The sequence below is a fragment of the Falco rusticolus genome, chromosome 5, assembly GCF_015220075.1.
Source record: "Falco rusticolus isolate bFalRus1 chromosome 5, bFalRus1.pri, whole genome shotgun sequence".
NCBI lineage: Eukaryota > Metazoa > Chordata > Aves > Falconiformes > Falconidae > Falco > Falco rusticolus.
This window is the reverse complement of record NC_051191.1, coordinates 49,253,357-49,379,527: the sequence shown is the minus strand read 5'-3', so window position 1 is coordinate 49,379,527 and position 126,171 is coordinate 49,253,357. Positions and strand designations below refer to the sequence as shown.

The following is a 126,171-nucleotide window of genomic DNA, read 5'->3' as shown; positions in this document are numbered from 1 at the left end:
ACATAGCTAAAGTTGGTGCCATTTTAAGACAATGATTTTTTACTTTCCCAGTCACTCATCATTCAGAAAGGTTCACTACAGCAGAAGTGATCCAAGCTCTGCTACCACAGTAAGCGTTACAGAAGGCAAATATCAGCAAGCCCATTGGTCAGGTCAGTTTAAGATAGACGAGTGCAAGTTCCTTTCTCACTTTGGCTCAGGTTTGATCACTCCAGTGATTGATTTCTTTGTTGAGTACCGTCTATGTGTACGAATAATATCCATGAGGCTAATGGGGAAACACTATAGAGTTACACCTCCTCCTCAAGAATTTCAAGATCACAGAATAGCTGAGGTTGGCAGGGACCTCTGCAGATCATCTAGTCCAACACCCTGCTCAAAGCAGGGTCAGTTACAGCAGGCTTCTCAGGGGTGTCTAGTTGGGGTTTGAGTGTCTCCAAGAATGGAGACTCCGTAACCTCTCTGGGCAACCTGGTCCAGCATTTGACCACCAACACACACACACAAAAGTTTTCTTATGTTCTAGTAAAATTTCACATTTAACTTATTGCCTCTTGCCTGTCAGTGGGCACCACTGAAAAGACTCCTTTGATTCCACCCACCACACCTGCATAATTGTGGCAAATTAGACCCCTATACAGCTGAAGAACTTAACACTTGTTTTGGGGGTTGGGTGGTAGGAAGAAGAGGGGCTGTTAAGCAGGTCTTTGCTACCTGCAGCCAAGGGATCCGTACAGCACAGCACAGCCTGTGCCCGCTCACATCAATTGTGTCACGGATCAATCGCTCCTCCATCTACAAGGGTCTGCAAGTCAGGATCACTACACTTTATCTTTTACCTACAGGTAAGTAGGTAGTTTATTTTATAGCTACCTTACAGTAGCTTTGCATGTATTTTCCCTGTTAAAGTCCTCATAGGTCTTTTATGCATGTCTTCAAAGCCCTGCCCTTCAGACTCACTACTAGAAGTGGATCTTCAAGATATACCTGACGGAAGTCTACTGTGAGGCATAATGCTTTTGAAGTTTCCTGCCCACGGCTTAAATTTAAAAGTGTTACCCTAATTCTCAACACCTGTGTATCTGCAAGCATAACCAAAGTCCTGCTGTGCACAGAGCTAGAACCTTGTCTATATACCAAGCTGCTTTCACAAGGCACAAATGAACATCAAGGGATCAGCTAGGTGAGGAGATTTTATGAACAACCTGGGAGAAACGTTTTGTCTTAAATATTCATTTCTCCACTGCTCGTTCTTATATCCATTCACTGTTCATTCTTAGTCTAAAACTCAATTTGTCAAGCCTTCACACTGATTAAAAGTGGAAGGAGCACATTAAGGACTATTCCCTGGCAACACCAACAGCCACACTGCACAGCAGTTTTCCAGTATGTTTACTGACACTGGGTGAGATCTTGCAGATGAAGGCAGAAGAAAAGATCACAAGGCAGGGTAGAAGGATGATGAAGGAGACAAATCCACAATTGCGCCTCTCACTCCATCTGTCCTTCGCTGATTCCCTACAGTGGTCCTTGACAGACTGGAAGGGAGAAGAGGAGAAAGGGAGAAGATACCAAGTTTTAGATCACATCCATACTACTGCTAGATTTATTAGAACAAATCCTAGTTGATTTGGTAAAATGAAAAAAGCAAGGAATGACTCATATTTTTGGCAATTAAAATACAACAGAAAGTACCTTTTCCAGAGCATTTTTTTATTTAAAAACACTAGTTTAAGAGTGCTTTTTGGAATATGGTCCTTAATTAATTTGACTGTTACACTGATCAGAATATTAATGACTAATACATGGCAAACGACTAAAGATACACCTATCCATCTTTAAAAGCAGTGTTGTCAGAAAGCAAATCCTAGCACTTCCTACAAAAATATTAATTCCAAGAGCTCCCTATTACATGTAATTGGTGCCTGACCCATGTATCCTTTGACAGGTGCTATGACAAGGATTTGAATATTCTGAATTGATAGTTTTGCAGATTCTCTCCTAAAACACATAGCAGTAGCTGCCAGCCCAGTACTCAAAATAACCTATGTATTTCCCCACAAACATCAGCCTAACAGAGGCTTACCTTCAGGAGTTCTGGAGACTAGCTTAGGTCATAACTGAGTATGTTTTGTACCTGCAGCTATCAGAGCAACCAATTTGTGGAAGAGGGAAAACGCCAACTTAAATCCTGTATTTGTAAAACTGAAATTGTCAAAGGTAACAGGTGCATCTTCTAGGCTTTATTTGCAGTATGGGTTTGTTTTCTGTCTATTGTAGTATCTTAAATCAGAATTTTTGGGAAGTTATTCACACAAAGTTTAGAAGCATTTGAACTATACGCTCTGATTCTCTACAAGAGACTGAAAGCTTTTAAACAGGAAAATACAGTATTCACTTTGTGCCTTAGTAGTTATCATACAGCAATGCTAAGATTGTGCCTTTGCTAAGGAGGAAACCATAGAATGTTTTCTGTACGATTGTACTTACAGTCTTCCAGCACACTTCAGCTTCATGCCCTGTAAAGATAAGCAGCCTAGGAAAGCAGATGAAGACGTTCAGAATACTGTTAGATACTGCTAGCTTTGCAACGAATCAAAGGGATACAGAATGCATATCTGCATTTCAGTGAGCAACCACTGCTTCTTTGCTTCATTGACACTTCACCAGTATTTAAGATGCCATGTGATGTTCCAGTATTTCATAGCGTATATTTCATCAACCGAAAAACTGTTAATTCCCAGAAATTCCCTTGCTAGTCATTTTTTCCAAACTTGATTTCCCACTGCCTTCCAGCAGGGGCAAGCCAAGGAACCTTTTCAGCCTAGCAATTTCATAGATTTTTTTTTTTAGAAAACTAGGTGGTGTCAGGTGCATGTAACAGTAGTAAAGAGTGACAGAGAAATTCACTAGATCTTGAAGATCACATATAGCTAAAGCAAGCTACTGCCCATCTTCTGCAAAGCTAGGCACCCTTATCTATCTTTTAATGGAATACATGCAGAACACTAATGAGATCTAAAGCGGTCATAAAGTTGTATGTGAACACAGAACTAAGTCCTCTCCTGCTCCATATAGGGCAGGGGAAACCCACCTGCTTCCTTGCAGCTGTTCACATTTTGGACATCTCTTCTCCTTTTACGTATAATCTCCCATTAATGCTGCGTAGTTACTATGACAGCATAAGAGCCACGTCCAACGTGTTTCCCCTGCTGAGGGCTACTCCTTGCTTTGTCAGATTGGCAGTGTAAGCACCAACTCTAGCCTCATGCTTTGCAACTAGAATGGTGCTGCCATTGTTTAGCGGGCTCCCTTTTTCACAGTCTTCTTTCAGGTGTTTAAGCCCATCCCATGGGTTTCTAAGCAAATCCTTGTCCTAGACCTTACTTTGAGCAAAACAGGACAAGTAGTACCTGCAGGAGGCGCTTTTGGTTTAGACACCATCTAAGCCATATCTCCTTGCTGGATGCTGCAGTTTCTTGAAGAAGGTGGTATACAGTCCAGGGAAGAAGATAAGCAGAAACAGCTTAAGATTCTTGATTCTGGCCCAGAATTTCTCATGACATGGCCCTGAACAAGCAAGCCAGTTCAGTCTGGAGATATGTTGGAGCTGTACCTCCATGCTGGCCAGGCTCATCCAACAAAGTTAAGGTATTTCAGTGAGGACTTGAAACCTGTAAGATCAGAAGATATGCACTACCTGGGGAGAGGGTGGAGGTGGAAAGAAGCAGGAGCTCTTTAGAACCAAGTATTTGCACCAGAAAAGCAGTATGGACATTAAGACATTCTACTTTGATTTATGCAATGTTTAATATAATCTAGATTCTTCTAGGGCTCTGCTGAGGCTGGCACTACTACAAGTAAAAACCGAACTTATCAGGCCTTTGGAGTAACTTCCCAATACAGTCAGCCATATAGGAGTTTATCATTCCATGAATATTACATTTGCTTACTACTTTGAAACATGTTGGAAAACTTCCTGTTATTCTAAGGAAGTCCCTGAGAATGTTAGTTCACATTTTTTGACTGCTTACACTTTCTACAGACCCCTGCTGCATTTACCCATTGATTTGGCATTAAGGTATTTGTTTCCATTATTCTCTCCAGACTACTCCGTGATGCACCATTTTCCTCTTCCTGTTAAGACCAATACAGAAAAAAAAAAAAAAATTATGAGTCCTTTTATATAACAAGTTTCAACCCTCCCTCTCAAAGCCAAGATTAGATGTCCCAGCATTTCTTTTATATACAAGTATAGTAGACATCCTAGCCACAATACTGAATTTGAAGCAACTTCAAACAGTAATCAGTCTAGAACTGCATTTGTGTTAGAAGTTACTATTGCTTGATCACAATACCATGTACACTATGACCTCTGAAAGGGAATAAGCTTAAAGTCATAGCAAAAGCTATTTTATAGAATTGGCATGCATTTCAAGTTTAAATCAGTACTGTACTGACATTCAAGAATTTCAGTCCCCATACAGACTGAGATGAACAGCACTTTTATTTATTTCAGTTACAAGGAGAAAGACAAGTAAACCTTACAACCAGAAAGGCAATGAAGGCCTCATGAGCTTAGTGATAACCATTTCATAATCTAGGCAACATGTTATGACGTCTTGAGATCACAAAGAAAGCATGCCCCCCTCTTGAACAACTTTTCCTTTTTTCTGTAAGGAAATTTCCTGTCAGAACAGCACACTGATGTTAACAGAACTGAGAGGGACCACCAATGTACAAAGCCTACATTCACCCTCCCACCCCGCCTCAAAAGGCTTAAATGTAGACTTTATTTCAAAAAAGACAACACACAGTCATGATCACAACTAGCAAAGAGGGAAAAATTAGTGTTTTCAAATGAAGTCAAATTATGATGCATTAATGAAGTTAAATGAAGATACTTTCTCACATGGCAGCGTACTTAATGAGTAAAGAAACTCTCATTTTAAATCAATGCTTATCTGACTATCGTAGTAGGGAGAAAGCAGCTTACATAAAAACTGATCCCCCTACCAAGCGATCTAGGCAAGAACTATGACGTAAGGGAAGTGCTAGAAACATGTGGGAGAAATTACTATACAAAGTGTCAAGTGCAAACCCCCCTTGCCTAGAATTCAGTGCATTTACTTAAGTACAATAGAAAAGACTGAATTCAGGAGTGGTTGACAGTGGGATACAGTGCTACTGGTTGAACAATAACCATTAAAGGACAAACCCAAGCATGTGTGTATCCCACCACAAGGGAAAGATACGCTTGAGGTTCCTATCCTACTAATTTCTGCAGTTTGCTCTAGTATTACCTCCTTCCTCATTACCAACTTAATTCTGCACTCCTTTGAAGGGACCCCTTTAAACCACTCCAAAATACGGGATTATTTGGCAAAAAAACATTCACTTGCTGTTTTAAAGAACACAAGAGCTAGAAAAAGAAAGGAAAAAAATAAGTTTACAACTCATCTCTTCGGTTGCTCTTCTAAGCAGTATTGGACCTAGAAAACATGAAGTACCAGATCAAGTACTGTTCCATCATCCTTCACTGTTTAAACACTACAGCTGAGGCAGACCATAACTTCTTCAGTCAATTGCTGGTAGGTCAGTTTTGGTGCATAACATATTAATCAACTGAAAAATTTATTTTCACCCATGCTATATATATCAGTTCTCAGTTTTTCCTCACTTAAATGGACAGGGATACATCTATTACGCAGTACTCACAGTAAGTCTTGGAATTTCAGGCAGACCTATTCATTCCCAAGGAGTATCCTTTTTGGCTCACTGAAGACTTTTGAGTACCTTAGCTTACATTCATTATGGATGCAGCCACCATGATTCCATTTACCCAAAGCACTATTTTTAGTGGGGCTGTTACCATCTTGAAATTGCAGTTTAAAGTTAACCAGTAATACAAAAGAGTACTTTTAAGTGTTTCCAGTGAAGGAGCTGAGAAAAAAAATCTGTAAGAAACCATCGCTGCAATTTTATTTTAACAAAAGGGCAGATTTATTCATGTTTACAAACAAGTTCCAAAAACAAAAAGGAGAACATGTATGCTACCCACTAACAACCTTTCAAAATGCCAACAGCCCTCATGCTGCATGAAGGATTCTATAGATTAGAAAAAAAAAAATCACAGTTCCACTCACAGTTCACCAAGACAGCACTAAACTAACATGTTTAGACAAAAACAAAGGACTAAGATTCTGATGTATTTTGATTTAATCCATTTTGCCCGGATAACAGAAATATTTCAAGCAAGTTCCATCACATATTGATGTCCTGCATTAAACAATCCTACTAAGTTCTGAACAAAAGTTATTCAGTAAGTTTCTCAAAATTTTTAAAAATTAAACAGTTGTTTCAAAACCATTAAGTAGTAAATGTATTTAAGAAACTAATTAGGACAGAGGCCATAACTTCATTAGAACACCACTGCTCATGTTTTTACAAAGCATTAGTGTTATCTATTTGGCTATTAGTATTAGCAATTTATCTACAATATTTAACAAGGTAAATTGCAGGCAAAATTTAGTACAGTTTCAATAGAAACACCCTTTTCCTGAAAATACAGCAGTATTTGAAGGACTAGTTTTTTTGTTGTTGGTTTTTTTTTTTTTTTCTCTGCATCATTTATAAGGAAGCTTCCCATCTATGAACAGGAACAAAAAAAGTATCTACAAACCTTGTAAACAGATCGGTATCATTTATAAACATAAATAATCCAAATTATTAACAGCCAACAGCAGAAATTAAAGTATCAATTCAACGATCCAGGGCTTCCTTGCCCTTCCCAGCCTTCCCCTCAGAAAAGGATCATGATAATCTAAAGCTCTGCTAACACACTGTTCAGGACCATTCTTAAGTACAATAGATGATCCACAGGTCACTTATGCTGAGTTACTGTTTTTCTGTCAGAGTCCATTATTACTCCCACCCCCAGAAAAGCACCCTCCAGTCTGGCAGAAAGCTTTTTTTTTTAAAAAAATAAATCTACATTCGTACAAGTGTGTCTTCTGTTGAAGTCCAAGACAAGAGTATCATCTTGTCCATCATAATGTGTGAGGAGACCCAGTTTCAATTTCTTTACAATGCAGCTAGTGTGTTAACATTCAGCTTACAATCAGAGTGATGTTTCCAAACTATGTAGCGGGCTCCCTGGGGATGAAGAGGTAGCAGACTTATTCATGTCTGTTGTAAGGTGAATTCCACTGTCAACCGCATTGTTATTTTTATTGGGAGAGGGTGGGGGAGTAGAGTTGCGTTTTGTTGGAGCATCATCTTCAGCATCAGTATCATCAATAAGGGGAATATGAGGCTCAGAGTCTTCTATTCTAAACTCAGGATGCGTCATAAAATTGTGAATCGAACTTCGTGTCTCAGGTTTCTCTAGCCCCTCATACAAGGAGCTACGAAATGCATTCACCACTCGGATCTGTAAACAAAGAAAAAAGGTTGTTAAAATACTGCAGATTTGCTGGTAATGGCATGGTTCTTATGAGTTTGAATCCACAAACAGCTAGACATGAGTGAATCGAATTTGTATATGATGCAGTGGAACTTGCAATAAACTGTAAAAAAAAATGAAAAGCATTTCAGTAGAGCACTGCCAGTCTACACAGTAGGAATAAAAAAAAAAATTGTAAAAGTACTGCAAAAAGCTGAAGGGCCTAAAAATTCAGACATGGCACTAGAATTGTTCCGTTATTTAACACGGGCTAAGCATTTTTTCAGAAGTGAGGCCAACAATTACTTATTTATTCACAACTAAATAAACCTCATTGAGTATTTTATTGAATACTTGGGGCAGGGGGTGGGGTGGAAGGAGGGGAGAGGCTGAAAATAAGTTAGAGGATAAAACGGTTACTAATTCTCATGCTAGGAATTAGGATGTCAACTGACTATGAAAAAGCCAAGCAAGTGTAAGCCAATGTCACAATGACCGGACACTTACAAAGAATCATGCAGAAAAGGATACCACAGTAACAGCTGTAAATATTCGAGTATATACCCATTTACCACACTAGAGAAACTTCCTTACCGAATAGCGCTTTGGAACCTTAAGATCAGAACTAGGAAATTGAATACTGTATTGTACAATTAAGTACTCACGACAGGTGGTAAATTTGAAGAGACTATTCAAGTAGCACAAAGTATCAGAGAAGCCTTTCCTCGAGTCTTCACTTTACACTGAATTCATGGACAACATTCCAAGGCTGACTATTATTTCAAGTCTTTTCATTGTTCAACATTTTTCAAATCAGAAAGCTAGGTTTACAGAATTCATAAATATTTCAGAGGGAAGTTAGATAAAATACAGCTCAATTTTGCAAATTTTGCATGTTCTAGTTGACTTGAATTTAAGCTTTCCTAATTATAATTTGAATGATGAAACCACCTGCCCGCACACACCCCACCCGCCACATTTTCCCACCAGCTGCAGGAATTCAGGATAGATTTTTGAACTGATAAAACAAAGTTAGGCAGAAGTCTGTGACCTCTTTTTCCAACATTTCAACAAGTTAGTTTCCCCCTACTTTTAGCTCCCTATTCAATTCTCAGCAACTCTACTCTGAGCTTCAATCCTAAAGCTCCTCTGTTGCATAGCAAGCAGCAGAGCAACTCTGTAGTAAGAAGAACTTACTGTTACAAACAGTAAGTCCAATTTAAAGACTTTTTTTTTTAGCACATCCAAGATGACTTGTTTCAAGCTGAGAAACACGTCATGACTAGTGCTTCCAGAGTTCCTTAACACTAAACAAAGTGACTTCCAGGTGATGAAATGAAGCTAGACGGTCAAGCAGATCAAAAGCAGACTTCAAACCAGCTAAGATATACCAAACAACCTCACTGTAAACACAGAGAAGGCCTCCCCAAAATCAATGCATTATCATATTTGTTACCACAGAAAAACTGCAGATGATACAGTCTTTGGTTCTGACTGTGTTCTTTGACCTCTAGACACAGCATTGTTCCCCCACCCCTACCCCCTTCAGAGCACTTGCACAAAGACTTTTACTCAAAAGCTATTATGTCCCCATTTTTGTACTACAGGTACATGGCTGAGCCCCATTAAGCATGAAAACCAGGTCGGAGGTGGGGAGCCACGCACAGGAGAGGACATAACTACCTATAAAAGGAGGACAGGGAACAGCATGAGTGTGTTTGAAAGGTAAAATATTACAACAGCTAGCACTTTACTGTTCATTACATGAAAAAACTGAGCAGACTGTTAAGGGGTTGGAATGCTACATAAGCTTTAAACAAGTCCAGCAAGCTGCATAAACTGTCTTGGCACTTACCAAGAAAACCAGCGGTGACAGTGCCAGACTAAAAGTTTGCATTGCCTTCATTTGGCATGTTGCATCCCACTGTGCCACTGATTTATGTGGCAAAATGAAATATGACTGCCTCATGGGGCTGGTTTTTTATTGCTTACAGATGGTAACTTAGAACATAAGCAGTAATGGAAAACAAATTTTGGCTTAACAGGAAAGCTGTAATTATCATCGGAATATAAGCATACCCACAATAAAGGCTCGATTCCCATGCAGAACGGGTACTAAAACAAGTGGTCTAGACAGTCCTGTGAACCCAGGACCCTCAAAGAGCCCAGGCATGAAGGCAGAAACCAGACTGTCAGCATCTTAAATTTTATTTAAGTATAAATTTAGTGTTTTGAACACTTCATTTTCAACTACTCAAGACAGACGAGAGGTGTGACTATAAATAAAGTGAGGAGCAAACAAGACAATTTGTTATGTGTAATTTATACTGTCATCAGGCCTTCCTCATATTAGTACCAGAATAGCAAGGAATGCAGTAAGCACTCCACATCCTCCCAGCCAGATGGCTGCTGAAGACTTGTTCATAGAAACAGCTGAACTATTTTTCCAAAGAGCTCCAAAAGAGAAACACAATGAAATAACACATCTGCTTCCCATTAACAGGTATTAGTTATCAGAAGTTGTTCTCCTGGAGGGCATAGCAGAAGGCCGTACTAAGGGAGGATCAAAAACTAGTTCTCTGCTATTCTAGCTCCATATCTGCACTGGCCATTTGATGCAACGAGGTGCTGCAGTGCCCATTAGATTCTGCTCAAATGGCAGCATGGCATGAAGTTGCTTCTCTAGAGAATTCTGAATGTCTAATTAATGTTCTTGACTGTAGTTAGGGATACAGGTTACTAATTAGCATTTTAACTAGGAGATGCCATCCTGTGCACCCTGAATTGTTAAATCTACTTTTCATTTCATGTTCTTGAGGCACACAAATTTGTAAGCTGAGCTGCTCAATACTACTGCAAGGCAGGGAAGTACCTGTCTCACCAATAGAGAACAAGTACAGAGGCAAATACTTGCACAAGCTCACACAGGAATTCTGGCCAAGCCAAGAGAAAAAACAAAACCAGAAGAGAACATTTCATTTAAGACAGCTCCCGAAATTAAGGGTCTTCATCCATCTGGCAATCTGAAAGTTTAAAAAAGCCGGGGGTGGGGGGGGAACAGGAACAACAAGCCCTCTTGGAGTTATTTTAAAAAACAATTATTTAACCAGTCTTTAGGAAGTTAGAGATGGAAGTTAAACATGTAATATATAATTAAGATTAAAAACTCTTTTAACAATAGATATTACTGTAAGTATTCAACTGCAACTGTTACGGATCTTCAGACTCCAGAATTTAAGCCTACATACGCAATAATTAAATCTCTAGCCTCTACAAAGAGGAAGGCTGAAACTGAAATGCCACTTAGAGCACAATATAAAGAGGGCAGAATTAAGGTGAGACAAACTTTTTACTTTCACTGATGGCTTATGCACTGCTGCCAGAAGAACCTAGAGGAGAAAAAAAGCCTTCAGATTTAAATGTAAGTTTCACCATTCAGTGCTTAACACCTTTTTCCTTTTTATATTAGCTAATTAAGTGTTTCTTCTGACACATTTTAGAAGCCTTGTCTCGCCACCTGATTCCTGATGTTGAGAAAGTTGTGTTATTCAGTTAAAAAGGTCCAACAACAGCAGAGCAGAGATTCAGAAGTTCCTTACAGGCTACAAAGAAAATGCATTTAGTGTTCCATGTTCTAACTACATTCATATTTTTTAACATACCATCTGTTTTCCCCATCAGCTTGTTTACCTTAAATATGATTTGTGCTGCAGCGCAAGACATCTATTTTTGACCTGGGTCCATGATTATGCAGTTAATTCACTTATTCAATGCAAGTCACCCTAAGAGGCATATACTCGAAAATTTACAACAGTTTTCCCATTTATCTTAAACATCCCTCTGTACATGAATGGATGAAGGCACGGATGTGCAGGCTCACAGCTTTCACATTAAAGTCTTTTGTTGAAACTGTTCCACCTGTTCTCAGCCCTCTAAGAAAAAAAAGTCTTGAGGACTCCACTTTGTGGAAGAGCTCTATAAAAGCCTGAACGATTATTTTAAGTACTAAGGAGAAAATGAGAAACGTTAGGTACGTGAATTAGGAAATGTTAATTTCATGCACTTTAGGAACACACACTCACACCCCACAGTAGTAGAAGCAGTAGTAGAGGAAAACACTACATGTGTAGGGGTAGAAATATTTGTTACATCATGATGCTGGCTGGCGATGGAGGGTTGCCGCCTTAGAGCCCCCTGAATGGTACTTCCACTCTGGAAAGCATTCACTACATCCATCTGCAAGGAATCAAGAGATTGTGACAGCTTGCTCAGCAAGAGAGAGAGAGAGAAAGAACAAGAGAAAGGACCATCCCATCTATAACATACAAAAAGTAAAGAAAAAAGGCACTTTTTTTTTTTTTTTCCATAGAGCAGATACACAGGCCAAGAGTTAACACTTAGAGCTGAAGAAAACAGAGGACCCTGAGGGATTACACATCCATCCATACCCACTTTTGACAGTCTGTCACACCAGTTAGAACTGCCGCCTTAGTCAAAGGACTGCAGATGGAGAGGTGATATTTCCCTCAACACTCACTGCATCCTACCTTTTTCAAGACCATACCTGAGTTTGTATCCTGTTTAGGCCCCTAAACCACAAGATCTGACCACGACGTAGTTCTCTCTCAGCATGATCAATCTCCTCTACATCTTCTGCTAGTTCTTCTTCAGGAATCTCTTCCTTTTGTGTTCCATGACCAGCTTCCTTAAGGAATTTCAGACGGCTGGTTGGAATTGTTGAAATCAACTAACGGTGAATGAAAAATATGAATCAGGATTATCCTTTTTTTTAAAAAAAAACAAAAAACAAACAACCATATATAAGTAATACCAGACCTTAAGGCTTAACACAATATCCTACATACAATTAGCAAAGTTGAAAAACAAATTATGTAAATGGGATGAGTGGATCAGTGTAGGGCGATCACTCCAGCTGAATAGCTGCAAAGCTGTGAATAACCTTACCACCTCAACTGAGGTGTGAAATTAAACTTGGACTACAAACCTAGAAAACAAAAAGTCCTTGCCAGGGACAAAGAATTCCACTTTAACATTAATTGACTATGCCAGGAAGGAGCAGTACTGAAGCTACAAGAGCAATTAATTCTGTAGATTAGATGTGTGCTGGCATCTAGAGTTTTCAGAGCTCCAGGAGTTTGACAAGCATGATGAACACGTTACCTCATGTGAGAACTACATCATTTAATTAAAGCAGCCACAGTTAATTCAGAAATACAAAACAGACATGCATTCTCTTGTGACCTGGAAGGTATCAATCCATTTGCAAGGTGAGTGATGTTTCCAAAACCCTTATCCCAAATCGTTACTTTGCTACTTGGTGTACACTCATTTATCTATCTTAAACTAAACAAAAGCTATATACGGCTGTTCCAGCTCTCCTTTTCATCCCCACCTTCAGGGCTATTCTGATGAACTATGTAGTTAAGGGGAGTCATCTTTTGATATGTCCCATCTAGCAGATCCAGATCAGTTCCAAAACTGCTTTCCTTGATCATCACAAACCTAGAAGACCACTTCAGCAGCTGCAGAGGAAAAAGACTGCTCCAAAAGCAAGATAAACAGCCCTTCATGCTGAAATTGCTACTGTGAATGCTCCCATATCACACTTCAGTTTCTACTATTCTCAGAAAGTCAAAAGCTCTTTGACTTTAATGAGATGCTAGAGCAGCATGAACCGCAGCAGGGAAGCTTTGCCCTTCAAGACACTTTGGGTCAAAGGTATTTGAAGCCATCTTGATTCTCTTCTAGGCTACTTTTAAACCTTAGAGTGACACTATTTGATTTTTTTTTTTTTTAAATAATTAATTTTCCAGAGAACCTTATAAACAAGGCTTATACTCGCTTTTAGAATATGCATCTATGTATTTACAACTAAAATTCACCCTACCAATTTTATACTGAAACCTGAAGTGCCCTTTACAAAATGGAAGGAAAGAAACCGTAATGGAAAACTCTTCATGTGGTATGAAAAGTTTAGACAACTATGTTATTTAATAATGGAAAACTCTGTAGCTCTAAAGTTTCATGTAAATAAGCTTGCTGCTTACAAGCACTGCTGTGCATGCAATACCAATGAAACTTTAAGGGGAAGTGGAGGAGGGGAAGAATAAAAATGCAAATGCAATAGTTTAATAGGTGAAAGAACTTTCCAATTATTTCATAATTATGCAAATGAAGAGAAAGCTGTTATGAGGTTTGCTGCATTTCTTGCTACTCCAGAAAGTTTTTAAATCAAGAAAATACTAGCAAGTTTAACAATTCTGATTTTAAGAAAACCATTCAACATTGTTAAATCTATTTCAAGATTAATACGTTCATTGCATCTGTATTCTTACAGGACTTGCAGTACTTATCTGGCAAAAGATGTAATTTCATTTAAGAGGTAACTACAGCTATTTCTAGTTAAAAGTTACTAAACACAAACCAACCATAGCATCTAGTGATGAAATGTAACTAATTGACAAAGTCAGAGTAAGGAATATCCAACTAAGGACTTCCTAGCTATTGAACTAGTCAACTTTAATCAGTATTTACTGTTAATCTCCAGATATTCATATAGTCCACTTGAAAGATCTAAATGCTAAAGACAGTGTATTTGTATTTTCCGTGTATTCTAATGCAGGTAAATATTTGGCATTTTGAAAAAGCTATTTTACCTGGCCCCACAGTAGTGTTCCCATGCCCAGGAAAATGGACCACAGCCACTGTTCAATCGAGAGTTCTGAGCAACTGAAAGGCTTCCCACCAAACTGCACAATGATTATCTGTGAAGAGCAACATCATTAAACAACATGTATGAGTGACCAGTTACTAGAAAATTCCGTAATGCTTTAAGATCACTACAGACAACTCTGCAGTAGAAAATAGGACAGCCCATCTTTTTAAACATATACTTTCACCATCTCAGCAGTTTCAGCAAGTTTCCAAACTAAGGCATCATCTACTGATTTTAAGTATTTCAAGAACTACCCATTTATTCTTCAAATACCACTCACAAAAACCTGTTAACTACTTAGTTTTGCTTGCAGTTCTTTCCCTTCATCTCACAATTACAGCATGTATTTGATGCTACAATTTTATGGTGATTATTTATCATATGAACACCCATCTCAGCACTGAGTTGATTGATAAACTTGCATTAATAGAATTTGTAGATCCACAATACACAAAACATTTCAGAAATAATTCAACAGAATATTACTATATATCCCATCAGTGTTAAGTGTCAAAGTAAGTCATCGCAGTGTGACATCTGTGTATTAAGTCCTGGGGGCAAGGGGTAGAGATCTCAAAAGCCAAATTAAATGAGCTCCTGCTGACTTACCTATTGCAACAAGCTGTACGGGCCCTAACAAGCAAGGCATCCCTCTGCACAGGAATTACATGCATTAAAGTCTGCCCTGAGGAATCAACAATTCAAGTAGCAGGGTAGGTGTGAAAAGGAGACAGTATTGACCCTTAAGTAGGACACCTGACAGCTGAAAAGCCCAAGAGTATAGTCTTTTACTAACAGAGTAAAACACTGAGATGACAACTCAGGCATTACTTATTTGGGAAGGCATTCAGTTTGCCAAGTTTATAAAGGGAACACAGTTGCAATCAGAATGAATTTCTACGTATTTGGCTTTGTTGCACAACAACAGTCTACTGCATATGCAACCCTAAAAACGGAAACGCTTCTGAAGAACTGTCATCTAAAAAATCCTAAACTTGGGTGAATAAGTGAACTAACTTATGTGAAGCAGAGGTGCATACATTTGCACTGCTTGAACCACTATGAATCTGGTCAGCTTCATGGAATCCCTAGTCTAAGGAAAAGCTCAAGACGTAGGTTATATCTTAAGTCCAAAATTACTCAAATTAAAATGAAAGATGGTTCTGAAAAAAAGTAGTATACTGATTTGCTGATTATTTCTTCTGATAAATCAAAAATTAAGGCCATTTAGAAGGTGAAACTATTTCTTGTAAACTATTTTCTTTAGATTCAATTTTGACTTGGTGTTTCTCAATGCCGGTGTGTCAACTCAATTTCAGATTCATTTGTTAGCATATAAAGAGTTAAATAACTAGCTTTTACAAATCTACCTAGATGCACCAGCAGAAGGTCCCTAGACCTTCAGTGTTTTCCACCTAAACCAGCAGCATCTACGCAGATAACTAAAATATATACCAATAAAGATAACAATTTTTATCTTCCTGATGCAGAAATTCAACACTTAAGTTTCTAAAGCTTATTCCTGTCCTAATCTCGTTAAGATGATATGAGAAGTTGTAACTTTTCTATAATTGTTTAAATGGGCTCCCATTCAGACACTGTGGAGAAAATTTATTAAATTGATTACTGCTTATGGAGAAGCCTTTGTCTTTAATTAGGGATCGCTTAACTTGTGGACAGGGAGCTCAGGGAGCTCAAGGACAACTTTAATAAGCAGGTGGTGTTTGTCTTGAGCTCCCGAACAAGCCAGATGTGGGCAGGACCATCCAGACAATAAATACCGTGTGCAGCTCTGTCATGACAGTAACTCCACCATGCTCAGGCATCTGGCCAACGTCCCTGATGTGTGTGAACCTTACGAACCATGAGATAGCGCACGACTGCAACTTAGCATAAACTTAAAAGTTTGTATACACTAGGTGTGTAAACTATTTTTGTTTTTCATCGAGTATAAAGGTGGGCAAGCTCTGGGACTGGGTCAGAAGCCTCACCTACAGGTTGATGCACCATATAGAAATTTTCCCAGTTACCAAGAGACTCCTGGTGCCAGCTGCAATGGGGTTTCCCAGCCAAAGTACGGGCCTGGATGATGTTAAGGTGATAATTGGTGATGTATCTTTTTCTTAGTCTCTGTAATGCTTTGCAGGAATGATTTGATGCTTTGCTGCTATTGCTCTTTTATCATAACTAGTACTGTTTCCTTTTATCATACTGCATGCCATTTTCCCCCTTATAGTGTAATATAATAATCTGCATTTACTCTTATATTTGATTTGGAATTAATTTTTTCTTGGTATCCAGTCAATCAGCAAAATAGATACACAGGCAGATAGTATGAGGAAGAGTTCTGATGGGGGTGGCAGCATGGGACATACAGCTTCATATTTTGTCAAGAGACTAGAACATGAAGATCAATCTAAAGGACTTGAAAATTCAAAAGGTAAATACAAATACTTCTACATTCCAATTTTACCAATTTCAAAGAGGTTGTACCTGAAAGTCCTATCAAGCAGCATTTTCAAGTGATTTATAGTGTGTTTGACACTGAAGGTTTTCATGTTGCAGAAATGAAATGCCTGGCACTACTTGATTAGCATTTCCAAGGTAAGCAACTCCAAGGTAATCAGTGTACTAAATGCATTCCCCCCCTCTCCAAGAATTTACTTACCTGCACAACAAACGTCCCCAGAACAATGGAACAGAAGATAGCATTGTTAAAGATTCCTTCAAAAACGTTTCTTTCACCATGAATTTTTCGGGCATTGATTTCATTAAAAAGCTGCATCATCACAAATGTATTAAATACAATCGTATAATGCTCTGAAGGAGGAGCGTGCAGAGGTGCATTTCTTCCACTATCGATATCAAAAATTCTCTCACCTGTGTATGAAAGGCATTTATCAGCAGCTTAACTGGTGTCTTTACATGCACAGTACAACAAAACCCCCTCATTTTAATCATGTCTGTACAATTTTTAGAATAACTTTGTAAAGCCTCAGTATTCTTACCAGCAAACAGGAGTGTGAAGACCACTACAAGTTGGTAGAATGCATGACCCAAAATGTTCTTCATCATTGTACGAGAAATCAAAGGTTTGTTTCTACCATAAGGCTTTCGTAACAGAAGAGCTTCAGTGGGTGGTTCTGTTGCCAGGGCAAGAGAAGCTAACGTGTCCATTATGAGATTTACCCACAGCATCTGCACAGCTTTAAGTGGAGAATCCTATGAAGACAGATACATAAACCCTCCAATATAAGTAAACAACTTGCAGCTATTAGAAGTATTCATTATACAACATGGGCATGCTCTGAAAAGCATTATGTTCTTTGGACTAGTATTTAACTGAAAGTTTGATTTCAAGAGTTAATCAATCAGTCATGACCTTTTCAACCTTTATTAGCTGAAACAATCCACCACCAGTACGTACTTGTGTTATGCATGCTCCTGTAAAAGCTACAATAACTGCTACTACATTGACAGTAAGCTGGAACTGAAGAAATTTGGAGATGCTGTCGTATACGTTTCGTCCCCACATAACTGCTTTAACAATACTTGTGAAGTTGTCGTCTGTAAGGATAATATCAGAAGCTTCTTTAGCTACATCTGTTCCAGCAATACCCTGGTAGAAAAAGAAAAACACTATGAAATATAATAGCATGCACTGACTTATGTAATAGGAACTACTACTGTGATATCCTTGGTCAGCATTCACTTTGATGCACTGGGTCTGAAGGACTATTTTAATGTTAGCATATAAAGTTCTATTGAATCAAGTTCTACTTGCAAGTTCTACTCAAGCATAGAAGAATGTAAACAAAAAAGGTACTGTTGTCTTTAAAATAAAAACCTTAATAAAAATCCTCAAGTCAATAATAAAGACACCAAGTAAGTTCTGAAGAAATGTTACTGAACCCTGTTCAAGTCAAAGGCCACCAGATGGTGCAGTACTACAGTTTGGTCCATCTCCTAATGAGTTTGCTATATGGATTCTAGCAGCAGAGCAATGCATATATTCCCAACACAATAGAAAGACACACATTACCGAAAGCCTTTTGCAGGAGAGCACTGGCATTAAACAGTAGAACATGCAATGTCACTGCATATGATGTTGCAATGCAATACGACATTAAGTTTTAAGCACCTGTAGTCTCCTACAGTATCCAAACAGTTGAGTAATAGGATATTTATTTTGCTGTTGGCATTTCAAAAACACTAACTCAATAGCAAATTTAATGATCGTTATTTGTGATACATTATTTTCCCAAGGAAATGAGTCACCTGCACAGCTATCTGTACATCTTACAAAGGTACCGTTAAATACCACATACTAGATGGTGTATTTTAAATGCTATTTAGATAAGCAGTTAGAGAAATTAGTTTCTTACACAGATGAACACAGACAGCAACTGCAGAAAACATTTAAATTCTGGAAGATGAAAATAAATCTGCCCCTGACAGTGCCAACTACAGTAACTATACAATAGTAGAAAAAAGATACTCGTTAAAACAAGACCATTAGTCTAGAGAACATTTCATATGTAGCTGTCAAATTTGTGAGGTACACTTTGAAAAATCTCCTTGAAAATGACAGAAAACTCTTCCTGTTTTTCCCTTAGCATCTTAGTGCATCTGCATGTGGTGTAGGAGGAGTATGGTGGGGTTTTTTCCCCTTTCGACTGCTTATTAAAAGTTTTTAAAGACTTAAAGGACCTACTAGCACCAAACTGTACCTTTCCAGCTTAAGACTATGGAAGAATCTTGAGGCAAGAGGAAGCTTGAGGAATCTGTCTTGCAGCATTTTGAAAGAGACAGAAGAAAGCTGAAGTCTACATACTTAAGGCATGATTATCTAGTACTAGCACTTAAAAGCCAAGACTTGGTTTGGCTACCATTTGAAAGGGTAGTTGAGAACTTAAACTGAGAAAACCAAGTAATTTAACAAACCATTTTAGACACATGAAGATCCTAGATTGTTACTAAATGATGTTACTTCAGTTGTACTAAGAGATGTACCTTAGTATAGCCTCCAAAGCCATTGGTAAACATCAGCTGGCACTCTCTCATTATAGTCTCTCTGTTCCTATGCATAATTTCATGGAAAACAGATTAATGAGCTCATTCCATATTGCATATAAGCTTTATTCAAAGTCACCACAGTATGCTATCTGCCACCTAAAGTAATTTTCCCTTGTGTTGAACAGATCTCATTTCAGAAATCTTCAGTATCAGCAATTCTGTTCCTACATTTTTCAACAAACCTTTGTGTAAAAAATTTTTTATTCTCAAGTGACTGGGGATCTGTGTTTTTTAAGGACATTTTCCATAAAATAAAAACATGGTTAAGTTGGAAAACTGAGGAAGGAGGAAAAAGTATTAAGTGTGAGAGATGTTGACTCCATTAACTTAGTTGTATATTAGGCTCATGAAACAAGCAAGGTTGTATAATCTTAAGTGATTTGGTAAGTTATTTTATCAAAACAGGTTCTCCAAAATACTGAAGATTTTAATAAAATAAAATCATACCATAGCAAAACCAACATCTGCCTTCTTCAGAGCTGGACCATCATTGGTACCATCACCAGTTACTGCTACAACTTGCCTCTGCTCAAAGACAGTGCTGTCAATTATACCTAAAATAAAATGACATCTCGGTGTTACAGTTCAAAATTGATAACACAGCAGATCAAATCTGAAAAGAGAAACCCAGGTTTTGTCTCTCAGAGTCATCATTAAAAAAAAATCATAACAGATAGTTCTAGCTGGTGGCTCCATTTCTCAAGCGATACAAAAAAAAAAAATCAGCTGGCAAATGAAGACACGCTTACAGACATTTCACACTGCTAGGTCCTAGATATTTTTCTAGAAGCAGAAAATAAAATCTAGCTTTACTTAAAAGCACAGATAGTTTTTATTTACCTTTTACTAGAGTGTGTTTGTCAGTGGGAGAAGACCTTGCAAGAACACGAAGCTTTGGCCAAATTTTATCTATTCGCTCTTGCTCTATCTGCAAAAACAGCATTGGTTACGTTTTACAGTTAGGCGACGGAGAATATCTGTTTATGTACTGTACTTAGTCAGCATGCTTACCTCTCCTTTTTCATTGCGTATTCTCCTGTTAAAGTCTTTGCCCTCTAAACACAGGAAGTCTTCACCAGGATTCAGAATACCACATTTTAAAGCAATAGCACGAGCTGTGTTAATGTTATCACCAGTGACCATACGTACAGTTATGCCTGCACGTTGACACTTCTTTATTGCATCAGGTACCTGTAAGCAAAAAAAACCCAAACACAAGAAACCCACAGACTCAGAGACTGTATGTTATTTGAATAAATCCAGAAATGTGAATGAAAAGATTGGTTTTGGCTCAATCCAGCGTAACTGCTACTTTAAAATCAAGACTGTTGTAATGGCACATTGTAAAAATTTATGTAGTTTACCACAATTCTTTTCCTGAAACACACACACACACACACACCAGTTCTGGCAAAGAGGCTTTGTTGTTATGTCATGCCATGTATCATTCCCCCCTCCATTTTTCACATACTGCAGTATTTAAAAATACTGTAAAAATCCTCATGACATATTAGGCTGTAATAATCAAAGGTACTGAGTACTGGCTTTGCATAGAATCACTTAGGTTGGAAAAGACCTTTGAGATCTTGAAGTCCAACCATTAACCCAGGACTGGCAAGTCCACCACTAAACTAAGTCCCTAAGCACCGCATCCACACATTTTTCAAATACCTCCAGGGATGGAGATTCCATCACCACCCTGGGTAACCTGTTCAATGCTTCACCACTCTTTCCGTGAAATTTTGTTTCCCAATAACCTAATCATCCCCTGGTGTAACTTGAGGCAACTTCCTCTTGTTACCTGGGACAGAAAACCTACCTCTGCCTGCCTACAATCTCCTTTCAGGCAACTGTAGAGAGCAGTAAGGTCCCCTCGAGCCTCCTCCTCTCAAGACTGAACAACCCCAGTTCCCAAAGCCACTCCTCATGAGACTTGCACTCTAGACCCCCCACCAGCTTCGCTGCCCTTCTCTGAACACGCTCCAGCACCTCTACATCCCTCTTGAACAGAGGGGCCCAAAACTGAACACAGTATTTGAGGTGCCACCTCACCAGTGCCCTGTACAGGGGGGACAATCACTTCCCTGGTCCTGCTGGCCACACTGTGTCTGATACAAGCCAGGATGCTGTTGGCCTTCTCGGCCACCTGGGCACACTGCTGGCTCACGTTCACCCAGCTGTCAGCCAGCACCCCCAGGTCCTTTCCCCCAGGCAGCTTTCCAGCTAGTCTGCCCCAAGCCTGTAGCATTGCGTGGGGTTGTCGTGGCCCAAGCACAGGACATAGCACTTCTTGTTGAACCTCATACAACTGGCCTTGGCCCATGAGCCCAGCCTGTGCAGAGCCTTCTTGCCCTCAAGCAGTTCCACACTCTTGCCCAATTTGGTGTCGTCCACAAACGTACTGAGGTTGGACCCAAGCCCCTCATCCAGATCACTGATAAAGATATTAAATAGAACTGGCCCCAATACTAAGCCCTGGGGAACACCACTCGTGAGAGGTCGCCAGCCAGATATAACTATTTAGTGCGACTCTTTGGGCTCAGCCATCCAGCCAGCTTTTAACCCAGCGTAGAGTACACCCCTCCAAGCCATGAGCAGCCAGTTTCTCCAGGGGAATTCTGTGGGAGATTGTGTCAAAGGCTTTACTAAGGTCCAGGTAGACAACATGCACAGCCTTTCCCTCATCTACTAGGTGGGTCATCTTGCTGCAGAAAAGAGATCAGTTTCATAAGTAGGACCTGCTTTTCACAAACCTATGCTGGCTGGGCATGATCCCCCAGTTGTCCTGCACGTGCCGTGTGATGGCACTCAGGATGATCTGCTCCATAACCTTCCCTGGCACTGAGGTCAGGCTGACAGGTCTGTAGTTTCCTGGATCTTCCTTCCTGCCCTTCTTGTAGACAGGTGTCACACTGGCTAACCTCCAGTCTTCTGCGACCTCCCCAATACTGTTGATAAATGATGGAGAGTGGCTTGGCAAGATCCTCTGCCAGGCTCCCTCAGTACCCTTGGGTAGATCCCATCCAGCCCCATAGACTTGCACACATCTAAGTGGAGCGGCAGGTCACTATTTCCTTCTGGACTGCAAGGGTTTAATTCAGCTCCTCCTCATCCCTGTCTTCCTGCTCAGGGAGCGGAGTACCCCGAGGGTAACTGGTCTTGCTAATTAAAGAGTGAGGCAAAGAAAGTATTAAGGACCTCAGCCTTTTCCTCATTCTTTGTAGCAATCCCATGCCACAGCCAATAAAGGATGAAGATTATCCTTGACCCTCCTTTTGTTTCCAAAGTATTTGTAAAAACATTTTTTTTATCTTTTATGGCAGTGGCCAGTCTAAGTTCTATTGCACTTTTGCCTCTCTAATCTTTGCCCTTCATAACCTCACAACATCTTTATAATCCTCCAGAGTTGCCTGGCCCTTCTTCCAAAGGTGGTACACTCTCCTTTTTTACCTGCTGAGTTCCAGCCAAAGCTCTCTGTTCAGCCAGGCCGGTCTTACCCAGCAGCTTGTCTTTTGGCACATGGGGATGGCCTGCTCCTGTGCCTTTAAGACTGCCTTCTTAAAGAATATCCAGCCTTGTTGGACCCCTTAGCCCTTCAGAACTATCTCCCAAGGGACTCTGTCAACCAGGCTCTGACCCAGGCTAAAGTTGGTCCTCCAGAAGCCCAAGGTAGCAGTTCAACTGACCCCTGCTTCTTACTTCTCCAAGAATTGAAAACTTTATCATCTCATGATCGCTATGTCTAAGATGTCCTCCAACCACCACGTTTTTGTTTATATTATAGTTTCATTTATGTTTACGTGAAAGAAACTACAGCTCATACTCCCCTGCTTCACCCATGACACAGTGTGAAGTTACAATAGCGCCGATTAGACTGGAGTTCCACTTACGTGTAGCATAAAAGCTTTCACTATTGAAAAATACTGCCCTCCATAGACCTCAACCACAAGCTGGACCCCTTACCTCAGTTCTCAGGTGACAAACCCTTCTGTACATCATTCCCCATGAGAAGCTGGCAACAAGCACAACGGCTAATATTATTCTAAACAATATTCCTAATATCCTAAGTTGTAAAAATCATGACAAGTTGCTCCATCTACTGAGACCCTGTACAGTAAGTGCCTTAAGTCAATAGTTTGTACATACCTCCCCTAACAGCAAAAGTGACATTAAGGAGTTTTAATCTGCATTTTTAACTCCATTAAATATTCCCTCCCTAGAAAACAGGGTTTCATTTATCAACTATGCTTAAGGCCTAAAATAGAAATTCAGTTTCTTCTTGTTCATCATGCAGAGAGTATAACAAGAATCAAGATCTGTTGTAACAGAATCACCACAGTTTATCAGTGACCCTACCTCAGGTCTCACAGGATCTTCAATCCCAACAACAGCAATGCACGTCAGACCAGTAACAATATCATTTTCATTGTCCCATTCTGGCTCAGGTTCCCCTGCTGGGAAGTCTCTGAATGCCAGGCAGATTGTTCTGAGCCCTTCAGAAGCCATCGGCTCAATTACAGTTTTCACAATATCATCACGGTCCCTAGGTCTAAATACTTTGGGTTCTCCATTAGCACTCAGTATTTTGAAGCACCTGAAAAGGAAGGTTTAAAGAGTTAACTAGAACAGAAGTTAAACTCATTCAACAGCTTATTAGTCAACTCCAGTAAGTTTCCACAAACTTTGTTTTTACTAGACTCACATATACACACAAAAGCCAGTAGCAGCACCTCTAAGGTAATCCTCTCCATATGCACTTAATCTCTTCCCAATTGCAAAACATACTAGCTGTAGAAAGTTAACCAAGTCAGTCATCCTAGGCTGAAAATAATGCCCAATGAATTTAGGATACAAACATTAGTTACCTCCCAGAAGTATCAATTTCCTCCAGCGTTTGTAAACATACTGGTGTCTGCACTGGTTGAGTCAGGCAAACCCATTTCAAGTTCAACAAAATAATCCCACCTTGTTAACAGTTATACAAGTCTCAGAAGTACAGTGTGCTTCCAGAACATGCATCTGGTGCTTAAACAGCTGTAAGCACTAAAATTACAGCACTGAAGGCAAACTCTGGCACTGCTATCCTTAAAAGTAGTAAGGTTTGCACCCTTCAATCTAGAGTGCAAAGAATTCAAAGAGCATCTGTCAAAATTCTTGTAGATGTGAAGAATTAAATTAAAAATGAATACTTAAATCTGATTTAAATGTTTGTATAGAGACTGGATTCAACACTAAGTACTCTAGCATTACAACACAAGCTCTTTTAGTTGCCAAAGATGCCACTGCTTTCATAGGCAGCATACATACTTTACCAGTATTGATGCCATAACACTAGCAAATACTTTGAACACTAAGTTTAGTCTTGTTCACCTGCATCCTTAGCAAAGTTTTGTCATAAAGCAATGCCACAAGCATTTGTTTTACAAATTAGTACTGATGTGACACTGAAAAACACACAAGAGCTTATGACTTTAAAAAAAATGTTAAATTCAGACCTGGCAGATCTGCTAAAGTGACTACTGTTAGATTTAAGTATTTAGTCCAAGGGTTTAGGGAATTCCGGGGTGCAATACACAGATAAAAATTTCTACCTCAGCCAGGAAATGAAAACAAAGCAGTCCCTTAAAGCTTCATAGTATTCATAACTGAAATGTGAAGTCTATCTGAATTTTCTGATTTTGGTTATCTGTTCAAGTGTCAGCTGTGGCTAAGGATATCTCGTGTTACTTGCAATCAAAGGGCTTTTAAAAAATTCAAAGCATTCCAAGATGACTAAATGGAAGCCAATAAGCTTTGTATAAAGATTTAATTGAAACTCACTTCAAATATTCAGCTTGACCATAAAGGAAAGATGAATACAACTGCTCTGCTTGAAAAAAAAGTTTACTAGATTTCTTCTACACTTATTAGTGACTAATTTGTGTCTTATAAATATTCACGTATGACTGTTTTTAGGCACTGAAAGCTTAAACATGTTATAATAAAGAATGAGCCGCACAATAGACAAACCAGGTTACAAGCTCCGAGATTAATTTCTGGCACTGCATAGGTAGTGGATAAAGTCATGATGATAAGACTTTTTCCCTAGTTGGTGCATATTCTGAAATAGTTCTGGAGTTGCAATTGTTCCAATAGTATCCAAATCAGTCTAGGTTTTCTTGTTGTTTGCCAAATTATTTATTTTCTTATCTCAGTTATGAAGCCAAGTGGACTGACTGCATGAGTCTGGGCTGCATGAGTTCTAGCAACTTCTACAGTTCAATTGCTCAATAAGATAATAAGGTACAAAATATTTCTAAAGGTAGAAGTCATGCAAGTATAGGCATACTTATTCACTGATGAGACTTGGCTTTAAAATCTAGTGATGAAAAAATTCACATCTAAATCTAAGATCCATATCAAAAGGAACAAGAGCCCTTTAAAGACTGACCTTTTGTTGTCAGCATTAAGTAGAGAAGATGTGCATTTAGTACATTAGTACTTTTCTAGCTCATGATCTGGGGGGCTAGTAGCAAGCAAATGGGTAAATTTAACTGATTAACAGAATTTATACGCTACTCAGACTAGAAATAGTCTGACATTAGAACCAAAACCAGACTGGCTACAAGTGCTGTTCCTAGAAAACATAATGCTTGACTTCTTTCCTCACCTAGTCAGGAGCTACCGCAGCCTTCCTCATACCTAAAGGTTTGTCCCAGTGGTGACTTATTCTCTCACTAATAGTCTAATCCTATTCTAATAAATCCTCTATAGATGGGCAGATGGTTAAGGAAGCAATTTGCTTTGTTCATATTAAAACCCCTTAAGTTTCTCCATTGGCCAAGTTCAACCTCCTGTTAAAATGATCAACTTGCACACCAACTTATAGAGTCTTTTGAAGTTAAAAGTAATCACTTTTCAAAGGTACAAATCTTTGCTGGAATTTTAGACATTTTTTGGGGGGGTGGGGAGTAGGGGGAAGGAGGGCATGGCTGGGGTGTGAGAATCAGTGACCGAAATGCGAAGTTTTACCCATGTTAGTGTAGAAAGTCAAACAATGGAAGGAGACAAGCTAGGAAGCTGGCTGCAATCACATGGGACTGCTGCACTTGTTTGTGAACAACAGAAATATTTAACTGGCTATGCCACAGTGCTGTTTAGCACTTTAGTCTCCTCATCTATCACAACATTTAGCCAAATTTAAGTGCTGAATTACAATAGTAGTTTTTCTTACTTTTTAAGAACTATCTCAGAGGCACCTTTACTGAATATCCGGAAACTGCCATCGGAATTTTTTAACACAGTACTCATAGACTTTCTAACAGAGTTGAAGGTGTACACTTTGTATAAATCCTCTTCTGGTATCTCATTTCTTACGTCCTGATAATCACGTTTTAAATCCAAGAGTAATCCCAGCAAGGCACATTCAGTTTTATTTCCAACATGACGTGGTAGGCCACCTTCTTTTTCAGGAGGCTGCAAGAAGAACAAGAACCTTCACTGATCAGGTTAAATTATGAACTACTGAAACAGCATTTAGAAAACAAGGAAGTGAAGACCAAGCTTAGCTCTGGGATGGGGGAAGTTTCACTTTTGCGATGATTACTCTATATCCTGAGTCGTGAGCCAAAGTCATAGTGCTGGCTTTTGTGAGTAACTTCTTCTGTACCTGTTTCAGGATCTTTCCATCCCTTTGTCAGACCCCAAAATCACCTGTTAAGTTTGTATCCAACCCCAACATGACCTTTCTAAAAGGCATTTTCCATTACTTGAAATATCTATCTGATCAATTGAGCACAGTCCCTGAAGAATTATTTCACATTAAAAAATACAGACAGGTTTACTTAAAACTGATTTAAGCAAGCTAAATAACATTATTTCTCCTAAATTATCTGCTCCTGTAATAACTCTTCCTCAATGACTTACACTGTGATCACATCACCTGTTAGCCTTCTACTAACAAACTAAGTCTTTAAGCTTCTTAAGCCTCACCACAAGTTCTGTTTTCCAGGCCACGGCCTATTTATCTGGAAGGAGTTCAGAAACAAGTTTCCAACCCTTTAATACCAGAACAAATTCTTATCTCAGCGATGTGGAATATGCATGTACTAGTGCTTTAAGTCAAGGAGTATTTCTCTCAAGGTATTTCTCATCTTATATAGCTATAACATTGCAGCGTGGTTTGTAGTAAAAAGGCAGAAGCTGCACTTACTCAGCCTGACATGCCTCAAGCAGCTAGAGCTGAACTGTATTAATCACAAGTCAGTAATCCATTTTCATCATTCAGAGCTGCAAGATCTTGGGTTTAGCTGTACTGAATGCTCACACTTTCAAAATGTCCACTTTAATCTGCAGTTTAACATGTCCAGTTCTGGACTCCGCAGTACAGGAAACATGGATATCCACGAGCAAGTCCAGCCATGGGCCACACAGATGATATAGGGACTGGAGCAGCACCTAACATATGCGGAGAGGCTGAGAGCTGGGACTGTCCAGCCTGGAGAAGAGAAGCCTCTGGGGGAGAAACTTATCCATATATATTAAATACCTGAATGGGGCAGGTAGGTGGGGCAACAGTAAAGACTGCTAAGCCAGACTTCTTAGTGGTGCCCGGTGAGAGGACAACAGTCAATGGGTACAAACTGAAACCCTTGAAATTCTACTTCAACACAAGGAAACATCTTTTAATCTAAGGGTGGTCAAATAATTGACCAGGTTGCCCAGAGGTTGCAGAGTCTCCATCCTTTGACATTCTTAAAATCTGACTGGACATAGCCCTGAGCAATGTCCTCTTGCTGACCCTGCTTTGAGCAGGGGGGAATAGACCAGAGGATCTCAAGAGGTCCCTTTCAGCCCTCTGATTCTGTAGAACAGACTCACTCTGACTGCAATGGATGTGATTTGACTAAAATTGTAGGAGTGAGGGACCTGGTCAGTTTGCATGCAGCTACTTTTAAAAGAAGCATCTTTAGAAAACAGACTGTGAAACTCCTCACATGCTGTACCTCATTAGGAGCATTTCAGTCTTGTTTCAGAGAAATCGGTGTTGGTGATCTCCATGCGCTACCTCAAGTACTGCTATTGAGGAACTTCTTGCAGAGATACCATCTTTATTGGCTGAAAAGTAGCTTTTGGACTGAGGTTTTACTGCTATTCCTGTACAAAGCATTCATAATGGAGGTTTCTACTGAATCTGGAAGTGGTAGTTTATTTTCTAAAGCTAAATCCTAATGATTATTTTAACTGCTTTAAAGAATATAAGTTATGCAACACATCGGAATAACTGCAGCAAGGAAACTATGTTTGGAGTTGCAGCAAACAGCATACAAGTGCTAAATAGTTCACTATTTAAAATATCTTAAGTCCATTACTCTTTTTATTTCAAATTATTTTGGAAGTCTCAAACAAGTTATCATCAAAGGTGTCACAATTCTAAATCCTACAAACTCATAAACAGTATCTGGAATAAAAATCCATGAAAATCCTCATCTGTACTTGCATTTTCTCATTACATGCTAATGTTATGCTACTCTTACATGTTTACTTTGTAGTAGCACTCAAATCAAGCCAAGATGCTCTTCAAGGAAGGTAAACCGCTCAACTTATAAAAACAAATCTAGACAAAACTGAACTTAAAGGAAGTTATCTTCCTGAGAGTGCATCTTTGATTTATCAGTTCAAAACCTAAGTTAAGTTGTAACTGAAATAAACTATTTTTGAAGTTTAGTCTCAAATGAATGGTTGAGCAATTTACAGCAGGTACAAAATACCTTACACTACATTTTGCCATGTGTTAACACTTAACTGCCTACCATGTGGCCACCAGATGATTTGCATCTTTTGAGGAAGTTTTTTAGTTATCTTGATTTGAAAGAAGAAGTCCACTTACCAGTATTTTGGAAGTATAAGCACAATTAACAGAAATTCCTGTCACAAGGTAAGCCATAGTTTTCTCTGGAATAGCTTCTGGTTCTGGAATTTTCTTATAATGTTTTTCATTGATGTAGGCTTGGACCACTGTCATTCTGTTCATGGTCAATGTTCCCGTTTTATCTGAGCAAATAGCTGTCGCATTGCCCATCGTTTCACACGCATCCAGGTGTCTCACCAAGTTATTATCTTTCATCATTTTCTAGGAAACAAAAGCAGTCAACAGCTATCCATAACCATTACTTTACATTTCAGAAATTCTCATTTAGGGTGTCCAGTCTTACTTACACAGCAGTTTCAGAAGTTACTCAGCCTTTAAGTTATCTAACATCTTAGAGCAGGGGTCCTCAAACTATGGCCCGCAGGCCGGATACGGCCCCCCAGGGTCCTCAATCTGGCCCCCGGTATTTACAGAACCCCCCTGCACCCCCCACCCCCCCCACCCCCCCCCGGGGGTTGGGGGGGGGAAACCAAGCAGCCGCAGGTGACTGCCTGCCACTGCATCCGCGTGCCGGCCCCCTGGTTAAAAAGTTTGAGGACCCCTGTCTTAGAGGAAGAATTTATAGATGTCACATACTGTAAGGATTCCTTTAAGTCTATTATGTCACAGTAAACTTCATTTTGAACAATGTTCATAAATACAGCCTTAAGTCTCCTGTATCTGCATGTCACACTGACTACTGATAATATTCAGGCCATTAGGAGCAAATAATTTATGATATTTAGAAATAGAGGACAGGTACAGACCGAGCTTTACCAGATACAAAATTTAAACAGTCTTCCTGCTTACAAGCTCAAATAAGCTGTGTTACAGACTTACTCTTGCATCTCATATGATGTTTGGGTAAGACTTCAAGTCAAACACAAACTAGGAGCAGACTGATGTTTCAGCTAAGACAGCAAGGACTACACAAGTCTCATAGGTTAAGTATCACTTTAAATTCTTTACTTCACAAGTTTGTGCATTTCAACTTTAGAGAGCTAGAGTAACTTCAAATGATACAATACCAAGGCCACTACTGGTTAGTGCTTTAAATTAATAAGTTTTAGAACACAGCCTAAACAGCCATTGTCTTTACAATTAGATTTTCAGATCAATAACTAGTCCCAGCATGCTGAAGTAGTAAAAAAATAAAGAGAACAAATACAGCATGTTTTTTAACTCATGCTCCAATAAATAGAAAGCTGTATCTTTACAATATTCAACACTCAAGGAAAACCAGTCTGGGAACTTTTGTAGTAGTTGCTTAACACATCTGTTAGGGTAGAAGTTCAGGTTTACAGAAGAGAGTGTTATCTACGAACTCAGCCATTTATTATAAGCAAATGCTACAATGTTATGAGCTAAATCCATTCATCCTTAGTTGGTGGTAACAGGCTGTCACTGCTCACTGTTCACGTTAGTGTGTATTCAGAGATTAAGAAAAATACTGCTGTGGATTTCTTATGCAGTTCAGGACAAGAAGAAAAGGTTCCTCCCCAGTCTGCTGCACATATGTGATGCAGTGTATCTCAACTGAGATTTTACAGCTGATGAATACACCCACCTTAAAATCTGTTCCCCATCCCTTCACTTACCTTAACAGAGTAAGCAAGAGATATAGTAACTGCAAGTGGAAGACCTTCTGGTACTGCCACCACCAAGACTGTAACTCCAATAATGAAGAACTTCACAAAATACTGAATATAAATTGGTGTACATTCAGCAAGCCACGGTCTCTTCTGAACCCAGAAGGTATCAATTACAAAATATAATACAAGGATAATGACTGTGATTGCAGACATCAACAAACCTTGTTAAAAAGAGAATAAACAGGTTTCAGAAATTATCTCAAATGTTTGGCAGTACAGATTCTGGATAAGTAGTGCAAATACTTCTGCCTTTATAGAAGTTAGTTTATAACTAAGATTTTAAGCAGGCAAGTCAGGATACATTGAGGTAGTTCTCAAAGGTGTTCCAGCTTCCAATGCAAGTCTTTCCTCATGCATTTCACATAGAAACTTCTAAAAATCTTTTTCTTTCTTTCTCTTTCACTGAAAAGTGTAGATCTACTTATGAACGGGAGAGACCAATATGTAAAGTGGATTGACTAAGCAGCATAAGAACTGAAATAATTCAGCAGGTCCTTCAGCAATTGTACTGCTGACTTAGTAGAGAAAGCTGCTGACAGCCTGTAACCTGCTTCCTGCTGCAGGTGGGATTAAATATGGCAGCTCAGCATATATGATCAATGAACTGGGATTAACTGGGAAGACAAACTAGAACTGCTGTTAGCAAGCTGAACAGCACACTTCAGACACTGCATGGAAACAATGAAGGAAAATGAACCTGGCTGAAATAAAAAAATAAAGCCACTGAAGTGCCAGCTTGTTATAGAAAGATGCTTCAATGTGAGCACCATCGCAAAGCAGCAGGCCAGAAAAATGCATGTGTGAAGTACATGAGCATTAATTAAGGGTGCATGGAGAATTACAATAGATCAAAATATGCATAAAGGAGAACAAAAACTTTAAATTTTTTTCACATCTTTCACAAGCGTTTTCTCATAACACTATTTTACACTAAACATACTATGGAAGCTTTATTCAACATTTGTTAGTACAGGTTTCTCTGAAAAATTAACATTGCTATACATAACTATGGAGTGCTAAAGCTAAAAGTTTAATTGGTTGTCCTCACAGCATAACTGTCTTATGACACAGATGCTGAAGTCAGCCCTTTTTGAGCTGTGGGCTGGTCTAGAAGACTGCTAGAAGCTCCTTCTAGCCTAAATCTTTCAGCAATTCTAAAATGGATCAAAATAAAACCTGAAATAATTGAAATAAATCTCTCTCTACATACTACATAATACAGCCCAAAATTTACACTGCACTTCATTGTTGTTTTAGTCTAAAGAAGCAAGAGTTTATGAAAGATTTTAACATGACAGCTGAATATTAGCTCACAGAAGAGTGACAGAAGCTAAAGAATAGCAGAAAGTCAATAAAAATGTTACATAGCAGCAAGGCAAGTGGAAATTCCTACTCCTCTGGAAGTAGCAGAGATAACCTGGTCAACCCTACCACATTTTCCAAGCTTCGCTCAATTTATAGTTCTCTACATACATCACTAAATGCCATATCTTATATAAGAACATCTTTCATATTGTTCAGTGTTATGAAGTTAGAATTTGCTCACCCAGAAGCTGACACACTAAAGCCTGAATCTATTTCAATCAAGGAAAAATAAAAGCCATCCACATGATACAGTGTGAGAAGCTATCAGCACACTCAGGCACGATGGCATACATTGAAATTTTGCACTTAAAGAATCAAACTACTCGAGGCTAGCTACTTGAGTTATCTACTCACAAACCATGCATGTTCTAACTTTATACAACCATGTCACATCAACATAACAAAGTTGTTGATATACCATACCTGCTTTGCCAATCTGAACTGCAAGCTTTGTAAGTTTGCCTTGAAGAACTGACTTTTCTTTCTTTGGCAAATTTGCTCTCTTCTTGTCTTTCTCGTCTCCATCGCCACCATCCTCACTCTTCAGTGGTTGCATTTCCATGGCTGCACCATCCTGAGCTTTAGCTAGAAGTTCAAATCAAATAAAGTTTAAATATTGGGGAGTCCCCAGAATCAACGATACTTAAAAAGCCTAATAACACTGGGCTCCAGTAAACAGCAGGACTGCATTAGTACCTTGTATCCAGAGATGCCATACTACATGAGAATGTTGAAACAGGTGTATTGGGATGCAGGTGCCCAGGTGCTGGCAGCAGGGGAGCTGCAGCCCATGGATAGATAAGGCAGGCTGTCCCCTTGCAGCCCAGAGGACCCCAGTGGAGTAGATATCCACCTGCAGCCTGTGGAGGACCCCATTGTCACAGCAGGCAGCTGTGCTCTGAAAGAAGCTGCAGCATGTGAAGGGCCCATGCCAGAGCATGATCCTGGCAGAAGCTGTGGCCCGGGGAGACCCATGCTTCTGCAGTCTGTTCCTGAAGGACCGTACCCTGTGGGAAGAGCCCACATTGGAGAAGTTCATGAAGGACTGTATACTGTGGGAGGGACACTGTGGTGGAGCAAGGGAAGAGTATGAGGACAAAGGAGCAGAGACAAACATTATGAACTGACCAAAGAGCCCTATTCTCTATCTTCCTGAGCTCCTCAGAGGGAGGAAGCAGAGGAGTCAGGAGTGAAGCTGAGCCTGGAAGGAAGGGGGACTGGGAGGAAGGTGGTTTTAGTTGTTTTTGTTTCACCTTCCTACTCTAATTGGCAATAAATTAATTTTCCCCAAATTGAGTCTGGTTTGCCCATGGGGATAATTAGCAATACCTCCCCATCCTTTTCTCAAATCACAAGCTTTTAATTCTATTTTCAGCCCCACACCCCTGAGGAAGGGGAGTGAGAGAGCAGCTAGCTGGGCATCTGGAAGCCAGCCAGCCAAGGTTAACTCACCTCTACAGGATAGCTGAAAAAAATCATTGGTGAAGTTTAATTTTGTAGTATCTAGCTATGCTGAGACTACAGAGTTCATTTAAGCATTTGTTTTGGGCAGAGTCACTTATGCCATCTTTAGCATAAGCACTTTGGATCCAAGTATTCAATATGTACTTTCAAAGGAAAGTACGTACCCATTACATACACTCTCAGAAAATAGGTACTTGTGTGAGAAAGGATCAGAGAACATGCGTTTACCTTTGTTACGGTTTTCAACAGCTCCATCTTGCTTTTTACCTGGAGAGAGGAACAAGTTGTGTTTTAAACTGGCTGTGCAGAGTTAATTTCAGTGCAGTGCTTACGTTCATATAAAAAATGCACACATTACCATATGCTTAAGCGAGTAACTGAATTTTTAGAAAGTATAGAACAAACTGGAGACAAGGGTTCATGTAACTGAGGCTTCAAAAGTATAGGTCAACTCACAGAAGCAGCTCGTATTAGGGTTTTTGTACTTTATTTTTCCCATACAAAACTGCTACAGTGTTATCCTGCCATAGTTAAGTTTGCACAAATTACTGATACAGATATTTAATACTTGTGAGGAAAGCCTTTAAAAGGCTTGCCTAAACATTTTTCTAGGAAAGAAATTTGTGACGTGAAGTGATTCTGGTGGCCTCAGTCTTGCTCTCTGTTCTTCCAACACTTTGCAGCTATTATCTGACTACTACTGTAAATGAACTGTAGGATCTCACTTCCAGAATGCATGCTTTCATACAACACTGCAGAAACTATTGTAGTATAAAATATTTATAAATCCGCACCAAAGCTTAATGGAGGTACAGTGCTGGATTACTGGATCTATGCTAACCCTATTTATGCAAGCATGAACATAATCTGTTGGCAACATACCAATATTACATCACTAGGAGGATAGTTCAAGTTCATAATAAAATATCACTCCTATCTCTGTTCAGAAATGGAGTTTAACAAGAGATCATAAAAAACAGTGAAATAACAAAATAAATTAATGAGTGAAACATTAAAGGTAACTAGAAGGCCAAACACATCATGTGTACCTTTTGGGGGCAGGGGGGGGCATGCCACACTATCTTTTTTTGTTTGTATTTTCAGGTAGAAAGGTTTAGATACTACTTTGCCAAGTGAAAAACTTTTCTCCTAAGTAATGAAAGCAAGGGTTATAGTTACTATTTGCAATAACCTGAAATAAAAGCAAAATTGAGGAACTTAAGAACGAAATGCAAAGTCTCTCAGTATCACTATTTATTTATTCAGTACCAGTATTAAGTTTTTGGACTTAGGTTACGTAGACTGAAATGTATAAGAGTACTCAGGCAGAAGAAAAATCAAATTATCGGGCAGCCTCTCTGACATTTATACTTCCACTACATTATTACTGTAGACATAGTCTATATGTATCTTCTGTACATAGGATTTTCCTCCAAGCATCCTCAGAACAGCTGGGGTGGGGGAGGAAGAGGGAAGAAAGCATGTTCACCTTCTCCAGAAGATGTCACTTCAGACCTCTTCAGAACTCATAATTGTCTCCTAATTCAGTATTTTTTCTTTCCTAGTTCTTCTCTCATTACAAGAGGAAAGTTCTACACTTGAGTTACTTCTAACTCCTTGTATATACATTTGCTTTCACTCTGAACCAAGCCATATACAGCTGACTAAAAATAGCCACTTTAATCTCCTTAACATCCACAGAGAAGCTAAATTAGTTTAACCTGAGTTTTACCAAGGAGAATCTTATCAGGCACCTAACTTAAGAGAAAGAGGAAGTCGCCTATCTTGGGAGACAAAAGACCCCACAAGTGCTCAGGCCCTAGGACATAAACAAAACACTACTTGTCAAAACAACTTCTGCTTATAGAATAATAAACACTGGCTCAGTATTAATAAAAGCTATAGTCTTCTCCACATCTCCTGCAGCAGCTGGTACTGTTACTTCTCTCCTTCTCTTTCCTCTGCAAGGGAAAGAGCAAAGGATGGAAACTGTTCCACACCAATCCCTGGAAGTGCTGTAGGTCAACTTTTACTCTTCAGTACCACACTTGAGCTTGAAACTGATTTTGAACTTTAAAGTCGTTTTGTAACAATTCTTGTAACTTACTTCTAAAGAAATTTACTACTCTAAGTATCAAGAACAGTGAGAATTGCAAAGTATTTGTGGATCAGGACAAGACAAAAAGCACAGTTTGATCCTAATTCCTGCAAAGAGCACACATTCCAACAATCATCTCTTTAGTTTGAAGGCCACTGAAATTCCCAAGCACATTTCTGTATGAACTTTCCATTACTGTTTCATATTCCTCTGATGAAAAAGTATAGTCTTCTGCCAAGAATCTTCAGGCTTAGTCCCATCCAGTGGGCCTCACAACCATTTCTAGAAAAATTACTGCTGTGGTGAATGAAGCTCAGTCCTGAACATGCCTTGTGAAGAGCTAGGATCAAAACATTACTGGTTAACATTTCCAAGCCCTGATTCTCAGGATAAAGGCTGTGGCTTAGATAAGTGACCTTATAGTTCCAGCTGCTGAGCAAGTCTTTCAGAATAAGGAAGACCGCCCATTTCACACATCACAGAAGAGCTCCAAAATGCTCTAGGTTACAAGCCCCTCATCCCTCCACAAACAGTTTACAGGAAAGTGCTAGAAGGGATTTGCCTTATGTCTGTCTCTGAACACTCAAAGGTTCAGCTCTGCAAGAAAAGGAATAGCAGGAGCAGCTGTCTGCTCACCTTTATAAAAATCAGTCTTACATATGCTTAAGATACCCACAAACTCAGCAATATCAATGACGCAAGCTTTTTCCCTCCAAGTGTCACAGAACTCCTTGCCACAGGACATTTTCTACCTGTCAAAAGCAGAACTAGATACTTACTAAGTTGAGTTATTGGTAATAACCTGTTTGCCATAAAAGAAATATTTGCTGTTAGACATGAACATACTTTGTAATTACACAAGGGGACAGTTCAAAAATTTATACATAGTATGGCTGGTTAGAAGTTGTAAACTTCCAAACCTCTAATTGATCAATGAGATCTGAAGTTTAATTAAAAATCTATGCAAGGAGAATTAGTTGTGGTGTAGTCTTGCATGATTGGACCTGTCCCAGTTTCAGCTGGGACGGAGTTAATTCTCTTCCTGGGAGGTAGTATGGTGCTGTGTTTTGGCTTTGACGCGAGACTTCTTAGTTTCTCAAGCCTTGTTAGTGCAAAGGCTTACGGGGCACAAGGAATGGGAAGGGGACACAGCCAGGTCAGCTGACCCAAACTAGCCTGAGATATTCCACACCATGGGACACCATGGTTGGTATATACACCTGGGGGTTGGCCAGGGCAGGCAGACTGTTGCCTGGGGACTGGCTGGGCATCGGTCAGCGGGTGACGAGCAGCTGCATTGTGCACCACACGTTTCTTCCTCTACCTCTGGATTTTATTCTTTCCCTCCCCATTTTCATTATAATTGTTATTGTCATCATTATTACTATTTTCTTTCATTATTATTCTGCTTCAATTATTACATTGTTCTCATCTCAACCCTTGAGTTTTACATTCCTTTCCAACCCTCCTCCCCATTCCTCTGAGTGAGGGGGGAGTGAGCAAGTGGCTGCGTGGTACTTAATTACCAGCCAGGGTTAAACCACGACAGGACCTGATTTCGGTTTTGCCCTTGTGATACTTACTGAAAGCATGAGTTGGGTTTTCAAAAAAATAATAGAAAAAAAGATTTCTGGCTCCAGACAAGAACATGGTTTTATTAGTAACATTCAGGAGTCCACACCTCCCTCCCCAGGGACTTAAGACTATTATGCCTACTTTTTTTGTCCTTCTTCTCTTTTTCCTTCTCCTTCTCTTCTTCATCTCCTCCAGCCCCAAGTAAGGTAAAGATGATTCCAGTCTGAGAGTTCACACCTACAGCAGTAACAACCATTCTTCCAGAGCCTTCCATCACATGTGTACCTGAAAGATTGAATCAGGTTTTCCACTGAGACTTGACCAGTTATATGGCAGAGCACAAAGGAAATGAATTTTCAAACTTCACACTGATGAAACCTTAGGATATGTGTATATACCACCGTGTTCCCCTAGAGTTTTAATTGCCAAAACTATCTGGAAGATAAGACCATAAGCAGCTACACAAAATGTTTATCAGTTTTAAGAGTCTACCTGCTTTGACAAAGTTTTGTACTAGCTGCACTGGTTTTGGTTACTTTAAGAAGCTGCCCTAGGTAAAGGTCCAGTTTGCCAGATTTTAACCTCAAAATTTTAAAAAACCAGTTTACCCCCAGAAACAAACCACTTTCTTCAAGAATTGTCCGATGTTACACACCTGACAGCAGCATAGGATCTCTGTCCAGAGATTTCTTAACATGATCAGATTCTCCAGTCAGTGAACTTTCATCAATTTTGAGGTCGTTTCCTTGAATGAGTACACCATCAGCTGGTAAAAGATCACCTACAAGAGATCACTGGGTATGTGGACTGTAGTTCCTTTTTTAAAATAAAAGAAATTTCAACTTTAAAAATGTTTACCATATTTCACTTGTGCAATATCTCCAACAATTATGTCAGCTACCGGTATTTGGATGACTTGGCCACCTCTGATGACTGTGAATTTCTGTTCTTGTTCAATACGGCTCTGCAAGCCCCGAAACTGTTTCTCTTTACTCCAGTCATTGAAAGCTGTTACTAATACCACACAAACTACAGATAGGAGGATTGCTGCTCCTTCAATCCAACCTGCTTCAGATTCGTCCTCTTCTTCACCAACATTTACTGATCCACATACTGTAAAAACAGGTTTTAGATTTAAGAAAGATCAGGCAAATAGTTATTTCAACAAAAAAGTTTTGCCAAACAGAAGAAACTAATAGTTGCTACATTTTCTGTGCTAGCCTTCTTTACAATTTTATCTTTTTTTTTCAGTAAGGATAGCACACAAAGCAGCTAAAGAACCTGGAAGCTAGAACAGCTCAATGAAGTTAAACCACCTAGAATTTACATCCCTGCTTATCAGAACGTAAGAAAAGGTGATATAAGAAGTTACCTGTCCTAATTATCTTGTTAAATGAATAATAATAAGAATGCCAAACTAGACAAATTAGTTCACCACCTTCTACTTTCTCAATGTTTCCCACTTTACTTTTATCTTAACAAGCCAGATATCCTTGCAAAATTCAGTTCAATGAAGACCAGATCCCTTCATTTTCTGTTTAGAAGTATAAACATAGCTTCATTTCTTAAATTAGAAAGTTACCAGTGTCATATTGCAAATCAAGAGAAATTTAAGACTTGCTGACTCCCCAAAGAAAGCACATGACTGCAAATTATAAATTGCTTAAATATTTGAGGCAAAGCTAAAAAAACCACTTGCGCAGAAACATGACTGGATCTAAGACAAGTCCTTGCTCCTGCTGCTTGCACTTTACATTTGGCATTATTTTGGTCAGAATGATACCGGATCGTGACCAGGGAAATCTCATGTTGCCCTTTTAAGGCAAACTAGAGTTTTGGGAATTTTCTGTCAATTAGCTGCTTTTCCACCGACTTACTGTTTCCCATCAGATTCACAGTAAAGGCATGTCGGACCAGGAAAGTCAGTAGGATAATATAGGTAGATACCTACTTTTTAAAAAAACTTTACTTACGTGATTCATTTCCTCCTGGAGGCTGGTAAAAAGAAAGGCCCAAGGATACTACGGCTGCAATTTCTAATATGATTAGTGTAACATCCTGTAGTGCTTCCCATACTAACTGAAGAAATGTTTTTGGCTTTTTAGGAGGTATAAAGTTCTTCCCAAAAACTGCTTCTCTCCTTTCTATATCTGCTGGATTTCCACTTAAACCTATTTAATAATAAGACAAAGTTAGTGACACTTATATGCATTTCACCCTCACATTATAAGCGATTGAGGTTTCCCATTCACAGAGTCAAGCCTCACTCCGTATTTCAGTAACAATACTGAAAAGCTGTATCTCAGATATAACTACTTAAGTATTATCCTTTAAAATTAAGAGTTGCAACAGAAAACCAGCTATATTTTATAATTCACACTTTGCCAATATAAAGTAAGCTGATAGTCTGCCTGCTCGCACGTATATGACACAGCAGCAGAGGAACAGTAACAGACATAACTTCATACAAAGTCAACAAGTTTGCAAGACAAGACCATTAGTAGAGTTACTACTATTGGAACTGAGTAGCACCATGCAGCTTCAGCAAGATCACAGCCTGTGAAGCCAGCTCTGGTTTCCCCTGTAGGGATTCTGTATTCAGTGATAATGCCCTAGGATCCTACAATTAATGTAACACCTATATAATATTTATTATGATTACTGTATTAAATATTATATTTGTATATTATTGAATTATTATATAAAATACTACAAAAGGCTAGTGAAGCTCTCCAGGCATCATGTGGAAAGAAGCAGCCACTTAATAATGTTGCTTCTGCCTGGACAGCCACTGTTTGCTTTTCTAAAGCTTCACTTTCCATCTCATCTCACAGGGAGTCCATATTTAGCACTGTGCAGGGTCTGTCACCCTCAGTTTTGTACCTATCTTCTTTTTTATAGGTCGTATTTCTTTTGAGTCCTCTTCTGTGTCTCAGCTGTGGTACTATCCTTAAGGGACACTAGAGCAGGCCAGAGCTAAAAGGCACTTCATGCTTCAAGAGCTAGCCAAGCCTTTAAAAATAAAGGAATACCAAGTATATTCAGTGCAAGGTCATGCACTCAAGGTCTTCCATAACTACACCTCCTGTTAACTCCTTCAATAGTTTCCAGCTACCTAACCCACCATTCAGAATTTAAGCCACAAGCTCATTTTTCAAAGCAAAATGGCAAAGATCCAGTGATGTTCAGACCAAAGGTCTGGACATGTCAACTATGTTGCCCCCAAGGTTATGATTAGCACCTGCTTAAAGACAACAATTTGTTTCATAGCATTTTTTTTAGTAGTTCACCCAACTGTTTAGTGATAAAGGTACTGCAAACATGCTAGGTAATCAATAAGAACAGGCAACTACCGCAACTGGATTTCGTAACTGGGGTATTTAACATACTTAATAGACATTTCCTAGCACCATCATGCTATTGCAAGACACTTTGCAAAGACTAATGAACTGCAGACCTCAGTTTTAACACTTCTATGTAATCACTTAACTGAAAAGCAAAATGCATGTGCAGATCTTTACAAAAGTGAAATGAATTAAATGTACTCTTAGTGTACATGATTTATTCCAGCACTTTTAGATTCACCTTCAATGCATGGCTTTAGAGGTTTAACACAAAGGAGCAATTTTACGGGTTAGCCCTAACACTACGCTTCTCAAAGTTCAAGCTTTCAGGTGCTTAATTTAACTCTCAACTCAGAGCACTGCAAGGCCGTTTTCATAATCAAGCTATATGCGAGAAATTAGAGAAACTCAGGACAGCTTGGCCATTCTAAAAGGCTCAGCCATACTGCTGTTTTGCAACAGATACCATTTCTGTCTTCCTTTTAGCATAGCAGAGTTTGGAAGATTATTTACATAGTGGCAGCAGCACCACTCTCCTCCTCCCTTCACAGAGCACCAGGATGCAGAGTATCAGAAGTATACAGCAATGGTCTTTGAAGAATGAAAAGCATTTTCCGAAAAGGCTACATAAAGTTAAGCTACTATCAGAACCACTTAGTGAAGATTAGTAAATACACCTAGCAAAGACACAAAGCTTTATATTTTTAGTATTTGCCATAATACACCAAGCACCATTACCAAACTTGCTACACTTACCACATGGCTGGCAATGTCATAGTTCACTATCTACCATCCTGAGGTTGAAACTACTGCCATTATATTTTTTGTTGTATTTCTTAACTAGGGTAAATTATGTTATCTGGGGTTAAGCTTGAAAAGTATTATGCAAGGGGCTAGTTAAAACTTCATATACTGATTGTATTAGAATCTAGAAGTTACTAGACAATCAAAATTATGTAGACCCGTGGAAATATTGATAGTGGTCCGTCTCTCCAGAATATAAGAAGAACTTTTGCTACTATGGATATGTCAAACATTCATTTATTCACATTTATATACATTGGTACACATGTAAAGGACATAATAAACATTAAATACTAAGCCGTAAAGTCTGCTCACTGTCTTTTTTTTGCAATACTGGTAAAGGACAGCTCCCATTTCTCATTTCAAATCAGGTAGGTCTGGCCCACATTTCACCTGAAAACAGACATTGCCTTACACTGTCAACAACTGCAAAGCAAGAAACTGTACAAATTGAACTCATCCACTGTATAGCATTTTGGAACTACCTGTGCTTTTGCTGTGAAGCCACTAGAAATTACGCAAGTCAGCATTTCACATTATAAAGAAAACTTCTGAATAGGAAGAAGTGTCACAGAGCCTTGCAGGTATACACATGATATCTTAGAGAGCTAGAACTAGTGTAACACATAGCAGTTTTCTTCTTAGATCTTGCCTAGGTTTTCTCCATTAGAAATGTCTGCATTTCTATACTTACAACTTTAATTTGACAAAAGAAAAGAGACCTAGTTCTACTTTTGTAAGAGCTCCCCAGTACTACCTCCAAGAAATTTATAGCATCTTACCTGACAGACAGGATGGTTCTCTAAAGCTTCATGCAGTGATTCAGAGCCAAAATGACACCTTTGTAGAGGACACTGCTCTAACTCATCTTACTTAACCTTTTCTGAGCTAATTATCATGATTGACTGTTGAGGCCTTGCCATGTTGATGAGCTGCTCTCACACTTAGGAAAAAAAAGAGATGGTGCCCTTTTATCAAGTTAGTGATTGTATTTAACTGATTGCAGTACACCTAAATGTCAAATGCTTTTGAATGGGGAAAGGCCTTGATCACAAGTACAGCAGGATCAATCTGCAGGAAAGGGCATCTAACCCTTTCTCATTTAAGTATGCTGACACTCACCATTGCCATGTGTTAACCTGCTTGTTACATTAAGGGGCATGAAGAAAACTCTGCAGTATCCCAGGTATTTGGTGCTTAGTGCATCATGTCCATCTACAATTGTATGCCTACCTAGCTTGCAGTAATAATGGGCCTTAAACCTTGCAGACTACTGTAAAACAGTATTCAACTCTCAGTTCAGTTCCTGATTGTAGAAAACTGCAGCCCTTTTCACTGAGAAAGGAAACTGCCTTTCAGTACTGTGCAACAGGTCAACAGGGTAACGAGGCTGCTGTTCCTAAGAGCTGCGTACAAGCAATATAACACCAGTGCTTCACACACATGCACTAAACTTTACAACTCCGTTGATGCCAAGGAACAGAAGTTTGCACTCCTCGTGTTTTACAGATTCCTTCTTCAGCCTGAAACTGGTCTACTCCCTTTCACTGGCAGGTCAGGCACAAGAGCTGGCTACTTTCAGTTTGGTAAGAACAACCCAGTTCATGTACTGAAATAATTTCAGGAGTCTGGCTTCAAAAGCAGATCAAGCCAAAACATGCTAAATGCAGATGTACCCAAAGATACCTTATAGCATTAGTAGGCTGTTCTTGATCCAAGGAGACAAAACCTTCCATAGCATTTCTGAAGAACAGAAAGCAACAGCTCTCCAGGATTAAGACAGCAGGTACTTCACTGACACCAACATACCACATTGGTTAAAAGCCACGTAATTGTTTAAATGCCGAGACACCACCATTTGCCAAAGTCTTGATTTTGGTCCTTCTCAAGCACCACCAACAGCAGGACTTCACATAAGTTTGAGTTAATATTAGATAAAAATACATAAAAACATTTGTACAGGACACTACAGTTTAGACATCTTAAGCGATATGACTTCCATCTTTCTTGTAGAAATTGAAGTGTATAGCTTTCATTTCCATTGGAAGAGTAGTAAAAAAGGGTGAGATCTTAAGAAAAACTTCTGGAAAGCTCTCAGGAAGGAGACTTGATACATTTACTTTCTTCACATCTGTACAGTCTATCTTGGGAGCTCTAGTGAGCAAAAACATCAGGTACCACATTTCACAGAACGTCATCAAGTCCAACATGGCAAAATGTCCTTTAAAGATGCTTATTTCTAGAGAATAATATTGTATGATCACTTTGCAAACTTTCTACTAATAGTGACAGTACCTCTTAGGACCTAAAGCTGTATTAATAGTTACTTTGTTTAGATCAAATGAAATCTAAAGTAATATTACAGATTTAGAAACTAGATCCTGCCACTAAGAATTCAATGTAGTACAAATAGAAAACAGATTTTACCAGTTTTAAAAATAGTTGTATAGGGGAATACAAGAACTAAGTAGCAACACAGAAGCATTAATAAGCCCTGCATTAGACTATTAAAACCTTGTGTTCTACAACAGCATGATTTGAATTGTGAACTATAGGTCATATGAGCTATTCACTAAACTTAACGCTTTCAAAGTTAAACATCAGCTAAGTTGCATTGCTATTTCATATGTGGATGCCTACATCAATGAAATTCATTCCAAAGTGCAACTTCACCACCAGTCCAACATCTCACATGCAGTTAGACCAACTGAAAAAACCCCACTTGCTTATTTATAGCCATTGAGTACCTCTGCCTTATAAGAGTAAGAAGCAATACTAAGGTAACCGAAATACTTTTATACACTTTGTTACATTAAGAAAAAATGTTGTTGGCTTGACCAAGGTTTTTCCTAAATGATGTTTCCTCAATAACAGTGTTAAAATTCACTTACCTTCATTTGGTGAAGTTTTCAATTTTGCACAGATGCCATGTACATCTCCATAGCATTCCTGTATTTTATGCAGTGCATCTGTAGCTCGAAGTTCCATAAGAGAACGGAGCTCTGCAAGAGTAACTCCAAAATCTCCATGATTAGCTTCTTTTACAGCATTTTTTACGCCACTATATGCAACCGAGTTGTTTGCCATATCACCCATGATGCGTGCAGTCTTTCGTGTAGACAGTTTCCAGTAAGGAAAAAGATTTCAACTTAAAATATTTCCAAAACGAAAATAAATCCTTTGGGTATGGAGACAGTCAGGAGAGCAGACACATCACCCAAGTAAAAGACCCCGTCTGAAGAGATATCTTTGAGCTTGTCCCATGGCGTGTTCTGTTCCCCAAGCCAAATGGCATGTACAGTCTAGGGAAAGAATAAATACACATTCAGTTACATAACAGCTATATCGCAGTACATTGTAAGACAACCCTACCCTTTGTATTGAGGTTATAGAACCAATTTCTGCTTAAGGACAATTTCTTCACATTTCCTAAAATATTTCAGCTGGAAAGAATGACGAGGCACAAAATGGATGTTTTGCATACCAAAATAACCAGGCATTATTATACTTTCTTAAATCATTAACTACTTAGAACAGTTATTGCCTTTAAGTCTTGCGTTTTGCTTGGTATATCCATACGGTTCATCATCAAGAGGAAACCTTTTAAAATACCAGGAAATAAATCTATTTCCAGGGAACTGGAGTTTGGATCATCCACCACTGACGTCACATGGGGTAAGAACGTGCTCAAGCTAAAAATCCCAACTTTTCACCTCAAAGTTTGGGATCAGCAAGCTTTTGTGTGTTCCCATGAACTCATTTGTGGAAATCTCAAGAAAAACAGGTTCAACACAAAGTTAACCCATGCATGAAGCACTTCTGTAGTGTAAGTAGGTGTGTATCTTCAGGCAGACCTTAATGCAGTTTCATGTGCAAACAGTTTTAGCCCCCTTCCAGCCCATGTCATCACAAATCAAGCCTCCCACAGTACCTGCATTTAATTTTGAACAGAGGGGAAAACTGCACAATACCACCTTCCTACAGAACGGATAGGCAGACTAAGAGTAGCTCTTCCATCTGACTATCAGAGCACTGTAGCTTAATAACATTTACTAACCAGATTCTTAACCTGCACAGGTGTTCTATATTTAATTCCCACACAGCTGACATTTTGCATGCACACATGTATCCCCACAACAGTATAGTGAACACACACAGACACTTCATGCCTACATAAAGACCTGATGTCTGATCATGTAAGTCAGCTTTATTGACATAAAGGAGGCACAGCAAGCACAACTAACAATATACTCCTCATGAAACATAATGTCTGCCAGGCTCAGACAAACGGTAACTTGGACAATTCCAGGTCAAGACGACCCTCAGGTGTCATATGCCTAGCAGAAGCAAAAAGTTACCACTGACTGCATTGCTTTACAAAGGCAAAGAGTCAAATAGCAAAGAAAAGATTTCTGTCTATTGCCCTCCAGGTTAGAGGACTGTTCAGCTGAACCACCCCATCTATGTTAAGATCCAGGTATAAGCACCTAATTGCCAGACATTTAAGGTAAGGAGAGGAAAGTCTCAGTTCTCTGCTCTGGAAACAATCAGCTTCAGCTCTAGTCAATCAAACATTTCAAGTGCTGTGCCACAGTACTGCATTTACACTGAAGGCAACCACTGATGCTGAAAAACTCTAAAGTGCTGTCACCCAGCCACAAGCGACAGTCCCATTTCCAGCAGAACTACAACCGCTCTTCTCTTCCTATCACTAGGAGATTCTGAGAAAAGCACTGTCTGTGGCTGTTTCCTGGAGAGCAGCAAAAAGCACAAAGCAAACAATATTCATATGCATAAAACTTCAACATCCTATAACTAACATCAACAAGGTACCTAATTTAAAAATTCATTTTTATATCTCAATTGTCTTCTGTTACTTGCAAAAAAAAAATTACAACAGTTGAAAAGTCCACGATGATGGTGTTAACCTGCATACTATGATGCAGTTTTGATTAACGCACATTCTTCAGCTGACTGTAACATGTTCTGCTAGAGTATCCTGTAAGTGAAGAAATTCATGCAAATCATATATGAAAGAGTGCTCTTTAAAGCCACACCACACCACTTCTTTATCTCATCTATGCCCAAAAGCTGGAGGCTGTTGGCCAACTACTAGTCTAGGAAGATTTATCAATTGGCATCCGATCATAAGCTATGACAGTATAACAAGAAACAGATCAGGCAAATGAGTTTGTATAGCTATGCAGAAGGTTCTGCAGCTGCTAATTAGGCAAAAATAGACCAAGCAGAATACCCCACAATTAATGATGTCAAACTTGATTCAACTTTAATTAAGAAAAGCTCTGTTCAATCTAGCAGGAGCCCTGCACTTGAGGCCCAAATACACCCAAATCCAAGTGCAGACATGAAGTTAGGAAATGCTGCAGCTCTAGTCACTGCTCACTTAGCATCGAAAAGCTTTAGGAGCGAATTCTGGGCCAGGGCAAGACCTTAAGAGCAGTAACAGTGCTTAATCATAGCTCACACTGTGCTTTGCACTCTGGTTCTATCACCTCTGTGCACCTAGATGCATTTTTGTTAAGCCATAATAGTCCATTGATTAGCTACTACTAACAGTTTATACTGAAAGAAAGGGGTTATCTGATGTTCTGAAGTACCTCAGTGGTGTCCTAACTTACCAAAAGACACTTAGCATTCACAGACAAGTTCAGTAAGCTTACATTAACACTACAAAAGCCGTGTGGTTCTGCTGATCAGCTCTAGTAGAGTTACAGACTATATGGCACATCCATGTTAGGAAATAGCTGTGGCAAATAGAGAGAAACAATATGAATACTCCTCCAATTTTAAATACCAAGCAAGAGCAGTTTCCCTCAAAATCATAAAAACTTTGTTAAACATTTGCAATCTTACACCAAATCAGACCAGAAAATCTGCTCTGGTAACCCATTTTTACCAGGCATTTCAATGGACAGTACAAAAGCCTCTTTACACACCGGTACAGAACCAACTTACCTTAACATAGTTTCTCTGTTGATTCCTACAGAAAAATCTCGCTAGAAATGCCTTTAAGAAACATCCTAATGCAGTTTTTATGTCAAAACTTGCAACATTCAATTGCTTCCTGTTACAGCATGTTCCAACAGTCCACTTTTGTAACAAAGTGGTAATGCATAATGCAACTATAAACAGTGAAATCCAAATATCAAAAGAAAGCATATCTTTAAGCTACATAGATCCTCTAATAATATTTATCTCCCACTAGTGGAATATTTTGATTTGACCAGCGTTCCACTTCTTAATTCTTGCAGCAGCCATTTCAGATGTTGTTGGAGTAGCAGAAGCTCTGAAGCACTATAGTTCAAAGCAACTCCAATATGCTAACCTCAAATTTTAAATTCAAGAAACAGTTAGACTGTCTATTATTCACTTATGCACCACTGCTGAAGTTCCATCTTATTTAAAGTTTAATTCCGTTGAAGTTATGTTGGTATCCACCTTAAAGATGCTGCACAGAACATGATGAAGAGAAGTCTGTCTTTCATTAGGCACATCAACTTTTGGATAATCCTTTGTTTACACATACCACTGAGACTATGAGCAACTTTGAAGCTACTGTCTGTCACACTCAAGTGACTAGAAATGCTGTACTGTAGAAGTACCTTACAGTAGTAGCACATACTATCACAGGCAGGATTCAGATACCTGTGCAAATCTCTCTGAAAAGACCTTGCTGCTCTATGACTAACAGCTTCACTGACATGTCACATCATTGCAGCTGCCTATGAGGAGTACTGCACCCCAAATTTCTTACCTAAATCAAATTAGTATTTTTTATCACTGAGTGTGTTTTGTTACCCAAGACAATAATTCAAAACCATAACCCAAGAAACAAAGGTTAGATAATTTTACCAGTGTTAGAAGTTCAACAATCTCATAATCCTCTCTAGCTGGACTGCAAAAAAGACAAGCTCTAAACTGAAGTCCATGTTTACCAAAGAGATGTTTACCAAAGCATGATGAGACTACAGATTACAACTCTATTTAGCACCACCAGAACACACTATGTTGACTAAACTAGAAACAGCTGTAACATATTTCTTGAAGTGTTCTTGTAACAACACTTTAAATATAAACCCATGTTAATGCCCCATACCACCCCAAAAATGCTACTATTGAGGCATCCCTGAACATTAAATACGCCTCAGAAAGGACTCCAGGAAGTCCTTCACAGGTGGAGTCACTTAGTAACTAATAATTCCCTCTATTTGGACAAAAGCTAATCTGTGCTCCACATTCATCAAAATTTAAGGCTACCTTGAAGTGATAGTTCACAGTGGCCACACACTGACAACCAAATATGAACAGCTGGATTTAAGAGTAGCATAATTACTATTACCCAGATGCACAGGACCTAGCATACCTTAGACCCCTATCCAAACCTTTCCTGCTATTGAATCTGCATTTAATACTTGCTTCACCAACCTACAAGAAATACATTTTAATATTAAGGAAATTAAATCTTAAAACATTTAAGCAAACTCAAATCTCAAGAGTCAAAGGTCCAGCAATTATATATCCTGTAGCACTCAATTTAATTTATACATCTGCTTGAACACTGTGCATTCAGATATTAAACATGAGCTGGTACTAGCATTTGACTTTCAAAAACACACTAAAGCTAGTTGCTGTAATATAGGAAAAGGCCTGCAAAGTGATTATCTCAGGAAAGCCTTTGTTTAATCTAATTAGTTCAATGAAGACTGGACAGATGTGTACACCAAGAGGTTACAGTAATAAAAACTGTCCCCATGTATTTCAGTAGTCATGCCATTTTAATCAGTTTCATAAAACAGCTTTTGAGATACTAAAAAACGTAATATGCCTTTGCATACTTTAGACTGAAAACCGCAGCACTGGGTATGTTCCACAGTTTTCAAGCCATCACATGACATTTTTCTGGGGTGGAGGGGGTGGAATTTGCCTGTAATAATAGTATAATGGAAAGTAACTGTAACTGAGAAAGTGACCTGGAAATCAAACTGCAAAAGTCTGAGGTCTTCTGCTGTGGAGGGTCAGTTTTCTTTAAGAGACAGACCCTCATACCAACTTGAAAGCCTACAGAAACTCACCAGCTGTTTCACAAGAGAACAAATGAACACTAATAAACCGATACGTTCATACAGAACAGAATGCACTTACAGGTCACAATTACACATGTTAAGGTGTGCCAAACTGAGCAACTAGGAGTTAAATCGTTTCAGTCGCATGCTGTTGCTTTAGTGCAAGCATCTCAGAGAGCCTGGCTTATGAGACAATTACAAGTAGACTGAAGAGCTAAGAGGGAGAGGGCACAATCATGGAAGACTCTACAAATAAGTTTTTAATACATCACCTTCAACCTTAAATATGCCCAGTGACAAGTCTCCCTCATTACAACTCCTGTGTTATAAACAGTAAATTCAAAGGTCATGAGTTTTGCTGAGTTTTCAAACAGAAATCTGACTTCTTCCTGAAGCTTATTATTCTCTTGGGAGGTGTACTCGCCTAACTGAAATAAAAACTGGCTGCTGCTCCTAGACTGCAGCAGATGTAAACAGTGGCATTTATCGCACTTAAAGGATTGCTGCTGCCTACCGTGATTGACACTTCTTAGTAGCAGTTTCATCCAGTGGTAGTTTCTTTGCTTTAAGACCCCAAATTATTTCTTACTGAAATGACAGCTAACAAATTAGGACTTCAGTAGTGTGAAGTCAATTTGGCAGTACAAGTTAGCAACGTTCAGGCAAAGGATTCCCACATCGATTCCCTCCTATTTTGGCAGCAGCAAGGGAAAATGTAAGTTGAGGGGGAATTATTACAGCATGAAAAGCATGACCTTCTCTTATAAAGCAGCTCACTCCACAGCCTCTGCAAGGAGCCTGGCAAGCAAGCACACATTGTCCTATACCATCAAGGCACGACGCTGGCCTGTGCTGCCCTGCCTTCTCCAAGCCGTGGCCCTTCACTCACAAGGCAAATCCACTCCAACTGAAGCGACAGCTACATTAAGAAACAAGATCGGAAAGTGCTGCATAGATGTCTAAGCAAAAAAAATATTTTTATCAAAAGCTTAAACTGATCATTAGCTTTCTGAATTTAAAGTACTTTAACTTGAATATGTGAGAACTAAATAGGTAAAAAAGACTGACCCAGCAAGTAGAGCTTCAGAAAAATCTAAGAACACTTCCAAGAAACATCAAACTGAGACATACTGCAGAGCCCCAGGGAATAAAACCAACGTGATCACCATTACAGAAAGCATCAAGTGTCCCATGTATTTAAAATACTAGGCTTTCAGTGTCTCCCATTTCATGTTACAATACTGAGTTGACCACTAGAAGAAGCCAAACACTTCAAGTCACAAACCCATGCAGAAGAGTTGAGTTTAACTACTTAAAATACTCTCTTGGAAGCTGGAGTTAATCATTCCAGATATCCACTATCAGAGCAATATCTTGAAGGGTCTCCCACTATCCATAGCTCTGACCAACACACAAGACAGCTTTTCCCTTCTCCACCTGCAGGCCCTGAAGCTTCCTTCTCAGTGCTTCCTTTTACTAGGCTCACACATTTTTTGCTCTGGAATGCCATCGTAAGCAAAAGCAAAAAGGCTAAATTTGACAGAACTGCTTGTAAGAACAGGTAATTCCAAGATAAGACTATAATCCTGGAGAAAAAAATTGTAACCTCTAGATATGACTGTCCGATTTGGCATTGTTTCTAGTGCATTCGAGTACCTAAGGTGAATTTATGGTGTGAGCCTGCTTCCTCAGATAACTTGAAATGAACAGAGTTGCCAAAATTTGGACTAAGGTAGCTAATGGCTGAAAACAAACCTGGGATACCACAAAGCTCCACCTACTAGTGTTTAAAATGCAATAAAAAAGTGTGCCCAATGCCTGTCAATATTTTCCTTTACTTCACATCCATTGAGTCATAAATAAGATGACTGAAGATTTAAAGTCTCTTAATCCTGCACAGTTCTGAATAAAAATGTTTATTTGGTGTAATAATGCTGTAAAGTAAGTACTATTAACAGGTCTGTTGCATTAATAACAACATATAACCCTAAAAGTAGATATTACTATGCAGTGAAATCATCCACTGACAAACACTCATTAAGTTTGGGGACAAGTTACCAATTTTCTCACCAGTATTCATCAAAAACATATTGGCAAAAATAATACTACGAGAAGCTGAACTTCTAAAAAAACAAAGATGGTAGCATGGTATCCTACTTATTAAAATCACGCATCATAAGACTACAACAGAGTTTACCTGCATTCCCAAATCACAAAATGCATTCCAGTCACAAAATCTAACAGGCATGTGTTAAGTGAGGCATATGACATCATTCTATGCAGCCAAGTTTCAAGTACAGGGAAAGTGAGATTGCATCAAATTTTGTCCAGAGCTGGAATTGGATTCCTGGATTTCAGTCACTTGTTGCATTTTAAGCTTAGTGCATGTCTGTAAGCAATGCATCCGCCTGGTCAGCTCTGACAGTAATTATGACTGAGCAAAACAGCAGCTGACTTCCTCATAATAGTTATTCCTACAGGTATATTACTTGTCTTGAGAAAAAAGGTAAACCCTCTAATTTTTTGCTGCTTCCCCTTAACTGTGTTTCTGATACATTTTGAGCTAAACACATATCTCAGATGTTATCTCTTTATTTCCATCTTTCAATTCCCACAACACCATACATGCATACCATTGAAATAGCTTTAGTCAGTTTGAACAATGATTTTCTTCCCTTCCCATGTTATTAGACAGTAAGTAGCATTAGTGGAAATTTTTTTGTTCTGAAGCTCCAAGTCAACTTCAGGAGTTCTTAATACCAGAAACCTTGTTTCAGGACATCACACCCATTTAAATTAAAACATGTTCAAGTTAAATTGCATATAACGCTTCAGCCAGAATCAGACATTTACCATCTCATCCTGATTTGAACACTCCCCCTTTTTTCTTCTAGAAAGTATTCCTTCATATTAATATCCATTTAGGCTGAGCGGTATGCTTTTGACTGTAACCATGCTTCCTGATATCAAAGAGGTGCCAGAGGCTCTTTAGAGCTCTGAGCCTTCAGGCAGAGGGCAAAAGTCCATCCCTCCCCGATTTTATTTGTATTCAGGAAACTGGGACAAATTTAAGATTAGCCTTAAAACTGCTAGATGTATTTGCGTCTAGTGAGAGTACACTTAGTTACTTCCATGAAGTCACTCTGCATATGACTGACTCCTTTCCATTGGGGCAGTACAATTAACTTAGCAGGGTAAGTTTTAAGGGTTTTCTTGCTACCTTGGCCTAGCTTACTGCTATATAGAAACAGTATGATGAAATATTCTATATGCTTATTGAACTGTAAACACATAATATATAAATAAATATAATGGTGATTAATCCCTCCTGCCAGAAATATACCAAGTAAACAGACTAAAGAGTCATTCTGAAAAAAATCCTTTCAAAAACTGCAATTACATTTGACATCTTCTATTCGTAAGGCGCCAAATTTTTTTACTTCAGATATCTTAGTCTACACTTCCGTAACTTTTTCAGAACTACTGCAAAGTTTGCTGCTCCTGCTGGTGGCGACAAGAGGAGGTTGGGGGGTGGGGTGGGGGGTGTTGTTTGTTTTTTAACCTCAACATTTGAATTTGAGAATCCACTGTATGGCTTTATAAGAAACACTGATGTGGAATCTCTTGCAAACTTCTTCATTATGATTACATTGATCATCCCTTTAGCTCTTTTTGGTAAGTTTTGAGAGCTTAGCTCACTAATTCATTCCAGTGGGCCTCCTCTTTCTGGTACAGTATAAGAAGTGTCTGCAGTAAATTGCGCTTCATGGTATTATCTGATACATTTTACCATTTCATGAGGCTACATATTGCTTCATCCTCAGCCACATCTCCAGTTTCAAAACTAGTCCTTCCTCGTGATTTTACTTTTTTTTCTTTGATCTTTCTGAAGTTGACACCCACTTAAAGGCTAAATTCCCGTGTTGCCTGCACTGTCATGCTCTTGTAGCTACTCCTATTAAAGAACTTTGTCATTTATGCAGGCTTGGTTGCTGGTCTGGAGTTTTTTGCATACATTTAAGTATTACTGCAATACAGCTACTGGTACTTGTCCATAAAATGACAAATTAAATGCTGTGTGATCAGTACGAGTTACATGACAATCCCTGGTCCACCATTCAATTTAAGGTAATAAATTATTCTCTTGGCAGTTTCTGTTTCTTTAACATAGACAGGGAGCGTGTAAGAGCTGTTAGTAGACAGGATGTACAAAGCTGAGATTCCCATCTCTTCATAAGACTAGCAACACAAGCAGCAAGTCTGTCACATCCTTATGTGACCAAAGGCATGGCTGTGCTACAGTGTCAAGGCGTAAGACTTCCACCCACAGAGGTCCTGAAGTCGCTCTCATTATTTGACACCAACAACACTGCAGCTAACACCTGCCACCCTTATTCTTTTGCACTGGGAAAAGCCACCTACATTAATTAGCAACTGCATTAACAAAGTAATAGGCTATGCAAAAGACTGCTGTTGCAACAGTCACACAGGCAACTCCGGGCTCAGAACAGTAACTTCGTGTGTGCCTTTTCACTCTTTTTCACAGCACCTCAGCCACTGAGAGACAGCATTTCATTTTGGGTCCTGCTCTAAGTCCGTCTCTCATGGGACGCACAGCTCTCCAACCAGTTTTCAGCACCCCCTTCCTTTACTAATCCTTTTTCCACTGCTGTTGCCTCCTTCCTGCACTTCCATGACCTTTAAAAATGGACAAATTCCTTGACAGCAATGCAATCTGTCTCCTCCAGATCCAAGCAGATAGAAACCACCATGCACGGTACCAAGCCTCCACCCTCCCACTAGCTAGCTGTGATCATAGCCACGCATTTCGCTTCTCTGCGGTCCAAGAGGAAGCTACTTGCAGCAGCCAGGCACAGAAAGCAGTCACTGAGAAAGGATTTTTCCATCCTGCCAGACACAAAATAAAGCTAGAAGATTTATATATCAGGGTTTCTACTGGCTGAACAAGTTATCAAAGCAGATTCACCCGAGAAGTTTTCCCACAAAATGCCAGAACAGTTGATTTATTTGTAAAAGTCATAAACACAGTGTGGATATGCCAACTTAAGGGATACACGTTCAGCTAATGCTGGGAGCATCTTCAACATGGAACTACACCGCTGCCACCTTTAAGATAACATTAATCTCCACTCAAGGAAAGCTTCATTTTCCCTGTTATTTCAGGTAAAGTGACAGGCCACCAAAATCACGATACATCACTTTATTGCCAAGGCCAGACACAGTCTGAACCAAACAGCAAATTCACCAGACCGTCAAATCACAGCTCAAGCAGATTTAGTAAGCTTAATTAATTCTCAGTTTTGGTAGGCTATTTAATAATTGCTGTACAAACCGGCTATGCACAATTAACAATTGCAGCTTCATTTCTAAACTTGTCAGGTGTGAAGATCTGTACTGTGCATAACTTTCGTTTCTGAGAGCGCAAAGGTATCAGTTTCATGATTAATTCATTAGAATAAAGTGACTGGGGAAAAGAATGCAAATGGAGCCACATATTTAAAAGTCCTATTCCATCCAATAAAGGAAATCCCTCCCCCCCCCCCCCCCAGTTTCCCCTGAACCAAAGGTCTTAACTCTTCACCAGTATCAGTGGATGCTAAAGCAATTTGTAGACAGTTGTGCTTCCAGTCTTAACAGTAAGCATTCAAATCTGGAGGTGAACTAGCGGTGTCTGGCTTTGGCACAATGCTTATTCCTCTAGGTAGGGAAATATGCCTTGAAAACTTCGTAGCAACCAGCTAGACCTGTTCAGTACTGACAATCTGATATTTGTTTCCCTCACTCCCCTGCCCAATCAAAGCACAAAGCTATCAGAAATAATGTGGTAAACCACCAGGCACTTGGACGCCTAAAACATAACTACCATTGGCATACACAGTGAGGTATTGGTCTCCTGCTAAAGCAGCTCTGAACCCTCAGCAGTAATTTCTAGTGGCTACTTCAATAAGGGCAATATTCCTTCTTCCAAAAGACAGCATCTGAATTGGGAGCCCACTGCCATTCGTTCAGCTGTGGCTGACCCTCAGGGCCAAGAGCCTACCCAACCAGAATGACAGCTGAGTCAGAATTATTATTTAAGTCAGACCCATTTTCTTCCGTCCACATAAAGCTATTTCTCACAAGTGTTTGTTTATTTTACAGTGGCACATAGCAACGTTCCGCAACTTCTGCAATCAGGTTGTTTTTAGCAATAGCACACAGTATCTCTGAAGAAAGGGAATAGGGAAGGGCAGTGTCAGCTCCTCAAGTGACAAACTTCAAACAACCTGCCAAACTGTTGGATTTGTGCATGTTAGACTAATTCCAACCAGCCACTGCTGAAGGCACAATTTCTTCTTAAGAAAAAAGATCTGTATGTCCAGCTGAAGGTTTCAAATGAACTTCCTCAAAGGGCCATTGCAATTACACATCTGACAAGCACACCTCAGCTCGGTGTGAGTTTCTTTCCCCATGCAGCCAAGTAGGGGCTCAGATCATCCCCAATATCAGAAGCTAATCACATTTTTAATTTAAGCCCTACAGCCCACAAGTTTCCCTTACCACAGCAAACAGGTAGAGCAGGGTAGAGAAGTGGAAAACTTCATCTAGCCTGAGATTTGCAGGACTGAGGGAAATGACTGTTTCCCCATTGGGGGGAAGTGACTGAAAAAAGCATCAGAGTATCATGAAACAAGAGTGACACAGCACCATGAAACAAAAGATAACATGACTTAACCAAAACTCCCACAGTTCTGGCCTCAGTCTTTCTAGAGATAATTTTGGAAGATGCATGGAAGTTTTCCTTCTCTGCCTCCCAGTGCTCCACAGTTCTAAGCAGCCTCTTGTATCCCTGCTTTCCTCCCAGAATAGTCACCTGCTTTCTCAGCACCTTCAAAAGACTCTTTAGCTTGAAGGACACAGAGCAGCCTGCCTCCATTTCTAATGGAGAAGAAAAAGTAGACTGCTAGAAAGCAGCTGAGCTAGGAGTGGTCTCCCAAAAGCCTGCTTATTATTTCAGTCTCATTAAGAATTACTTATTTCAATTAGTTTGTCAAGTACAGGAATGAGCCATCTGAACACCTTTATAATTAAGTATGACTTCAGCAGTGTTTCCAAAAAACCTACCTGAGGTAGGTAAGACCTTGAATGAAACTGTGCAAGCATGAGGTCTGCTAGTAACAAGTAGCAGACCTGTTTTTCCACACTTTCAGACTTCAAAAGTTCTCTCTACGCAGGGTACCAAACACCGGCTAGGAAGAAGTAGGACTCCTCAGTAAGAAGTCTCACGTGTTAAAAAACTATACACCTAATTTCAAAGTTACATTATGAATTTGGCTCATTTAAGTTACGTATATATTCAAGTTTGTACACAGTGTCAGGCAGGTTGACATCCAAGTTCTACCATTGCCTTTAATCCATGTTTGAATTCTTAGTTTGAGTCTACTTCCATTATTTTTACAACATTGCTTTCTCCTTCTCTGGAGGGAAGGGATGCTTTAAAGTAAGACAAATTTATACTAACACCATGATGAATATCCTTCATATGTTTACGATTCACAGGTATAGCAGCATAGCTTATAAACACAGTTCACTTTCAAAACATGCATTTACACTAAACATTTTTGCATATTTTTGTATTCTGCACTTGTAGACTCCATATGAGAAACTAGTCACTTTCTCTAGACTATTAGTAACAAGTTAATTCTTGGTGTGCTACACTCCTGCTACAGGAGTTAGCTTTTTACACATGTATCCAGGTGTAATTGAAGTATTTCCCTCTAACCAAAACAGCAGGAAACTGGGGTGGTAGTTAGGGGTTTGGGGTTTTGTTTGTTTGGGTTTTGTTTCGGTGCTGAGTACCTTATTTTGTTGGTATTTGAACACAGTTTAGGATGGTTATCTAATTAAAGGGATTGAGCAAAGCGATCAAGTATGATACAGTCAAAATCTACAACAAAAGTAAGTGTGAAGGAACAAACAATTTCAGACAATTACACAGCTGTCTGTCAAAACCACAATCTAGTTTAAGGCATAGTGCTTTAGGCACATAATTAAGACTAAACAGCTTTTGAGACTGCTTTCTTCCTTAAAACTCAAAAAGTAGGTACTTACTAAATAAAACATTACCTTGTTGAGCAATTATTACTAAAATAAGCCATTAGCTGTCAAAAAATTTTTCACCGAGCAAGTACTTTCAAGTATTTAAACAATTGCCTCACAGCAAAATTGCTCAAAGAAAGCCTAAGCCAAGCTATTTTAAGCTACTTTATTATTTTAAGCTACTTTAAGATTAGCAATCTCTGACTCCTTAACTTGGAGGTTTCTAAAATACAGTAGGCTTTCCTAGAAAATAGAAGCATTTCCCTGTGCACTGAAAATCCTCAGCTGTTCTTGCTTGAGAAGATTAGGGTTCAAGGCAGGCATTGCTAAGCTAAATTTTATCGCCTATATTATGCAGGTCAGCAAGTTTTGGTTTACTTGTCAAGTAACATGAAAACAATTTAAATACAACACTGGACGTTAAAACAAAAGATTACTGAGCATGGCAGTAAAACTCTAAATTCTGAACATAAAAGTGGGCAATTATCCAAGTCATAGGGCTTAGCTTCAAGACCTTAATCCACAACAGCATGCCCAAAGGGAAAAACTGGAAGAACAGGATATTTGGTAGGGGGAATACACTCACTGTGAGAGAAAGACCTGTTCTAACTCTTGTGGGCAACTGCCTGTTTCTACACAGCCAAGCAGTCCCTTCACAGTCCAGCAATGCCTAAAGACACCTGCAGACAGCCACAGGTATACCCAAAGAGAAATCTAACAGGAAGAACCACAGGGTGTTTGGCTTCACTGAATTCTTAAAATTGGGTTTGCACAATAGTTTTACCATTCTGAAATATTTGACATTCATGAATTACGCAAGCGAACATCTAGACAAAAGACTGCACTTTCCAGGAAATGCAAAATGTACCTTGCATGCGTGAAAAGCCAGAAAACCTCCTCAGACTTAACAACCAGAAGCCAGGCACTCTCTCTCATCACAAGGTTCAGGGGTTCTTGTTCAGAGATACCCTGAACTAAAGCAAATTCTAAAAAGGCAGTTTGGCTTGTTATTCCACTTGCCCAGGTTCAGACCAGTTACTGACCGGTATAGCAGGGTAGGTTATTCGCTCAGTCCTCTGAAACTGTTAAACCATCCCTAAACTACAGAAAACCAAAATAACTAGAATAGTAGTATTATAGACTAATGATATGAGAAAACAAGAGAATAAAATGAACTGCACTGGCATTTAAAGACATCTGTTGACTTCCAAGAGCAATTGTTTTGATTATAGACATAACGCCTATCTATACCAAGGCCTTGTTCAAGGCCTGAACTTCTTCCACTCTGGTTGAGAATTTTTATATCCATTATCTCTTCACCTAGGAAGAAAGCAGTAGTCTCAGAATAAGCAAATAAGTGTCCAGAGCACTGTAATTTATGGAAGGCTACAAGTTCTCTCCCCCACCCCACCACCCCCAGAGGCTTCCAAATATCAGACCTCTATGTACATATAGCACACACAACCTATAAAAATAGGGCTCAGATGTTTGACTAGATGTACTACAAGTATTCGGTATCTTTATTTGTATAGCCCCATCCAATCGTTGATACACAAAAACAGACCAGACTACAATTACAAAGGTATATACAACACCAGTGTTTACCATTATATCAGGAGATAGCATCTGAGACACCTGATTAGCTTTCAGTAACTATTTGTTGACCTATTTTTCAGGAAAATCCCTCTTCCATACATTAAACTGTTCTTAACTCAGAATTCCACACAGGCACATTTGAAAAGATGTGATACGTGATTATTTAAGCTCATGAAAGCTGTTTTTGCAGAGCCAGCAGAGGGAGTACAGACATCATTTTACTTAGCAGCTTCGGAAAAGATACCTTGTAAGAAAGCACTAAAAGAGCTCTGCCGGCAAACCTAATGCGGTTAAAGCATGCCAAGAACTTCCCCAGGTTTTCACAGACATGGATGTCAATGGCCAGTAGAGTTGGTGTTTTGTTTCTGATCCCAACCAGCAGTAACATCTTACAGTGACATCTGACAAAAATGGCAGGATCAACTCTAACAGCACTAAGAAATACCACAAGCCTGATGTTTCATGCCAAAAGACCCCAAAACATTATATAGCTACAATTAGAGCTAGTCAACACTTTTTATTCCTATGGATTCTGCTGCTCCTCAGTTTCAGAAAAGCTAAACCCTTTTGGTTGTTCATTTTTTAAAAAGCAGCTTCACCTGGAAGAAAAGTTGAGGAAAATCTAAGTTCAAGATGACCCGCTAACAAAGAAGCCAGGAAGATAACAAAGAGCTAACCTTTCTGCTGGTGTTCAGTGGCATGCACCTGCTAGCAAATCTGGTTTTATGCATCCTCTGAGGTGAGAGGTCTGCTGCTTTATTTAGCATTTCCATTGATCAGCCTGCTTTGGAGTTGGCAATTACAACTGAGCAGTGTTGACACCATGGTGGCTGTGGAAACAGTTTGAAAGAACAGGCTTCAAGCAGACAGACTGATAGTTTTTTGCCATCTCGTAGAGGTGAATGCTAAGCTCTAGGCCAACACAACATCTTCCTGGCAAAAACTCTACACTCTTTGCTCGTTTAGACTGCAAAATTCACAAGATTTTCCTTTTTTTTTTAAATAAAGTCAGTATTTCTCAACTTGTTGGCAAGAGCCTAAGCTAACACAAAATTCTTGCCAATCTTCAGCATTTATCAAATTATTTTACTGGGTGGCTATTTCTAAGTTCCACTGTTTAAAAGTTTGTATATGAAGAGCTCACGTGCAATTAGCTCCTTAGTCTCAAAAGTTTCTTCCAAAAGAGCTCCTCCTCCCAAAGAAAAGGTAAGCTTCCATCATCTTAAAACTTCACATGAATTTTAAAAAGCTTTGACAGCTTGAATCATTATATTTTGATGACTACCTACCCAAGAAAAATGTGCCTGTAGCTGTGGAACTTAGCCTTCACTTGTTTCAAGTTTTGAAAATAGAAGAACCACCTGTAAGCAAGTTAAGATGGCTGCTTCTGCTCCCCACTTCCTACAGGAAAGCAGTATTCACTTTTCAGCTTCACTTCCACGTAGCAGATTCACCAAATGAGTAAGTCAAAGTGGGCCAAACTGGTTCCCGTCTTACAGAGTTTACAGTTGCATATTGTATAGCTGACTAAAATTTCACTCCTAGCATGGAATGAGACCACCTCACAGTTTGGCTGTTGAAATTCAGTGCTCCAGCAGCATTCCCTACTTGTGTGCTGTGCCTGGTTGGTTCCCAGGACTCTGGCTAGGCTGCTAGTATGCTTTATGTGGGGTAACCACTGCAGGAAAACCCCTACCTCTTCCATCACAGACATGGTGATGGCCAAGTATCAGGATGCATACCTATCGCTCTGATCATCCTGCCCTTCCCCAAGATATTGCTGTCTCTTGTGACAACAGTGAAGTTTCTGCAGATAACATGAGAAGCTGATCCTGCTGTTTTTCAGGCAGACTGGTTATCTAACCAGATTCACCACACAGATAATCCAGTATCAGTGCCTACTCAAAACGGGGCACAGAACTACAATGAATCTGCTTGAGTCAAGCAAATGTAAAACCATACTCACAGGAAAGATGCATTTTTCAAAACACATGACTGAATTTATGACTACAAAGTCATAAACAGGTGTATAAGCAAGGTGAACACCAAAAATTCACATAGCAATTTATTGGTTGGGTACAATACCACAACTCCAATTCATCTTGCAACTGGAGCCTTGTTAAGATCCTAAATAATTATGTTTACAATAGCCTTTACATTTGAGAGACTGACATTAGGCTTCTAATTAGCAAGTTAAAACATGTGATCCATTTACATGGAACAGTTAAGGTGGGGGGGAAACATTAAAAAGCCCCTTAAAACATGAGTATATTTGGAGCGCTTCTCTTTGATAAGCTTTTACAGCAAATTCTACAAAATTTTACACTTTAAAAATTATTACAGCTGCTTTTAAGGATCTATGGAGGTTTGTTATTATCTCAGCTTTTAACCGGAAAAGCTGAAGACCTTACAGTTTAGCACACAGCTGAACAACTACTGATTCCAGTATTAATCACTCCCTGAGATTTAGTACTTCAATAATTAGACAGCATGCAGCAGATACAAGAGCTTTTTTTAGAAGACAGTGCTGAAGTTGTGCTCTTCCCCATCCTTGTCTCGCCACCTGGAGGTGCCATCTGAAGTTCTGAAGTCTGTTTTGCATTCCACAGGTTAGAAGTTTACATTCCTCCCATCACATGCGAGATTCACCTGACCAAATGATAACACCTAAATCTAAGGTAGGCACTTCAGGCTTTTGTTTTTTTTTATAAATAGGCAACGGATAAATTAAAACTTCTCTGCTGAAAGATTAAATTTAGCCACCTAGCATGTGATCTAAAATAGTCACATGAATCTCATCTTAGACACGCTCGTGTCTCTTCAACAAAAGAGGCGCAGAGTAACCAGTTTCAGTTTAAGATGCCTATGTGAGTGGCCAGGATTGCTCTGCTGAAGTTAAGTGTAGTCAGTCAGCTGGGCTGATGAACTCACATATCCAGCAGCTGTGCTACCGTGTCAGAGCAGGTACACACCAGAGGAAGGATGTGGTTTCACAGTTCGTTTATGAATATCCCAGCCTGTGCTACTGCCAGAGGGTATAGTCCTGTACCTTGGCCCATGCCAGCACTGATGCACACCTGACCTCAAGGTCAGAGGAGAGCCCCCTTGATGAGAACTGATGACAAGGGAGACAGCAGCAATACTGGCAGATCCTCCTGAAGGTCACACAGATGACAGGGAGTGCCCCTTTCCAGTGCAGCACATGTCTCACAAGCTCAAGTCAGTCACGGAAGTTCTTCTTCTCACCCCCATGCTCATCCCGGGAAAAAGAAGAGCCCAGCTGCATCTTCTCTGTGAGGCCCCAATGAAAACTATCACCACAGTCCCTCCAGGTCAAGAAAATCCACCTTGCTCAACCTGTCACCACACACTACATGGCAGACCCCAAGTGGCTTACTGACCCTCTGCCAGCCTCTTTGTCTGAAGAGATGTAAAACAGGACACCACTTCTGATGCAGCCTCACGAGCACAACAGAGGGCAATATCCCACTTGCCACGCTCTTGCTAACGCAGCCGGCATGAAGTAGTCATCATTGGCACAGGAGACCTCTGTTGCTGACTCTGGGTCCCCTGTCAGGCAAGCAGCCTGGCGAGGAACTTTCCTACAGCCTTCCTCCTCCAGCCCCACTGCAGGGGGACAGGTGCCAGGGCAGCCCCCAGCTTTCCTGCTCACCCTCACCACCAGGGACCCAGGCCACCCAGCAGCTCTACCACTGCAATCCTGCACCGCACACATGTTGCCATCCCCAGCTACTCCCAACTGTCGCAGCAGGAAAACCTTTCAGTGGTGTTTTTACTTTGCTGGCTCAGTAATGGCCAGGAGAGGCCTCTGGCAACTCCCATCAGGAGCTTGAAACAGGCCTGGCTTATGATCACTGCCTCAAAGTAACACGTATTTATTTTGTCCAGTTCACAGCATTTCCCCCATAGTTATACATATAGCTTTCTTCTCTATAATAATTTTGCCAGCGTTAGATTCGACAATAGAATGAGAACATAAAGCTTCAAGCCTATGCAAATTCAGTGTTTCAGTTTTGGAATGAGTAGTCTGCTTTGCAAAAACGTTACTACAGCATCTTCCCAGAAAACAGAGTACTCCCCTTCAAACATCCACACCCTGTATTTTCCATCTGGTAAACTGATTTACTGTGCTTTGCTTTGAGGTAGCTTACGTTTGCACTGCAGCTTGAGAGTGTCAGACCTCGTACAACCAAGACAACCTTTTCTGAGTGGTTTTGGTAATACAGTTTGAGGTGCTGCTGTCCAGTGCCCAGCAATGCCAGGATCAACAAGGAAAAAAAGAAAGCCACATGTGAATTGTTCACTTAAAACAAGATGTTAACCTTAGCACGTACCACTGCTTTATATGCTGGTATTTCATTTTTGAAAGTGCCTGTTTGTACTAAAGCTCTTTCAAAAGTTTCCTGTAACCTGGTATGCAACGTGAGCAGCCATCTCCATCTGAAGGATAGCTCCAGTATGAGTGCTTCCACTAACAAAAACCAACATGCACACACAAAAAATAAATAACCAAAACAAAGATGAAGGGCAAGAGACCATGCTTTTCTCAAAACTTAGATAATTCAGTACTTCATTACCAGATCTCTTTCAACTCACTTTAGAAATACAGCTCCAGTTTAGAAACAAACCCCTAGATCTGCACTCACTACAGCCAGATCTACCCGTTACCTAAACACACGTCTGAAATTACTTCGTGAAGACGTTAAGACATTTCACATTGCAGAATGTAAAAGAAAGTTGTTGTCACTGTCAACTACACAGATTTCAGAGCCAAAGTACCTGAACACAAACAGAATTGAGTTGTTAATAAACAGAATTTGTACTAGCAGTGGTAGAGCACCTTCCCTACCCTCCTCAGCTGTCAGTCTCAACTATGTATGTTTGAAAGTCACTTGGCACAGATCCTGCCAGCCAGTTTAAAATCATTTCAAGTTTCATACAACCTCACCAGAACGAGACTGCTACATGTTGCTCTAATTATGTATTGATTTGCATTGTATTCCATAGGTTTCATGAAGTTGTGTACTAGCTTCATTCAAGTGAAGAAAAACTGGCAGACTCAAGCAACACAAGGAAATTTAAAGTGCAGTATCAACAGTGATAGCAGTAGCACCTAGAAGGAAATGAAAAAACTCCTGCTCAATATGCACATAAGATCCTGCTTTAGTGTCTACTATATCCAAATAGGCAAAAGAGGTTAAAAAATAACACCCTTTCTCAGCTTAAAGGCTAACCATACCTGTCATTTTCTACCCATTTCTTGTTACTACCTCCTCAATCTAAGCAAAAACCTCAGAAAGCAAGTCTGGATGCACAATGTGATCACAAAATTCCTCCACTACAGTATCAGAAACAACGTAGGCATATAGCTAATGTGTTAAAATATTTTTAATATTTTACTTAGTACAAAGATCTTTATGCATAGATGCAAATACTATTTTCTGGAAAGCTATTAGTTGAAGGCTGGCACTCAAACTACTCTCTGACTTACTGTCAGAACAATAATTTCAAGTTCTTCATCATGAAAAGGTTAATACTCTCCAGGGAATGGTTTCACGTGATGACCACACATTCCCACACCACCTACCTGAAGACTTGTGCCGCCTTCCTTATGCGAGCCTTGCCTCTTGACTTGGAGAGCTTGGAGTCTGTGCACCAGGATTGTGTAATACAATCTACTGGTGCAGCGAGTAAATGCAAAGGAGCAGAGATGGCACGAAAGAGGAGGGAGTTACTGAGCAGTCCAGGACAGGGTGGAAATTAAAGTAGCTGCCAGGCCACCTCAGCCACGCCATAAAACTTCCCGCTCATGATGACAAGCCAAATACGTGAGTACAAATGAAGCTGTCTCACTGTCCTCTCAGTCTCTTGGATTATGCGTATCAACACAGCAGCTTCAGAAAGCCACGATAAAAGTGTGCGATAACTTCAGAATATTAAAAAAGCAATCAACCATCTTCTATTAACAGAAGGGACTAGCAAGTCTTTTGATCAGGACTTAAAAGACTCCCAGCTCTTGAAATACCTACCAAACGAAACCAAATGTTTTCCAAGCTTTTGGAGAGTCATGGTGCCCATCCTCAGAACTTTCTATAATATTACATAAAGTATTCCTAAAGTAAGTTTGCAGTAGCAAGAAGACTTCTTTACTGCTAGTGGCTAAGCTCCTTATTTTAACAAGGGGCACAGTACTATGGCTATTTCTTTCTGTGGTAGAAAAACTCCACCAAACACAGCTAATGTCTATTCTTCTTCCTGTCCACCTATGGAACTATCAGTTGTTCTTGATTTATTTTAAATCCAGGTATATATTCTGATCTGATTTGCAGATGAAGTTTATTCTGCCATACCGCACTTTTTTTTTTTTTTACTTTTTTTTGTTAAAAAATATGTTATCACATAAGACCCACGAAGTCTTGATTTCATTACAAACACAGTAGTTCAGGAAGCCAAAGTACACACAAGCAATACATCGTGGTATTTGCATAGACACAGAAGCAATCCTGAAAGAGCCATGTGGACAAGCTGCCAGTCACTTGCTGAAAAACAAGTGCAGAAAGGTTGTGTGATTCCTATGTAAGGGCACATCTGTAACGCTCCAGCAAAAAGAGCACATGGATTTTCTTCCACTGGTGCATGTGATTTAAGGTCATTTCAAATTCAAAATCTAAAAATTAATACTGAAGTTTGTGTTTCAATGATACATAAGACAAGCAGAAAAAAAGCACACCCTTGACCCTTGGGCTGCATCCCAGGAAGTCAGACAGTTGCTTAAAGCAAGAGCAGCTGAATCATCTTTTTTGCCTTGAGATGGGGTTTGTCGCCATTGACTATGCAGAGCATGGTACATCCCAGGCCTCCTCTTCATAGACCAGACACTGTACACCAAGTGGTCAGAACCCAATAGTGTTGTATTCCTTGCTGCCACCTTATCTTTCTGCGAATATAAGGGCACAAGTAAGGGTAGCAGATTACAAGTGATAGGCTCTGCAGAAGTGTGCTTTAAGAACACGGTGTTTCCTGTGCTCACTGGGAATTAAGGAAGCATCCAGCTCGTAAGCAATATTAAAAAAAACTGAGACATGCAGACCACCAAAGTTCACTGTAAGTAGGAGGCCATGCAGGAACTTACCTAACTCTCTCCTCCAAAGCAGCATCAGAAAATAGCCAGCAATAAACCAACACTGCCCAGACTGCTGAGACTGGTCACATTTTAAGTAGTTAAACCTGACAGATGTAGTGGCCAGCACCAATGCTTGTCAACTCTGTCATCCTCAAAATGCACCCATGCACTCCTCAACTGCACAGCACAGTTGCAAACAGCAGTAAGGGGAGGGAGAGTATACCCTCCCCCTCAGTCCATTCCCCTTCAAAGGCAAGGCAGATATTACTTCTGTGTCTTGTAATAGCATGCTACATCTTATCTCTTACAGGACAAAAATAATTTGGACTTATTTTCAGAGCTATTTCTGGCTTTAAAAAAACAAAACAAACAATAAAACACCTCCTACATTTTCTTTACATTTCTTCTCCCATCAGACCTTTGAAATACCAACTGAGAAAGCCTCATGCCTACTTTGCTGTTCACCAAAATTAAACTTATAACACCTCCTGCTGTCATCTGTCAGTTAGAATAAGATTTATAACTGGCAGCAGAAATCACTTTCATAATGTTTACTGGAATATGAATACCCTGAATAGGCAGATCCCTCAAATTTACTGTTCATATCAAGTGAAGCCTGTCATGAAAACTAGAAACTGATATTCAAAAGCCTGATAATTTAGAAATAAAAGAAACTGGACAATACCATATACTTGCATTGAAATTACATTTGGTGCGAGAAGGTGCAACTGTTCCAAGATGGGTTAGTCTAATATTTTGCCTGGTACATGTTACTTCCCAGAAATCCTCCTTCCATACTGCTTATCATTGGCTTTGCTTCCATGTTCTGTATGCAGCTGCCCTGTTTCAGAGATATTGAGCACATTTTCACTTTTTACATGCAGATACAAACATTTGGGTAGCTTCACGAACAAAAAAATCCTTCCTTGTTTTTTATCACTCTGCTGTGCGATTAGTGAATGTGGTCTTTTCAACTATTTGAAGCCAAAGCTAGGGGAAAACTAACATTAGTGAGTTATTTAAAAGTGAAGAAATCCAAATATAAAGACAAGCCATTTTGAATTAGATTAGTAATTCTTAATGCTTGTAAGGAATACCCATCCTCTACATAAGTCATCACAGGTTCACTTTTCTTTTTCAAACAGGCAACAGTATCACCTCATGTCCACTACCCTCCTTGTTCTTCAATCAGTTAAATTTGTAAGGAGGAATAAAAATTATGCTTTCAAGTGAAAACTCAACAGGTTTAAATAAATAAACCTACTTAAGACTGTTGCACACACTATAGCAAGCCAGGCTAATCTTAGCTTTTTAGACACAACACTGTAACACCTAGATTTTATCTGATTTTTAATTAAAATACTCTACAGAGAAAGATCATTATCTCTTGAACAGCAGCTTTAAACAAGCTGTTTTATTATTATTATTCATTTTAAGACAAGTTGAGAATACTGAAGAGTACAAATTTTAAAATATTTTTGCAAAGTTATTGATCCTTTTGGAGGAAAGTAAGCATGCATTTCTGTAACAAAATCTGCCACAGATTCAAGTAGTCTTCCTTATTTCTCAAAAGATACTTACATTTAAATGCCCCGGGCTAATCATGGCTGTTCATTATTCTGCATTAGATTAAATTGCCCTGACTGAAACCCCACCTCAACTCTGGGCAAAATGTGTATCCTTGTTGCACTAGTGTTAATTTTCCCTTTAAAAAAAGGAAGAAAACATATATTAAAATAAACAGTTCAAACACTGAAAGACATCACTGAGGTCACATTTCAGTGGTAAAGAATGCTCAGTGCCATTAATATTTAGTCTACCTTAATGGAAGAAATTTGAGTTAGAAGATACTTTAGGTTATCTTGTCCACCCTTATGTCAAGGGAGACTTGCTTGCTATGGCATGTTATTGATTGCTTTGCCAGGTCCATTTTGAACTTGTTGGTTAACACTGAGTTCCTAGCTCTAAAATCTTAAATGTCTTAAATGTTGGCAAAGTTAATTCTTCCAAAGGATCAGTTTCTGAGATGGCTTCAGCAGATTCAACTTGTTTCTTCCTTCTTAGTATCTTCACCTTATGACTGTCTCCAGTTTATCATATTCTTCTTTTCCAAATAGATCCAAACAGTAAAAAAAGCCAAAATGTAATTACTTCATGACTGAGCTGCAAGACATTTACAAGCCTCTCAGCTTCCTGTTAAGCTTCCACAACATGGTTTAGTGGTTCTCGATTTTAACAGCTGACTGTTCTCTATATTGTGGGCCATGAAAGAATCACTTTCTAAATGAGATTCTAACGTCAGACTGCAGAGCATTTTAATTGGTAGGATCACCCACCAATTACTAACTGATTATATATTACCCGAATGAGGATTTGCTTATACCATTACCTATATGTAACGTAACTTTGTAAGAAACCCATACACAGTTTACCCAATGCTAATGTGACACTAGTCTCTTTTCTGCTTCAAGTTGCCAAACACAATTCCCTTTAAAATTAGGTTTTATCACTAGATTTTGGTTCCCCACATGGTGAACAGCATTTTCCTTTGGATGAATTGAAGTAATAATGTTGCAATCAGCACCAAGATAACAACATTGATCAGGAGAACCTGCAAGTGTCTGTGCACAACACAGGATCCCTGTTTTCTTCAGATAACCCACCCAGGTTGGGTTACCATAACAAACAGGAAAAGCAGCAATACACTAGACCACCCAATGTTGTTTGATGCTATTACAGACGACAATTTCACATTGAAGTGTACGAGGTTTTTTTCCCCTCACTGAATTCAGTGACCACTTTTTCCACTGACACCGAGAGAGTTTCCATTCATTATGCCATAAGTATTAAAGTCCTAGTACATTGGAAGCTATTCCTGCCAAAAGAGCCAATAGTTTAAAGATACGCAAGTTTACTTCTGTTGGAATTCACGATTTGTGGTGTTTGGAACAAATTCTTGAAAAGCTCCAAACGGGGGTGAAAGGGGGCGGGGGGGGGGGGGGGGGAGGCACTGGAAATAGCTACAGCTACCACCTTCTGAACACACACTGCCTGATGAACCAAGGAGTTGGCAACTTATCTAGCCACAGTCTTTCTGAGCACTTAAAAACACTATTTCAACTCAAATTCATTAGGAGCCACCAGTGTTTTAAAGATGCAACAACTCTTCAACAGGTGGTGGCTCTCCAAAGGCACACTACTCCCTTCTCCCCCCTCCACATCAGGTTTGTCAGTCGCCAATGATGCAATACATGTTTCACAGACATTCAGCTTGGGACTTCACTTCCAAAAAAGAGACACGATCTGAATATTCACCTGGCTTGTCACCCCCCAAACACTGTTAAGCCAGATACCATCGCAAACACGTTCTCAGAATGGCGGTTTGAGACAAGGCACAAGGAATTATCACCAGTTCCTTTCGAACAGACCTTGAGAAGAAAGCCTCAGCACCTGAAGCTGCAAATTTAAGAAAACTGTAGGTAATAGATCCTTAAGTATTTCTGTAATGGAGATTGTAAAACCCCAAGAGGCCCCGAAATTTTGTTACTGTGCATCTTTCCTCCCCTGCCCCGCCATGCAGTTTAAAAAGTGAAACGTAAAAAAAACATTTCGATATTATTAAGAATTTATGTCGAGCGTGAAACACGCACAGCGCTGCACACTCCCGTTACGTGCAAATCGGTTGCCAGACCTGAGACAGACTCGTCCACAGCTACCGATGTCCAAACGCCTCTGGGGGCTCAGCCGACACCCCCAGCGCCCCGCAGCCTCCACTCGCACGGCTGCACCCCGCGCTCAAAGAAACGCTCCCGAAGGCGAGGCGGCCACCTCCACCCGGCAGCCGTCCGTGAGACCTCTCCTGCCGAGAGCCCGAACCCGTCCGACCTCAGCCTTGTCCGACAGCCGGCGGGGCTCGGCGGTGCGGCCACCCGCCCTCCCGCTCCGCTCCACCGTGAGCGACTAGCGCTCCCTCCCGCGCCGGGCAGCGGCCAGCCATCTCTCGGCGGAGGCTCCGGCCCGCTCCCGGACTCACGTGGTGCTACATCCAAAGGTTACACGCACCGCCGGGACGAGGATGACACCGCCGTCAGAGGCGCTCCCCGCCGCGGAGCGGCCCCGCGCTCACCCGCGGCGCGACGCCCGCCAGAGCTTCGCCCCCTCGGCTCCCGAAGGGGCGCCGCATCCCCCCCCCGCCCGCGCCGGTCGATGAGCAGCCGGGCCGGGCATCGACAAATCAAAGCAGCCCGCCCGCCCCAACGGAGAGCGGCGTACGACCCAGCTGCGGCCAAAAACACCGCCCCGGGGGCGCGGCGGGCGGGCGAGTGAGGGAAGGAGGCGGCGGCGGGGGCGGCTGCGGGACTGCCGGCCCCCGCGGGGCGGCGGAGAGGCGCCCAGGATGTCGGTGTCGTGCAGCCGCAGCGGGCTAATCCCGGCTACTTAACCCGGCGGGCGGGCAGGCGGCGGCTGAGCACCACCTTAATCCGCGGCGTGTGCGCGCCCGCCCGCCCGGCGGGGGCTGCGGCGTGCCGGCCCTGCCCGGCCGCGGGGTCCGCGGCGGTGTGGAGGCGCCGTGCCGGGCGGCTGCGCTCCCGCGGAGGCTCAGCCCCGCATCCGCTGCCCTCAAGGTCACGCCGCGCCCCGGCTGCACGGCGGCGGGGCCAGGTGCGCGCTTCGGTTACCTGCGGGGAAAAAGCGGCGAAAGCCTGGGAGCGCGGCACCCAGGACCACCGGCGGCCCCGCTGCCGCCGCCACCCCCGCCGTGCCGCACGCCGCCTCCCCGGGCGAGCCCACCCCGGCCCGCAGCGGGAGCGGAGCAACGCTGCACCTGCCGCCGCGCGGCTGCCCGCCCCGGCCAGCCGGGAGGACAGCCGCCCGGAGCCGCCGCACTTACCTCGGCGCCGCGGGGCCGACCCCGCCACCAGCCAGCCGCCAGCCGGGGGCCGGGACGAGGCGCCCGTGAACCTGCCGCCGCCCGCTCGCCGAGCGCACAAGGTCCCCGCGCTCCCCGCCCTGCCCACGGCCGGCCGGCCCCACCGCCCCCGCCCTGCGGCCGCGGGAGGAGGGCGGGAGAGGGGGCGGGGGGGAAGCGGCGACCGAATTGGGGAGGGAAGGCGAGAGGGAGGGGGCACCGGCGCGGGGAGAGCCGGGGGAGGAGGAGGAGGAGAAGGAAGGGGGGGGCGCGGACCGCCCGCCCCGCCCCCGTCGCCTCACCGGCAGGAACCAGCGATTCGCCCTCCCGGCGGCCGCTCCCGCCGCCGCCGCTCCCCAGGGCCCGCCCGCCTCCTTTCCCCCACACGCACCGGGCAGCGCCGAGCGCTCCGCCGAGCCCCAGCACCGCAGAGCAGCCGCTACGGGAGCCGGGCGCCACCGGGCAGGGCGGGGCGGGGCGCAGCGGTCCGCCCGCCTCCCTCCTCCGCCCGCCCGCCCGCCCGCCGCGGTCACTCACTTGTCCGCTCCCGCCGCCCCCTCCCCTCCCAGCGCCGCAGCCGCCAGTCCCCGCCGCCCCCCTCGCCGCCTGCGGAGCGCCGGCCACGTGACGGGGCCCCTCGCGCGGCCGGGGAAGGGGGGTCCCGACGTGCTGCGTCTTCAATGGGGGAGGCGGAGGAGGGGCGCCGATAGGCACGGCGCCTGCGGGGGCGGGGCCCCGCACCTCTCCCCGCCCCCCGCTCCCGCCACTGGCGGGCGGGAGGCTGACGCGCTTCTTTCCATGACGTCGGCGGGCGGGGCCGCGGCGTTTGATGGAGCCCGGCGGGCTTCGGGGGTCGGTGACTTTGCCACGAGCGGCTCCCGCGGGGCGGGGCGGGGGCGGGCCGCGGCGGCGTGTCCTCCCCGCCCGTGGGTCGCGGGCCGCCGCCAGCGGGGCTGGGAACTGCCTCGGGAGGGCGGGGATCCCCCGGCGGCGGGAGAGGCCGTGGTTCCGCCAGGGAGGGCGGGCCGGGCGGCAGCCGGGCCGCGGGGCCGAGGTGCGGCGGTTGCCCCGGTGGGCGGGGGCCAGGGCCGGGGCCGTCCCGGGGGCGGTGGCGCCGCCGTGAGGGGAGGCGTGACCGCGCGGGGCCGCCCTAACGGTCCGGCGGCGCGCCCGGGGCGCGGTCCTCCCCTGCCCCAGGGGGCGCGGGGCCGCCGCGCAATGCCGTGCCGTGCCGGCCGGGGCCCGAGGCGGCGTCGCTTCACGGCCTCCCCCTGCCTGAGGGCAGCTGGGCGCTGCTGAGCGCCGGGCCGGGGCCTGAGGGGGCCGCGAGGGCCTCACCGGCGGCTTCGCGGCTCCTCAGCGGCGGGCACGGGGAGCCCGGCGGAGCCCGGGTGAGGCTCAGCTGCGGCCGCAGGGGTGAGCTGGGCGCCTGGAGCGCGCCGCGCCGGGAGCTGCCCAGTCCCCGGTTGCGCGGCGCCGCTGAGGTCCGAGCGGCGGGAGCTAGCTTGTCGCTCGCTGCCGGCGACGGGGACCGGGGGACACCGGGTCCAGCTTCCCATCGGGCGTGCCCGCCGCTCCCGCAGGAGGAGGAGGAAGGGGTGGGGGCCGCAGGTGTTCAGCACCTCCCTTTCTCCAGCCGAGGGCTCCTTGATCGGTGAAGGAAAAATAAACGGGGTTAGAAACGTTTGAGCCCTGAAGCGTTGTCCGGGCTGACGCTGTGAGTGAATAACAGGGTTGGGAATTAAATTGGAAATCGGAGACCCTGATTTGAGTTCTCCTCTCCCACCCAATGCAGTAGATCTTCCGCGTCCCCGCCGCAATGAAAAATCCCCATCCATAACCCATACGTAATTCTACAACCCCTTTGTGTGTTTTTTCGAGCCTTGTTTTGACATCCTACCCGCCCTTCTGCATCTCACTGGAATGACTGGCCAGCAGTGGCACAGGCTGTCAGGTTCATTGGGTCTGCCATTAATACCCGGCTTCTCCTTTGTTACCGTTCAAATCCCACTGTTGCCAGAGCCAACGCTGCAAGAGAAATGAAACGGAGAAGCTCACTTATCACTACTGTTGCAGACCGAGATGGTGCAGAGCCTAGAGGGTTAAAGCAACAGGATGAAGTCAGCACAAAACATCCCACAAGAACTGGCAAATAAATAAATCATCCTAACTACGTTATTATCATGGCTTGCCTGAGCTTCATTGTCTCTTTCTTTCTTACCTGAATGGCTGTTACATTTTTCTCCTTGTTCAAGAGAGGCAATCAAAAGAGACTGTGAGCAGTAAATGGCTCCTGCCCATTTTGGATGTTGCTAAAAATACTACCTTACCTCTCCATATCTAGAGGTCAATTGGAAAATCAAAATACTGAGGTAAGCAATCCTGCAGACTGTTCAGCTGAGGAGGTTTCTCACATTTATTCCCAGAAGGAGAATATAAAACTATCTGAATGCATATAAAATTCTCTTACATTCGGTTCTGCAGTTCAGCACCCTCTGCACTGATCACTGTAGCTGAGCAAGGCTTCCCCAGGCACTTGGAAATTGCATTTCTCGATACAGCTTTATAAGATTGGCAGATGTGTTCTGCACTGTTCTGTCATATCTCCTAGCTCTCAGGCAGACAAAATTAGCTTTGGAACAGCTAAGAAGGAGATGATGTGTTTAACGCATTGCAGTTTGGGTACATGTCTGTACTGGCTTACTTTTGTCTTGCAGGAAAGTAGGTAGGCTGTGCTTCAGTTCTTTGTCTATGAAATGGCAATAATATCCTATTTTCTTCACAGGAAGGAAGAAAAGGTGGGAGGGGTATGTAACGTTAATTTTTTGATGCACTGTTATGGCAGATTTCTCTAAGTGGATACATTTTTCAAGGCACAAAATAGTTATTATTTAATGTTCCTCTTGCACTGATATATGAAGATAGCATAAAAACACGCAACACATTGACTGAGAGTAAGAGGGAATTTCTTCTAGGTCTACAGAGCCCTCTCCCTGAGGATTTCAAATTGTTTTCCAAATTAATCCTTGAGCTACAACACTCTTCATAATTTTTGTGAGAAAATAGGTACTCCTCCTATTTCTAAAGGTTAGGACATGTAATTGACTAACAGAAAGCATTCCATGTAATGTAGGTCACCAATTTTATAAAGCAAGTAAAACCAAGATGCACAAAAGAATATTTCTGGAGATCTTTCATTTAAATTTTGAGGAAACATTACCATTTCTGGAAGATTCAGCGTCATTTGCAGACAATTTGGAAAGGCCAGACTTGACAAATGAGTGACAATAGCTCAACTCATCCCATGACCGACTCTAACAACAGAAGCATCACACATTTTAACAGTTGCAGAAAATGTATCACAGAGAATTTAAGTGGGTTGCCTGATTTTGATCTACTTACTATGAGACATTTACCGTAAAGAGTATGAACTGGAGTATTTTGATCATGACAATATTTGGTCAAAAATTAATAAGGTGGCCAAGGTCTGAGTGGACCACCTCACTGTCCAGTGTCAACTAGGGGCCTTTTGGCAAAATTGCATGATGGGCTTGACCTGAGAAGAGAAAATAGAAAACAGACTTTTTGTAGTTTTGTGCATATATCTTAACTTTATTTAATTTTGAAACTTATTTTTTTACTATCCTGCTAGTACTGATCCTGTTCACACTCAGACAGTGAATTAAATTTGATGAAACTGAAGAGCATGGAGAAAGCGTGAGAAGTTGGGAGAATATTTGTGTTCTGAGTGCGGACAGATGAGTGTCCAAAGCTTCCATGGGGTTTGCAGAGCCAAACATTTTCCATACCAACTACATTTCTTCCCAGTCGGCTTTCTCAGGCCAGTACTACTGCTTGACCACTCTCCGCAGACCACCTTGGAAAAGATTGCTGTTCTCTGTGCTCCAGGCTGGGTCCCTGCCCCTGTTGCCGAAGGGCCATGGAGGCTGCATCTTGTGATGGTTCCAGTACCCTGCATCCTAACAGATCAGTCTGTTGCCTAAAAGACCAGACATCCATCTAAATAAGCAAACAAATGACCTTTAGCTCATCTTGTAGGTGTCACAATGACCGAATTGCTCCATCATCCACCCCTGCAGCCAAGCAATGACCTCGTGAAACAAAACAATATAATGCAATTCATCCTGAAATCGTCTACCCCTCCCTCAGGAAAGAGGCCTATCTATAAACATTTGCATTTTTATCAGCTCCAAATTCTTCCTCTTGACTGTTCAGGAGCTCTGGATTAGTGCATAATGTGTTTCCTGTTGTGAATGGGTATGATAATTTAAAGTAGTTAAAATATTTTTTGCTCTATTTAATTTTCCTCACAACATTTTTTGTTTCATTTTTTTCTTTTAGTTTCTTGTTCTTTTACTGCAATACTGCAGGATCAAGAGGGTGAAAGTTAAAAAAGAAATAAAGGAATGTGAGAGGCAAGAGTTATTGCAAATCACTTTTTCATATGCACTGTATTTGAAATGTATCAGAAAAAATACACTGGACTTCATATGTTAACTGTTTCTTCTTTACATGTTCCTTTCAGGTGCCACCACAGCACCACAGCGTTACAGCCTCAAACCAGATGAAAGAGTAGAAAAATGTTTCGTGAACAAAGGCATGACGTCTACATGCAGAGAAAAAAAAAAAAAAAGCATAAAATCCTAGAACTGATGGAGAATCTGGCCAGTTAAAGGACTTTGATCAAACATGAGAAAGGAGGAGAAAAAAAAAAAGAGAGCAGGGTAGGAGAACCGTAGTTTACACTGCTATAAAAAGCAGGAAAAAAACGTTTGGGAAGCATTTTATGATAAAACATAAAAAAAAAAAAAATAAAACCAAGTATTGATGGGATGAGACAGTATGACCGTGGCTGCCTCTTAGAAAGTGAGAAATGACTAGTGAATGGATTTGTGCTATTACTCTGCAAGTACCGTACTAGCAGAGCTCAAAAACAGCCAGCAACCAGCTACCTGCACTGCAGTGGCTTTTCCTACATAGCACTTCCCCAGTTTGGAGCCGATACTTTCTCCCCCATGGCCAGACCATTGCTGCTTCATTGTTGTGTTCCTAAAGGACAGCCAGTCTCAGGCAAGGCTGTCCTGGAAGCAATTCAGTCCAGTTCACCATTAGGATTTGTTAAAAATTACACTGCTGTTGCTGTCTCCCTGGAACTGCTATTAGCCATCGTCTCAGCGCCTGCCCTTGGTATGGATATATATTGGTCAGGCAGCTCACCTACCACCCCAAGACTCAAAATGTGGGAGTACCCATTATGCTTACCAAGCTGCAAAAGCACTTTTGGGGGTTCATGGTACATACAATTCTGGATTGAAATAAAATGTTAGTTCATTTGATTTATGCTACTGGGGGTGCTTTTAGATGTGTTGGTTTTTAAGGTTTCTCTGCTGAACTTGTCTGATGAAGTTGTGGTCTTTGAGAGCCTCTTGTCAGCTGATGTTAGTTTGTGAAGCTTCATTGATTTCACTCTTCTTGTGGATCTGTTCCAATTCATATCTGGTTCATAAATTGTAATGCTGTGATTCTTTCCTCTGCGATCAAATGGCAAGAGTTTTGTCTATTTTTCCTCCCCTCCCCAAGATAGGAAGTAACATGCATAATGAAGCTATCTCTTTCTGAGGCTAACATCAACATCACTGACCAGGCTGAGTCACGCTCCTGATTCACAAAAATTAGTTTTAGGAAGAGTAAGTGTAGCCCCTCCTCTCTCTCATCAGTGCTGGGTAATTGTCTTGAGGAGAACAATAAACTGTCTCTTAGCAATGCTACTTTAACGTCCTTTGGATAAGAAAATAGATAAAATTCATTTAAGCCTTCCTTTCCTTCAGCAAACATTAGCATTTCTGCCCCTTGGCGATTGTTCAAGATGGTTTTGAAACATTGAAGAGTCATTAGAACTAATAGGTCCCATTCTGCATTTCCTTGAAGGAGGAGTATCAGAAAAAAATGCAGTACCTTATTCCTACTACCTTAATCAAGGATTAATAATTCAAATTATAAACGATGACCAGAACATACTTGAATAAATTATCTGTTTTCTTTGTTGATCAGATATAGCTCCAAATCATCTTGGCTGTTTTTAAGAAAAATATCCCACCGACCAAAAGTTGCATTTAAAAATATTAATAATGACCTATTTCACATGCATATTTTAAAACTCTGGGCTCAGTCTTGCAAGCCTTATTCAGGAATAATAGGTTCCAGACTACAAATAACAGATCCAAAGACTAGCAAGATTAAAATTTGGCTATCCATGAAAAGGTGTGGGTATAGAATATCTAGTATCAAAGTCTCAAAATAAATAATTTTTCATAGTAGTATAAATTATAGTTAAAGTATTATGTAAAGCCTTTATACAAGTATATATAAAATCAAGTGTGCTTAGAGTGCTTAAGCATAGATTATGGGCAGTCAAAAGAGGAAGGTCTTGACTAGGATATTGTCTCTATTTTCAGGGAATAATACAACTGTAAATATTAAGGTGAGTCGGAAAAACTTTTAAAAAGAATTTAGAATGTTGCTTGTTAGCTCATAAAATCAAGGAAAGTTAACCAAGTTCTTTTGATATCAACTGTATTTCAATAATTTACTCATAGAAAAGATCAATAGGACTTTCCTCGGCCTAAATTCCCTTTTGTCAGTTGGGTAACATGGCAGCCTTGTACTGAACCAGCAGAGTTTAAATATATCATGTTATGGGCACATCTAGTAATAGTACTGCTGTAGGTTATTTTCAGGCTACAGCATGTTATGCACCAGTAAAGGCAGTTTGGTTTAGGACAGAAGTGAATTAAAAAATAGAAAAATATTTTGTACGTGACAGCAGTCCAAACATTGATGGTTTTGTTCTCTTCAGTTCTGACTGGATTCAGTGAAAGCTGCACATGCATAAAAATTGCTAAAACTGACACCTATGTTACTAAAAATACCTTGGATTGCTAAAAGAGATTTAGAAATTAATCCCCATAAAAGGCTTTTAGATCTATTCAGTTTTAGATTTACAGTAAATCCTAAGTTTGTTAATCTTTGTGTTTCACTCAGCTTGATGTTAAAACCAGCCAGGTCCATTTCACTGTTTGGTCAGTTTTCAGTACCTTTCATGTTCAAGCTCCCAGGCCCCAGCAGTGGCTTTTGAACTGCAAGCCACACTCTGGGAACCATCGGTCCACCGAGATATCAGAAAGGTCCCACAGCTGGTCTGTGGGACTATGGTTAGGAGTAAATGTGTGACATGTCCTTGGTAGCTTATGTAATGGTCTTCAAAAATGTTAAGGGCTAATGATAGTCCACTGGTCCAAAGCATCTGAGAACCACTATCCTAATGCATTTGTGCAGGTTTTGGCTATATACATTGAAAACACACATTTACTTACTGTTCATGAATCAGTCTCTACAGGAATATTTCCTCTACAGTTTGCTGCAGAAGGACTTGTAATGGCACTGGAGTGTGGGAGGTTTAAATCAAGCTCAGCCAGTCACCTCTCCCCATTGTCCGCTCCGGACTAAAAGTAGTAGAAGGGGAGACTTTTGTTTTATCATAGGGATGATCCAAGTGTTCATACTTCTCTACTCTATGTAGGGAAAATGCAGAGATGAACAACTCAAGAACTGAATTCACATCATAATGCAGTTTCAGACAGCCAAGGAAGGCATTTGGGAACTTCTAGAGATCTTTCTTTAGGACTTGCTTAGCCCTGTGCTAAAGTGCTGAGCCACACTCTTCCACCTGCTTTGTTCCTTTGTGTAAGTCCCTTTGCCTCTTTTCCTTTTAAGTACTCTCTCCTTCACTTTTCCTTCAGTTTAGCTTCCCGCACCCCCCCCTCCCCCCCCCCCCCCTCGTAACACCTTTCCCACGCTTCCTGCCAACCAAACCAAACCAAACCAAACCAAACCAAACCAAACCAAACCAAACCAAACCAAACCAGACCCAAGAACATTCTGGGGAACTAACGCATCAGATGATTAATTTGCAGTTTATGCTCTTGGTGTGTGGTATTCCTCCCCTTGCCAGTAGGATGGGATTCACTTGTCTTTATATGGGAATCTAAAAGGGACACATCTAGACCTGTACCAGTAACCCTAGGCTCCTTTTATAGTCAATGGTGAGAAGCTGCAGCCTCCAGAAGGCGATGTATGTCATTCTGAGTTTAACATTTAGGAAAATTCTGTAGTTGTCACTGTCTCTTCTTTAATTCTGGAGGTAAGCAAGGGTGAGTAGTTAAGTTTAAATGTCTAACTCTCCGAAGGTTAGCAGTGGGTATGTGAGATGAACTTCTCTTTCAGACTGCATGATATTCTGGACTCTCTTAATCTACCAGCCTTACTTTCAAGTGGCCACTGAACAGGAGAATCTATGCCAGGAAGCCAAAAGGGAAAATATGCGCCAGGAGAAGGAGGTTTTAAAGCAAGCTATTGCTAGTGATTTTTAATGAACACAGCTTTTCTAATTAGTGCAACTTTTGCTAACAAGGTTTAGTAATTAAAGTGTGGAAACTTGAATTGAGGTGAATAATCTTATGAAGTAAATGACATGATCTTAAGTAACAATGTAAGTGAAGTATGTCTGAGTCCAGTGGAGCTATATGTAAAGAAAGGGATATTGGCATGGGGAAAGCTTGCAGGACATGGCTCCTGGCTTGAATTGCAATGAGTTCGTTGGCCGTGGCCCTTATAGGCTCAGTTTAGATTAAACTCCCCTAAGATTGTACACTTTGTTGCTAGACTAGCCAGCCATGGGAAGAAAATGGCTGTGGTTCCCATACTGGATATAGTACATGGAAGGTTTGAGGTGCAGGGTGAAAATGCCAGCACTATCACAGCCTAATTTGAAAATGAGACTGAGACTTAAGCTTTGATCTTCCTAGTCACTATAGGTTTGTCTGCCTCCTACCTTTATGTGGTTCTGTTGAAGTCCGTGATGCTCTGTCAAAGTGCAGGGAAGTGTTAGCACTCAGAAAAGTGTCCAGAATCCCCCTCAAAAAATGTTTTGGTGTGTATAAATAGATAGAAAATATACATATACATAAAGAGAACGTCCTTTAGAAGGACTCTGTAGTCTAAACATATGTCCAGCTGAAGCTCTAAACCAGTACTACATTTAACAAAAATAATAAAACTTTAAGTTGTAAAGCAACAGTAAAATGTCCATAATTTCTGTTGGTATTAGAAAATCCAGCTTGTTACCTAAAACAAAATTGTCCCTTTCCATCCCCATCCATTTTAATTTTGCTGAGAAGAAAAGCAAAAATATCTGATTTAGAAAAATATTAGGATGTCTGATGGTTTTATATGGGAAACATACAAAATGTTGTTCTTTTTTTAAAAAGGAAACAGAACTCTTACGGTAGACAATGGATGCTAACTGTGAGAAATGAAACCAGCAGGAGTTAATCAAGACCTCTAAAGTCAGAAAACAGATAGTGTCATGCAGTTAAGTTTGCGGTGGGGATTTGTTTTTGTTTTTTTTCCCTGATCTTTTCCTCTTTTCTAAATTAGTTTAAAAACTACATGAAACATTACATTGGCAGACAAGTAAAGCTAACATAAAGTCCCTCTCTTAACTCATAATGTCAGAAAATTCAGAGATGAAGCTACAACATTACTCTTATCCATACTGCAGTACTTTTGGTGTGTCAATGTTCTTATTGCTGACATAATATCAAGGTAGGTAAAAAGCAGATAATTTTGTGTCTTCCCTTAATTTTTTTTGTTTTGAAGTTGAGGGGTAAGGTTTTTTAATATCTTGCTACAACATTTCTATTTTCTCCTTCAGTGTGTTCTGCACATTGGAATGTATTCTTATTTTATTTTTGGGTTTATGCTTGACAAAAATAAATAAAATTATGTGAGTGAAAGCAATGAACATAATATATATCTCATACCTGTATTAATGAAGGTGTTTTTTTCTATTATTCTGTTGCAAGTTCCAAACAGAAACATGTATGTAGATTAAGTTAAACTCGTGCATGCCTTTGCAGGTTTAGGACATAAACTGCCTAAAGGAACTCATGAAAATATATTGCTCGTGTTGTATCAAGGAGTTTCTGTATCTCTTTCAGTACAGTCATTGTTTTCCATTTGCAATATTGAGAAACATTTGCCAGAACTCCAGTCTGTTCCTTTGAAAATTTAAACATGTGCACTTATTTTCCATTGTTATGAGAATAAGGAGTGTTTTTTTTTCTTAATGTATTTCAACTTTATTGCACTCCTGAAATATATCAAAGAAATAATCTGATCTTAAGCCTCATGGTGTGTGTCATTTTCAGCAGGGTTTGAAAGATCAGCAAGTATTTTTCAAATAGTAGTCACTGGGCAGGTCCGATTTATTTCATTGTTCAGCTTTTCCCACTTTCTACCTGAGGCCTACTGCGTGGAAAGGATGAATTACTTTGCTGAGTGTTCAGCTCTTTCAAGAAGTGGTAGGAGGGAGTGGGGAAGGCAGAAAATTAATCAACGAAGTCCTGATTCCACACACTCTTACTCAGCTACCACTTTGTATATGTTGACCTGTTATAGTAGGAAGATATTTATTAATTCTTCAAAGTAGGGAGAAATCAGACGGGTAATGGATCTCAAGCATGAGCCTCTGAGTCATATCTTAGATATTCATTCATGGACTGGTGCAATCTAGCTATCTCCTATTTTTCAGGGCTGTATTTAGGGGTACTCTGTGAGTCTGCAAGAATTCAAAACTGACTAAGCACAAAAATACAAATACTTGATCACATGAAATGCATTCAATTTTATTCCAGTTCCTTCAATGTATATTTTGAACATGCAGTGAAAGAAGAGGTTATATAACAAATGTATATAAATTATGTTTCAAAAATAATTTTTTAAGTGTTTAATGCAAATATTGCATTTTTATACCATAATCTAGATAAACATCAGTGACATGGTCTGTTTCCGCTTTGGCTTTAGTCACACACCAGTCCAGTTATTTTTTGTTTTATTTTGTTTTTAAACGTGACTCATGATGTTTCTTTATGCTTCTTATACAATACTTCTTCCTTCCTGACAATGCCTATTTGTTCTCTATTTTTGGCTTGTTTTTCCATTGTTATCTCTAAATCATGTACTTTTAGCTGATGACTGGAGGATCTTTTTAATTAATACAACTATTGCAGAATAGTTACCATTTTTTGCTATGTATTAAATGTCAAAGAAATAATTTTTAGTATTCTATGCTTTCATTTTTTTCTTCTACAGTGTTCCTACACTAGGATACATTCTATGCATTAATTATGATTTGTCTGATTGTAAAGCCAAAAATAAGTTTAAAATATAGTCAGATTTCCCTGAAGAAGGAGAACTTTCACATTATCAAAAGCAAATTGAAGAAGGACTGAAAGGTAATATTTGTGTAAACTGTGGAAGACATATTAAAGGTTCATGAGGATTCAGGTGAGGTAAAATAATGTTTATGTACATTGATAAGACAATATCCTAACTTTTTATTATGGTTAAAAAGGGAACAGCCTTCTAATAGACTATCAATGCAACAGCTTTTAGAAAAATAATTCACTAAATGCCAAACAGTACCGGTTTAGTAGGTAAATAAATAAAGCAGTATTCACCCAGAATGAGCACAGCAGAGTTAAGCTTCTAACAGTCTAAAGAACAGCTGGGGGAAAGGTATCCACATTTTATTCTTGTCTTCCCTGATATTTGCTTTCCTCCATAGTTAATATTAATCCTAACAATGGGTTTAGTGTTGGTTTGAGAAACAGATGATATAGTGAAAGAAAATATATATCAACAGTGTATAGGATCAGTTTGTTCTCTAAATTTTAAAATTCTTATTTCCCAGTCCTTACTTTAAAAGACAAAATCTAATCTACAAAGAGGTATTTGTTATCCTTTGATACACTTTAAGTTTTGTATATTGTTCACTCATTAAATTTAATTTTACGAGATAATAACAGGGATATATTTTTATGAATATAGTTTGATGTAATTGCTACTCCCTATTTAATGATAGTATTAACTTGCAATTAAACAATTTGCTTTACCCGTGCAAAAGATTTCCATGACTTACCCTTTTCTTTTTGTCCACTGAATTGCTGCCAGTTCTTAGGTGAAACTATTTGCCTTTTCATCACACTTTTTTATCCTCTTATTTAATGCACACTTAAGTGTTCTCCTGGACTCTGGATGTTTGATGTCAGGCTTGCAAGGTTCAAAACATTTGATTTGTTGGGTGATGTCCTTTGGAAATGGAAAACACCAAAGAAAAAATACTGTTGCCTCTGAAGACTTGAAAAGGATATAAACTGTCTTTCACACCTGGTATAAACCTGGTATAAAGGCTGTGCCTTTCTCAAAGGAGAAAAAATCAAGTTTCTATTTTTGATGGATGGTTGTCTTCCTTTAATTGTACCCAACTTACTTTTTAAGTTATGTGGTCTTTTACTACTAAGTTATATAGTCTGTCACTACTAAGTTATGTAGTCATTCAGGAGTTCTGCCTGTAGTACCATGTCTACTCATCAAATATATCATCAGGCACCACTCGTATAATGGTCTGAAGTGTTGTGGTGCAACTGAGTTTTTACATCAGCTTTACAGTCTATCTGACACAAAGTGCTAATATTTTAGATATGTTTTTCAGAGACACTCCCTGTTTGTTGTTGTTGGAGCTGCTTTATCCATGAAACACCTTTCTCTGACCTAACAGCTTGAAAACCCTTTGAGCGTATTCCCCTTAGAAGAGGGGACTCACACACAGTGTAATGACACAATACACCTTCAGGAAAAAAAACCCATAGTGTAGAAAACATGGCACTGAAGTGCTTTCAGGAAATTATTTACAAAAATTATCTGCCAGATCATTTATGCTATGGGGAAACTGGTGGTAGGGAAAAATGAGACCAGAATAAACAAAGCCCAAAGCCCAAAAGCTTAGAAATGTAAATCCAGTGTCTATTTATCTGAGACATATGAGAGGAGCAAGCCCCATTCTGCTTCAGCCTTACCTCTTCTGAAAACACTCTCTGCTACAGTGAGAAGGAAAACTCACCTGCATGTCTATTTGACCAGACCATTTGGTTTATTTACAAATTCATCACTCTTTTACTTGTACATATTCATATTTGTAGTTCTTCAGTAGCTGACAAGCAGTAACCAACACACATGCCTGATGGCACAGCTTACCTACTCCAACTTGAAATCTGGCTCATGGCTAAGCCAGGTTCTTAACTAAGTTTTTCTGCCTTTTGTTCAGTTTTTATATCAAATGCTGCATATTACATGCAGATTTTGACTGTAAGGCAGCACTTCAGCCAAATGGCTTCTATGAGTAAGGCAGAAACATTTTTTATTTTCTAGGGCAATTAATTAGACATCCACACTGTCACTCCCACACTTAAATTAATCTCCATATGTTCAGTTATCATAGGAAAAAAATAAATGAAGAAGAAGCTGAAGGGAAAACTCATAGCCACATCTCTGCAATGCTTTTTCAGACACCTGGATTTCTGTCAGCATGTTGGGAATTCATAACCTCACTATTACATGCTTACCTCATCAGTGCACTTCGTAATTTCTGCACAAACAATGGCCCTGTCACTTTTCATCATATATTTAAAATAAAGAAGAAAATAAAGAAGTCTCACTCATGAGACTTAGTACTTTTATTACATGCAGTTTAGAACAGTTACTAGATACCTGCAAAATACTACTTCCGATTTAAGTAGCACTTCTCAAGTTACTTGTTTTGTAATATATTGTCTTTGTTTCATTTAATTTCTTGTTTCATTTCCTTGCTAATTTGAAAAAAAAAAATCCATACTTTCTTGGTCATTTTTATGAACTGCCAAAGTTCTAATAGGTCTTGTTGGAGACTCTTTTAGATCACTTTTTAAATTAAATGTCTTGTGTGGTGTGTGGTCTCAGGTAAAAAAAGAAATACAGAAAGCACATCTGAACTAGTGAAGCACTTTTACACGGGAAATGTTAAGAAATTGCAGCTATTGAAATGTAGAAATATATCCTGTAACAGCTTATGTATCTCCGGCCTGATATAGTTGTTTTCTCTATGTAACATTCCTGTGTTTTAAGGCATTAAAAATGTTCCCAGCCAAAAGTTTCCATTCTTGCCCCAACATTTCAGCTGCACAAGACACAGTCTGATCAGTACATACAAAGGAGTAGACTTTACTCTTGTATTGGATCTGGCTGAGACGGAGTTAATTTTCTCCATAGCGGCCCTCATGGTGCTGTGCTTTGCATCCGTAGCTAGGAAAGTGTTTATAACACACCAGCGTTTTGGCTGCTGCTGAGCAGCGCTCGCACAGCATCAGGGCTGTCTCTCCAGCATTCCCCTCTCACCACTAGGCTGGGGGTGGGCAAGGTCTTGGGCGGGGACATAGCCAGGACAGCTGACCCAAACTGACCAAAGGGATACTCCATACTGTATTACATCTGATCAGCAATAAAACCTAAGAGAAAGGTGGAGGAAAGGGGGGCATTCGTTATTATAACATTTGTCTTCCAGAGTAACCACTATGTATACTGAAGCCCTGCTTCCTGGGAAGTGGCTGGACATCACCTGCTGATGGGACGTAGAGAATAAATCTTTTGGGGTTTTTTGCTTCCATGCATGACCTTTGCTTTTGCTGTAATAAACTGCCTTTATCTTGACCCATGAGGTTTTTTTAATTTTATTTTCTCCTCTGCACATCCTGCTGAGGAGGGGAGTGATAGAGTGGCTTGGTGGGCACCTGGTCTCCAGCCAGGGTCAACCCACCACAGCCATACAGGCACGAATCTTTCATGCAGGGCTGCACAGCTAGCAAGAGCCAGATTTGTCCCCTCTTTCAGGCTGGTGCACATCAGTGTTTAGGATGCTTACCACATAGCTCTGTCTGTGATAAGGAGTTTTCTTCTGCCAGCTTTTGGAAAAGAGTATGACAAACAAATCCTAACCCTCTGCTGAGGCTGTTGAACCACATCAGTACCACCATTCTTTGCTCTACAGCATTTCAACGCATAGCAGGTACTTGAAACCCATAGTCTTAGGAAGCTGTCAACCTGCAGAATTTTATAGTGTTAGTAAACAAAACTAGATTAAGGAGAAAAGAGTTCAATCCTTTATGTAAAGATCTGTTTCATATGTTTTACATTAGTTCTGTGACCTTCTGTCTTTAAGGCTTCACTTTAATTTTTACATTTTCTTGAATCTCAGGATCTCATTGCTTACTTGACTCAACATTTTCTTCCAGTCACTGCCTACTTGCTACTTTTTAAATTCCAGCTGGGTTATTCTCCATGTATAGCTTTAGGACAGACAAGACTGCTTAGTTATAGCCACACTTGTGCTTTTTATTTATATATTTATTTATTTAATTGAGGGGATTGTGTAAGGGTGTTGGAGCTTAATAAGTTGTATTCAGAAGCGAAAGGCCTCCCTCCTTTTGTCTTCTTTTCCTGCCTTTCTCCTTTCCTTCCCATCCTTCCTCCCTTCCTTCTCTCCTTCCCTGTCCATAGAATCACTAAGGAATTCAGTGAGATTTCTGATTTGATTGTAACCACATAACTAGACATTAAAAGAATTGTTCTTCTATGTAAGGGCAAATAAAACAGGAGTTTAGTGAGAAAATTTCCATGGAAACAACAGTTCAGTGACAATGAAAAATATTTGTCACCACAATGTGCTAAAAATAACTTCACAAATAACTTTATAAAATTGGACAATTTTTTATTGATAGCATGGCAGGCAAAACCATTATATTTTTTGTCTGCAGGATAATACAGCTCATTCCAAGTTCTGCATCTCTAATTCTTGAGTAGGATAACTTTGCATTTGCCAACCTGCTTTTCTTTAAGCTTATTTTGACATTAGGTATTCTTATTCATCTAAATACAGGGATTACAAAGCAGAGTGGGCTGCAGTGTGTGCTGCTCGGTTGCTTGCCACTTCCCAAATCTTTCTGCATTGCTGCTATTTCACAGCAATACTATGATCAGTCCTCTGAGAAAAGAGCAGGCAGCTTGGATCTGCACATTTTTTGCTATTGCAAGAAAGCTGTCTTCTTTTACCTTTCCTACAATTTTTAAAGAAAGAAAGGTTGATTGGCAGTTCCTCTACAAGGTACAATAGAGCAGTTAAATTGGGTAGCAGTCCTCCTTTGTAAGAACTGTCACGGTACCATATATGCTGCTGCTTCTATCACTGGGCTTACGAAATTCCCCTTGGGATCTCAGTTTTATGTTAGTATCTCCTACAGTCGTGTATGTCCTTGGGGTTTTTTTTCTGCATTTGATTGGTGTTCAAGTACAAATATAAAAGCACATATCTGTGATGATTTTTGTATTTAGCTATATCTAGTCAATTGATACTTGATGGTGTTATAAGGTGCGCACAAGTTGGCTGCAGACTGCAACTCTGTTTTGTCTGTGATGGTTGTATGGTCACACTTTGTCTTCCAATGGTGTCTCACTTTTCTAGTGAACTAAAATTTCAGTGGAATTACCTGTATAGGTTGCTTTGTTTAGCTAACTGAAACGCAGTCACAGAGGAAGGAGTTAGTTTCCCTGTAGTGAGGTAGAACTGTACTGATCACTTGGTCAACAGATTTGTCCAGCAGGGTTTTGTGGTTGTCTAATGGGTCTTGTCTGACAGACAGACTGGAAGGTTTAGAACAGAAGGAGCTAGAGTAAATATGTATACTTTTTCATTTTTGACAGCCTACTTAAGGAGAAATTGTCTGCAAGAACAGTTTGAAGGAAGAGGAAATATTCCTGTCTTCTTGCTGACTGCTGGGCCCTTGGGGCTTTCAAGATGAATGGGCTTAGAAGTCCTGTGTTTAGAGCTGCTACTTATAAAGCAATTTGTGACTATTTTTGTTTTTTGTCCTTTGAGTAAATGAAACTATGTGCTTGAAAAGGTCATGGAGAAGCACACTTGTTCATAATTGTCATGTGTTTTTTCTGAGAAAAGGTATGTCTAGCTTATGGTGGTAGCTGGAACGGGCCTTACATAGATGTAGCTGGATTGTGGTTTTGGCTCTTAGGAGAAATGTTAGATAGTTGGTCTATGTTCTCAAATGGAAAAGTAGCACTCGGATTCTGTCCAGATGATGGCGGTGTCAAAATGGGAGCTGGTAACTGCATCTCCTCATTACATGAGAGTGTCCACAACTGGGTGCTTTATCAGGTGTTACAGTGGTGAACAATACAGGTTATGTTCTTGTGGTATCTACTCTGCAAAGGATCTGCTCCTCTATGTCTGTGAACCACTCCCAAGTATGTAAGCAACTTAAGTGCCGTAAGAAATTACTTACAAAAAGTTAGGGAAACTGTCACAATTCAAATATGTAAACATTTAAATATGGACAAAGTCTTTAGGGGGTTGGGGTCAATACACCAAGACTGCATAGCCTCCTCCCGTCATGTGATAGTAAAGCAAATCGAATGCTCTTTTGGACGTGAAATTCTGGGGAAAAAAAACCAAAACCAAAACAACCCAGTTTGAGGTGTAAGATGGGACATGCAAAGATAAAATAATGACAGCTTTGTCACATCGATAAAAAAGAGTTCCCATGAAAATGTATTTTTCTTCAGTGTTTTGTCCATCTGTAGTAGGACTGACTTACTTTCAGATCAATGCAACTGAAAGATAAATATGTGTCGTATTTACTGGTGGGAAAGAAAAAGCCTAAAATTTGGATACTGCAGAATAAAGTTGAGGCGGAACTCTCAAACGAAGGTTTGACTGAAAGAACAGATTGGAGGGGGAGGACGTACTCCTTATTTACAACTTCAAGGCGGAATGAACACAATAGCTGAGATCACTGAATAGGGCCAGTATAGAAGTGCAAAGAAAATAAAACCTGTCTTAAACTGAATTTCTGCATTAACTAAGGACATCGTGAAGCCTTGTTGGCCATTCTGCACAGGGATTTGTGGCTGACAAAATGGATAGGGCCAGGACCTATCCATCTTGGCTGTCAAAAATGCCGTTAGTCTACTAGCGTCCTTTTCTGGAAGAGCAAATTGCTTTTAAAACTAGTCTTAATAGGCAGGTTTTATTATGTAAAGATGTTCTAATTAGGCATCTCTGCATTGATTGAGTGACTTTAATTTCTTTGTGCTTAGAAGTTTTGTGGCAATCTCATTAGTGATCATGCTTAAAAATACTTGCTGTGAGTAGACAGCCTTCTCTGCACAATGGGTTTAATAAATACCCTGAGCTTCAGCATTTGCAGTCAGAACTCCTTTTAAGTCGATTTTGGAATGTCAGACTGAACATACCCTCCTGCCTGTGATCCAGAGCAGTCACCCATGTGAAAGGTTTTCAGCCTCTGTTTGTGCTCTTGGCTCCACTGGCAGTGCAGGTCTTGCACAGTCGATTTAGGTTGACTGTCCATAAGCAGTTCTCTTTGCTGCCTGTTAAAGATACTGGGCACAGTTTATGCAGATTATGTAGACTGTAACTTGAAAACCTTCAATTTAAGAAACTGTTACGCTACCTTACCTTATATGACATATTAAACAGTATGTAGTGTGGCAGACTTGAATGGGCTTGTAGTAATGAGGATCTTATGCAATAATTATTTTAACTACCTCCCTTTCTTTGCATTACCAGAACCTACATCCAGAAAAGCATATATCTATTTGTGTCTTCACTGATAGTTCATTTGATCTTGATATTGACCTTCAGCCAAGACGTAGTAGCCATTTACATTGCATATACCTAAGCTTTACTCCAGCAGAGTCTAGCTTCATCCTGGAAGATCCAAACATCCTCCCCAGAGGCTAATCCTGTTCCTCTGGAGCTTGGAAAGTGAATGCATGCTGAAGTGCTATTTATAGGCTGCAAATGTAGGTAATTAATTCCAAAATATGGAACTTAAAACTTTACATTGTCTGACACCTGTGTTGAGATAGGTCTTTTTCTACCAGAAGAGTTTCCCAAGTGGACATACGTCTGACCTGAGGGTGCTCAGAGGCACTGACAAACTCACAGGGCCAAGTCACTGAAACACACAAATTAGGCATCGACTTTCAAAATGTGGATATTCAGCTAACCTACTGCATGTATTCAGAGAATGCCAGGTGAAGAAAACCTACCCTAAACCTCAACTTTGATGCTGGAAGAACCCCCTTTAACTGGTAACCTGGTGGTTAAATCTCTCACCTGTTAGATGGGACACACAGAATCGTAGAATGGTTTAGGTTGGAAGGGACTTTAAAGATCATCTAGCTCCAACCCCCCTGCCACAGGTAGGGACATGTTCCACCAGACCAGGTTGCTCAGAGCCCCATCCAGCCTGGCCTTGAGCACTTCCAGGGATGGAGCATCCACAGCTTCTCTGGGCAACCTATTCCAGTGCCTCACCACCCTCACAGTAAAGAATTTCTACCTTCTATCTAGTCTGAATCTACCCTCTTTTATTTTAAAACTATTACTCCCTGTCCTATTGCTACGGGCCCTACTAAGAAATCCGTCCCCATCTTTCTTATATGCCCCCTTCAAGTATTATAAGGCCACTTCCCAGAGCCTTCTGTTCTCCAGGCTGAATAATCCCAACTCTCTCAGCCTGTCTTCAGGGAGAAGTGCTCCATCCCTCTGACCATTTTTGTGGCCCTTCTCTGGACTCGCTCCAACAGATCCGTGTCCTTCCTATGCTGGGGGCTCCAGAGCTGGTTTCCTTCTGTAGGAGATTTCAACCTGCCGCTTCCTGGTGAAAGTCTGAAGACCAGCCAGTAGGATGTTCTGGGTGGGGCTCTTGCAGCCTCTTCTGATGAAAGATGAGAAAGAAAAATCATTGTGTGGAAACACAGTGTTCACCTCGCTGAAGCCACATCCAGGGTGCCAGCAGCTCTGGTGGGTACCTGAACATCTGTTGTGACCCTCCTCCCAGGCTGATAAGCAGGGTTCCTTCTGCTTGGGCTGACTCAGTTCTTCAGTGTGTCTATTCTTCTCACAAATGATGTGAAGGCTTTCCTTGTTCTATTTCCCAGAAGTGGAACTGGCTTTCTTCTGTTCTTGTAATGAGGACAGGAATTTTTTTTTTATTTTTTATTATTTTTTTTTTTTTTTTTTTTTACGTATTCCAGTATTTAACTACTATTTGGTATGGGTCGGTTGTTTTCTTGCTGTGTATATAAATAGGTTGTCAGTGTTCCATTCAAAACCAAAATAAAGCTGAGAGAAGATGCAGTCTAATCTAAAGGAGAGGACTGCAGGATCTGTTAACTCTTCAACTTGGCAGCAGATGTTGCTTGAGGGAGGGGCGTCAAACATTTCTAGAGATCTAACTCTCATCAGCACAGGAAAATGCTGCAGACCTGTCCCAGTGCTGGTAACAGTTGGTTTGCTCCTCAGGTGCTGGCAGCATTCAAAGCCTTGGGGTAAATAAAGCTGCCAGCGTTTTCAATATTGTTATCTATTTAGAGCAGGCCTAATCAACACTGCTTAAAATGTTAAAGACTGTCTGTGCTCTGTTTATGCTGTGGCTCCCAGCTTTACTGATAGTAGGGCAGACAAATCGGTCAAGATTTTAGGTGTTGCCATGGTTTAGAGGCTTATCATTAATTTTTTACTGAAGTCTGCTCCCAGAGTGTGGTGTCCACTTGCCTTCCACTGTGCTAGCCACCCTCTGCAAGCTGCATTTTCAGCCTGAAGGTGTAGTGTATGTTAGCTACTTCCTAAGAGCTGGGGTGATGGTGAGAAGTACAGGACATTCTGCAGGAATGCAAGAGGTGTTATGTGGTGGGTCCTGAAGAAAACCTGCTCATAATCTTGGTCAGGAGGCTGCTATTTGAGAAGTGCCATCAATTGTCATCAATGATGTAACACAGATCTTCTGTTATATCAGAACAAAACCTGATTATATATGAATATTTTTTTTTTTTCAGTTAAAAGCTAGTAAATAAACTTTTCTTCCCAACATTGAGCTACATAATGAACCAGACTACTTTGATATAGTCCTTTGGACTTCAATTGGATCAGAACACACTTAAACAATTTTAAGCTGTAGATGACTCTATTAAATTTTTTTATTTGTGTTCAGTGGGTCGAATTCTTAGCTTCTGTGACATAAATCAGATTCTGATCTTGTAATGCTCACATATGGTGCTTTGCATTGTAAATCACATCTGTTTTTCAATATACATTGTACTGCAAAGTAGAAAATATCTTTTTGAGAGTCAGAGACTGGAAAAAAAGGTTGATATAAACCACAGCTGGAAAACTTCACAGTGCCTTTATTGTGCCTTACATGACATAAAAATATAACTGAACATAAGGGTGATAAGGACAGAAAGCCTGATGAAGTCCCTTGGCTATTTTAGTGACACTTTGACTGTCTGCTTTGCTTTTCGCTTTGGTTTTGTCTTGCCTTTACTGAATATTCCAGATTTTTTAAATGTTAATGTATTTATCAATGTTATTTTAACCTTTCCTTTAAGTTATTGGTATGTATTTCAAAGTATATTTTGTCATAGAATGATCAGAGTGTAAACTTTAAAGGCTTGATTGGGCTTCATTCTTGCTTGTTAAGTGAGATTCTTGGGGAGACTCAGTTCTTTCAACTGGCATTTCTCTTTCAAGTTTTGGGATAACATTCCTAAAAATGGAGATTTCGTCTACACAGAAATTATTTGTTGCTGACCTTTTGTATTGCTATTCTGCCAAGTTCAAAGTACTGTAGATTTGTGTTTTTTCTTTTTTTGCTTCAAGTTTAATTTGTTGCTAAGTTCCCACCGCTGCATATGTTGTTATTGTTTCACTTATTCTATGTATTTTTATGTTCTGACTAGATTTAGTGGAATGATTGAAAACAGAAAAGTTCTAAATATGCTTTGTGGGTTACTAAAGCAGTATTTCATTTCTGGCAACATATTGTAGGTATTATCTCAGCTGTGTTGTAAAAATACTTAATATGGGTAGGAGGAAGGAAGAGGAGAATGAGACAAATCTTGCTTTCCCTTACATGGCTGTAGAAGACAGACAAGGATGTAGAAGGACCAAATAACACCTCTTTTAAAACCTGCATAAAGGTTTTAGTAAGCCCACAGCGTAGCTGCTGCCAATTTGCCCACCCTGAAATTGACTTGTTGGAAAACAATGGAGAAGTGGGAAACAAGGTCACTAGCTAGTCTGGATAAATAATATTGTAGCTGTCAAAAATGTGCACCAGTTGACTTCCCTTCCTCCTTTATTGACACAGCAGCAGGTATAAGGAAGTTGCTGTGAGTAGCAGAATGCTCCCAACAAGCACCCCAGAAGGCTGAAAAACTGGCTTGTTCTTCTGTGCTTTGCAACAGCAACAATTAAAAAAAGTGTTTTTTTTAAAAAAAGCCTAAATGTGGTTCCAAGCATGAAGATCTTCAAAGATCAGCCTCGGACAACAGAGAACATGAAAAAGTTTGAGGAAGAGCAAGGCATGAACAAAAACTGGCCAGGTTAGTAAAGGTGCAATGAGGCAGTAGGTTTTAAATAGGGCTTGAAAGCAAAGAAAGATGTTTGGCTGACAATGAGTGGGAGGCTTCCAAACATAGGAAGCAACATTAAAGACTGTAAAAGTTGAAAGAGGCAGAAGGATAAAAGAAATGAAGAAAGAAGCCAAAGCTGGGTGTAGGGACACAAAGGGTCACTTGAAGTTTTCCAATTCTATTAGACTTTTTATTTATTTTTTTCCTCCATCAGAATTGCCATCTCTTCAGTTATCTAACTTTTTAGTGGCTTTCACTTCTTTTCTATTGGAATTAATTATCTACTAAACATTTATTTCAACATATTTGTGTTTAAAGTCACTGAGCAGTACCAATTCTACTCCCTCTTTTCCCTATTCTGATAGTGTGAGAGAACTTAAAACCACTTTTTTCTATCTGTGAAACTAAAATGAACAAGATTGAGATCTGAGACTTGCTACTCAGCACCTGAATAGCAACTTCTTTTTAGCTGGAAAAAAAAATACATTGATCTGAGACTTGGCTTGGCAGGTTTTACATTTTCATTAAATATTGATACACAAACGTCATCTTTGTTTACACAGCATGCTGCTTCCTCTAGGTTTTAAACAAGGTGGGTTTTTTACAGACAGTATTGAAGTCAGGAGTTCATAACAACTTTACTTATTGAAACATGTGAAAAGAATTTATCAGTATGTATTGAACGATATGGATATACTTAGGTATCATAAATGATAAAAGCTTAAAAGCTGTGTTTTTGTGATATCAGGTTTCTGACTCCAGTCATGTTAGAGAATGCTTTCAATTAAATCAGTCATAGCCTAATAAATAATCTGCATAAATGTGATGTTAGGTTTGGTCAGTGCACTAGGATGTGAACAGTAAACTTTAAGGACATCAACATTTGAAGTTGATGTAATCTGCCACCTTGTTCCAGTTGTTTGTGCTGCATTTGCTTTCTAGTAAAACATATTCTGGTGATTTAAATGAAAAAAATTGCTTGTTTCTGTAGTGCTTTAGTTTGATTTTCCTGTTTTAAATTAATTCATATATTTTAGTTTGTATTTGTCTTAGGGTTTAGGGAGAGGTAGAAGTAAGGCTGAGAAGAAACAATTTTAAGCTCTTCAGAAGTAAAATTTTGAGATATTGTGAAGATAAGGAAGGCCTTGCTTGTGGGTTTACGTTCCCAGATCAAGGTCCAGTCCTTCCTTGAGGTCATTACAACTGGGTAAGTTGGCTGCTGTTGGCTGTTGCTGCCTTGTGGATAGATGCACAGGGATTGCACAACTGCAGAACCGACAAGCCACTTGTGACATGACTGGAATCAGGTTTTGCTTGGGGTACGGGGGAAGGGCTGCCTTCATCTTACTTCCCTATGTCTCTTCTAATAAAATCACAAGAGAGAGAATTAAATCAGCACTTTTTAACTTGTCAGTATATCAGCACCCTGCAAGTTCATGGGAATGGGAAGTTCAGGATATCTGCAAAGTCAGCGATTCAAGAGGTGGTGAATGTGGCATGGTGATAAAGTTCACATGTTGCTACATCAGCCTGCATTTAAGCAGTCCTGACTGCCGCAAAGAACAGGTAAGAGCATGGAGCTATACCATGAATACCTACTACAAGAGTAACTTTAGATGACACCAAAAAGCCTGTTAAAAGGCATAGCCATAGGGTAATTCTGTTTTACATCTTCCCATAGCCACCCACTCAGACCTCTTCTTGCTTCCATTCCTTGTGAACAGTAATTTTGGCTTACCCTAGTGTCATCTGCAGCATCAGAGACACCTATGCTACATTATTGTCATAACACATTTAACTTGCTCTTATCTATGAAAGATCCTGGCAGATATCATCCACTTGCTAAAAGCAAGCCGATTGCAGTCTTGAGTTACCAAGAAACACCCAGGTTATACAACCACATCCTCCCTGCCATCCGTCTTTCAGATGGCACTTGGGTTGCTGAAGTTATCACCCGCTTTCTGCACCCTGCTGGACTGGGTCTGCTGGTCTTCCCCCTTATGCTGGTGTTGATGACCCTCAAAACAAATGTAAAATAAACTAACTCTAGAGGGCACAACCGAGTGTGCCCGATATAGAGAGCTCTGAGCCACAGACACACGTTGAGCCAGCCTGATGGACTATGAGAATAATTTACCAAAGGAGACAGTGGATTCTTTGCTCAACTCTTACAGACTGATATTCTCTTTCAGGGAGAAACTGTAGTTCAATCAGAAGTTAAGGGCTTCATGCAGAAATTAGTTGGATTAAAACTGATGACCTAGATTATCACTGTGAATATTTGTTTTGTAGGCAGAGTCTATGCAATAATCTGCTTATATCTAGCTGCAGAGAATAGGTAAGCATCAACATAATTGAAAGAAAATAAATCTAAACATAGATGCAAAATGGAAAAACATTCCTGAAGTCAGCAGAGGTATTCTGATGTAAACTGGCATAGGTTTGCAGTGATTTACAAGTAAGTCATAAGTACTATTTGGAAAGGACAGAAGGCATATGGAATATTAATATCTTAAACAAAGAGTAAAGGTGAGTTACTATCACCAGCTCATTTTGTTTATCATAGTAATGAATGGCTATGGACGGAGGCAATTATTTCATATTTTTCCATGAGTAAGTTTTTCTGTTGTATCTTTTATGCCCACACATAACAACCGAGGATGCAATGAGGAGTTGTAAAATGGTTTCTGAAATTGCACACCACTGGCAGGCTGAGGTCAGGGGTAAGTGGGTGCACCCACTGCTGCATGGCATTGAGTTGTGCCAGCTGCTGTGCCAGGAGGCATTATGGGATGCTCTGCTGTCAGGGGGTTCCTCTCACCCCACCTCCAGATTGGGCCTTAGGACCCATCACCAGCACCAAATCTGTCAATTGGTGCTATCAGGAGCCTGACATTTGAATGCCAATAGTGCCAGTCAGCAGATCTTAGAAAAGCAAGTGAGAGGATGGGCTGAGCAAAACCTAGATCTTCCATGCCAGGAAAAGTGGGCAATAAATGAATTAACCTTCACAAAAGGCACACTAATCTGGGCATCCAAACAAAGAAGGAATTGATTGTTGGGTCAGTCTTTCCACGGGACTAAATAACCGATACAGCTAATGCCCTGAAGACCACTACCATCCCTTCCATTCATGGCTGTGTGTCTGAGAGGGGGAGAGGGGAAGGCAGGGCAAGAGCTGGAGTACCGTACATGGAGCTGACAGATCCAGCTTGTCTGTCATCCATTTGTGCCTGGTTTGTTTGTGTGTTAGCCTTTGGCTCTGGGATCACTAACTAGGTCTTTTTTTCCCCTTTTTTCTTTTTTTTTTCTTTCTTTTTGTTTAACACTTCTGAGAGATATCTTGCATCTGCTTCTTAAGTTGGATGTTTCATGGTGAGATAATTCTCTCTGACTGCATGTAATATGCAGACTCAGCAGCTCAGCTTTTCTTTTTCTCATGCTTTCCCGAAATGTCAGACAGCAACATTCATATCTATGTAATAACAGGGCAGGAATCAGCCTGAAAAGAGTTTCAGTATTGATGCAGTTCTAGTTTCTTTTCAGCTGAGTGGAAAAAAACCTGACTATTTTTTGGTTTGTTTTAATAGTGAATTAAACTGTTTTTCTGTATGCAAGTGTGAATTGTGCCACCCTAACAGCAGCAAGGTGTGGAACTTAATGTAGAAAACCAGCTTGACCACTACGCTTCAACAATACAAAACTGATTGATTAAGCTGTGTTTACACTGCTTCATATTGCCAAATAAAATAAAATTAGATTTGATAAAATGCATTTTCCTGTATCATTTTATTGTTTGCATATTTCCCCAGTCTCAGAAATGCATCCTAAACCATGTATTGTGATGGCAATGGGAATTTTGATTACTGTGTGCATTACTGAAGAGATCATATAATTTGTAGACTTGAGAGAAAAGAGTGGTCAGAAAGAAAATCCAGAGTCAAAAGATTATGAATAATATATTTCTAGCAGTTACACTTGACTGGCATAAACTCTAATTGATCTGTACCTGGGGGGAGCACTCCTCTTTTCTGGCATAATTTACATGTCATAATAAAAGCTATGAAGAAAGAAATGAGACTTGATCGAATACAGAATTCTGGGTTTGAGTAGCCTCTTAATGTTTAATATGGCTCTGTCTAAAACAGTATACAGTAAGTCATATTTAAGCTAGTATAATTTTTTGATTGTAATGAGATCTGTGCTCTCTACCTTCAGACATAAAGTCCATGGGTTATAGCCTCTCCAGAAGAGAATGGAGGAAGGGAAAGGGAGCTGAGTATATATGTGTGAGGAACATGATGAAAATAAGACCACACTGCATGCTCACAAGCAAAAAAAAAAAAAAAAAAAAAAAAAAATCAAGTTGCTAAGAATGCAAGAGCTTCAGTGGTTTCTTTAGTCCTGAGTGCTGGTGCTAGGGAGAATAGAGAAAACATGCATTGACTGAGAATTCATTTTGCAGATGTGTGAACTCTTTTCTGCAAAACGCTGTTTGATCAGTTTTGACCACACCTTTCCTGTCTTCATAAAAAAGCTAAAAATATAAATGAGGACTTGCGGTTAGAAACTGACAACACTTATTTGGTTGCATGGTTACAGGCTGTAAGCATATAATATTTGCTAGGGTAAATGGAATTACATTATAGTCAGCTCCAAGTGTTTTGTGAGGTTGTTTCTTGGTACAGTCCCAAAGCTGTTGTGTAGATCAACAGAGACTTAAACAACAATTAGTGTTTTGATGAACAACTGCTGAGTTTGGTCAAAAAGGAAAAGGAACAACTGAAACAATAAGTAGAGTTTTATATGATGGAAATGAGAGTAGTGTTTATATTTTACTGTAATTTCATTGTAGGATTAATGAGATTTGGCTCTGCATTTTTGAGAGGAAAAGGGGATGAAAGATGTCTTACAATAGCAATTGCAGGCATGAACTCTGCAGAACTGTCCATGAATATTTTAAGTATCTTGGAGCTTGCTTACAGGGAGGAGTTACCATGTCTTTAGAGCATACCTGCATTTTAGGCTCACCTGGTTTGGATGCGCATAGCGTGCAGTATGCATGATACAGCTGCTCCCACTTAGAAGCATTTCAGAACCTGAAAATGAAATAGCTTCAAAAAAATGGGCACAAAGAGCAATATCAGAAGTAGAAGCTTGGCTCTTGAAATGTAGTGTAGGCTTAGGTCTCTATACCCAAGCATGCAATCTTTAGAATAGAACAAAATAAAATAATAATATAGAAATAGATCTGAATGACCTGAACAGGGTCCTCAAATTACTGAGGAACCTACATTTTCTGGCAAAAGTTCCTTACAGGCAGTTTGGTGGTTAAGATAATATCCTGTGGGGGGGAAGGGGCTACTCGGCTTCAGCTCCCTGCTGGGTATATTGCAGGAGTAAAAGGTAATGTCAAATTCAGAAAGTTTCCTGGAAACAGATGATATAGTAATCCTTCAAACAATGTGCTGTTGATTTAGAAACAAATGGGGCAGGAGCTGAAATGGAAGTGAGGCTGCAGGACTAAATGTCACAAACAGTGTTGTCGAAACCCTAATAGTATTCACAGCTTGCCCTTACCTTCATGGCAGTCACTGATAACTCTGTTGGTTGCTCTCAGAAGGCTGAACAAAAGCGATCTGGGTGTGGAAGTACTGAGCCTGTCTAGCAGAACCTTACTTCTGCACTGGCTTTGGTTGTGGGGGTTTGGGCTGCACAAAGCCTCACTAGACCCCTAAAATTTGCTTGCCAGCAGGGAGAATGCTAACTTGTTACCCAGTCATCATGACATCTTCAACTATGCCAGCTACTAGACTTGGGGTGAAGGCATCTATTCTACCTGTCCGTAGAGAGACAGCAATAAGACAGCACTCCTCTAGAACTATCCTCTTCCTCTTACTAGAGACAAGCACAGTAAATGAAGCATAAGACCTCTCTCCGACAGTCTAAAAAGGGCATTTTTGCAGCAGGGCATTTTTGCAGCAGGGCGTTATACTCTGCAAACTGGCATAACGCCCATTGACTGAAATAGAAATAGGCTGATTTATATAGGAGGTGTCATTTGAAAAGGAAAATCTTTCGGCAGAAGTCTGCACTGCTGCTGAAACTCTTGGGAAAAAGACACAACCAGGCCAAAGAGAAAGAAAAAACCAAAACCAAAACAACCCCACAACATTTTAAGATTATTACATTAATTTTAAAAGTATCAATATACATAGTGCTAAAATGACTGGTAAAAGATGGGCTAATGACAAAATGATGTATTAGATGATGGAATTAAAACCAGGTGCTTGCTACATTAAGAACACTTGATATTTCATCATCATCTATGCATTTGTCAGCATTGTGACTGAGATGGCATGTAATTTGCTCTTGAAAGTACTCTCCTGAAGTCCTTGGGTCTTCAGAAGTCATTAAAGCAAATTAGCAACAAAAGTCTAGAGATCAAAGATAGGCTGCCAGATAGCTGGGCATGGATTTTCAAAACCATAGGTACAGTAATACTGGATAAAAATCTTAATGTCTCCCTGTAGCTGTAGTCCATGGCAGATAGCAGCTCAGGCAATGATTATATTGTAATTTTAATTTTTTTTCCCCTGAAAAATCTATACCTTTAATAGACATTACACATTAAAATTCAGTAAAAGTATTTTTTTTTAATGGCAAAAGAAGGATTTATCTATTTATTTATTTATTTAAAGTCAATCCAGCTATTACCGATACTCTTAGCAGAAAATGGCTATAGTTTAGGAAAGCCTGTGTACTTAATCTGTCTCTGGTATATATAAGCATGTAGGCTTCATGTCTGTAGAATCTGCAGTATTAAAGACAAGAAAAACATTTGGCTGGCAGGAGTTGTCTGAAAGGGAGGTTACAGACTGCATAATGCTGGTAAAGTAAGCTTACAGTGTTTATGTCCACACCATATGGCCTATGTATAAACACAGTGGTTCAATACTTGTCGCATTCTTACCCAACATTCTCTTCCTCTTATTCTCATCTTCACTTCCTTGTTTATTTTTTCTGTTAACATCAACAGCATTGTCTACAGACTAGATAGGCATAAGCACTAGAGTTTCATGTAAAGCTGTAATTCCCATTACTGGCTTTTTTTTTTTTTTTTTCTTTTCCCAGTAATCAGCGTCTTGAACTATTCAGAACTGTCTACAACCCTTAAACATGTGATCATAGACTCCTCCAGCCCCATTAGCCGCTGAGTTCATCTGACCTATTCTAAAAGGGAATCTGACCACTCATGCCTAAAGAATGAGTACTGAGGAACAAAGAGATGTTGCAATAGGTTATCACCGAAATGGGTTGACCAGTGCGTGAGTGGATGTGAAATAGTTAACAGTGAGGTTAACAAAACTATTCTCCAGCTGAAACTGTAACAACGGGGGTGTGTGTGGGTGTGTGTGTGTGTGGGGGGGTGTGTGTGTGTGTGTAAGATGGACACTGGTTTGACCAAATCAAGTTTGTTTGATTTGCTTCTAGCTTGGCTGATGATACCTGTTGCAAACCAATGGAATAATGGAATGCTGTTGCTGCTGCAGTTACTGTCCTCTTCCTTTTCCATGTCTAAGAACAGTTGATTATATTCACTAGCTCCACCCTGTTTTATATCAGCTAGTTAAGATATGCAAGCAGAAACTATTTCCTATTATCCTTGTGTAATCCCATGGGCCTCCACTGGCACTACTAATGTTGATGACAGAGGCTATATTAGAAACAACAGAAAGCTGGAAATCTGTGCTTTTAAACATATACATGCATACTTGTTTTCATACTTGCATATATATTCTGGCATATATGAGAAGCCGTATCAGGCTGACAGATCAAAACATACGTAGCAACATCAAGCCATTAAGGATTGGGCATGAGCCAGCAGCATGCCCTGGCTGCAAGGTCCTGGGTTGTGCTAACAGGAGCACAGGCAGTAGATCGATGGAGCTGATTATTTCCCTTTACTCATGAGATCATGTCTAGATGTTTCATTCAGGTTTATGCCTCCCAATATGGGAAAGACATCAGTGAATTAAGCAAGCTCAGGGAAGGGCCACCAAGCTGGTTGGGGCTGGAGCACCTGCTGTGTGAGGACAGACTAAAGAACCAAGGCTAGTTCAGCCTGGACAGAAGAAGGTTTCAGGGAGACCTAATAGCTGTCCTCCACCCCCACAGTGCCCACTACCTACAAGACATCAAGAAGATAGAGCCAGGCTTTTTGTGGTGATGCACGGTAGGTGGACAAGAAACAGTGGGGATAAATTAAGATCTGAGAAGTATTTTTTTTTTCACCATGAAGACAGTCAAGAAGTGGTTGCCTACAGAGGTTGTGCACTCTCCATCCTCAGAGGCTTCCAAGACCTGACTGGATAAGGCTCTGAGTAAACTAGTTTGATCTCAAAGCTGAATCTGCTTTGCATGAGAGTTTGGACTATAGATTTCCTGAGATCCCTTCCAATTATTCTCTTTTGTGATTCTGTGGTTCTACATGGATGAACAAATTCACTATCTTAAACTTTAAATTCAGCCCTATTTAAGCAAAAGAAAAATGGGAGATTATTCTGCAATTATTTGTGCTAGGGCTGTGACTGTGAAGCTAAGAAGTCAAGATACGAAATGCAGAAAAAGTGCATTTCAATTAAATTTAATTTTGGAAAATCTCTTCCTTACAAACCAGATCTCAGTTTCTTGAGAATTTATTGAGAGTACAGGAAATGTGATATGGCAGTCTTACTGTGTCTACATAAAAAACTTTATATCAGACCAGACTTATTACATAAACATGCACAGAGAACTTCATGTTACATGTGACGTGTTGAATTTCCTGATATTATTTGTTGTTTGGGAATCATGTAAAACCAGAAAACCAAAGAAAGCTGTTATCCTGTAGAACTGCTTTGCCTTGTATAGTTTTTCTCTTTGAGGAATGAAAAAATGGTCATATGCCACGTTTTGCCTCACTCCACGTTCTTTAAATAATGTTCAAGATCTATATGTTTGGTATTTTATAAGCACTTCATGTTTCTACTATTTTGAATAGAACTGTGTCAATAAATAATAGGATAATATAAATAAGGGTGACAAAATAAAGGAAAAGCAAAAAAGTTACTGTTCTCTTTACCAGGCATAAATATTTGAGGTTGCCTTCATAAAAATTCTCTGGGGCTGCTCTGGAATTCCCTGTTCGTAACAACAGAATTAGACCCCTTTGTACATGTAATTTTTGAATAAAGCAAAATGCAGTGAAAAGTGCTATTCTGGAACTGAGGAATACACAGTAGATGTTCAATTCTGCTTTATTTTCACCTACTGCAAGTAAATCTGTTCTATGGCAAGGGGAGAAACTGATTCAAATAATATTTACATCAGATCCTTCCAAACAAGTGAAAATATAAGAACTCTTTCTTAACAACAGTGAATGAGTTGGATCAGATGAGAAAAAACCTGATTCTACCCAGGCAGCATTTTGCACTCTGAAATGGTAGGGTGATGGAGTCTGGTGTTTTCCAAGGACAAACACAAACTTGGGTACTGCCCATAATTTAGCTTGTGATTTCAGAAGAGCAGTACTGTTTCACAGCGCTATAATCCATAGCAGTTATTGAAGTAAAGGTGGCAGAACAGTGTCCTGATCAAAATATGTCTCTGAAAATGCTTAGCCGCATTACAGATTTTGGCATGTTATCTAATGCACTTTTTTGCTTCCTGAAATCCTGACATGCCTGGGTATCCTAGGTCCATCTGGACTGTGCAGGACCTGGATGTGAAGTGAGGATGTTAGATGCAGTTTTCACACCTCCTTCATGGCTTTCAGATTCCAGAGACACCTGAGAACCATTCTAACTGTCATATGTGACTGCTTCAGCCACAGGTCACTCGTACGTAAGGTGTACAAGCGTTCTGGTTGCACCCACTTTTTCAGAAAAAAAGTCTAGGCCTACCAACTTGTACTTACAGTTTTTTTCTTGGGGGAAATTTATTTCTGACCAAGCATCTATATTTATGTGCTACTTGCACCACTGAACAGGTAAGAGTGACATTAAAAGCTCAAGGTTGCACAATGAAATCTGTGGCAGAGGGAGTTAGCTCAGATCTCTTGGCTCCCTGTCTATTTTGAATTTAGCTGTGGAGATACTGGACTCACAGGTTGTGAATTCTCTTATTCTATAATATAAACACTTGTGCTCAAAATGCTCCACTGAAAACAACCATCTTTAAATCTATTGTTTTAATAGAAAAGGGTTTAATTCCTTTTTAAAACAAAACCAAAAACCATAGACTGACTTTGCAATAGACATTTCCCTGTGATCAAGCTATATTCTGTTTTAGAGAAGGGCTAACTTGTGCTAAACTTTTGGGTACTCTCATTTGTGATAGCCCTACCATCAAAATATTGCTTGCAATTTATTCCAACTTTAGGTAAGAATCGTATTTATTTACAGTTAGTATTATAATAGTACATGCACTCCAAACAGAATTGGTGTAGGTGTACCTCATCCTATGTAGGTACAAACACATAGAAAAATTGTTCTGCCTGTTAGGAGTTTTCATGATTATTAGAGACACAATATCTATATTTCATCTTAGACAGGGCTTTAAATTCATTAGCTGACTTTTCTTAGATGTGGCTCTACATAGAGGACTTCAGGTTCATACATACTAACCTCTGCTCAGTTTCAAAACTCACTGGAAAACCCCTCTCCTCGCCTCACACCCTCTGCAAGCTATGTGTAAAAGAATGCAAGAAAACAGGAGTGCAACTGTTCTTGTTTATTAACTGAGTCCTCTCCTACCATGCAAACCACCTATCTCCTCCCTGGAGCCCCAGTAATACTGAAAGTGTCCTCAGGAGCTTTGAATTAACTAGTGTGGGTCCTGCTTAGACTTGTAATTTACCCATTGTAGTATGGAGTTGTTAAATTCCTCCTTCAGCTCTCCAAGATGTCAGAGGCGGATTACCTGATGACTATTCCTGTGCATTTTACTTTCATCAGGGAAGAGCAGATAGTGTTGGCAGCATGTTGACCATTTCTATTCTGCCTTGAATCTGTAGATCTCCTCCTCCCAAATGGTTGGCCTCCTGAGGTAAGTAAACCCTAGTTTGTAGTTTTTTCCTTCTTCTTCTCATTACAGCTGATGCATAACACTTTCTACTCTGTTGTCCTATATGTTGCCACAGAATGACTTTTCTTGTTTGCCTCATCAGGTATTTGCTTCTAGTCTTTCAAAACCTATCACAGAAACGCAGAGCTCAGAATAATCTAATTACCTTATCAAGAGGCCTATCCTGAGCTCCTTGCTACTCTACTGAGGTGAATACTGTCATCTAAGCAAGGTAGTAGGTTAATTTGGGCTTAAAAATAGGTTTTTACAGTGCAGTAGAGGTGCTCTGATAATATTTGTCATGTCATTCAACATCCAAAATATGTGATGTGATGTGATCTTTCTCTCCTTCCCAGTTTGAAGAATGGCTGTTACCCAAACTGAGGAGAACTGTAACACAATTACATTTGTTGCAACACTTCATGGCTTCTGTCTTAGAAATGAATAAAGTAATTGTGGAGAACTACGCACAGGAATTTTACCATGTATTTTTAAATATGTTTTCAGTGCAAAAGTCATAATTTCATGTGCAAACTGGTTTATTAGATTAACCACTCATACAAACAACTGGACAAAATAAAGCTTGGAATTCAGAGGCACTTTTTTACAACAGGAGAGCTATTGTTGGCTTGATTTTGTTACTGAAAACTTCCCTTGAAATTCAAAGTAAAGACAACATATTGTGTTTAAAGACTACTGAAAATAGGGAAAAAATATTAGAATGATCCTGGAGTTTACTTTGATATCCTGGGTGGTTGGTGGCTTTGTTTGTGTGGAATTATACACATTGAAGATGAACTCCCACCATAACAGTGTAGCTAAAAGCACTGGTGTAGCTTTTAACTGTAGAAACAAAACCTATGAGCCTGGAGTGGTCACCTCTGTGCTTGTGAAAGCAACCTCTGCTGAAACAGCATGTCCATTTCATGTGTCCAGAGCTCAAGAGAAGTATTAAAAACTAAGAATGGGTGAAAGGAAGAGTTATTGGAGTTATTGGGAGTAAGACAACGTGATAACAAAACAGTCTTCAGCAGACACTGTCTTAATTTGAAGTGAAACATGTTCAAGCTTGAATTAAGGAATATGTTTGGGTTTTTTGTGTTTGTTGTTGTTGTTGTTTTCTTTTATTGTTAGTATTTTCAGTAAAGATGATGAGATATCATATTTACCAAGCTGGATTCTTTACCAGAAATGTTTAAATGTAGCATAGTTTTTTAGAGGGTTGTTTGTGTGTGTTTTTTTGTTGTTGTTGTTGTTTGGGTTTGGTTTGGGTGGTTTTTGTTTTTTTTTTTTTTAAAACACATGCTGTAATTCAAACAGGAACAATTTGAGAAAAGTCCTGTAGCCTAGCGGAGATCAGAAATATCAGTCATTACACTAAGATGACTGATGTACTGTTGCTAGTCTGCATACCTTCTATTTATACTAAGGAGAAATGTGGGAATGTGGGGGCAGAGAGGGATGTTAATCCTATTCCTAGCTCTATCTCAGCTCACAGGGGTGATGAAACTAAAGAATAAGTGAGAAGACACATCAGACGCTAATTAGTATTACTATAAAAGCAATGACAAGTGTAAATATTTCATCATGGGTCTGAGTGACATTGGATATTTTTTCTTAGAAGTGTAATCCCTGAAAAGCAATTACTAGGATTTTCAACTTTTCTTAAAGCAGAAAAAAGTATCTTCCTAACCTTCTCCTTTCAAAGAGAAACTTGAAAACAAGGCACAGTTTCACCCTGAAGGCTCAGAAAGTGAGACATAAAAGCATGCAAATATATAATTAAAAAATAAAACATCATGATTTTTGGAGAAAGAAGTGATTCATAAATTTTACATGCTTGAGACTGGCAGTATTATCACTAACACACCTGATCAATACACTGATCTGGATACTCTAGGCGGTATGTCATGTGCTTCGCCTTTGGAGAACGTGGAAAAGAGCAAATGCCACACAGTTCAGATCACTTGAGAAGGACATTGCTGTGGCTTAATGAAGTAGTGTTTAATCCTGAAATCACTTAAGATTCATGTTTTCTTTTTAATGCCTGTGAAAGGCATTCAATTGCCAACTACAGAAAAAGGCAAGAGGTTCTAAACCATGATGCTACTAGTAGCTGATAACAGCAGGAGGCAAATGACAGATGATAACAGAAGTGATAGATTCCTTCAGGCACTGCCTGCTTCCTTCCACTGCCTCCTGCCCTTCTTAATACTGCTGATTTCACCTAGGGCTTGCCAAAAAACATCTTGCATACAGCATCCATTAAGTCTGACCATTCAAAATTTTTCATTGCCTGTTTGCTTCTTATCTTATGCTTTAACTGGACTTATAAACTAATGCAATGTCTTCCTAAGGATATTTAACATTTTAACAAGAAGCCAGTTGTTAGGAATGTGGGCTCCTCAGATGAATTAGGGACCTAAGAGATCTATGTGTGCTTAATTAATAGTTTTTATTATTAAATTAAATTTTTAAAAAATAATAAAAATAAAAGATGAACTAATGACAAGGTCTGAACTGCAAGTACCTTATTTGGTTCTTTTCTATTATTGTTAGAGATAATATTCCATACCTTAATTCATTGAGGTGACAATGCACTCAGTTTTGATGCTGTGTGACTCTTCATAGTAATCTGAGACGATGTTGCTTCTGTTTTTCTTTCTCTTTATTATCTTTGGATATTAAAAGAAATACTTAAAAATTTTAAAAGACATATAAATAGGGTGGGTTTTTTTAGGAAGGGATATAGATTTAATTTTATTTTAGTTTTCTGAGCTGATAATTTCCAAATGTTTTTCTGAATGTTTTGGAGTTATTTGCATGTTTGCTTTTTGGAATAGACTTTTTTTGGATTCTTGTCTGTTGTGGGTAAGCTCTATCTTGGTATATTCAGTCAGCTGCTCAGAGCTTAAAAAGTCTGAACAATTTAAAGATTTATTTTGTACCATTATTTTTATAAATATTTTTATTATGAAAATAATCATTATTTAGTAATTGCAAACTAGTTTATACTCCAACTAGAAATATGTGATCCCTAAAAAGAAGACCAGTTGGCAAATAGGTGACAAGTAGCTTGGGACCTGCAAATTGACAATATAAACATGAGTTAGTCAAAGTGAGTTAATCAACTTCTGTGTAAGGTACAGTACAATATTTTAAAAATATGTTAAATCTCAAAGTAGATCCTTAGTCAGCCAAACTTGTGAAACAGCTGGGAGGAGAGCAGCTGTGGGCTTACACAGAGCAGTAATCATATGATATTCCAGCTTGCTCAAAGGTCAGGTCCCTGGCCTCATGTTCGATTGCACTAAGGTTCTCAAGCGCTGTAAGGCAACGAGGAATCTGCTCTTAGTACAGTCAAATTCCTGTTATTAGGCACTCCTAGTCCCTTCCCCTTACAGCCACACAATGTTAAATCAGGAATAGACAGCTTTTACAGCAATCATTCCCATGGTTCTGCCTGAGAAAACTATTTTAATTGGAGATTTGGGTCGTGAGGAAAGCTGAACCACAGCCTTATAGACTCATCTCATTCTGGATTGTCAGAGTGGTCCTCCGGGATCTGCTGTAGCCAAAAGCCTATGGAGCCTTGAGCAACCTGAATTATTCCAGAGATGTTAATCCCAAGGTGGTCCCAGATTGAAGAAGACCAGAAAGCGGATTTAAGAGTCTATTCTTGTGTAAACCATGATCACAGATAGCTCAAAGTTCTTCAGCAATGTACAAAATTCCAAATTGTCTCTCCTAGGAACATGCAGGCTTCAACAGTTCTTCTGGGTGAAGGCAAGATGGGAGAGGAGAGCTTTGGAGAAGTCAGCGTAGCTTTTTTTAACACAAGGAGTGTTAAAAAGTGTCAGTTCTGCCAGTGTCCTGTTCTGCCTGGAAAAGATGCCATTAACCCTTGTGCTCCTAATCACTAGTTCTCCCACCCTGCCATGGTTGCTGCCACAGCTGACCAGCATGCTCTGACTCTTCCTTCCCAGCAGCAGCTGCAGACCTGGCTTTCCAGGATTTGAATGGACATTTGCTGTCCCTGGCTCTATTACTGTGGACAACTTACTCCTTTACATGTACTATAACTTGCCCCAACTGCAGTGTCATCTAATGTCTGGACTTTTCTAATTTGCTGAGTATTTCTAGGTCAGTCGAGAAACCAGACAGCATCCCCCTAGTACACCTCACTCCATTGCTATTGCTGTTCCAGCCTTTTGTGGGTGAGGTTCCTAATTTAATGAAAGCAGAAATTGAATGCTTTTGGTATTAACTGACCTTGATATCACCTAGGCTAATGTCTCTTCATGCCTCCATTTCTATGGTTTTCTTCACATAATTGAAACTGAATGTCTGCTTATTATTGCTGTCAAACAAAGATCACCCCTTCCTTATTCATGTTGTAAAGGTTAGTCTAATGACTTCACAGGAGAGAGAGAGAATTTAGGTAGCTGTGTGGAAAGAATTGGTTCAGAGTGAGAAATCTCAGTATGTTGGAGACAAAAAGGTTTCCTGCTATTCCGTCCTGCACAGGATTCTTGTTAGAGATGTCTCCCAAGGCAGGACTTCATTTCATCACACATATTGTTCCCAGGAATATATGATTGACTTGCCCATATAATTTTGAATTGTGCTCTGACTGCAAGAAACATGTTGAAGGACTATGAGAAATACCCTTGTTCAATTTTGTAGGTTAACATGAAATATAGCATAAAAGCAGCTTTTTTTTTTTTTTTTTTAAATGTTGAAGACACTTAAGCTTCTATCCAGAAATGTCAGAGTTTGGTTTTGAAATACTTTTTTTTTTTCTGTACTGGTGTTATAAGTGCTGGATTTGGAATTCATACTAGTAGAATCATTTGTAAATGTGTGTGTGTAAATGAGCACATGAAGATATTTATATACTTCTGTGTAGTGGTGGAATTATAAACCTTGATAGAAAGGAGTCTAATGGATTTCAATGTACCTAAGTAAATATTGGAATGTTTAATTTAGAATTTTTTATTTTTTTTTTAGATTTTGAAAATTAAGTCCTTTGTGCCATCATTGGTCAATCAACCATATGGAGCTAAAGTACTAAAGAGGCAACAAGACTTTAAAAATGGAGGAACGGTGCTGTTCGTAGTTTGGAGGTGACTAACTTCAGATTCTTAATTAGTAGACCTGTTTTTTTGAGAGTAGATCTTCATCACTTTATGGAAAACTAACATCTGTAAAACTTCTCAGTGTGAATATCAAAACACTGAGCTATCCCAAAGCATCATTTTCTGCTTGATTAGAATAAGTACCCAGAAAATTATTGCAAATAAGACTAGCATTGTATGTTGCAGTAACAACAAACATTTCTAAACATGTTATTTGCATTCCGATTTTTTACAGTCATTTTACTTGATTTTTTTGTAAAATTTTGTATTGATTCTAATCTGTCAATTAGATTTAAATAATTTTTTTCTTATACCTTTATTAGAAAGTATATCAACATTCACAAAAAGGTAAAGCTATATCTAGACTGAAATATTTGCAGAACACTTGAGGGGATTAATTATCCCACCGCATTGAACTCAGTTGACTGACGTGAAGTAAATGGAAAACTTCTACATCTGGAATGTTTAAAGAAGCAGAAATTTAAGCTCCTGGGTTTATTTGTGTTTGACTCATGCTTAGAATTTACCACTGTAATTAAACATGTGATAGCCATGAAGTGTGCGAACTGACCTCTGTGTGTTTGTGCTATAATAAGCACTGTTCTGTTTCATGGCCAAATCCTCTTTGTCAACAGAACATTTTAAAAGTTTCAACTGCAAAATTATAACAACTTTCATGTTGGAAAAATTTTAGTAAGATGGTGGTTATAGACAGCTTCATATTTCCTGGCAAGTAAGTAAAGCACGTTGAAATATTTTTACATGAAAATTTTTCCTCTTGGAAAGTGTGGTTTTGCTGAAATAAGAACTTTCTATCAGAAAATGTCAATTTCAATGCATATTTGTTATTTTACAGTTGGGTAATCAAAACAAAACCCCTGACATTTCAAGGTGATAGTTTGAAACAAGGATACTTTTCAGTTCCAAATAATTATTTGAATTAAAACAAAACAAAACATCAAAACCCAGATCAAGTTATGCAGGAACTTTTGTCTAATCACAGGTGTGGTAATTTTTCACTTTCACAATTTTATTTTGAAACCTCATAGCTTTTTGTCCTACTTTTTTGATACTTTAATTTTTCATTATGTTTTGAAGTAGAAAATGATTTCCCATGGAACAAAATTTTGTTTCCCAGCCAAGTTTACAAGAGACCAATCAGTGAAGATTTTCAATAGGAATAAGGGAGAAATACTCTATGAACGTATGTGTATCAGTTAGTTACCTGTCTGATCTCCTAATCTGTTTTCAAACATCTCAGGAGAACAAAATGTCATTATCAGATATAGAGCTCCTCAGAGTACCTTTATAAGTAACATTACACATGTGAAGCTGGTTTAGATTTTCCTTTGACTGGGTTGCACACACAAGTACTTCAGAAACCATTTTTTTTTTTTACTCATTTGAGAAACCATCCTCAGATCTGTCACTAAAGTCCATGAGAACTGGGGACAATTTTTCGATGTGAGAAGGGCATAAAGACCTCACCAACACTCTATGCTTCCAAAAGGACATCATCCTGCATGATCAGTGCCCTTCTGTCTAATTGCTTTTTCCTGTGTCATGAAATCATATGTGTTAGCATGTGTAGTCAAGAATCTAACAATCTGAAAATTCATAGCTCATGAATCACCTCTCTTTGATTTCCACTCCACTCAATAAATAGCTCCTGTTGTTCACCACAAGACCTTCACATGATCTTCACACCACAAGATCTTCCATGAACAATGATCCACTCCACAAATACTATGTACACCATACTGGAAGAACATGGCAGATGACCAGTTACATTATTATTATAACTAGAGATGTTCTGTAAGAAATGAAGTATTCTCTAAATGTAGCTTTTGCTTCACCTTATTGCTCCTACCTGGACTTCATTATCTGGCTCCTAGAAATACAGGATTATTTTTTGCTTGAGTTTTAGCCTCTGATGTTTAGAGACTCTAGATATGCTGAAAAACACATCTCTAAAAATAATACATCCATCTCACATATTTTGGGAACATTAGCCAGAAAAACTTGGGAATTCCACTAATTATGTTATTGTTTATGGTTTTGACTGTGGTGGTAGCAAATCAGCACCACTTTGTCTAGGAAATAACATCTAACAAATATCTTTTCTAGTACAGAAGCAATGCTAGGAGAAGTACCAGTAAGCCTGGAATATACCCAGTGAGGTGGAGTGCTGGATGTTGTTGGAAAAGAAAATAAATCTATCTTTGTTTCTGGAGGCCATATAGTTAAAAAGAAGTATAACGCTATAAACAGCTTGTTTCAGAACAAGAATTTTCACTGCAGAGGGTATGTGGTATTTTCCTCATTCTTTCATGATTCATTCTGAGGGTAGACTTTACAGTATCATCTAAGACAACTGCTAATAGGCATAAATAACGAGGAACTACTTCCTTAATCATATCATAAAAGTCAACAGTTTGATTAGCCAACATGCATTTAACAGAATGAATCAGAGAGCAAGATGGTTCCTTGGAGATAGAACATGCTCTTAAGAAAGGACTTTGGGAACAGCTTGTGGGACTAAGATTAAATGTCTTATACACACATACATGCCCATGCATCTTGGATATATCTCAAGGTTCAGGATGTAATCACTGGAAAACAGTCAGCTTTCCCAAGGTGTTATGGAAGTAGATAAACCCAGCTCCCTGATGGCAAGGGAAGGATGCCTCACATAAGCTTCACAGTTTCGAGCACTGTAGCTATCGGTGTATGGCTGGGCAATAATTAGTGTAGCTGGCTCTGTGATAGCATTTATATCTGGACACAACCCTCCACAGAATTCATGGATGTTTTGTTTCAGTCCCATCACAGTTGGTAAGTCACATGTTTCAATTCATTGTCTTAGACTGGGATGGTCAAAAGACTGCTTGAGCAGACATCTTTAAGAAACCTGGGATCTGCAGGAAACAAGACACAAACCACCCTCTTTCTGAGACCTCACCACTAAACCATATATCTGCTACGATTCTGTGAGGATTTTTATGTTACTGCCAGCCTACAAAAAGTGCTCAGCCTCTTATACCATTGGAACTCTTGGATCTGCCCCAATTCATCAGCACTGCCTGGGGAAGGGAGGAAACTGAAGCTCAGGTTTTACTTTACTTGGATGCTCTCTTCCATGGTTTCCAAGAGGTGCCAAAGTTCAAAGGTGAGAAGTTACCCAATTTTCTTTTTCTGTAAATCTTATGAAGAAACTATCTATATGAAGTAAATCTCATCTATCAAACAGGAGCTCTAAAGACAGTACATGGTTGAAGTTTCTATCACAGGGGTGACACTATTCAACAAGCAGTTAAAACCATTTGGGAAGAAAAAAACATAGTTCCCTGCCATAATGCCGTAGGCTACTACCCAATTAAAAATGGTCTGATAAAAACACTTTTTAACATTTGTCACAGTGTTTTGCCTGTTTGTGATCCAGCCAAAGAATTTCTATCGCTTTCTGAATGCAATCAAGATATAACTAACTGTTGCCATACCAATAACTAGGAAGAAAAAGAACCTCCTCCACACAGACTACCCACACAGATCTGATGGGCACGGTTTGTGAAATGCCTTGGGAATAAAATGGTGTGGTGACTGATGATATGCATATAGCTGCTGCAGTTGGACCTGGCCATGCTCTGTGTGTGTATATGTGCTTATGGTAGAAGCGTGAAACACTGAGACATTGTACCTGCCTATGTCCCCAGTCACATCTCCCATTTAAATTGCTGGCTACTCTTTTTTTCCTTAGTCTGTCAAACTGTACTGCGTCAGAGGAGCTGTGGGCCTGAATCTGGCTCTAGCTTTCTAGCAACACAACTCACATAATCCTCATAGCAGAAAAATACATGAGATTTTTCTTTTTTTTTTTCTTCTTTTTTTTTTTTTTTTCCTCTGACTTTTGGACAGTTTTCCCTATGTATCATCTTGAGTTCTTTGATATCTATGTGTTCAGTGATACCTGCTTACTGACACCAGATATTGAGACATTCATATGTAAAGTGGAAAAGCCTTTATACACTGCAATTACACATATTTTCACTTTTACTATGTTCACTAAAATCCCTTTTAAAGCAGCATTTCTTTTCCCCTTCCTTCTCTCTGTCTTCTTGGCTATTAGATTGTTCGTATCTTGGAATAACATTCAGCTATTTCTGGATGATTGCAATGGGCTTAGCACATCATGAAAATGAATACATATATATTTTAAAAAGGATAATAATCTGAAGAAGTGTCTGAGCTACTTATTTCTCATTTATGTTATAAAACAGTAAAAGGAACAATAAATAAATATTTAGTCCATGGAACATACTCAGTAGAAAAGAGAGAGCAGAATATATAATTCCTTACATCTTTAGACTCTTAAAGTTACTAAATTTACTACTCAGTTTTTGTTGTCTTGTAATGCCAGTGTTGTGATATGACTTACTGTCATGAATAAATATAGCTGTTGAACCCCCAACATTGAAAAAATTAGGCCAATTCAAGTCAAAACAAATTTTGCATGAGAAGAGAGGATTTCTGCAAAATGAAAAAGGAGATCCCATGCTGCTTCATTTTCACATCAGTAAAAAAAAATAAAAAGCTTAATCTGCAATAAGATATCATTTGGTTATGGGCTATTTAAAACTTTTAACCCTTCCTTTTTTTAATCTGCTATGAACAGATTTTTTTATTATTTTGAAAGCATAGAAAGCAAAGATTTTGGCCTTTCCAAAATGAAAATGTAAAAATGTTTTTACATTTTAAAATTCCTTGATATTTTCAGCTTAAATTTTTCATCAGACCCTACCCACACTTGTAGACAGTTTCTGCTATGTGTGCCCCTTCCCTCTCACTGCAAATGCCATTAAAAATAATAGTAACTTCACTAATCATCAGAAGCATGTATCCTCATTTTAACAATGGAGTCATACTTTTATATACACTTAAGTGTCTGCAAGGTTTCATAAATCATGTTCCAATGCAATATATGCAGTCACTTTAAATGTGTCTAATGCACTTTTTATTGAATTCAAGCTTTTATCACTCACAAATCTGTCTCTCACTTAAGACTATAGGATCTTTTATGCAGTGCTTTGTTAATAATAGGACTATTTTCAGTTATGTTTTCTAATGAAAATGTCTTCTAAATATAATAAATAAAATGTCTAGGAAAAATTCAGAAGTTTAGGCTGGATCTGCCTCTTTACATTCTTGTATCTTGGCTCCTCATTTCCCACTTGCTGTGTTTCTGTCTGTGAGAATACAAACTTACTTGTTCAAATAGCTTGAACATGGGACAGATTCTGGTCTATCTTTCCAAGCTGTACACCATATTCTATATTTGTCCAATGTCTTCTTTAGCACTTCCTGCAAAAGGATACACAGGTACCTTATCAGAGATTTACATGTGACTGTCCAAAGAATACAGAATAAGGCATATGGCAGTGCAAGCAATGCATGGTTTCCATGTCATAGAATCATAGAATAGTTTGGGTTGGAGGGAACCTTTATAAGTCATCTAGTCCAATGGTCCTGCAATAAGCAGGGACATTTTCAACTAGATCAGGCTGCTCAGAGGTGTGTCCAACCTGACCTTGAATGTTTCCAGGGATGGGGCATCTACACCTCTCTGGGCAACCTGTTCCACTGTTCCACCACCCTAATTGTAAAAAATTTCTTCCTTATATATAGTCTGAATCTACCCTCTTTTATTTAGAACCATTGCCCATTGCTCTATTGCTACAGGCCCTACTAAAAAGTCTGTCCCAATCTTTCTTAACCCCCTTTAAGTACTGAAAAGCTGTGATAAGGTCTCCCTGGAGCCTTCTTTTCTCCAGGCTGAACAACCCCAAGTCTTATCAGCCTTTCCTCACAGGAGGGGTGTTTCATCCCTCTGATCATTTCTGTGTCCCTCCTCTGGACCCACTCTAACAGGTCCATGCCCTTTCTGTACTGAGGACCCCGGAGCTCGACATGGTATTCCCAGTGAGGTCTCACCAGAGTAGAGGAGGAAAATGACCTCCCTTGACCTGCTGGCCATGCTCCTTTTTATGCAGCCCAGGATATGGAAGCAATCTTCTCGTATGACTAGACGTCATAGGATTCACCCACTTAGATACACAGTGGCTCCAACAAATCATGATGAAGAAAACTGCATAAGGCATGTTACATCAGATTTGATAAAACTTCAGCTAAAGCATCCATTCAAATAGGTCAGAAGTTTTAATAGCAAATCTATCAGATTAGGGCATTTTTTCTGCAGTCATGAATTTTGAAGATTTTGTTCCCTGTGGCTGTCTGTAGATCTGCTTTTCTGGAAAATAAAAGCAGTATTTAACTAAGGATCCAGCTCTCCTCTGGGACACACATATACCACTTTGTCCAATTTCAATGGGACTTACGAAGTTGTATGCAAGGATTAAATCAGCCCTCTCATAATTAATTATAAGGATTTTTAGGTTAACATTATCCTGTGCTGTTCCAGTTAAAAGTGCCAATGAAGAACTTTCGAGAGTAGCAGATCGAACAGTAGAAAGTTATCAGTTTCTTTTGTCACCTGGTGTGGTGGTCACAGATACATGCATAGCAACTCTCTGCTGAGGTTAAAGGGGAAAATATACTAAATACAGTTTCTCTGTCTCCTCACTGCTGTGCTTGTAGGAAGGTTGGCTCTGGTTTTCCATAGGAAATTTCAGCTCCAATGGAGCCAGCATCTTTTTGCATCTCTAAAAGGCCTTCTAGTTTTGCAGACATGGACAGTAGGGGCCAAGAGCTAAGGGAAAACCCACCCCACAATATACTGGAGTGATTCAGGATCACTGAATGCAGTTTCTTCTGCTATTTCCTGCACTAAAGGTGACTATGTAACACCTGTGTGCCTGTTCTCCTGATGGCGCACACACAATTGTATAGGTTGGACTAACATGTATGCTTTAACTTTGCAACATTAATAAAAAATTCATGTTTTTCCAGTTATGACAACAGGACTTTATTGTCAAGGTGCAAGTATTTCCCTTCAAAAAAGTGAACTTCACAACAGGCTCAGGGTTTTGCAAATGATCCCTCCAGTTCCAGTCTTGGTGTTGCATAATGTACTTTAATGCTCCTTCATACTGACTTTCTGTTTACTTAATAGAAAGCTATTTAGCTTTTGGAACTTTACAGATTTTGGCACACTAAAAGAAACCAACCAGCTTTATTAAATTCATGATTGAAGGAAATCACTGTAAGCCTAATAAGATTTACGTATTTCCTTTCAGTGTCAGCAGGGAGTCAGATTAAATCAAGGCTGAAGGTCTCAGCTGCATTCGAACCCTTGATAAAGCTACTAATGCTTCAGTTTGAAAAGTATGACAAGATGATTAGATGATTTAAATAGCCTTGTGCTTTTTGAGATAGCTGATATCACTAAGGCAATTATTTTTGCAGTCAAATTATGGATTTCTTATAGTCATATTAATAAAATGTGATTTGTCAAGTATTTCAGTAAGGTGGTTTAATGAAAAGAATAGTTTATTTTGTTTAACACAGTTACCTGTTATACAAATCGTCTATTACTAAAAACATAATACTTGATACTTATACAAAGTTGTCCTCAAAGCATTTTACAAGAGAGATCTGTGTGATTATCTTTTTCTATAGATATGGAATGCAATATCTTTAATGTTACAGTTACTGGATGACATCCCAGGATTTCAACATCTCTGCTGATCCAGGGTGACTAGGGATTTGTTACCTTTTGAGGTCTTGTCCTGTAAAAAAAGCTAAAATACATGTAAAAGAAGGAGTTATTTAACCTGCATTGAGTGTTTGGAAGAATTTAATTGTACCATCTGAAGATTAAGTAGTGTTAATTGTTACGCTTTTATGAGGGATAGTCTAAAGGCTTCCCATGAAGGTCTACAAACTGACTTACCCTTTTCAGTTCTTCCAAGGTGAGACCAATGCTGCATCAAGGCTCTTGGTACCTGTTGCTACGCATAGCATTCATGAGAGTTGTAGTTGAGGGTGGATGTCTGAAATTTTCAAGACCATCTGCTGTATTTAGTAACACATCTATCATTTTAATGGAATGAAAGGTATCTTCAGTCTACTCCAATATGCAAAATAGGCTTGGATTTGGGGCCACTAGCAGCCTGCTGAGACACATGAAGTGAAATCTTGAGAACCTTATTTTCATGAGCTGCATGTGATGAAAATACTGAAATCAGTTAATCAAACTATGGTTCTGATAAAGCACACACTTCAAAAGCCAAGATGATTAATACACCTTTTGCCTCAGTGTCTGCAGACCAGAACTGTAATTCCTGACAGTCAGCCTGGGAGCTAAAAACTGTAAATAATGGATCCATTTGTAATCAAGTCAAAAGATAAGCCAAGCATTAAGGAAGATGCTGGATATGGAGGGTTACAAACTCACCTAGACTTTATCCAGACTAAGTTCCTGTCTAAACCATGTTTTTCTTCGTGCATGAGCTGAGTGATTTTTACTGGCTTTGCAGGTTTGTGATGCCGTGCAGCTTGTTCCAAAAACTGATCAGCACTGCTGTAAAATGGATGCACAAATCAAACTTGGCTTTAGCAATAAGGTATTTCCTGGTCCTTACTGGGACTAAATGACAACCTGGGACACTGACAGCTGGCAGTAAAGCAGTTTTTATACATTTTATTATAGTCTAGCACCTCTTTGAAATTTTAGCCTGTATCCTATACTGGCTTCAAGCACTTATACTACTAGCAAATGGTCAAGGTCTAGTCATGTGGTGGTAGAATTTTTCTGTAGTGAAAGAGGTAATGGGAAACTGCTTTCCAGGTTCTCATCCGGAGTACAGAGAACCCCACCACTCTGCCAGGCTAGGTTGATGTGGAAGGCAGGGAATATCACAGTTTGACACTTCACTGGGGTAGATTACTTCACATGGGAAAGACTTAGGCCTACTACATAAAGAGGCATCATTGTTGATAATGTCATGGAATTGTCTGAACTGTAATCACACTGCACCTTGATAGCCTGGGAGATAAGTATTTTCCCTTTGCACTTAGCAAAGTGATAGCTGAGAACTCTCCTTATAATGTTTCGGGTCACTGAAAGCTATTTTCTCCTTAGTGAACATCTTTAAAAAAAGTGACGAGCAGGTGGACAAAATGATTCTCCAACATATATCACTCAGGACTGTGTAGTCAAGAATCCTCTGATGAAGCAAAATATTGTGTGCTGCTATAAACTGTCAGGCTTATCCTCTGTTGCTACTTGCCAGTTTGCTGTGGCTGTATAATGTTATCAGTCTACTGTACTTCGAGAACATTGATATATAGAGATAAGAAGTTTCCATTGTTTATCCCAATCAGATAAATGTAATGGCAGTCTTAAATACAAGTCCCCCTCTAATTTCAAACTCTGTGAGTACATAGTTTTGTTTGACTAATGTGGGCTCCAAAAATTTCAAATAATGCAATGACTGAAGCAAGAAAACACAAAACCCACATTGCATAGTAGATGGAGTTGAGTGAGTACTGACTGACCAATTGCAGCTCCCTGGTAATAAAATCTATATGGTTCAGGAGTCTGAACTGCAGAAGTGTCCTAACATATGCAAAAATGTCCTTTATGAAATGCAAGCATACATGAATGATTTATTCTAAATGTAGGAAGCACAAAATTTTTATATATATATATATATATATATATAATGCTCAGCATTGTAGAGGAACAAAGGCAGTGTGTTGATTGGCATTGATAACATGCATCTGTGGCCTTGCCTCAGCGGCAGTGGGTTGATTGACATGGACAATGTGCAGCTGTAGCTGTTCCTGCTAAGTAGTTAAATAGCCCCGAGGATGGTGGGAGAGGGAGTTGGATGGAGGAGGAGGGGTGTGGTCTGAGCTCTGGAGGAAGGAGATACAGCACAGACAGTAGAATCTGACTGCCTTGCTATTTAAGTGTTGTTGTAGCCTATTAGTTTGTTTGTGCTGCAGCAATTGGTGCCCCGTGTGGGGCTGACTGAGTTTGACTCTGACTACAACTGGCACCCAACATAGCTGAGACAAGCGGGAGAACCCGTGACCCATAACACACTGTGAGAGGTGAGCCTTTGCAACTAATTGATATAGGTGTATTGCAATATTTGTTGTCCATCTTAACTCAAATTGCAGCTTCTGGTACCCAGCATAGATGGGGACTAATTAATATGGGTGCAGAAGAAAATTCTGCATTAACAATGCTTATAGATATATTTGAAAAAAGAAGTGTAAAGTATAACAAGAAGGCAATAAGAACTTTGCTAGGATGGTGCAAAGTAAATGATGTGCTAGTTACACTAAAAAATGTCTCCAGTGTTCAGACATGGCAAAATGCTGGAAAATTTCTTTTTGAGGCTGCCTTGAGGAGCAATAAAATTGCAACATTGCTAACAACATGGAGATTAGTCTTAGACTTACTAGAACAATTAAATGTGGACAGGGAGACAAATTCTATATTTGCAATGCTTATGGATATATCTGAAAAAAGAGGTGTAAAGTATGATAAAATGACAATAAGAATTCTGCTAGTGTGGTGTAAAAACTATGATTTGCCAGTTACAGTGAAAAAGGTTTTCAGCATTCAGACATGGCGAAGTGTTGGAAAGGTACTTTTTGAAGGCTGCCTTGAGGGGAGACAAAATTGCCACAGCTTCGTTAACAACATGTAGACTGATCATAGATTTGCTAGAACAATCAGATGTGGCCACAGAAATAAATTCTATATTAACAATGCTAATAGACTTGTTTAAAAATAAAGGCATAAAGTATGATGAGATGGCAATAGGATCTCTGCTAGGGTGGTGTAAAAGGAATAATTTGCCTGTTACAGTAAGAAATGTCTCCAGCATTCAGATATGGCTAAGTGCTGGATTGTTACAGTTGGGGGCTGCCACCAGAGGGGACAAAATTGCTACAACATCATTGACAACATGGAGATTGGTCTTAGATTTACTAGAACAATCAGAACCAGACAGGGAGACAAAGGCTGCAGTTGAAATAGCCACATTCCCAGTTGCACAGATGATGTCCAATAAGGTACCTTTGGCGCATTCAGATTCTCTGCCATCGCCTGATTCATGCAGTCAAAGCTGGCGGGAGGAGCAGAGTGGCACCGGGTCAAGTGGGCAGAGTTGGTTCCCTTCGGGGCAGCAGGGAGATCTGGTCATTGTCCCGTTGCCTGTCTGTAATCCCGAGCCATCTGTGATAGGTTTATCAGAGGAGACCTCAGGTCATGTTCAACAACCAGCCCAAATTACAGCATCAGGATCAGATCCTGCCAAATTCTGGCAAAAGATTTGGGAGCAAGCACTTGTGGAAGGGGATATCAATGCTGCAGCTGCCATGGAGGGCAGGGTGTTAGCCTGCCCAGTGCTTCGAACGGGCGGTAATGTCGTGTCCCCCCCCCCCCCCCCCCCCGAGTGGGAACCTTTCAGCTGGGGAGTGATGAAAGAGTTAATCTTAACCTGTACACATTATGGAATAGGCTCACCCTATGCTCAATCATTGTTACGTAGCAGAGCTTACTGCTGATGATTGGCATTCAATTGCGCAAATTATATTGACCCCTATGCAAATGTTAATGTTTGAGTCAAATTGGAGGTGCTTGGCAAATGAGCAATCATTGATGAATTTAGAATACCCCCAGGATGATGCACATTTTGGGTCAGGGATTCCACAATTGATGGGGGAGGCTCCAGTTAACTCTCCTCAGTTACAAGCTCGCTTACATCCTTCAGTTCTGCAGCAGGGTAAAGCTCTCCAAGCTTTATTGCAAGTCCCAGATCATGGCACTCCACAACAGTCATGGATCACAATAAAACAAGGTCCAAATGAGGGATCTGTGTCATTTCTGGATAGGTTGAGAGACTCCTTGGACAAGCAAATACAGAATGGGGCAGCCGAGGAAGCATTGTTACTTCAATTAGCTAAGGACAATGCGAATGAGGATTGTAGAAAGGTGATTGCAGGCATGGTGAATCGTAATCCCACTTTAATAGAATTAATGGATGTATGAGGGAAGGTAGGAACCGCTGCCTTCCAAATGGAGCGTCTGGCAAAGACATTTGCTGATGCAGTCAGGGTCATCTGCTGTTGTTACACAAGTGGGCCAGAAGGTCACCTAAAGAAGGACTGTCCAAAAGAGATCGAGGCTGGGAAGGGCTGGTGGCCCTGGTTTGGTATGCCGTTGATGTAACAAACCAGGGCATTTTGCAAAATACTGTAGATCTAAATTTAACACTCAAGGACAGTTACTTGTAGGTGGCAACAGGAAGCAGGTAAACAGGGGGAGGAACAATGTGATGATACAAATGAATCCTCCACAATTCCAGGCTTATGCAGCCAACTTGCAGCCTGAACTTCAGGGAGCACCGGACTGGATGTTACCACAGCAGCTGCCATCACAATAGAGGATGGTAAAGTACATAAGCTCCCACTGAATGCTGTGGGACCCATCAGCAATAAAATGAGTGCACCGTTGCTTGGATATTCTAGTGTAACATTACAAGGTTGGTTTGTCTTACCAGGAGTCATTGATGCTGATTATATGGGTCAGATTCAAGCAACAGTGTGGACCCCCCACCCCCTTGTGTCAATTCCTGAAGGTAGCTGGATTGCACAATTAATTCCTTTCTGGGCACAAGTTAATTATGCCCATGACAAAGTCCTGGGCAAAGAAGTATTACCAAATACTTCAACAGGAACACCACAGATTTTCTGGACTCGGAGTGTACAAAATGCTTGACCAACTCTAACCTGTAAAATCACCTTTGCCAAAGGGACTCCTTCTGCAATAAGGTGACTGGAATGATTGACAGGGGAGCAGATGTAACTATTATATCTGCGCACATCTGGCCTCACTCTTAGCCTGTCTGTTCAGCAGGTTCCATATTAGCGGGGGTGGGTGGTGTGACACAGTGTCCAAAGTCAGTATGTGGCGCAAGCTCAAAACCATGAGGGCCAGACAGCAACAATCCGTCCTTATGTGCTTGATGTCCCTATGAATTTGTGAGGATGGGACGTTTTGGGACAATGGGGAGTTATTATTGGTACCCAGAAGGATTTTTAATAGGGGCTGCTGTGATGGAGGGTGTACAAAGACCTAGTCTGCCTTTGACTTGGAAGACAGATACCCCTTTTTGGGTGGAACAGCGGCCCTTTCCTGAGGAAAAATGTGTAGCCATCCAACAATTGGTCAAAGAACAATTAGCACAAGGACACCTAGAACCTTCCCATAGCCCTTGGAATACCCCTGTGTTTCTGATAAAAAAGAAATCCGGCAAATGGCATTTGTTACAAGATTTAAGGAAAGTAAATGATGTAATGGAGGGAATGGGAGCCCTGCAATGGGGCGTGCCTTCCCCAGTGATGATGCTGCAAAACTGGGACACTTTGGTAATTGATTTAAAAGATTGGTTTTTTTCAGTATTCCTTGACATGAAGCTGATAAATGTAAATTTGCTTTTTTAATACCTAGCAGAAACAATATGACTCCTTGTAAGCGATACCAATGGATGGTGTTGCCGCAGGGTATGAAAACCAGTCCTACTATATGTCAATGGGATGTAGCAAAGGCATTGTCACCTGTATGGGAACAATTTCAACAAGTATATTGTTAGCACTATAGGATGATATTCTTGTATCAGCTGCAAATAAGGCTGAACTTCAGCAAGTGTATCCAGTTTTGCAGCAGTTGTTGGCCACCCTGGGGCTATGTATAGCACCAGAACAGATTCAGCAACAAGCCCCGTGGAAACACTTGGGAGTTAAGGTGCTAGATCAAACACTTGGGCCACAGTCTATCCAGTTCCGAATAAATGTCAAACCCTAAATGATTTGCAAAAATTATTAGGGACTGTAAATTGGGTAAGGCCATACTTGGGCCTTACAACAGAACAATTGAAACCACTCTTTGATCTATTGAATGATGACACTGATTTAACGTCTCCCCTATCACTAAGGAAGCCAGCTTAGCCCTAGAGAGGGTGACCAACGGCCTGCAACAAAAAAGGGTACACCATGTAGACTTAGAAACTCTGTTAAGTTTATATATTGTCATTGCTAACTATCATCCCATGGGATTACTGGGCCAATCGGATGAGTGCTGGCAAGATCTGCTACATGTCTTGAAGTGGTTATTTTTATCTGTACAACCACGGAAGACAGTAAGCACGCAGACTGAACTAGTATCAAAAATCATCACCAAAGGACCTACACGGTGCATTCAGCTCACGGACCAAGATCCCAATTACTTGATAATTCCCATTGAGTGTGATTATGTAAGCTGGTGTTTGGCAAACGGTTTACTATTTCAGTTGACTCTGGAAGGATTCAAGGGACAAATATCCTACCATCTTCCCAGTCATGAATTATTACAAACTTATTCAGACATACAAATACTTCAAAAGCTGCTGGTAGCAGATAGTCCAGTGCAAGGCCCTGCAGTCTTTACAGATAGTTCTGGGAAATCGGGAAAGGCAGTGGTCACTTGGTATGATGGGAAGCAATGGCAAGAATTGATACACTTGACACAGGGATCACCTCAATTGGTTGAACTTAGTGCTGTCATTGTTGCCTTCAAAACATTTTCTTGATATGCTCTAAACATTGTTAGACTCTGCTTCTGTTGCGCAACACATTGACCGTGCACTGCTTAAGAAGGTAAATTCAGAACTACTATTTTTTTATTAGAAACATTATGGGTAATAGTGAGTCAATGTACACATAGATAATACATCTTGCATGTCTGTGGTCACTCTGGATTGCCAGGATTCATCTGTGAAAGAAATGCCCATGCTGATGGTCTTGCAGCTTCTGCTTGGACTTCTCCAGTGCTAGATCTGATATGACAGGCCCTCATGTCTCAATTTTTTCATCAGCAGGCTAGGGCACTGGTCTGTCAATTTAAAATATCTTTTGTGGATGCAAAATCCATCATCACCACTTGTCCAGAGTGTCAGAGATTGAGTCCTGGACTAATGTTTCCACAAGGGGTCAATCCACACGGATATCAGTCCTTGGATCTGTGGCAAACTGATGTCATACATGTGCCTTCTTTCAGTTGTTTACAGTGTGTTCATGTCTCCATTGATACCTTCTCAAAATTTATACGGGCATCGGCCCATACTGGGGAGAAGGCTCTGGATGCCATGTTATATCTTTGACAGGCTTGGGCTGCTCTGGGAGTTCCAAAGCATCTCAAGACAAACAATGGACCAGCATATTCATCCGCACACGTGGCCAAGTTTCTTGCCTCTTGGAGAGTGGAACATATTACTGGTATTCCACGTTCCCCAACTGGCCAAGCCATTGTGGAACATGTTCATCATACTTTAAAGCTACCTACCTCTTGAAAAACAAAAAGGGGGAATGGGTTCTGAGACTCCGCATGCTCGTCTATGGAAAACTGTGTATACATTGAATTATTTGACTGTGCCGGCTGGGAAAGAATGTCCTGTGATTATCTCATGTTTCTTGTCTTTGCAGGGAGGAGATCCTCCTATCTAAGCAAAGGTTTTAATGCGAGATCTACAAATGGGAAAATGGACAGGCCCGTGGGATTTTAATTACTTGGGGATGAGGGTATGCTTGTATCTCCACAGATGCAGGGCTGCGGTGGCTTCCAGCTAGGTGTGTTAAGCCTGTTTTAGATTCTAGAATCGATGAGAGGACATCAGGTATCAGCTGTTCCACAGACCCCTTGAGAGGGGAGTCAGAATATCTGGGTGACCCTGATGCAGAGGCTGAACCAGACGTAGCTTTGTGCTGCCTTAACTCAAACTGAACAGCCTTTCCACATACCCTGCCAAGGGCCCTACAATAGATGATAGACACAGCTTTTTTGGTTAAAAAACAAAAAGAGGGAATTGTAGAGGAATGAAGATAGTGTGTTGATTGGCATTGATAACATGCAGCTGTGGCCTTGCCTCAGAGGCAGTGGGTTGATTGACATGGATGATGTGCAGCTGTAGCTAACTGTTCCTGCTAAGTGGTTAAATAGCACTGAGGATGGTGGGAGAGGTGGTCAGATGGAGGAGGAGTGTGGTCTGACCTCTGGAGGAAGGAGATACAGCACAGACAGTAGAATCTGACCACCGGTAAAGCCTTGTTGCAGCCTACTAGTTTGTGCTGCAGCAAGCATGACTGAAAAAGTGACAAGGGTAAAGGGACATGT

At 40.1% G+C, this 126,171-nt stretch overlaps 1 protein-coding gene across 5 annotated transcripts; it reads right to left on the bottom strand.

The window, feature by feature from the left end:
* Positions 1–4,489: 4,489 nt before the first annotated feature.
* Positions 4,490–71,797, bottom strand: ATP2B1 (ATPase plasma membrane Ca2+ transporting 1). 5 transcript variants are annotated; one of them, XM_037387725.1, is made up of 22 exons: positions 71,263–71,426; positions 44,339–44,749; positions 39,273–39,470; positions 38,158–38,412; positions 37,955–38,080; positions 37,441–37,584; positions 33,855–33,893; positions 32,586–32,747; positions 30,744–30,958; positions 29,125–29,367; positions 26,470–26,711; positions 23,613–23,850; positions 20,268–20,447; positions 20,097–20,184; positions 19,704–19,810; positions 17,608–17,799; positions 17,189–17,402; positions 16,849–17,060; positions 14,122–14,229; positions 12,009–12,191; positions 11,567–11,680; positions 4,490–7,432 (listed from the first exon to the last, which is right to left on the bottom strand). In XM_037387725.1, exons 2-22 carry the CDS (start codon positions 44,541–44,543, stop codon positions 7,121–7,123), a joined length of 3,777 nt encoding a protein of 1,258 aa, XP_037243622.1. In that variant the 5' UTR covers positions 44,544–44,749; positions 71,263–71,426; the 3' UTR covers positions 4,490–7,120. The 5 variants fall into 5 exon arrangements, with proteins under 5 accessions (XP_037243622.1, XP_037243618.1, XP_037243621.1 ...); XM_037387724.1 differs by having other exon boundaries at positions 5,959–7,432; positions 11,527–11,680; positions 71,263–71,427; XM_037387721.1 differs by lacking the exon at positions 11,567–11,680 and having other exon boundaries at positions 71,263–71,423.
* Positions 71,798–126,171: the final 54,374 nt, after the last annotated feature.

Excerpts from the sequence above, each read along its gene's own strand:
- ATP2B1 (XM_037387725.1), bottom strand. The coding sequence starts at position 44,543 with ATGGGTGATATGGCAAACAACTCGGTTGCATATAGTGGCGTAAAAAAT. Across the intron at positions 20,448-23,612 it reads AAGATCCTGTGAGACCTGAG|GTACCTGATGCAATAAAGAA; the intron begins GTAGGGTCACTG and ends TTTTGCTTACAG. Across the intron at positions 12,192-14,121 it reads GAACACTACTGTGGGGCCAG|TTGATTTCAACAATTCCAAC; the intron begins GTAAAATAGCTT and ends ATTCACCGTTAG.